General features: G+C 40.6%; 3 protein-coding genes across 6 annotated transcripts in view; all 3 read right to left on the bottom strand.

Moving 5' to 3' along the window:
- The window catches only part of LOC136886476 (retinol-binding protein pinta-like), a 62092-nt gene extending 11794 nt beyond the window's left edge, over positions 1–50298 (bottom strand). Inside the window, exons 1-6 of one of the 2 annotated variants that reach the window (XM_067159273.2) lie at positions 50253–50298; positions 31822–31963; positions 27040–27199; positions 14416–14674; positions 11627–11737; positions 5278–5383 (exon numbers count right to left, since the gene is read on the bottom strand). In XM_067159273.2, the coding sequence (XP_067015374.2) occupies positions 5278–5383; positions 11627–11737; positions 14416–14674; positions 27040–27199; positions 31822–31963 (778 nt within the window). In that variant the 5' untranslated portion in view covers positions 50253–50298. Of the gene's footprint in view, positions 1–5277; positions 5384–11626; positions 11738–14415; positions 14675–27039; positions 27200–31821; positions 31964–38989; positions 39119–50252 lie in introns of those variants that run through there. The other variant, XM_067159272.2, reaches the window with a different exon arrangement.
- A 7355-nt stretch (positions 50299–57653) lies between these two features.
- Positions 57654–96108, bottom strand: LOC136886723 (retinol-binding protein pinta-like). Of its 2 annotated transcripts, XM_067159527.2 has the most exons (7): positions 96009–96108; positions 88529–88670; positions 84371–84530; positions 77186–77444; positions 74725–74835; positions 68251–68356; positions 57654–57872 (listed from the first exon to the last, which is right to left on the bottom strand). In XM_067159527.2, the coding sequence occupies exons 2-7, from the start codon at positions 88668–88670 to the stop codon at positions 57721–57723; spliced, it is 930 nt and encodes a 309-aa protein (XP_067015628.2). In that variant the 5' UTR covers positions 96009–96108; the 3' UTR covers positions 57654–57720. The 2 variants fall into 2 exon arrangements, with proteins under 2 accessions (XP_067015628.2, XP_068086824.1); XM_068230723.1 differs by lacking the exon at positions 74725–74835.
- A 2772-nt stretch (positions 96109–98880) lies between these two features.
- On the bottom strand, positions 98881–126348 carry LOC136886475 (retinol-binding protein pinta). 2 transcript variants are annotated; one of them, XM_067159270.2, is made up of 7 exons: positions 126293–126343; positions 125042–125183; positions 123306–123465; positions 120178–120436; positions 108989–109099; positions 104214–104319; positions 98881–99183 (listed from the first exon to the last, which is right to left on the bottom strand). In XM_067159270.2, exons 2-7 carry the CDS (start codon positions 125181–125183, stop codon positions 99032–99034), a joined length of 930 nt encoding a protein of 309 aa, XP_067015371.2. In that variant the 5' UTR covers positions 126293–126343; the 3' UTR covers positions 98881–99031. The 2 variants fall into 2 exon arrangements, with proteins under 2 accessions (XP_067015371.2, XP_068086825.1); XM_068230724.1 differs by lacking the exon at positions 108989–109099 and having other exon boundaries at positions 126293–126348.
- Positions 126349–144179: the final 17831 nt, after the last annotated feature.

Genomic DNA, 144179 nt, shown 5'->3' with positions numbered 1-144179 from the left:
TTTCCGGTTGCTTCGGCACGAGATTTAGGTCTTGTAATTTCCTTATTAAATGGTGATTTTCGTCCTCAAAAAAAGCGATAACATCCTTAATGTTGTTCACCTCCATTTTGCTTTTTGAACTGTCCGCGCTAGACAAATGTGCAAAGATAATGAGAATCCACAGACATGGCACTTCCATTCATCGGTGCCAGCCCTGGACCTCAAGAAACAAACAAAACACGGCGCGAGCAGCGATATGCAACATGATGGACTCCTGTTTACAGCTCGTAAGTACGTATTCATATTTCTTGCTAGTAACGACGGTATTTCTTAATCTACCTGGGATTTGAGACTTTATTTGAGTAAATCAATGATAACCTTTCACATTGTGACAAATATTACAGTGATATTTCGTGGATCAGTAGCGTTCACGTCACCGATGAGGATATATATGTCTAAAGGTAACTGTGTATTCCATTTTGGTACAAGATGTAGACTCTTTTAGTATGAAGGCTACACAGCCTAAAGTTTGGTCTGGGAATAAAATTTAGCAAGGTATTTTTTTTCCTGCATGTAGCACGTTTATAGGAGTACATGGCAGTGATGACCAACGTAAAAGTGCACCATCGAACTAATATCTTCTAGATCCGCAGATAGAACTAGCTAATTGGTATTGAGTTATGTTTTTACGAGAAAAAGGCAAGATTAGCCTGATACTGAGATTACAATGTGTGTTATTACAGGACGGTCGTGCCTGGAGATAAATATCGGAAAGATATAATGGTGTCAGCTGCATGAAAAGAGAGAGGTTTGATTTGCCTCAAGTGTTCATTATGATTGTGAGAATCGAACTCACGGACCCCAAAGTGTTAGGCCAGATGTGTTGAGTATCATATCTGCAAGCCGTGTTATATTGGAATATGTAGTTAAGGCCATAGGAATGTGTATGGGTGCTATTGTTTGAGTTCGAGGCCTTGTGTTAATTAAATGAACAGAGAAGTGAATGGCAGCGTAATTTATGTTTTCAAATATATTAGAATTTCTCAGGCAAGATTTACCAAACCAATTAGTTAGAGTCTTTTCTGGCGAAGTAAGATGTTTCATAGCTGGCGCATTAGAAGTGTTCCGTGATTTATATTACAGCGTGCTTAGTGAAAGATCAACAGACGGATAGCTGAGCCTGGAGTTCGGTGTTCTTTTTATATGAAGGAGTCTAATATCTTATTGTTTATATTTCAGATATTGAATACACAGATGATATTATTTTTTTATTGCATGTCATTACAGGTTTCTCCGAGAGTTTTTTTGTATTAATTTGTGTTACTTGGATTGTTGTTGATTATGTCATGGCCAGCGTTGAAAAAGATTTGTTCTTAAATATGAGTCCGAAACTCATTCTATTGGGAGGCAGGCTTCTAAGCCATCCAATTTATAACAGAACGGTCTGTTAAGTAAATTCAGTGTAGATGTAAGCTAAGGTCCCTGAAATATTGATTTGATGATAAGTGATGTACATATAGTTTTATTATGGATCGGATTTAGCATAATTTTATTCTGTCGCGGTATGTCCTGTAATTATAATTTGAATGATATCCGTCAGGATGCGTTAAAATGAATTTAACTGCGTAAGTCGAAGCGAAGTGTGAATTTCTTCCCCAGGTCGTTGCGTTTATTTTGTAAATGTTTTCATTTTGAAACGGGACATTGCCCGTCCTTTGTAAATTGGTGTAATTTATGTTAATTATGTGCCCGGCACATATTAGTTATTTTTGGCATTTATTTCAGCCATATTTTAATTATTTTTCATTTTTTGTTTATCTCGAAGTTCAATAATGTTTATTAGTCAATAAATCCATCTTACCCCTTTATTTTGTATTTTATTTCGGAAATATGATACTGTTTCCCGTTCATATACCCATGGTATTTATTTTATCCTGAGATTTTTAATTTATTTTAGCCCGATCAATTTTTTAAGAACCGAACACGCAGCTCTCCGATTGGCGCCGGTAGACTGTATTTCAAACGGGAACGGTACAGTGTAGTGCCTAGCTTTTATCAGGAGCGACATCGTTCGTTTGTTGTGACGATGTCGAGTCAGATTATAAGTCCGTCTTCTTCAGTCTGTCTTTGCAGGTTGTTGTCGAGTCCACTTCACTGCATCCGTTCTCTCAGATATTCAAATTTATCAACACTTTGAATATGTCCACTTTGTATCGTTAAGTAATTTTCTCCGTTATGTCCATGTTAAGTGTATTTAGTGTATTCATATGAAATTTTAAGACCTGTATCAATGGCTATGTCATGTAAAGTTTCCACCACTATTTGTGCTTGTAGTTTGTTTTCTGAAATTACTGCTTTATCAGCATTTCACCTCAAATCTTCCTTTTCCTTGCCCCAAATGGACCCCATAAAAGTTTTCTTCATGTAATCTAATTCCCTATTCCCTCATGATCTTTTTAACGCCAAACTAAAGGGAAATGGTGGAAGTCCATCACATTTTTAACTCCATTCTGGACGTTGAAAGGGTCTGAAAGTTCATTTAGGTTGTATCTGTGAGTGTTTGATAACCAGTTTTCTTGTAGCTTTTTGTCTATCCCTAATTCTGCTAGAGTTAGGCATACGGACTGCACATCTACTTAATTATTATTGTTACAGAAGACCCTCATTAATCCGGGCCCCATTAGTCCAGACTTCCTTAATCCGGACACCCATTTAATAATAATAATAATAATAATAATAATAATAATAATAATAATAATAATAATAATAATAATAATACCTAAATTCAATTATAGTATAAAGCTAAGTTACGAACAAAATGTTGTTAACTACGTAGAGAAGATCTTTGAAAGTGTGATTGCTGTAGAAAGCTCTGAAACGGATGAAGCAGGTGATATCTTTTTTTTTTTTTTTTTTTTTGCTATTTTGCTTTACGTCGCACCGACACAGAAAGGTCTTATGGCGACGATGGGATAGGAAAGGCCTAGGAAGTGGAGGGAAGCGGCCGTGGCCTTAATTAAGGTACAGCCCCGGCATTTGCCTGGTGTGAAAATGGGAAACCACGGAAAACCATCTTCAGGGCTGCCGACAGTGGGGCTCGAACCCACTATCTCCCGATTACTGGATACTGGCCGCACTTAAGCGACTGCAGCTATCGAGCTCGGTGGTGATATCATTGACCCTAAGCCAATACTTAGTTAAATTAAAGACCAGCTAAACATTGTCATTAAATACGTTTAAGATAACACCGATGGAAACATATCTGCATATTACGAACATTTTAGGTATCTGCGAGAGTTAATTATTAAATAAATTAATGTCAAAGGAAGAAAAAAAGGATCAGCAGTTCCTTCAAACCAGTAAGCGTGTCAAGTCTGGTCAGGGATGGTGTGCCTTGATTTCCATATCCTAATTCTGTACTGCATTAGTTATTCTGTGTTGTGTGGGGCGTAATAATGTATTGCATTATATCTCGTATACTAAATACCTCTGTATTTCTTACATTTAAAATACTATAATCATTCTATTTACTGAAAAGAGTTCTTTAAATATTTACGTCGGCTCATTTCATAAGTTACTTTGTTTAATCCGGACTGTCATTAATTCGGCCAACCTAGAGCCTCAATTTGTCCAGATAAATGATGTTCTACCGTATCATTATTATTATTATTATTATTATTATTATTATTATTATTATTATTATTCTTTCGAATGGGCCACCAGAGGACCATGTGCCCACTTCAATTCCTTCTTCTTTGTTCTTTCCTTTTCTTCCAGTACGCTTTCATCTGTTCACTATGTTTCTTCTTTCTGTATTCAGACCACTTTGAACCAGTCTTTTTTACATTCCTACCTTGGAATCCTTCTATTTTGAATACTTTTTCCCGAAAGCCTTCTCTATTATTTATTTCTTCTGTTGTTACATTGTATTTTTCTAAATCCTTTCTTACTTCATTGACCCAGCTTGTCGTTGATTTCTTACCCCACAAATATTTGAAAATCTTACTGGTTAATCTACTATCTTGCATTCGATATAAATGTCCAAAAAACATAAGTCTCCTTTTCCTCATTACATCTGATATGTTTTCTATTTTTTGATATATTTCAGCATTACTTCGTAATTTCCAACGTTCTGCTGTGCTTTGTGGGCCTAATATTTTCCTCATGATTCGCCTTTCTAGTATTTCTAGTTTATTTAAATTAGTTTAATGCCAGACATTCGCTTGCATATAAGTATTCTGGCTTCACTACTGTGTTGTAATGCCTTATTTTTGCATTTTTGGATAGGCATCTTTTATTGTAGATATTATTATTATTATTATTATTATTATTATTATTATTATTATTATTATTATTATTATTATTATTATTATTATTATCAGAATTAGAATTAGCAGATATGAAAGTAGCGAGAATGATTTCTGCGACAAACAGGTGGAAACAATGGCAGGAGGGTACTCGGAATGAGGAGCTAAAGGCTCGACGGATGAAGCGGTACCCATAAACCGGCTTCGGTGTGGGTTCAAGTGAGGCGAATGGGGGAAGAAATGTTACGTAGGAGAATAATTGACTGTTTTTGGAGGGTAAGAGAAGTAGAGTGAGACCAAGATGACGATTATTAGACTAAGTTTCTAATGATTTAAAGACAAGATGTATGAAACTAAACGAGGCCATACAAATACATTTTAGAAATGTCGAAAAGTGTAACTTATTTTCAACCGACCACTACAACAGGTTTAAGTCGAACTGTAAGAGGTCAGCATCACTACCTGAAAAAGTAGGTAGATGGCACAACTGCTTCAATCATACAAAATCTACCCGATCTCGGACAAGTTTGACAGCTAGTTATAACATAAAACTACTACACTTCTTTCATTTAACGTAGTAAGTATCTATTAAAAACAAATGTAATATTGCGACACAAATTCTACACAGTTGACTGGAACTACTACATAGTGACAGTAGTACACAGGTGTACACTGTGTTGCCTAAATTGTAGGCGCCAAAGAACATTGTTTACTGGAGAACTGTACAAGAGTGTATGCCGCGTTGCCTACACCGTAGGCGCAATTACATGAACTTATTGACTGCGATAATAAAAATCACGGTTATGTACTTGGGAGTAGAAGACGAGAGAGTACGTAGAGATTGTGTGGTAGTTCACCTCTTATGACATAGACGGGGTATAGATAACGTATATTTTGACTCTACCCACAGGGGTACATTCACGTTAAAGAATTGTGGTAGTGTCCCTTACCCGATTGTTTTAAATTTAATCAATTTATATTTAGTACTCACATGCCAATTCATCCAGTGATGGGCCGTCACCTCCGTAGTCTTTGGGAAGAACACTCTTCGGAACATGCTCGTATATTGACTCCATGTTGCCTCCGTGCACATGAATCTGTAACACAGCGTCCATTATACAAAATACGTCAATACATATTGACAGATTGAATGAAGTCTTAAAGGAAGTGGATGAATATTGTTACTTGGACAGTAAAGTAACTAACGATAGCAGAAGTAAGGAGGACATCAAATGCAGAGTAGCATAGGCAAGGAAGACCTTTCTTAAGAGAAGAATTTTTTCTCATTTCGAGAATCTAAAATTCATTGGGATCAGATACCGAGAAAGAAGAATTATATAGAATCTGTACAAAAATCAGTCTGCAGTGATAAGAATCGAGAGTATGAGAAAGAAGTAGCAATCCGGAAAGGAGTGAGCCAAGGATGTAAGTTGTCCCCTCTTCTTTTCAATGTTTACATAGAACAGGTGATAAAGTAAATCGAAGAGGAGTTTGGAAAAGGAATCACAATCCAAGGGGAAGAAATAAAAACCACAAGGTTTTCGGATGATATTGTAATTCTATCTAAGTCTAAAGAGGAGCTGGAGTTGCTAAATGCCTTGGGCACAGTCTTGGAGAAGGAGTAGTGCAGTCAAATGAAGTCAGCTGATGCCGGAAATATTAGCTTAGGAAATGAAGACTTAAAGAAAGTAGCTTAATATTGTTACTTGGCTAGTCAAATAACTAACGATGACAGAAGTAAGGAGGATATAAAATGCAGTTTAACACATGCAAGGAAGACCTTTCTTAAGAAAATAAACTTTGCTCACTTCGAACATTGATATAGGAATTAGAAAGATGTTTTTGAAGACTTCGTCTGGAGCGTGGCATTGTATGGAAGTGAAACATGGAACATTACTGATTAAGTAAGAAAATAGAAACTTTTGAAATGTGGTGTTGAGGAATAATGTAAAGATACTGAATTGAATTGGTGAGAGGAGGTCGATTTTTGGCTAAATTTGACCAGAAGAAGAGACAATGGTAGGACACATCTGAAGACAAACGGGACTTGTTCAGTTGGTTTTTGAAGGAAGTGTAGGCGGTAATAACGGCAGGGATAGACCAAAAGTATGGATATGATAAACAGATTAGAGCAGATGTAGGATATAGTAGTTACATAGAAGTGAAAATATTAGCACAGCATAGGGTGTCATGGAGACCTGCATCAAACCAGTCTGTGGATTGACGACCCTAAAACAACATTATTTTTATTATCCGATTAAGGAGCGTGATTGAACTCATTTAGCTGATGTTTTAACGTGGAAAATATTTCTTAGCAGTCAAAGTATGAGTCCCCATACTATGAAAAACGTAAGATTAAGCAATTTCCTCAATTGTGACGAAATTTCAAGGCCTAAAGGGCCCCAGGAGATTTCAAACTATGAGTTTTGGATAGCTCTATCAAACACAAAATCGAATATCACTTGCGGTCTTAATGCAGCTCCGGAAAACAGCCTAAAATCACTTGTTTCTTTACTTGTTTCCTTTTTTATTCAAATCCTAGCCAAAGTAACTTATTTACAAAATTCTTTCTGTAATATGTTCCTTATTCAATACCCTCAGGTGTTTTCTGACATTTGAAAAATGTCCACATTGAATGTAGTTATAAGGGCGTAAATGAAACTCTGCATTGACTCACATTAGCGCTCGTAGTGGAAGAAGAAGGCAAACTGCTAATCTAATCGACCAGATAACAGTGATTTAAAAATGGATTGTATTTCTTAGGAATAAATAAAGAATATAATCTTATAAATTATATTGTATTTACATAAAATTCGTAGTTCATATGCCTAGGATGTTTTGAACATTGAGTTGTTTGTCTGAAGGGCTAGAAATGTGGATTTTTAAAGAAAGGGCAAGGCTGAACATTCTTTCAGTCACTCTATCCCCGCTTATTCTCAGAATACGCCCATAGAATTTCAATCCCCCTTCTCTGAAGGTGTGTGCGAATTTTTCGACATGACAATAATATCCTGATATCTCTAAAAACTGGCCCGAAGATTTTCCGTTTGAATTTCCTTTTTTTCTCTTTTTGTCTTTGGTTAATGATCTACCACCCACGATTAAGGTTTCCGATGCGTATAAGGCTTCAGTTTGATTACTGTATTATAATGCGTTAGTTTCGCTCTCCTGGATATTTTATTTAGTTATTTGAATTCCAGGTGATTCGGTCAACTTTTTGTGATTTAGAGATTCTCCCTTTATTTTCCTCACGATTTAACACAGATTATTGAGAAATTTTTCGGAATTTAGTTTTCAATGTTTGTCCATCTACTGTAAATATCGTGGAGCTTCTTCCATGTACTGAGGTTTTTCGTGCGAGATTTATAGTCTTGTCATGTTTCATTCCACCAATTATTATTATTATTATTATTATTATTATTATTATTATTATTATTATTATTATTATTATTATTATTATTATTATTATTATTGCCGGCCCCGTGGGGTGGGGGTAGCTTGCGTACTTCGTACCCGGATGCCACTGATTCGATTCCCTGCCAGGTCATTGATTCTTACCTAGATCTGAGGGCTTGTTCGAGGTTCACTCAGCCTACGTTATCACAATCGGGGAGCTATCTGACGGTGAGATGGGGGCCCCGGTCTAGAAAGCCAAGAATAACAGCGGAGGGGATTCGTCGTGCTGACCACACGACACCTCGTAATGTGCACGTCTTCGGGCTGAGCAGCGGTCGCTTTGTAGGCCATGGCCCTTCGGGGCTGTAGTGCCATCGGGTTAATTATTATTATTATTATTATTATTATTATTATTATTATTATTATTATTATTATTATTATTATTATTATTTACAATTGGCTTTATGTCGCACAGACACAGATAGGTCTTATAGCGACGATGGGATAGGAAAGGGTTAGGAGTGGGAAGGAAGCGGTGTGGCCTTAATTGAGGTACAGTCCCAGCATTCGCCTGATGCGAAAATGGAAAACCACGGATAACCATCTTCAAGACTGCTGGCACTGGGGTTCGAACCCATTATCTCCCGAATACTGGACACTGGTCTCGCTTAAGAGAAAACAGCTATCGAGCTCGGTATTATTATTATTATTATTATTATTATTATTATTATTATTATTATTATTATTATTATTATTATTATTATTAATTACGCGCAACTTGAAATGAAAACTGTCGTTAAATGTTCACAAATTGAAATACCCAGTAAAATGTCTTTGTAACGACCGCCAATATAATGAAATGGTCAGAACTGCGAAATTTTTTGTGGGCCTCTCCACTTTTCCGTACTTAATGTGTGTTGAAACATTTCGTTTTAACAAATTTCGAATATTCAGTATAAGTTCTTGAAATGTCTTTGCAAATTTTAATCAATTTTCGGTTTATCGAAAGTTCGCTAGAACGAAAATAATTATGGTGACCTTATAAGTTCATTATACAGGATAATGTTAAAATAAGGTGATGACTGTGTTTGTTGTTTAAGGGGCCCAACATCTAGGTCATCGGCCTCTATTACAGTATGGTATGGCCAAAGTTTCTGGACATATTCCTCGCACGTAGAATGAAGATGGCAACATCTTCGAGCACGTCCTATACACCAATGAGAGAAGATGTGCAGACGTAATAGTATCATCATCACAGCCAGTGGAGCTTTTGGAAGTCCAGTGACACTCTCCTAAAGAGAATGTGTGGATGGGAATAACCACTGAAAAATTTACGGTCTAATCTCTGTGTGTGGGGGTGGTAGAATGACGCCCGCGGTATCCCCTGCCTGTCGTATGAAGCGACTAAAAGTGATAATGGAATTGGAACCATGAGACTGTTTGTGATTAGTAGCATGAGTTTAGAGTACCCGTGATTAGTATCACTATATGCGGAACACCATGGGTTTACGTTGCCCGTTATTAGTACCATTATGTGGGGAACACCATGAGTCTGTGTTACCTGTGCGTAGTACATTACCTGTGATTACTACCACAATTTCAGGAACACCGTGGTTCTATTTTACCAGCGATTAGTACCATTATGAGGAGCCGGTGCCCTTTATACAACTGGTATCATCAATTTAGGTTATTGCTTTGAAAGCAGTCACTTGTTAAGTTCTTTTGAGAGAAAGTGGGGTATTGTGGGTTGGATCCACTGATTGTTTTAACTTCAGAATCAATGTTCAGTTTCATCTTTTTGAATTCTAGTCAGTGAATGGATATTGGAATTATTATAATTTCCAACATTGGAGTTCCGTAGATCCGCTGATTATTTTGAGTTCATATTCATTCCTTCGTGCTTCATCGTCATGTTTCTCAAATTCGGTCAGTGGATGAATTTTGTTATTTTTACTGTCATTACATTTCGTCTCATCTCATACCATTAAGGGGCGATGTCCTAGATAGTAGGCCCCTTTAAACAACAAACCTCACCATCACAAATTACGGTCCGTTCTTTCTCGCCGAAGGCACCATCTCCTCTTCTGTTTAACATAAAAGACTACGAAAAAAGCCATCGGCCGTAGCCGCGTTGACACACCGGATCCTGTGAGAAATCCGAAGTTAAGCAACATTGGGCGTGGTCAAGAAGTGGATGGGTTGCTACGCGTTGTTGGTAGAGGGTAAGGGAATGGAGGAGCGGAAAGGAACTGGCCACCCTACCTTACGTCGGCTCAGGCACACGTCTGGGGAGGTTCGGACCTGCCTTCGGGCAGAATACAACCTTACCCCTTAACTACGACAAAATAGTTACAAGTAGTGTTGCAACGTAGGGTAGTCTAAAATCTAAAAGTACGACGTAATTATTTTAAATGTGCTGTTCTAACTGCCCACAGGATACCAACTGTTTCCAGATTTCAACAGTTATAAGTAGAGCCCGGTTTTTTTTTGCATTAATAGGTTAGAATGCAAATTTCCTGAAGCGAGTAGCAAGTATAGTCTACCTTTACAAAGGTTATGCTATGGGGTTTGCATAAACATGAGGGGTACGGCCCATCAGAACCCCTATAATTTATGTTACTCTTGCTACATTACGGAAGATCGGGTGGCCGACACTTCCTACTAACCAAATTAGTTTGCAATCTAACCTGTTACTGCATAAAAATCCGGGGTTTAGTTATAAGGCATACAATGTTTATACGACCTGGAGTGACGCAAGGGTGAGTGCAGGAGAGATGGAGGCGATTTCATGGTGATAGAGATCGAGAAAAGATGTTGAGCAAATACAAAGGACTGCAATTGAAGTAAATGCTACGTAGTCCAGACACTCGTAGGAGATTCGGCATGCGCAAATAGGATAGGAGAGAGGTGGTCAGATTGCGCTGTTGTCGATGTGTAGTGTGCATTTGACGGACATCCAGTTGGGAGTTTTGTTGCTGTGTGGCGTTGAAGAGAAGAGTGTCTATTTTACAGCTGTGGAGCCTGTTTTAAAAAAAATTATCAGCGTCGGTGAATTAAAATCGAGGTTCCCGCGGCAAAAAAAGCATCAGAATATTATCGAGGATTACGTGAATCCTGTGACGAGAATGCTTTACCGAATGGGATGGTTGCACTATGCGTCAAGGCGTTAAGCGCGGATCGGAATGAGGTTTTGGAACATTCTCCGTACTCACCAGACATGAGCTCCTGTGACTTCGACCTGTTTCCGAAGTTGAGAAAACCTCTCTGAGGGCGTCGACTTCCTGACATGGCATCTGTACGCCGCGAAGTAAGGCTCTCCACCGCTATCATCAACAGAGAACGCCTTGCCAACGGTCCCCAGCGCCTTCCCGATATTTGGTGACTACACTGAATGAATGTTATGCAATTATACTCGTTAGTTCATTAAATATATACTTCTATCAATGTTGCCACTTGTATATTTATAGCCCTCGCATGACGATATGTTGCAAGAGTTTCTGTTACCACAGCTTACCCAGGATAAACACCGTCTACTTCCTGCAGGACCGAGCACCATGCTATTATGCCCTAGGGTTTCGCATATTTTTGAATGGCATGTTTTCTGGAAGATTTATTAAGCGCTCTGGACATATAAGCTGGCCAACAAGTTCTCTTGACCTCACGCCAATGGACTTCCTTGTGTAGGGATTTTAAATGGATGTGTGTTCTACCAATTCATTATCACATCGGTGAAGCTCCGAGACTGAATTCGACAAGCTGTTGCACCACGAATGCTCCAGATCTGTCGTGTCACAATACACAGCTCGGAGGTGTGTGATGTCAAACGTGATGCACCTATATAATGAACATTAACACTTCCATCACTATTTCAACAAAATAGATACTTTTATGGACACCTGTGTATAAGTCTTAAGAATCAAGTACTTCATAATAGTTATACTTACCCTCCGTTTCATCTTCTCCTTCATGAACTGAGAAGCGAACTGGAAAATTTTTTCGAAGACAGAATGCATGTTGAGGTAATGAATGGCCTTGATACGAACTGGATAGGCTTCCTGAAACAAGACAGAGGACACTAAATGACTTGGTTTTGCAAGGCTAATATCATAGGAGATCGCTGCTGAAGGTATGGTGTGTCAGTCACGATAAGGGGTGGGACAAATGGTGACTTTCCAGTATTATGTTTTCGTGTATCCGTTAGTGTAGTATTAGGATATAAACGTAACATAATACAAGCTGCAGGTCAGCTATTCGAAGGAACAGTCACTATATCTGCTGCCTCTTGCAGCCACTTAACTTACTTAATTAATTACTTCTCATTATTCTACCACCAGGTTGTATTAAGGCAAATTGCTCACGCTCAATATGTTAATGAGCTGTTACTTTCCTTTTGCAGTGAATGATCTGATAAAAATATAAATATCTACCTTGTTTAACTGCCTTTCAACTAGTACAAACATAATTACCCAGTAAAATATTTTCTCAATATAAAAAATTAATGACTTTTTTTTACGAAATCTGGTAAAATTACGAGAGTTTTTAAAGAGCGCGAGAGGTCGCGCGGGAGCAAATTGCCTCAACGTTTCCATTTGTACATTTCAATGAATGATTTGGTCACAATTCAAGATAAAACTACAGCACCACACTTCACTGAAAGCCACCATAAACCTCATGAAATTTACTTAAGAAACTGTCTTTGAAATGCCGTCATGTAAGAATGCACTACGCGAGGGGTCGCACAAAGGCTATTTGCCGCGGCAGATGCGAGAGTGAAAGAAAACTTAAGCTACTCCGGAACGCAGCAGGCAATACACTTACGATAATCAACGTCAGGCTGGAGAGAGGGAGGGGAGGGATGAAACGAGCGCCCTAAGCCCTACAGCGGCAGGCAACGAAATTATTACAAAGTGCGGCAAAACTCTCGCGTGTTAGAACCTTCTTTGGGTATATGTCTTCTTCCATCCGCTGTACATACCCTAACCATCTTAATCCTTCCATTTTGGCTGAGGCTACCATGTCAGGTTCTTTATATAAGACTCTTATTTCTTAGACGATTCTAATGCTCCATATCTCTTCATCTTTCAGTGGACCAAATATCTGCTTCAACACTTTCCTTTCCCAGAGATGAAATTTCTCATTCAGTACCCATGCCTCACACATGTAAGGTAGGGGCTGACATTTTGTCCCCTTGACAGATATAGGAATTATAAAATGTTTTTGAAAACTTTCGTTTGGAGCGTGGTATTGAATGGAAGTGAAACGTGGAGGATAACTCACTCAGAAAGAAAGAGAATAGAAGCTTTTAAAATGTGGTGCTACTGAAGAATGCTGACGGTGAGATGGACCAATCGAATCACGAATGAAGACAAAGTGAATCGAATTCGTGAGAGGAGATCGATTTGGCTAAATTTGACGATAATAGAATGATAGGACACATCCTAAGACACCCAGGACTTGTGCTGTTCGTGTATGAGGGAAGTGTAGCTGATAAGAACGATAGTGGTAGACCAAGGTATGAATATGACAAGCAGATTAGAGCACATGTAGGATGCAGCACTAATGTAGAATTGATAGGGTTAGCACAGGATAGGGTGGCATGGACGGCTCCATCAAACCAGTGTATGGACTGATGATTCAAACAACAACAACAGCAGATATGGACTTATAGAAATTCAGGAATATTATGGACAAGACTAGAAATTGGTATATACATTACTGAATATATTCTCCACTTACACTGAAACTGTTATAAGGTAAGGTAGTCAATATTTGAATTAAACATAAACACTGCAAAAAGTAAACTACAAAAATATTTTCATAATTTGGTCCTCCACAAAATTTATGAAAATTACAATTAATTTTCATTTAATTTTCCTTTCTAATCTTACCAAATACTTTGCGTATAATGAATTACTTGAAGGCGATTTATGAAAAATGTTTTCTTGCTATTCTTTTTAACATAGCCTTTTAGCGTTGCTCGTGGGATGTTACATTTTTTCCTTGCACTTTCGTAGCCTATTAGCTCGTCCATCACTGCCTTAATAGCCTTTATCGTAGCCTCCTTATCCCACTTGTTCTTCTTCCTGATATGTTCTGCTTATGCTCATCCCACTGCTTGCGTTTTCCGATCTGGACATAATAATAAACTTCATAAATAATAAATAAAATGAAGGGGGACGAAATTACGAACATTCCCTGATTTATTATAATGGCCGCTATAGTAAGTCACGCCAACTACCTCATTGTAGCGATTACACGCCAAGAACTACAGTATTTCATACACATATCAGTGTTCACTCTAGGAATAACAGGCTCCTAATTTGAGTGCTGCACTAACTCAGCTCAGGATGAGACTACGCGTGTACGCGCGGCTCAACATTACGTGCAAACTGGAAATCCGTAGGGGGACTAAATGAAGTGCGGGGACGGAATTTGCCCCCACCCTAACTTACTTGTGGGCAACCTTAATTTACTTAATTTAACCGCTCTGTTACTTCTTTACAATTCTGTACGAAAAACGGCTACTTCAGCTAGAATTTTATAAAAAAAGCGTAACTCAGAAAATAAAAATTCATATCTCAATTATCTGAGTCATCCACAGATATTCATATTCAGGTTGCCAACAAGAGTGTGAGCCCGGGATATCTTAATTTGATGAAGTACAGTTGCTTATACTTGTGTCGGTGTGTTACTGTGGATGTAATGGTAGTGAATCCACTGTGCATTTACTCACATTGAAACAAATCATTGTTTTCTTCATAATGGATGGCGTCATTTGCATCGCATGTGCGACAGTCGCTCCCTTTACATCAGTGAAGCCCACGTAACCTTTCACCATCCCGGCATCATCTTCCCGCATCATGATGTCCCAGTAGAGGGAGATAGACCGAATTATAGACAGGATGCTGACTTTCGCTGGATCGTACCCTCCCATTCTCTGAAATATCACCCTACGTCCCTGTGCGTCCAAACCAGGAAGTGGCACCAATAGACTGAAACAAGACAAGAATATCATATCAAATACAGTAGAGACAATACGCGACACTTCCGGATTTAGCCTTGTTAAAATGGGAGATAAGTCGCAAGTGGCGCTCCTCGTGGCGTGAACTGAAAATTCGCGCTAAATTCAAATATCAATAGAAATGTATATACGGAAATGGAAAAATAGATTACGTCTAGAAAGAAAGTGTTACTGAGATATTAACTTCAAAGTTGCTAAAGCATTTCTGGATCAATGAATGAAGAATGATTTAACAAGTTATTATTTAAAGACTGAAATTACACATATAATCAAGATGTGAAATGAACTGCTGTGAAAGTGCTCGATCTTTCATTTATGCATTACTTTTTTAGCTTTAGCATTCCTGCCTGAACCTTCACGGCTATAATTGTCTTTTTTCGCATTTAAAAGCATTGTATCATCACATGTCAAGTCACGCCAGGAAGGTAGATGTTGCTCTAAACCAGGGCCTCTCAGGGTGCATGCGCGTGGTGCATGCACTGTGCACGGTGCAAGAGACGACTTGGCTTGGTTGAACAGAGTGCAGATCCCCCACTCCTCGATTTGGAGCAATCGCGCTTACTCTCTCTTTCCTCACGCCTCTCTCGCTCGCTCCGCCTGTCTCCCTCTGCCCCACTTGCGCCGTAGCGCTCCAAATCCGGGCTGACTTGAGCCGAGCATAGGCGAGTTGAGCCGAGCTTAGCCGAGTAGCCCAGAGACGAAGCGTTGATCCGAGCCATGCCGAGCGGCAGCGATGCACAGTGCACGGAGCTCTTGCACCTCTATCTGCACGCGTGAGATTTTGAGCGTTTGAGAGGCCCTGCTCTAAACGATACCTGTCGCATCATTACCGGCTGTCTAAAACCTACTCCGTTGGACAATTGGTATAGTCTTGCTGGTATTGCCCCTCCTGATATCCGTCGAGAGTTTGCAGCAAAAAACGAGAGGAAGGAGCCGGAAACATCTGAAGCTCACCCTCTGTATGGATACAGGCCAGTTACTCCAAGACTCAAATCAAGGAAAAGCTTCCTCAGAACAACAGAGGCTCTTAACGGGACACCTCAGCAATCCCGAATTGATATGTGGCGCGCAAGCTGGACTCGCTCCGAAGAATGGCTGACACCAAGTGAAGAACTACCACCTGGCCACATGGAGAAATGGAGTACTTGGAGATCACTGAACAGATTACGGGCAAGTGTGACAAGATGTAAAAGCAACCTGCAGCAGAAGTGGGGTTTCAACATCGAGTCCTCATTGTGTGAGTGTGGTGCATTTGTTGCAGTGTAGTAGGTGCCCTAAAACATGCACAGTACAAGATCTACTTCAGGCAACAGAAAATGCACTGGATGTTGCCTATTTCTGGGCAAAAGTAGTATAGACCTCTTTTTTGTTTTGATAAGTGTGATTTTGTCTATAATGTATATAATTCAGTAAGAGTATACATGTATATGTATTTATGCTTCTGATACGAATTAATAAATAAATCACATTAAAACACATGTCAACAAAAATATCAGCAACAAAAATATCGGCACATTCCTTACACATATGATTTAATGAATTTACATTTAAGAACTGGACAATTTTCCTTTTAACTTGAAGCCTACTAACAGATACAAAATCTATTAATTTAGCCTCAAAAACATTCAAACTTTCCCTATAAGCAATAATTGCCATAATGCCATTACATTAGGGTAAAGCAAATTTGCATCATCATATTGTTTCAACAAAATATGTACATTTCTTAAATCACCTATATTTTCTTCAGTGCTTGACAACGCATTACGGCATTCCAAATGGGGTAACTTGGAACACAACCAGCCACACTCACATGCATATGTATTTTCCTGAATTAAATCAAACCCACAGATCACACCTACAACAACACATCGGTATTGAAGGTTAACTGCTGCACTAATACAATAAAATAAGCTTATTATATTTTAAGACAGTTAAAATACCGATCGCACAGATCACAGATCATAACAGTATTTACTTACATTTTCTTGTCACGAGGGAAACGGAAGAAAGACCGCGAATCCTTCTGCACTTCATAGTTATTGCAACCAAACACAGCACATATCTTTCCACTCATATTGAGAGGAGATATAAAGGAATGACACACGCTACTACTTACTTAATGCAAACGCATAAATAACGCCAAAAACTTCACAAACAAATACATGTGCTCTTATGACAGAATCAGTAACTCTCAGGTCACTCCGCTAGAGAGAGAGCTCTACTCGCTGTCCCTCGACATCTCGCAGAGTGTCACGTATTGTCTCTACTGTATTTCATCATATGCAGGATCTCTCATATAAATTCACACCGAACGCGCGGTCTTTGTACTCTGCGCTATGACAGCTGTCTCAGCCGGAAAGATGCTGGAAGTGTCGTTCTTATTGGGTTATACAGGTATTGTATTTGGTAACCACATTCTGGCTGATGTGAGCGAGTTCTGCCACTGTAATGTTTCTGATTTCATTCGTAATGTTTTCTTTCATTTCCTCCAATGTGTGAGGATTTGTTCGATAATTTTTTTCTTTCAGTTTAACCTACATGTAAAAATCACACACTGTTAGATCTGGAGAACGAGGGGAAATAGACCAGCATTGATCACTCTTCAAACACTTCCGAGATTGTCAGGAGGGAATCTTATGGTGTATGAGATCTTATTGAAACCACCTACGCAATATTTCTTCTTCCCTTAGCTGGTGGAAGAACGGCATCAAAATGTCATCTTGCTACCTCTCTGCATTTAATATCGTCTCGAAAGAAATAGGCCCAATTATTCATCTTGCACTAACAGCACACCAAACACTAATCTTTCTATCATAATGTGGGACTTTATAAACACCATTAAGATGAAACCAGGCCTCCTCCGAAAAGAACACAAACTGTGGGTTGAATAAACGATCATTCAGTGATGCAAGATAGCACTCACAATATCTCACTCTTGTGGCTGGATGAGCAGGTTTTAAACAATGGATCCGTGTAAACCTGTACGATATGATGTGCAACAGTTTTGTAGCTCTCTGTGCAGAAGAAAACGAAACCCCTACTTCCTGTGCTAATTTTATTGAGTGATTCATTGGTTGACCATTCAACATTCACATCAATCTAGCTTTCCCTCTGTTAAAACTGTTCGTGTGCTCGCATGTTTTTTTTATTTAATTGAGCACTGATTCAGTAGTTTCAAATTTATTTACAATTAGGTAAATCTGTGCTCATGATAGTGGCACTTCACCAGGAAATTGCTGAACAATAATGCATCTCGTATCCGTCGAGCCGAGTCGTACTTAGAATAACTTCTACATACGAAAATACGGTGTTGCTTTGATGAATGTCTCACCATGTGAACAGCTGAGATGCAGGCTGGCGACTGATGCTTACCAGGTCGAACACGTGCAGGCTGCTTGCAAGGTCAAGAACTATGCGCGCTCCTCCCTTATGGCAGCTGTCGTAGGGCAGAGTTTAAACACATTGCGTTCGATATGGCTTTATATGACAGCCACTGTATATCAATTTGAGATGCACAGAAATGCCTCAGTCGCATCTTATACGTTATAGGCTCCAACTCAGTATGGTTAAATATGTATACAATTTCTAATCTATAGATTGTGTGCCAAATGCCTGGATTTAATTCGAAACCTCTCCGCAGTGCTCATATGGAATGAGGGCATATCAGGTGTATGCATAAATCTTTTCCGGTTTCACTAAGAGATGGCGCCAGCGAACAGTGCGCAGCGTATGAATTTTGACACATACGTCAGTTTGTTCGTCTGACATTAACCTACCAACACACACTAGTTGAGTCCGCCAAACGCTAGCGTTTTTGTTGTAAGTTTCAGTGATTATATCGACGTTTGTGGCTGAAAAATAATAGTTGCGGCACGCAATGCTTTTCTTATTTAATCCAAAGAAAAAGCGGTGGAAGTCACCGTTTGCCGGTAGAAACATAAGATGAACCCCCTCCATCGGCTAAAACATGTGAGACATGGTTTCTACTATTTAAACGTGGTGATATCCATGTGGAAACCAGTGCGCGTCTAGTAGACCACAAAAGTATGAAAATTCTTTAAGTCCAGCAAAACCGTCAATGCACAACGCAATCGCCATAAACTGATTAATTTAAATCACACATTGATCGAAAGACGACCGGAACGGGCCAGAACACATAGCAAAGTGATTTTGTTACACGAAAATGCGCCGTCTCACATAGCAAAACCAGTGAAAGACACCTTGAAATCGCTTGGATGGGACATCCTTCCGCACCCGCCGTACTGCCCCGACATGGTTCCATCTGACTATCACCTCTTCTCATGAATGGAACACGCGCTTGCAGAGCAGCACTTTAGTCATTTGGAGGAATTTGGAAAATGGCTCGACGAATGGTTTGCAGTTCCTTCTGCAATGTTTTTCATAACTTACCTGAAAGGGGGGTGAAGTGTGTAGAAGCCGATGGCCACTATTTTGAATAAACAAAAAATCAATTTCTCTTGAAAATTACGTGTTTTGTTTACCACAAAATCCGGCAAAAACTTATGCATACGCCTTGTATGACAGTGTTGATGGCGATTCGTACATCGGATGGGGACGTTAAGCATTCATTAGACCCCTTGGAGTTATTCGGTACCAGCAAGCTATGTGCCAGCACCGGGTTTCACCCTCTGTTACTTCATTATCATCATCATCATCATCATCATCATATCCCACATTCAGAGGCCCAAGTCACTCGAGGACGTGAAATAGAAAGACCTATAACAACTGGCGATCCGACACTGAAAGCCGCAAGCTAAATAAGTATATTAGTGAATGTTTACTTTCAGGATTCCCCACTGTCGGCAGCCCTGAAAATGATTTTCCGTGGTTTCCCATTTTCACGCTAAGCAAATGCTGGAACTGAATTAAGCCCACGGCTGCTACCTTCCCACTCTTAACCCTTTAGCTATCCCATCGTCGCCGTAAGACCTATCCGCGTCGGTGCGAGGTAAGGCAAATTGAAAAGAACAGAATTTGATATCCTGTAAATTAAATGTAAAATAATTTCTTTAGATTTCTTTATTGTGACGTTTATAGCAATTCAGCGAACTACTTTGTAGTTTAATAGTTATTGTTGTGTATTCAAATGATTTTTTTCATGTTAATTCAGCTTTTCGCAGTGTAGTCGTAGCGTGCTTGCCTATAAGTGCTGGTTTCAGAAAACTCCATTGAGGATTTAACGTAACGTTAAACTGTTTTAACGGGATTGTTAACAGAATGATTGTTTATCAACTTTCGGTAATTATTAACATGCCGTTAAACTCTCTGTTAATTTAACGTAACACACTTATCCCGGCCAGATCAGGGAATTTTTTTACCAAGATCTGACAGCTGGTTCGAGGTCCACTAAGCCAGCCTAAATGATTACAATTGAGGAGCTAGCAGCGGTCGCTTGGCAGGCCAAGGCCATTCGGGGCTGTTGCACCATGTTAATGAAACTTTAGCCTTGTGGCAGCCCGGACTGTCTGGGAAGTAGATGATTCTTTCAAATAAATAAATAAATAAATAAATAAATAAATAAATAAATAAATAAATAAATAAATAAATAAATAAAAAGTAATAAGTATGTATTTACTGGTCGCGCCGTATATAAGATGTACACGATTCCTACTGTCGTTGCGACTGTCATCAATCTGCCTTCTTCTTAAGACGTCTCCTCCAAACGGAGGTAGACGATCCACACGGCCAGCTCCGATCTTGACGTTGCAACCATGCCATGTGGATTTATTGGAATATCTCTCAGGATCTTTAATGCAGTAGTTTCCCGTTGCCTTCTGCATCCTAATGCCGTTGAGCAAACTGGTTCCTCCGCCTCTGGGAACATTTTTTTGTCCCCAGAACAATAAAGTCCTCTCAAAGAGACTGTTGGCACTTGGTATAGGGGATCTCCTTATACCGGCAGATAATCGGTCCCTTCATTCGTTAGCCGCCTGAATATAAAATATTATTTTTATATGCACTCGTTACCCCCTCTCTACCGCGGGGAGGTGAATTAAACACTAATCTCGGTCAGTTTGTACATCTTCTTTTTAACTCCTCCCACTCTGATGTCAACGTGGGATATTTACTTCAACGGCATTCAGTGTCCCAGTTCATGTCAGTGACCCCGAAAACAACGATGGGTACGACACTAATATTGGTCGTTCACGTTAATGAGGGCAGTTCTGTGTAGGCAATGCTATTGTTAAATTTTGTTCGCCTATTTGCCTACTTTTTCTGCGTAGTTCAGTAGTCGCCTTCGGTTTAGAGGGTCCTGAATTCATTCTCCAGCCGGTGGGGAATTCAAATTGCTTACGGGTGACTCCTCCCTCTAGCTCGGAATGCTTTTGTTCGTCTATATGCAACGCACTGCCAGCCACCACAGAAACTGGCAATCGAACAGGGCGCCTGGTTGTAAAACTGGGCCATATCAACATATAGTACCGGCTGCAAGAAACTCTAATATAAACGAGGAAGAAGTAGGAGAAGAATATAATTTTTAAACTTTGAGGGCCGGCTTCATCAAACTCCGTTGAGAATGTAACGTCACGTTAAACTACTTTAACAGAGTGACTGCTTCACCAACCTTCGTTAACGATAACGCGCCGTTAAACTCTCCGTTAATTTAACGTAGCACTCTCATCCCATTAAGGTGCTTAACGTCGTATTAAAATAAAAATGGCTGAAAGAGATTTAGTACTCAGGTGCTCTATTTAGATTATCTTCAAATGCTGAGAGACAGGAAGTTTCACAGAGAAGTAATGACATACTTGAGCTAACAGAAATGCAGTTTTTCGAGTGGTATAGGGTATCTAAAACCTGCCGTGAAGAAAGTACCGGAAGAGATAGAATTTAGAATTTAGACTTTATTGCATGTATTGTTACATATACTTTAACGTAATCCTACAATTACAACATCCATTTTAATAACTTGAACGATTGAATGAATTAATTAATTAATTAGATACCTAATGTATTTAATCAATTAATAAAAAAAAAAGAAAAACCCTCTCTCCCAGTCACGCATAACTACCAACTGGGAGAGAGTTTCATTAATGACTTGAATGAATGAATTAATGAATGAATTAGTTATTCAATTCAATTAATCAAATATTCATTGAAATAACTGAGAAAATCCTCTCTCCCAGTCACGGATAACTACCAACTTGGGAGAGAGTTTCATGAATGACTTGAATTAATTAGTTGGTTAATGAGTTACTCAATTCAATTAATCAATTAATCAATAAAATAACTAAGAAAAATCCTCTGTCCCAGTCACGGACAACCACCAACTTGGGAGAGGGTTCCATGAATGACTTGAATGAATGAATTAGTTACCTAATTCAGTTAATCATTTAATCAATAAAATAACTGAGAAAATCCTCTCTCCCAGTCACGGATAACTACCAACTTGGGAGAGAGTTTCATGAATGACTTGAATTAATTAGTTGGTTAATGAGTTACTCAATTCAATTAATCAATTAATCAATAAAATAACTAAGAAAAATCCTCTCTCCCAGTCACGGATAACCACCAACTGGGAGAAAGTTTCATTAATGACGTGAAGGAATTAATTTGTTACTCAATTCAATTAATCAAATAATCATTGAAATAACTGAGAAAAATCCTCTTTCCCAGTCACGGATAACCACCAACTTGGGAGAGTTTTTCATGAATGACTTGAATGAATTAATTAGTTACTCAATTCAGTTAATAATTTAATCAGTAAAATAACTGAGAAAAATCCTCTCTCCCAGTCACAGATAACCACTAACTTGGGAGAGATTTTAATTAATGACTTGAATGACGGAGTGAATTAGTTACTCAATTCAGTTATAATCATTTAATCAATAAAATAACAAAGAAAAATCCTCTCTCCCAGTCACGAATAACCACCAAGTGAGAGAGAGTTTCATTAATGACTTGAATGAATGAATGAATGAATGAAGGAAGGAAGGAAGGAAGGAAGGAAGGAAGGAAGGAATGAAGGAAGGAAGGAAGGAATGAATGAATGAAAGAATTATTCAATTCAATTAATCAAATAATCATTGGAATAACCGAGAAAAATCCTCTCTCCCGTTCACTGATAACCACCAACTTGGGAGAGAGTTTCATGAATGACTTGAATGAATGAATGAATTAATTACTTACTCAATTCAATTAATCAATAAAATAACTAGGAAAAGTCCTCCCTCCCAGTCACGGATAACTGGAGAAATAGAAGAGAGTTTAGAATAACCTGCAGGACGAAATTCACTTCTGCCTGCAATGCAGCGATTGCTGATTGCACTGAGATATTATGAAACGGGGTCATTCAGATCGTTACGAGAGGTACCAATGTTTTAAATTGTACTGTAGAAGAGAGATAGGTACATAAACTATTATTCCATTAACATATTTATATCATCTTTGAAGAAACGAGACCTCGTATCCGACAATGCTCTTCCTATCCATTATTTTCCTTAGGACTAGTCACTCTTTCTAGCCACATAAAGATATGCAGTCCATCAGAATAATATTCGCTGTCTACATTTTCCTATACTCATTTGTAAAGGAAAATGAACCGTACTGTATAAATATATTTGCATGCCTTATTTATCCACTCCTAGAGTATGATGTATATAAGGTTCTTTTTCTTTTACACCTTCACATAGGATTATGAACACAAAGAAAAGTTGTTCTGATGGACTGCATAATATTATCGGGCTGAAAGGCGTGAACAGTCCTAACCAACATAATGGATAGGAAGAGCGTTGTGATATACGAGGTATTGTTTCTTCCCCTACGACATGTAAGAAGCATTTGTGATGAAATATAAATTCAAAAGAAAGCAGATCTTAATCAGATGTAGCCTAATTTCTAATGTGATTGTGCTACTGTAGTTAGTGATGTGCCCAGTTAGTAAAATCCAGCTTGAAAACCTCTGAATGGTAATAACCAAGATATATCTCACAAAATAATAAGAATGCATTAAAACCAAAGCATCATTTCATATGATGACGTTAACCCTAACACCTCATGCTAAAGAAATGAGAGTGGCTTCTTGTGATATTCTGCATCACAGTCGTCATTGCGAAGAGTCAGAATTATTCGCCGATTAATGCTATAATCTCCGAAGTCATCTGGCCTATGCAGGGGCTGGAATAAATTTACCATCTCTGGTCTTGCACTGCTTCAACTTGTCCTTCGAATAATCTTTCTTCCTCTCGCTTCTTTTCGGATTGTCGTACAGGTATTTTATTTGTTTTTCTGACCGCGTAGTCTTATTCAAGTCGCTATTGAATTCATTTGCTAACTCATTCCACGCCTTTTCTTTTCCCTTTATGGATATACCATCTGTTTCCGTACGTTATATAACGCTTTGACATTTAGAAAGTAATTTGATAATCTTTTCCTCTAATGAAGTAAATCTACTGTCCCTAAGATCGTTTCCCCATCACATTCTTTTGTAATTTTCTTCGTGTGCAATGTAATTTACTTATCTCGTCTTAACACCTTCTTCTTCGTCTTCTTCTTCCGCTCAACCCTAAGCATTTCCGTTTTTCGCCAGCAGCTTCAAGTAGTTATAGGTGTGCTTGTCTGTAATGTTGTCTCTAAATTCCACTCTAGGTCTTTATTTTGTCCTTAGATCTCCCATTTTCCCTACACACAGGGTGGTTCACCAGTCAGAATGACGAAAAAAGTGGCAAAGGAAGCTATTTCTTCTCCTGTTTAAGGTATCAACTAAGGTACGTGTCTCATTTACCCTTTTGAGATCGTTCTCGTTTGTGACTCGATCAGAGCAAGGTATTCTTAACAGTCGACGCCAGAACCACATTTCAAAGGCCTTGATTTCATCACTTTCGCTTTTCACGGGGTGCATGTTTCTGAGCCATACCTTAAGAAATTCTCACGAAGTGTTGTTGTACCTCCATGCAGATGGTCTCTGATGTGAGTACAGACTTCTCCATTCACCTGTGCAATCCGGGCGTTAACATCTCTCGTACATTTTCCGACAGATATGATCAGACGTTCTACACCGAGCTAGCTGGCCGTCTGGTTAGGGTCGCGCAGCTGTGAGCTTGCATTCGGGAGATAGTGGGTTCGAACTCCACTGTCGGCGGCCCTGAAGATGTTTTTCCCTGGTTTCCCATTGTCACATCAGGCAAATGCTGGGATGTTCTTAATTAAGGCCACGTTCGCTTCATTCACACTCTTAGCCCTTTCATATCCCATCGTCTCTATAAGACCTATCTGTGTCGGTGCGACGTGAAGACAATTGCAAAATATGATAAATATTTGAATTTCTTTACCTGGTCTATTTTTTTTCATACATCAGCACATTGGCAATTTGGCAGTTGTCCCTTGTACAGGTCATTATCTTAGTCTTCCTTTTTGTTTATTATCAGGCCGCGCCACTCTTTTTGCAATTCGTTCATGTGATTTAGTGCTACAGCTCGCCACCAATATATACGTCATAATTGTTGGTAGCTGAAGTTACTTTAAGGGTTCTTCTACGTAGATTTTAAATAACAATGGTGATAATCCACATCCTTGTCTTACACCCTTTCCAATTTTAGCTTCAACCCATTGTTCTCCTTTGTTCCTGTAATGGTGGTGGAGTAATTTCCTGTCCCTGTAGTCTATTTTCAGCTTTCTTAGGATATCAAACAGCACATTCCAGTTTTCATTATCAAAAGCTTTCTCTATGTCAATGAACGCAATTACCATTGGTCTGGCTATTTCTACAGATTTTTCGAAGGTGACTCTGAGACTAAGAATGGCTTCGCGTGTGCCTCTTCCCTTCCTATATCCAAACTGTTCTTCTGAAATATCATCATCTATCTTTCTCTCTATCCGGTGGTAGATAATTCGAGTTATGATTTTAGAGGCATGGAAGAGGAGGCTCAATGTTCTATGACCTTCACATACCTGTGCTATATGGTTTTTCGTGATAGGAATAAGAATACTTTGCTCAAAATCTCTTGGAATCCCCCCTGTTATGTACATTTTATTTATTAGCTTGTAACTCCCCTTGATGTTCTCTTCAGTAGGTTAGTATGCAAACTAATTTGTTTATTAGGAATTGTCCTGCAATCCGCTCTTCTATAATGTACCAAGGGTAACCTAAATTCTAAGGGTTTTGATAGGCCGCGTCTTCGGCTTTGTCTCCTAGTGCCTGTAGGATCTCTGCAGGTATTTCATCTGGTCTTGAAGCCTTTCTGTGTCTTAATCTCTTGATCAGATTCTTCTCTAAATATTGGTGGTCCTCGCTCAACAACTTCCACTTGGTTCTCACTTTCCAGGACATCTTTGGAGTTCTTCTGCGTACTCCTTCCAAGCGCTACTTGATTTTCTTCAGTTTGGACTTCGTCATTCTTATACCATATAATTTTCAACATTCTCTTTCTTGCTCAAAATTGTTTTCGTATCTCTCATTATTATCTTTCATCAGATTTTCGTCTATGTCTTTGCACTTTATTTTGTATCATTCTTCTCTTATTCTCCTTTTTTCTCTCTTTATATTGTTCCGTAGTCTCTCACATTCTTCTGGTTTCCTTTCGCTTTGCACTTCCCACACTCTTTCATTAACTCCAGAATATCTCCAGTGATCCAAAGTTTTTACACTGCCTTTTCCAGTCTCCCAAAGCATGTATCAGCCATTTGAGTTATTTCCTTTTTAGTATTGTCCCATTTCTCCTGCACATTACTTCCTGAATCTTAACACCAATAAAGTTCAATTTCAAACGGGACCTGTTAATCCAAACAAAAAGCGTTCGGGTGAAAGGTGACAAATGAATAATATTATGCCTGGCACCGTTCAGAAGAGCGAAATAAAATGAATGCTACACACCGCTGACTTAATCGTTAACGTTAACGCTACTTAGTTAACGAACTTGTTACAGTGTTCTGCAAAACACGATTTCCATAGCGCCAAGTTAAAATCTTAACTAGGTGTTAACTAACGTTCCGTTAGCGGATTTTTAACAGTGGTTGATGAAAATGACCCTAAGAATTTATACAGATTTCTGACGTAACTCCCCTTGATGTTCTCTTCAGAACCCGGTTTTTAGGTGTATGCAAACTAATTTGTTTATTAGGAATTGTCCTGCAATCCGCTCTTCTACAATGTATCAAGGGTAACCTAAATTCTAGGGGTTCTGATAGCCGTGCCTATAATGTTTATGCAAATTTCATAGCGGAACTGTTATACAGGTAGTGTATTCTTTTTTAGTAAGTTTGCATTGTAAGCTATTAGCCCCTAAACATCCGGATGCTGATGGATTCTATTAATGACATGCTCAATTTCAATCCTCGTGCAAAAGTTTGTTCTTCATCAATCAGGAAATAACTCACCCTAACTTGAGCACCTCTTGTATTTCTGGGTCCATGGGATCTCTCTTGGAGAAGTATTCTGGAAGAGCTGTTCTCATTGTGTAGAACATGTCCAGCTTCTCTTTGGTTCGCTCGAGGCTGAACTTACAGCCGCGAAGGAAGGCGATGAGGAACTGATCATCTGGAATATATGTATCAATGTTATCAGAGAGCATTTTTAACATTTCATGTAATAAAGAGTTTCATGCGGTATGCTTGTGCGTTCTGTTCGTGTGTGTTAATGTACTGTGTAGAGTTGTATAAAATGAGTTTTAACTTGGAAATAAAGCGTTTTCGGACCCATGTCCATATAACGTACTTTCTTCTCCTAGGTGTGAGGAATATGTTCTCAAAGTTTGGACATGTCTTATAGTTACACCCTATAGCAAACTCCCAATGATCCAACTACGGATTATCCGGCTTTTTGCATACGGTACGTGTGAACGGCATGCTTAAAATTCGAGCGCACTCTCGGCTGAAAGTGTGCTGGCGGCATGCTTTGTTCGGGAACTAAACATTGTTGGTGGTCTGCAATAGCATTCATGGTTACGAAGTGAAAGAAGGTGCTTTTAACTTGTCGTGTATACAGACCTCCCCAAGCGTCTAACTGGTGGACTGTCAGATAAGCGGCAGCCGGAACTCGATCCCACAGTATCGAGAAAGGAACAACCCAGTATAGGAATATTAAGTTGTATTAAGGTTTACCTTGTAATGTCATGCAATTATTTTAATGCTATTATATTTTATGAATTCAGTAATGAAGGAAAATGTTCTAATAAACCAGAGTAGGGAATGTTCTTGGTCAGGTGTTGAGCTTGCTCCACATCTTTCCGAGTACAGATGTTTGTTACTGATAAACCAATGTTTAAGTAGACAGTACAAGAGTACGCGACTTCGGCCGACGAATGGATCAAAGCCAGTGTTCCCAGTACAGGGATTTTCCAGCCAAGACAGAGAAGTAAGAGTACAGAGTAAAAGATGGAGGTATTAGTGTCCTGAAGACGATCAGAAGGCAGCACTTAGCAGGGTAAATGGTTAGGAAGGGACTGACCTTTGCTTTACTGTGGGTGGATAAAACACGAATTCAAGATGGCAGGGGGGATCCTCGACAGTGAATTTGCATACAGATGTAAGAAAGGTGCTGCAAGTCAGGGTTGAATTTTGCGGAGAATTAGAGGTTAGTGGACAGGCTCCTGTCAGGACAATATAATGATAACCTGTATATATTGTATACAGCCTAGTTGTCATCGTTCTTCTATAATAAGGGGCAGCATTTTTGTACTTAATGTTGTTATTTCGGGAGTTTCGAGGCCAAGTATGTACATATCTACCTCCTTAGAGGACCGCTCGGCAGGAAGGACAGTATACCAACTTATAACGGTTGGTGACCAACCACAAGAACGTCTCACAGGACAGGTAGGTCACGATAAACTTGAAAACAAAAGCTTGAAATGAATGAGAAGTTCGAGAAGGGAGAAGCAGTAAAGAATTTAACGAATGACTTCGGTACTGGGGTTCAAACAGGTGCAGACATTATAAATAGCAAACGGAAACTCTCAGAATTCAATAAAAATTAAAACAGTGAAGCAAGATGCTGCTAAATTTGAAAACATTCGTACTTGCATACGAAATAACTTCAATGAATCTCGGAAGCAAAAGAACATTACCGATTATTTTTCGCTGAAGGACAAAATCTGACATTTTGTGTACTTTTTCTACCACAAGTTTTCTACAAATAATAGACGTTGTAAGTCATTTTTATTGGCCTACTTTATTGATAAAAGTAGTTATTGAATCTGTTAATTGTTTGACATTATTTCATTTTCAACGCTATTATATTCTCTGTACTATTAAACATTTCTATGTGCATTAAAATGAACAAAACCGTATTATCCGTGTGAATTTGTCCGTTGAATAACCCGGATAAAAGTACAAGTTTTCTGTACATAATTTATATCTATTCTGCATTGTATTATGAGGCGAGAAATTTGGAAGGTAAACATTTTCTATTTTTCTCTTTTTTTTAAATTGATAACGTAGTTAATTGTAATTTTAAGAGACAAAAAGTGGTATAAATATCAACCTGATTATAAATACGCACAGTGGACTGTTCAATACTCTTCACGCCGTCTACTTTATATTTCTTCTGTGCCTTTCTCAACTCGGGTGGAAACTCACAGTACAAGAGTAATTTCGCGCAAAATTCTGGGTTGTTTCAGAATTCTCTTTGTTTTCAACTTAAGTGTTTATTTATTCAAAACTGTTCTGCGTTTCAGTAGTAGGCCTATATAGTTCTTCATCCTTGGCTTTTATTACTTTTAATTTATATGTAGTTACTGTTACCTGTAGTTCAGTATTTGTACATAGTCTAAGTTTGTGGATAGTTACGCTGTTAAAATTTGTAGTAGTTTATTTATCAATGGAATTCTGTTCCTAGTCAAGTGCAATAGAGGGACAGCTGTTCCTAACCTTGTAGAATAAATAAATTGTCGTTATCTGCCTGACTAATATTTAATCCTTACTCATACTCGATGATTTCCTGAAAGTTTCAGAAGAATATAATGGAAAATGTGCAAGACAAAATACTGAAATATGTAACAGTGTGAAAACATCCAGTGAAGGCATCAACGTTCCCTTTTTAAAAAGTATTGGTTCTTTAGAATGATAGTAGAGTGAAAGAAAATGAATTGTTTGAAGAAGAACTGCAAACAATAATTCTTGAATTGCAAAATCGATATTTTGGGTGGAAATAACAAAAATTTCAGGCATGGCTCTTTTTAACTCTTTACTGCACAGAAAATGTCCTTATCTGGTGTCCCATCATGTACAGAAAAAATCAAATTCTTTTCTTAATTACACATCAAAACTTTGCCATTATAATAGAAAAATATGACACGGAGTTAAAATAGTTTTGAGTTAAAAAACAATAACACTGTTTCAAAAGTGTTGAATTAAGCGAAAATGACATAACGGAAAATTACTTATATAACAGGTAGCCCTTTGATGGTCACTAAGAATCCCTACATAGTTCATATTTTTATTTCAAAATAACGGTCGGCCTCTGAGGTGTAGTGGTTAGTGTGATTAGCTGCCGCCCCCCGAAGGCCAGTGTTCGATTCCCAGCTCTGACACGAAATTTGTAAAGAGTTGGAGGGCTACAACAGGTTCCAATCAGCCCCCGGAGGTCAGGGAGTTCGACTCCTACCTCAGCCATCCTCGAAGCTGTTTTCCGTGTTTTCCCACTTTTCCTCCGGATAAATGCCGGTATGGTACCCAGCTTAAGGCCACAGCCGCTTCCTTCCTTCTTCCTTGTCTATCTTCCCATCCAGCACAAGGCCCGTGATCAGCAAAGCAGGTGAGGCCGCCTGGGCGAGGTACTGGTACCCACTCCAGTTTATCCCCGACCCAAAGTCTCACCCTCCAGGACACTTCACTTGAGGCGGTAGAGATGGGATTTCTCTCTCAGTCCGAGGAAAAACCAACGCTGGAGAGTAAACGGATTAAGAAAGGAAGAAAATTAACAGAAATGGAATCCATCAAAAGAGATCCAACAAGGAAGTCTACAGCAAAATAGAGAAAATTACCGACACAATCAGAAAAAGACGGGCACGATTTTACGGTCATCTGAAAAGAATGGACGGAAGAAAGTTAACTAAAGAAATCTTTCACTGTTTTGATTCAAACCCCAAAACCACAATTCCCTGGTTTAGAAATACCAAAGAAGACCTGCAAATGCTACATATCTCAGCTGAAGACGCCCTTAACAGAGATCTCATCCGCAAGAAAATATTGACGAACGGGCTAAACCGAGACGAGCAACCGAAGAGAAGACACGGTGCCCCTTGGACAGAGGAGCGTAAGCAGGCCCACTCACAAAGAATGAGGGAAATTTGGGCTCTAAAGAAGGCCAAGTTCAGTGTCAAATGCAACAAGACTTAACGTGGTCCTTGATGGCCCCAGCGAATTATATAATAATAATAATAATAGCAAAAACTATAATCATTAAGTGATCACTAAAAATAAAACTCCTAGAAGTAAAATACAGCGTGTCATTGACCTAGCCAGGGCAGCGAGAGTGGCGTTGTGCAAGGTCAACGGGCTGGGTATCCAGTTGGACTCGCGCCAATGACAGAGGAACAGTTTTCAAACACATCACATTCCATGCTTGGCTGGAGACAGAAGAGGACTTAATCAAGATAAGTTCCAGATTTCAAGTTCATAAGTATTTAAACAGAAATCTTTGTACCGTATGTTTTCTTTTTCAGGTACTTTATAAATTAATTACTCAAAATTAGTTTCGAAAGACTGAAAACCTAAAATTTATCAATGACCTGAGTCGAAACTAAAACTAGATGGGTTCAAATATTACATATTTACATATTAGTTCAAATGACCGAAACTGGGTGGTTAGAACGGTAACCACCATGCATGAACAGGTTGTTATTATTGCTAACCACCGTACTGCGAAACGTTAAGGCATTTGGGAGATTTTCTTTCGTTACGCCACGCCCCCTGACCTTGCTAGGTTAATAACACGCTGTATTATACTTTTATGAGTTTTGTTTTTAGTGCTCCCTTTATTATTATACTTGCCTCTATTGCTATTATTATTATTATCGTATTATAGTTATTTTCTAAATAAGTAGGACGACTCCACTAGTTTTTCTGTGTCCTCTAACCATAATCCTCGTCTGATAAGCTAAATAGAACTTGTATCTTAATACAACACATATATACACAGGAAACCTGATAATACAAATATACCTGTTCTTGTTTTGAGATGAGGTTGTTTTTTGAGCCATTCCTTTATGTGCTCCAAGTCCTTCTCCACTCGGTTCGGATCTTCACCAAGCTCTTTCTTTGCTATTTCCTGCAACTCGGGAGAAAGAGGTCTGATATCCGCCATCTGAAAATATTAGAATATATCTTCATTTTAGAGAAGAGAGAAGATTACTATCAGATTGCACAACACAGTATCAATTACCCGGAGCCGGCGTGAACACTTCCGTAGCAACCAGCGAAATGAATGTTTTATCTTCCACTTTAGCCCCAGTGCCAGCGCCATCGCCCAGTATCGGTTATACCCAACGAGCTAGAATAACACAAAGGGGCTGTATGCCTGAGGTCAGCGCTCCCTGCGGAAGCAATTTGATAAGGGGCAGCCATGTTAACGGTTGTCAAAACAAAGCGAATTATTGCGAGAACATATGTTGAGGTGACAGGGAGATAGTGCATGTCGATTTAATTTCCAAAGTTTTCCTAAGTTTTAAGAAGTAAAAAGATAGATTATCGCTTTCAAGAATGCCACCCGTATACTCAGCGCACGGTTGTACTAATCGGAGTAATAAAACAAAAGATATACGGTATTTTAAGCAAGTATCACTGAATGATAGCCGGCCCCGTGGTGTAGGGGTAGCGTGCTTGCCTCTTACCCGGAGGTCCCGGGTTCGATTTCTGGCCAGGTCAGGGATTTTTACCTGGACCTGAGGGCTGGTTCGAGGTCCACTCAGCCTACGTGATTAGAATTGAGGAGCTATCTGACGGTGAGATAGCAGCCCCGGGCTAGAAAGCCAAGAATAACGGCCGAGAGGATTCGTCGTGCTGACCACACGAGAAATCGTAATCTGCAGGCCTTCGGGCTGAGCAGCGGTCGCTTGGTTGGCGAAGGCCCTTCAAGGGCTGTAGTGCCATGGGGTTTGGTTTGGTTTTTGTTACTGAATGATAGACGAGATTCCTTTTTGCAATTTCTGTTTGTAATTAAACCCATTTTATTGTTTACACAGTGAAAGTACGGATAGCCACGGTAATTGTTCGTCGGATTATGTTTCAGATTTCCTTTAAAGAACAAAGAATTAACGTAACAATACGTTGTGAGGACGAAAACAGGTAAACAGTAATCCAGTCAATACAGTCGCTTATGCTCTGTACATTTCGAAGATAAGTACATGTATGAAACAAATGACTAACGGTGATTACTGGCAAATGCCGTTCCAACCCTATTTAATTTTCATTCACATTTACAAAGACAAGGGAGCGCTCACCACCAAGGAAACGTAACCACGAAAAGTCACCTATGGTAAATACAGTATTTTACTGCTATTTGTGAAATGTATGCGGCTTTGTTGTAGATGTCAGTTGCAATGGTATTCAAAACTAGGCTACACTTCAAAATGGAAAATTTTCAAGGTTACCTTTCAGCTAGTAAACTCAGTATGATATGGTAATGGGAAAAACATGATATGCCCGCTACATTATAATAAATACTTATATTAAACAATTATAGTGGTACAATACTCATGGGCCGCCTTTATGGTAGAGTGGTTAGCGTGAGTAGCTGCCACTCCCGAAAGCCCGGATTCTATTCCCGGTTATGCCACGAAACTTGAAAAGGGGTACGAGGGCAGGGACGGGGTCTACTCAGCCTCGGGAGGTCAACTGAGTAGAAGTAGGTTCGACTCCCACCTCAGCCATCCTCGAAGTGGTTTTCCGTGGTTCCCCACTTCTCCTCCAGGCAAACGCCAGGATGGTACCTAACTTAAGGCCACGGCCGCGTCCTTCTCACTTCCTTGTCTATCCCTTCTAATCTTATCATCCTCCCACAAGCCCCTGTTCAGAATAGCACGTGAGGCCGCCTGGGCGAGGTACTGGCCCTTCTTCCCAGTTGTATCCCCCGACCCAAAACCTCATGCTCCAGAACCCTGTCCTTGAGGTATTATTATTATTATTATTATTATTATTATTATTATTATTATTATTATTATTATTATTATTATTATTATTATTATTATTATTATTATTATTATTATTATTATTATTATTATTATTATTATTATTATTCCCACAAGAACAATGTATAGCGGCCATCTTGCCCATTAGCCCCTGCACCAGCTCCCTTGACCAGTACCGGTTATTCCCATGAGACCAATGTATAGCGGCCATCTTGCGCATTAGCCCCTGCATCAGTTCCCTCGCCCTGTATCGGGTATTCCCTTGAGGTAGTATAGGTAGGATTTCTCTCTGAGTCCGTGGGAAAAACCGCCCTGGATGTTAAATAGATTAAGAAAGAAAGACAGTACTCATGTGGATGCAATACTTTTAAAAATATGATCAGAATGAGGGCGTAACCTATTGTAGGTCCCTATAATTTTAAGGATTTTGTCATAAATATTTATGTCCACGGATTTTGTTGTAATTTACGTTTAAACACAAGAGCCAAGCAGGGTAACGCTCTTGTTCCGATTTCGAGGCCTATTCGTACGTCACTGTGCGATGATTTCGAACTACCCTAATATTATGAAGTGGCGGTATTCGCCTTCGGCAACGGTCTTTAATTCTGCCCCAGTGATTATAAAAAGCGTATTTTCTACACTTTTCGTAATTCAAAGGCCTATGCCCCCTTGCTTGTGTGACCACAGGAAACAAGGCGGACGTCCGTTCTATTAGCTTCACCCAGGCAGCGCTTCCGCCTCCCTATATTATTCTAGCTCGTTGGTTATTCTCCTAAGACCAATGTATAGCGGTCATCTTGTACATTAGCCCCTGCATCCAGCTCCCTCGCCCAGTATCGGTTATTCCCATAACAGAAATGTATAGCAGCCATCTTGCACATTAGCTACTGTGCCAGCTCCCTCGCCCAGTATCGGTTATTCCCATAATGCCAATGTATAGCGGCCATCTTGCACATTAGCAACCTCTGCCAGTTCCCTCCTCAAGTATCAAGTATTCCCACAAGAGCAATGTATAGCGGCCATCTTGCACATTAGCCCTTGTGCCAGCTCCCTCTCCCAGTATCAGTTATTCCAACAACACCAAAGTAAAGCGCCCAAACTGGGCATTATCCCCTCTTGCCAGTTCCCTCCTCAAGTCTCAATTATTTCCACGAGAACAAAGTATAGCGGCCATCTTGCCCATTAGCCCCTGCACCAGCTTCCTTTACCAGTATCGGTTATTCCCATGAGACCAATGTATAGCGGCCATCTTGCGCATTAGCCCCTGCACCAGTTCCCTCGCCCTTTATCGGTTATTCCCATGAGACCAATGTATAGCGGCCATCTTGCCCATTAGAACCTGCACCAGCTCCCTCGCCCAGTATCGATTATTCTCGTGAGACCAATGCATAGCGGCCATCTTGCGCATTAGCCCCTGAACCAGCTCCCTCGCCCAGTATCGGTTATTCCCATGATACCAATGTATGGCGGCCATATTTTGCATTAGCTCCTGCACCAGCTCCCTCCCCAAGTATCAGTTATTCCGGTAAGACCAATGTATAGCGGCAATCTTGCACATTGCCTTCTGTGCAAGCTCCCTCCTCTAGTATCCGTTATTTCCATAAGACAAATGTATAGCTGCCATCTTGCACATTGCCTCCTGTGCAAGCTCCCTCGTCCAGTATCGGTTATTCCCACAATACCAATATATATAGCGGTCATCTTGCACGTTAGTCCCTGCGAGCTCACTCGCCCAGTATCAGTTATTCCCAAAAGACCAATGTGTAGCGGCCATCTTTCACATTAGTCCCTGTGTGAGCTCCCGCGCCCAGTATAGGTTATTCCCATAAAACGGATGTATAGCGGCCATCTTGAATATTAGCCCCTATACCGTCTCCCTTGCCCCGTATCGGTTAGTCTCAAAGGACCAAACTATAGCGTCTATCTTGCACATTAGCCCCTGTACCAGCTCCCTCACAAAATATCGGTTGTTCCCATGACACCAATGTATAGCGTCCATCTTGCACTTTAGCCCCTGTACCAGTCCCCTTACCCTTTATTAATTATTCCCAAAAGAGCAATGTATAACGGCCATCTTGCACATTACCCTCTGTACCAGATCCCTCGCCCAATATCGGTTGTTCCCATGACACCAATGTATAGCTTGCATCTTGAAATTTAGCCCCTGTACCAGTTCTCTTACCCATTATCGGTTATTCTCATTAGACCAATGAATAGCGGTCATCTTGCACATTAGCCACTGTGCCAGCTCCCTCACCCAGTATCGGTTATTCCCATAAGATCAATGTATAGCGGCCATCTTTCACATTAGACCCTGTGCCAGTTCCTTCGCCCAGTATCAGTTATTAACATAACACCAATGTATAGCGGCCATCTTGCACATGGACTCACGCGCATACGAAACTCACTTAATGAGCAGTGAGTAGTTCATATGGTAAAGCACTGGCCTTCTGACGCGAACTTGGCCGGTTATACGATCTTGGCTCAGTACCATGGTATTTGAAGGTACTCAAATATGTCAGCCTCGTGTAGATTTACTGGCACGTAAAATAACTTCTGTGAGACAAAATTCCGGCACATTGGCGTCTCCGAAAACTGTCAAACGTAGTTAGTGGGAAACCGTCAAAGCGTGTGCTGGATGTGACTGCTGTGTTCTTGTCGTGATTTGCTTGGCATGTATTCTCTAAATCACCCAATAGTCTGCCACTCCCCAGACAAAGGTCTCGCGACTTTCAGTTATTCTTTTAAAATGTAGCAGGGGCAAAAAAATATGTGATTCAGTATTTATTAACTCAAATGTTGTCCAAAGATCGTGCAAAAATGTTTGTGGACGTGAAAGATCAAGTTGTAATTCGGCTGCATTTCTAGATACAGAGCGACTTACATAATCCCCTACCCTATTTCGTCTGATAGCTGATGGGAAGGTGCCACAACACTTTAAATGTGAAGGCACTCTGCGAGATTCACTTACCAAAATTTACCAACAAATAGCAAGTTACTCTTTGTTAGGCTCCACTTTTGCTTGTTTTTTTTTTATCATGCATTCGTTCAAGGGTCAGTACACAGTGCCTCAGGGAGTGGTGGTGTAAGTGTAATTTCTCTAATAATCCTTCTGCCTACAAAATCTTCGATTTTCATGTACAGGGCTTCTCAAACCTTTCGGGTCAAATTGAAACAGGTGATAGTGGGTCCAAAACCGATGATACTAAGATAGGGAACCTGTGGTCGGAAATTGCATATTTATTGTGTTATGGACATACACAACAATGTAGTTCATAGTAATGGTTCATAGCGAGGACCACCAGTCTCAATACGTGCATGACTACAAAGACAGGCAGCTTGGACCTTAGCAAGCAGGTCTTCATCCGTTTCTACAGGGAGTTTCATACACCAACGACTTGACGTAATCCCAGACGAAAAAGTTCAGAGGTTTGAGATCCGGCGATCGCGCTGGCCATGGGACAGGACCTCCCCTTCCCGCTAAGGCGTGTAGAGTACGTTTGTTTGGTGAACAGGGGTGTAAGATGTCTATCAGCCGCTGCCTGTTCCAGTGTACAACTGACACCCAGGATTTTTGCGAGAGTGCAGGAGAACTGCGTGCGTCGTTGCAATACGTGCATTGAGACGGGCGGTCATCACTTTGAACAATTACTTGAGCTACGTTGTTGTTATGTAGTGTACTCTGTGTACTTCCATAACACAATAAATATACATTTCCGACCACTGGTTCCCTATCTCAATATAATCTGTTGTGGACCCACTATCATCTGTTTCAATTTGACCCAAATGTTTGAGACACCCTGTAGATGTGATATGCATTTGGGAACTAACAATTAATTCAAGTATTACACGCACATTGCGAACAATACCGTGCGCAAAATATTACTGACTAGAATATCAGACGATCTAATGCACGGGTATCGAAGCTTGCCCGCCGTACGCGTAGTGCTCGTGCTAGGAATACCTGTGCACGAGGGCGCAAGTCGCTTTCCCTCACTCGGCTTGTACTTCGCCACGTTGCTGACTCAGAGCTGAGCACGTCTAGCGGTGAGAGGCTCCTGTTACAAGTTCAGATCTACAATGGTTAAAACATTCAGCTGCACAGGCCGCTATACATTGATCTTATGGTAATTACCGATACTGGACGAGGGAACTGAAATAAAACACAAAGCACATCACAACAAATAATCAAATTGATCAAAGTAATTTGCTAATATGTGTTTTGTGTTCTTTTGTATCAATACCGTTACTTGGGAAGATATCCGCTTCATGGCTAAATGGTAAGCGTACTGATCTTTGGTCACTAGGGTCCCGGGTTCGATTCCCGGGAATTTTAACCACCATTGGTTAATTTATCTGGCACGGGTCTGGATGTATGTGTCGTCTTCATTATCATTTCATCCTCATCATGACGCGCAGGTCACCATCGGGCGTAAAATCTAAAGTCCTGCACCTAGCGAGCCGAACATCTCCTCGGACACTCCCGGTTCTACAAGCCATACGCCATTTCATTTTTTCACTTGGGGAGATTGCACCTTTATGCAAGCCTATTTTCCTTTGTTTAATTTTATGAAAACATAACGATTTGCCACAGAAGCGATATAGTAGGGGCATTATTCTGTTTATTAATTGTTCATAGGACAGTTGAGCATGTTGAGTCCCTAAAATATAAAAGTCGTTTATTTTGCATACCATGCATTATGACTATATTTAAAGTCATTAATTATTTTCCTGGTGCACGGTGATTACAAAGGACGGTGTTTGCCAATTTTATGCAAACGCTGTGTTGAACACATTTAAATTTTTAAAAGGTATTTAAAAATGGATCTCCTTATATGAAAGAAAAAGCTGACGTATCCGTGCTTCGCTACGGAATTCTCAGAAAGGCTGTCTTTGTGGGTTTCCTAACTGAAGTCAACATAGGATATTACAATGACGACAGTAGGAATGTAGCGATTGAAAGAAATGTTATCATATAAAATACGCGATCAAATGAAAACGCACATTTTCTCACTCTTAACAAGAAGTACTACGCTGCCGATTTAACAGTCCAAAGTTCCAGAGCTGAATTGACCTCGCCGCAGACAGCCGCGAACAATCCTCTGCCATTATTCCTTTAAATGTGCACTCTGCTTATTCTAATTAGTGCTTCAGAGTAGGTATTGAATAGCTGGAATGCTATGATGATCCAGTGTGTTACGTACCAGTAGTATCCGAAAATTTATGAACCAGAGGAATGGCATGCTAACTTCCCGGCTACTTCCCACCAATATTCAGGCAGGCTGTTATACTCGGTACGCAGCAGAAATCCCATCTATCGCAGGTGACGGGCATCTTGAAACACAAAGCACATCACAACAAATAAGGGTCAATGCAATGTTTCTCTTGATCAATTTTATGAGCTTTCTATATTGTACGAATTCGCATTCAGTTTCCTTCCGAATCTGTGATATTAGGGCATCTTATTAAATTATTTTATATCGTAGACTGTAGTTCCTTATTGCCCGACTTTACGAACCGATGTTCATCAAAATCTGTTTACAAATTTTCTCGTGACTCGGCGCTGATACGGACTTGGCAACAAAAATCCAAATTCATGCATATGTCTGTTATAATAGCCGATGAGGTTAAAATGATTAAGACAGAAATAATCGGAAATTAAATACTATATAAATTTAGTTGTGTAGTACTTATCGACAGGACTTCTAATAACATAAATATTTGAGAATTCAATTTGGTGCCTTCCCTTAAACTACCATTTCACTCAGCATGACTAAAATAATTTATGGTCTAGATTCTCCAATTCTCTTCAGCCGTTTTCTCGTGATGCGCGTACACACTGTAACCGTTCAGTACATGCTAAAAGACATGTCATATTGCCCAACGAGATATATAAGCCGTTTTTCGCGTCATTCTACGACATTTTTGGTTGTAATAAGCATTTTAAGCCCGGTCCGGGATACAAGAGGTGCTGCGCTAGCTCGGAGGTTGAAGCTCTAATAGTACGTACCGAGAGAGAGAGAAAGAGCTCTCAGTACAGCGAGACCTTGAAATTACGCTCTCTATCGTGCAAGAGAGAAGGAAACAGGACGCCGCGCTCAAATTCTGCCTATGTTAGGAGGCGGAGTTAACTTTACAAGGTTCTAACTTGAGAACTGGTTATTCTCACCGAATTCCCTGCATATTCGTGGATACCAAGCCACAAATTCCACGTGTCAGGTGATAATAATAATAATAATAAAATGTCGATACAAGCTTTAGAAATTTACAAGTAAGGACTCATTGAAATCAGCATCATTTACAATAGTCGATAATGTAAGAAATGGTATTACTTAACGAGCGCAGTACTAATGACGCACATAGGCAGATGTATGTGGGAACGCCTATCTTGACAGAAATATGGGAGTCCCCGACCTCAACCACTTCGCGCGCTGAGATCCAAGAGAAAGCTTGTAACATTACCAAAGAAATTGCGATGCGATTTCCACGAAAGTAGATCAGTGAAAATAAGAAGTCATGTTCTAAAAAATGAATATTTATACCACCCTAAGAGGCCATTATTAGCGGAGCGAATTGTCCCCTGTGGGCGGAGTTTACCCTCTCACTAGTTGACGACCCGTATCTTCTATATAAGGATACCACGACAGCCTTTAGTTACTCATTCGTCATTCATTAATTCATTGTGATTCAGTGTTCTCAGTATTGTGTCAGACAAAGGTCTACTTCACGTCAGACCGATACGTGATCATAATACAATCATATTTTTCTTGTGTGAAGTCATAACTGTGGTGTGTGGATATAAGAAGTACTAATCCCAGGATATGTCTCAAGGGAATGCAGACGGTAAAAGTTATTGGAGGCTAAAAATGAATGTGTTTCAAACAACAGGTTAAATTCCAAAAATCGTCACGACGTAGTGAGTTATTGACTACTGAGTACCAATAATTACTGTACCGTGATTTGAGGTATGTGCAGTGCAGGAGAAGATCATCCTAAGCAGTAAATATTGTTAGATTAGCCGGGAAGTGCTCGATTAATGAACGGTGACGCTCGCAACAAATATTACCATTAGGTATTTCGCTCTATAACGAAGGGGAATCGAGTAGCGATCTTCAGCTCAATAACCGCTACTTGGGTAGTGCATTCGAGTCCATGAGTGGGTCTATCAATATCATGTCATTCGAAGATATATAAACAGTACTTCAACTAACCAATTCCTCATTTGTTCACATGTATGTGAGAGCTCGTCGAACCAAGGATTCCGGTCTGCCAGACGCCCCTGTGGGCCTGCGTTATTCCTGTCGAAGACCACGCAGAACTTTCAACAGTAGGAGATTGCAGATCATGACAAAATGGATTCAACCCCGAAGAAGATGAATCTAGGACTCCCTGCTAACGAGGCGCTGGTGATGGAGATCTAAATACATATGGGTAGGCCTATCCTCAGATGACAACAGGTTGCACACAGCAATGATAAGTACATTTCATGATATTCCTAAGTATGAAAATCTGAAGTGTCGCATTAATATTTAAAACTTAACTTTGTAAAATAGAAATTTTCAGCTTGCATTTTGATATCTATGATAACGTGTAAGTGACGCGATAATGGGGTAAAGTTTGTTTTTTACAAGCGAATGGACCGCTAAGGATCACGATACAACATTTCTTTCTCTTCGTGCGGAGTTTTCTCTGTGTCCAATACTCCTTCATGAGTTCGCTGGCCTGCTTCCGTTGTTCATCTGGCCAGGCTCTTCCGGTCTTCTTAATTATTCCTGCGGCTAGAACACCTTCCAAATACTTCAGCGTGTTCCTAAACGTATTCCTTTTTAACAGATGATCTTCCAAGATGCTTAGCCTTTCCATATCCTTCTTCGTTTCCTTAATCCATGCTGTAGTGCTCTTTTTTCTCCAGAAGTAATCGAATATCTGTTTGCGTTCATTCTTTATTAGTTTATTTCTTTGTCTTCTGTGATTATTGGTTAAACACAAAGTTATTACGTGGATTATTGCATAAATTAGTACATAAAGCCCTATAGTGTATTATGTTGAGTGAAGCATTCGTAAGGGTGGATGTAGATAATTCAGCGGACCTCATAGGCCATTCCAATTTCAATCATATCGGCAATGGCTAGTGTGATCAGCAGCGGTGAATGCACAGACATTATTTTAAGCTGGACAACCTGGTCGGAGTGCAACAGAAGCTCCAAACAGACGTACGCCTTCTACACACACATATTTCGCCGAACAGTATTAGTTTTGTTCCATACAATCAACTCTTTTATCGAGTCGAATGTCTACATGTGTATAAGTTAATAAGTTATTAGATTTCATTTACTGCATCCTTAGCGTGTCTACAAGCAGTAGCGGCGGTAGGGGGTGGGGTGAGGGGGGACAGTCGCTCCCACCCCCACTTTGTAGAGTAAATATACCATTTTATTCCACTTTAGCCAGCTAAAACTACGAATTATTAAAAAAAGTTACTTGTACAAGCCTTGTTGTCTTATATGCTAAATCTTTCCTTTAGTGTACAGCGCTACGGCAAGTAGTGGAGACTTTGCATGTGCCGTGAGGAAGAGTAGTAGGAGTATATATTTTTTGCCGAGGTCGTGGCCACTGAGTTATAATTCACCCGCTTGCCGCGCGCATTCGTCAGTCTGGCAGTCTCTTTATTGTATGTTAGTTTCTTAGTGTGTATTCAAATACTAAATGATTTTAATTGCATAATCATGCCGTACATTTATGCAATTGTACCGGGCGAGCTGGCCGTGGGGTTACTGGCCCGCAGCTGTGGGCATGCACTCGGGAGATAATGGTTTCGAATCCCACTGTCGACAGCCCTGAAGATGGTTATCCGTGGTTTCCCATTTTCATACCAGGCAAATGCTGCATATCACACTAGCCATTTCTGATATGCAGACAGCAAGTATAGTGCAGCTGTACCATACACCAGCCTAGAACTATGCGGTCGAAAACGATGTTTACTAATGCAAGGGGTGCATTACACCGGTAGCGCTGAGTAACATGCTGCGAGTGACACTCCGTTTCTTATCTGTTCATATTCTGACGTAACCTGCCCGCTGGCAATAGTTCCTCTGCGAAAATCACTTGGTAGACATCCCATTCATCATTTATGCATGAGGGGCATTTATAAGTAGAAAGTACGGCGTTCGAGAGCCACCTGGTATATATATATATTGCATTGAATGCTATAGTTATAAATGTGTAATATACACCCCTCCAGGCTTGCGCTGTATGATGACGTCCTGGACTGGCGCTCGTAACAGCTGTTTCTCATGCAGGCAGTACTGTCAGTCATCCTGGGACCTTGACATGCCTGATCTAAAGAGTCGAGCTCATTTCTCAAATGATCATTCTATGCTTGCTATGAAATAAGGCGCAGTCAGCGGACCTCGTCATCAGTTTTATGAATGGTAGTGGCCTGTTTTATCGTGCTTAAAAGTGAATTTTCTATTTGTTGTTATTTTTCATTTTATTGTTAACATTGTCACTCTACTCACTCTGTTTTAGTCTGTTCTTGTGTATTTTGATATGCTTTTTCAACTTGTAATTTGCATGAAATGTATTATTTCACTTAAGAGACAATGCCGTATTCCATTTTGTTACATTCCAGTCTATTTTAATATAAAATTGCGAATGAGATCCACTGATTATTCTAAATTCATAATCATTTTTTTAAATTCTAGTCAGTGTATACATTTTAAAATATTATCACTACATTTCGTTCCATCTCCTGCCATTAGGGGCCGATGACCTAGAAATTACGCTCCGTTAAACAACAAGCATCATCAGCATCATCGTCGTCTATCCTTACCGACTGAGAAAGCTGAATACGCTTTGTGGGTCACGTAGCTGTTATCTTGCATTCGGGAGATAGTTGGTTCGAACCCCACCGCTGTCAGATCAAAATGTGGTTTTCCGTGTATTCCCATTTTTACGCCAGGTTGTACTTCCATTAAGGTTATAGTCGGTTCTTTCATGCTTCTGGCCCTATCCTATCTCATCGTCTGTCTGTGTTGCCGGGCTGAGTGGCTCAGATGGTTGAAGCGCTTGCCTCTTGACTAGAGATGGCTGGAAAATAACGTAGCAGTTACGTTGTCACAGTTACATGCCTGTCACTGCTACAAATGTAACGAGGACAGAAAATAACAGGTTGCCGAGTAACTACAATAGAATAACGTACTAGTGAAAACAGTAAATGGGAACTGAGAGCTGTCACTAGTAGCAGCTTACAGGCACAGAATGTGACCTTCAGAGTTCAAATAGTACGCCTGTCTTCCAAGTGACAGCGCTTTCGTAGCTGATTGCTTTAAGTCAAATACACTATAGTATATAATATACTCTATAGTGTATTTGTTTAAGTTGCTGCTGTCATTTGGTAACTAAAGTGTAAACTGTTATGGCATATTCAACTGCTCAGGGGTAATCGTTGACTCAGACATCGCGCAAGGCTGCCTACATTATAATATTATTATATAATTTTTCTTGTTCCATGAATAAATTAGGATACTAACTTTCCATATTGATATTATAGATAACATTACTTCATTTTAGTTAGTCGAGCCTCTTGCACCGGTTTGTGTCGAGCTTTGGCAGACAAATCATCATGTTTTCTTGTCTTCTATCTTTGACCGGAGCATTATCAAACTCACTCCTCTAGGTTTCAGAAAAGAAGCTATGCTGCCTTCTCTTTTCATCCGTTGTCTGCCTCTCGTTAACTTTATAGCAAATAGGAATATGTGTTTTGCTGCACTGACTTTCAACAGTGGAGTGATGCGTGCGCGAATGTACGAGTGTATGAATGGCACTAAACAAGCTTGAAGTCGTGATCAGGCAGTGACCAATAAAAGGCGAATAAGGTTGGACGTTATTTTTAACAGTTACTTTTCACAGTTAGTTTATTGTAGCAGTTACAGTTGTAACAGTTACATAAAAGTAACCGTTTATCACACCTCTACTCTTGACCCCAACTTTGCACTTGCAGCTTCGATCCTGGCCCAGTTCAGTGGTACTTGAAGGTGCTCAAATACCTCAGCCTCATGTCGGTAGATTTACTGGCACATAAAATAACTCCTGCGGGACAAAATTCCGACAACCCGGCATATCTAAAAACCGCCAAATGTAGTCAGTGAGACGTAAAAGCAATAACATTATTAACACACACTGTTAATTCCCAGAATAGGTAAACGAATGGTCTTCTGTAATAATTCGTTGTTGTGAAACGTTTGACGGTATATTTCTCAATCTCCTCTTGATTATGATATAAAATCCACAGCCTGTTTCCAGTTATTCGACCGGGTCAGGAATGGAATGAATGAAGCCTCCATCTAGCGGCGAGGATAGGAACTGTGCCGGCTGCCGAAGCCTGCCGCACTCCTCTGGAGCAATGATTAATTACTGACAGGTGAAATAAAATGATATTGGAGAGTGTTACTGGAATGAAAGATGACAGAAAAAACTGGAGTACCCGGAAAAAACCTGATCCGCCCCTGCTTTGTCCAACACAAATCTCACAAGGAGTGGCCGGGATTTGAACCATGTAACCGAGTGGTAAGAGGCTGGCGCACTGCCGCCTGAGCCTCGAAGGTTCAAATGATTATGATATAGGAATATTTAATTGTTTATTTTACATTTTCCTTTACATCGCACCGAAACAGATAGGGAGTTCTGGTAGCGATGTGATAGGTAAGGGCTATAAAACACTCACTAATATCCTGATATATGCCTGTCAACAGTTCCTTTGATAACGGAAGGATACTATTCCCTGCTAGATACTAGTTGATTCTCTAACTTTTCACAGATTCTAAATATGTTCAACAGATTACAGAACGTTCGTAATAACTTACTCTACCTGCTGCTGAGAGAAAAAAAAGTCTACGTACAAACAGACCCTCTCATGACATACGCCTTAGACATTATTTGAGAATACCGATCGAAGGATAACCAAGCTAGAAACTAGAAAGAGTGAAGTCCATGTACTTTAAAAATGTTCTCTGCCTGACAAAACAAAAAAACAAAAAATGCTCCTTCGAGGCTAACCTATGAGCTCACAAGATAACCGTTCTATAACTTATAGAAGAACTGATATTAAATATAACATCGCCTTCTACGACGCAACATCAAGCCTTACATCAAGAAATTTAGGATAAAAAAGCGAATATATGGATAGATTTTTACCGAACAGACCATGGGCGCCCATAGGATAGTTTGAAGTGGGGGGGGGGGGGGGCTAGACCTGAGGTATGTAGTATTTTTAATATTTAGGAAGATGAATATCGACTTGTATTCCACGGTAGAATACCAGACACGGTATCCCCTACCACTTCTACGTAATACCGATTTTTAAACCATTTTCTTGAAAGAAAAGCAGTTGACTATATTAGAATTCTTCCTTTCTCTGAGAGCTAGGTGCGGGCGCGTCCCCACCTTGCCCCCGGGTATGGGCGCCCGTGGAACAGACGGCATGATGACGTCAGAACGGATAAATTCTGCCTACAAACACCGGCTTATCATAATGCACTTATGAAATGTTCATAAAAGAATTGAAAAGAGCAGGATAAACAATATGACTACGAGATGAATATCAGGACGAGTTATCTGACCTATTTACAAGGAAGGTTAAGGAGTAGCATGGGTCCTCTAATAATTCAGGTAACTCAATCGTAAGAGCGCGGTATCCAATTGATGAGCCTATGCCGCACTGGGGAGAAAGGGTGGTAATCATACGAGAATTGTATATACAGTAGTTATCTCTATATGAGGCCATACTAGCCCGAAAGGGAAAATAGAGCAAGTTGAGATGTAGAGATGTAACTCTACACTAGTACGTTGGCACTGCATTGAGCTTACCATAGGATAGCTTGCGATGGCGTAGGATTATTATTATTATTATTATTATTATTATTATTATTATTATTATTATTATTCGTATACTTCTCCACAGGAAATATGGGTAGTAACGGGGCACGGGATGCACCAAGTGCCTTACATAATTAAAGTACACTGACTGACAGAGCAAATGCAACACCAAGGAGGAGTGGTTCGAAAGGGATGAAAGTTGGGGAAAAAACAGAGACGGCACGGACGAATAATTGATGTTTATTTCAAACCGATATGCAGGTTACACAATGCGCACGGCATCGACTCAGTAGGATGTAGGACCACCGCGAGCGGCGATGCACGCAGAAACACGTCGAGGTACAGAGTCAATAAGAGTGCGGATGGTGTCCTGAGGGATGGTTCTCCATTCTCTGTCAACCATTTGCCACAGTTGGTCGTCCGTACGAGGCTGGGGCAGAGTTTGCAAACGGCGTCCAATGAGATCCCACACGTGTTCGATTGGTGAGAGATCCGGAGAGTACGCTGGCCACAGAAGCATCTGTACACCTCGTAGAGCCTGTTGGGAGATGCGAGCAGTGTGTGGGCGGGCATTATCCTGCTGAAACAGAGCATTGGGCAGCCCCTGAAGGTACGGGAGTGCCACCGGCCGCAGCACATGCTGCACGTAGCGGTGGGCATTTAACGTGCCTTGAATACGCACTAGAGGTGACGTGGAATCATACGCAATAGCGCCCCAAACCATGATGCCGCGTTGTCTAGCGGTAGGGCGCTCCACAGTTACTGCCGGATTTGACCTTTCTCCACGCCGACGCCACACTCGTCTGCGGTGACTATCACTGACAGAACAGAAGCGTGACTCATCGGAGAACACGACGTTCCGCCATTCCCTCATCCAAGTCGCTCTAGCCCGGCACCATGCCAGGCGTGGACGTCTATGCTGTGGAGTCAATGGTAGTCTTCTGAGCGGACGCCGGCCCGGGAGTGCAGGCCTCCTTCAACCAATCGACGGGAAATTGTTCTGGTCGATATTGGAACAGCCAGGGTGTCTTGCACATGCTGAAGAATGGCGGTTGACGTGGCGTGCGGGGCTGCCACCGCTTGGCGGCGGATGCGCCGATCCTCGCGTGCTGACGTCACTCGGGCTGCGCCTGGACCCCTCGCACGTGCCACATGTCCCTGCGCCAACCATCTTCGCCACAGGCGCTGCACCGTGGACACATCCCTATTGGTATCGGCTGCGATTTGACGAAGCGACCAACCTGCCCTTCTCAGCCCGATCACCATACCCCTCGTAAAGTCGTCTGTCTGCTGGAAATGCCTCCGTTGACGGCGGCCTGGCATTCTTAGCTATACACGTGTCCTGTGGCACACGACAACACGTTCTACAATGACTGTCGGCTGAGAAATCACGGTACGAAGTGGGCCATTCGCCAACGCTGTGTCCCATTTATCGTTCGCTACGTGCGCAGCACAGCAGCGCATTTCACATCATGAGCATACCTCAGTGACGTCAGTCTACCCTGCAATTGGCGTAAAGTTCTGACCACTCCTTCTTGGTGTTGCATTTGCTCTGTCTGTCTGTACGTTGATGTACAGGTATATACAAAACTGTAGATCATGGGATCTTCATTCTTGCGAGAGGAACGATCGCACAATGTTGCATGTTGACAGGAGGACAGAATGTTGCATAATTTTGTAGATGTTCGGTGGAAGACCCAGTTCTCGCAGACTCTTGTGAAGTGTGTGTGGAATGAGGCCGTTGACTGACAGAATGACAGGAGCTATTCGTACCAGTTTCATCTTCCAGATCCTCTTTATCTCGTCTGCAAGTTCTTTGTACTTGGACATTTTTTCACTGTACTTCCTGTCATTCGGGATAGCGACGTCAATAATGAAAGTCGTCCCAGTTTTCTTGTTTATTATTATTATTATTATTATTATTAGTAGTAGTAGTAGTAGTAGTAGTAGTATTTTCCCCTCTTTCTTCTTATTTGTAATCACTCTTTTTCCTTATTAATTTGTAAACTTACCTTAGCATATCTGTCTCTAGTACACTGACTGAGCAAATGTCATGGGATAGCGGAGCACTGATGCACAGGTGTGTTGTCTGCGCACCACACGCCCCCCTGTGCCAGCGGCAGTTGTATAGGAGACCTTGTGAGCAGTGGCTGTGCATGTGACAGGTGTAACATGGAACGTCGTCGTGAGCGACACCGTTCGAACGGGGTATGGTGATCGGTGCCCGACGGATGGGAAGTGCGATTTCGGAAGTGGTGCGGGAATTTGGCTTCACATGATCAACCGTGTCCAGGGTGTATCGAGAATGGTTGAATGCGGGTGTCACCGTCCACAACAGATGAACGACCGGCCGTCCCCCCACTCTCGATGACCGTGACCGGCGACATCTGAGACGGATTGTCAGTAGTGACAGACGGGCAACCGTGCAACAAATCACGGCTCAATTCAACACAGGCCGTGCTAGACACGTCTCCCAGTGGACAGTCCGTAGGAACATGGGTTCTATGGGGTATGGGAGCCGGAACGTACACGGGTGCCACTTTTAACCCAACGTCATCGGGCACAACGACGCCCATTTGTCGCCAGTCACCAGGGATGGACACTGGAACAATGGCGTAACGTGATATGGTCGGACGAATCACGATTTCATCTTAACCATGTCGATGGGAGGCATCGTGTGTGGCGCAGACCACATGAAGCGATGGATCCCCCCTGCCTCGAAGGTGTGTTTCAGGGCTCTTATGTCTCTCTTATGGTCTTGGGTGCATTTTGCTGGTATGGAATGGAACCCCTAGTTGTTCTGGAAGACCATCTCCACCCATTTTTGGCTTTCTAGCGCCTAGACGGTTCTGCGGTGTTTCAAGATGATAACACACCATCACATCGCTCCCACGTCGCCCGCGAATGGTTCCAGGAACATGCAGTGGAGGTCCAACGACTGCCATGGACACCCAGGAGCCCCGATATGAACCCTATAGAGCATATCTGGGATGTCCTGGAAAGCAGGCTCCGTGCCATGGATCCTGCACCCACGAACAGACCAGTATTGGCGGCAGCTCTGCAAACGATTTGGTGTCAGCTGCGTCCAGAGGACTACCAGGGACTTGTCGACTCACTTCCACGGCGTCTCACTGCAGTTCGCAGGGCCAGAGGAGGCCCCACACGCCACTAGGTGACTATCCCATGACATTTGCTAAGTCAGTGTATATAGTGTTTGTAGAATTACTATGCCTTAATTTTACTTTCTTCTTTATATTTTTAAATTTTATTACTGAAAGTGGTTCAGTGTAAGAGAGGGCTGTGAGCCCTGACTTAGTCACAAATGTAAGTCAAAAATAAATTAATGAATCAATAAATCAATAAATGTTTTTTCTAGAGGAAATTTAATCACCATACAGAGGACAATGAAATTATCTCTACCCTTACTGAGAGTTGACTCACCGTTCAGACAAATATTGAATTAATTCCATTCCTATTGATAATTGACTCGTCATACAGAACGCTATGGATTAATATCTAATTTAGTGTAAATTAATTGACGATTCAGAGAACTGATGAAGGGTATCTGTTTGTTAGATCTAAATAACTCACCTTTCACAGGCTGTGATGTAAGTACTATCGCCGATGTAATCCCAGGAGTCTTTGAGACAGGTCAATATTGTTATCATTTATCTCGCAAGTGAGGTAAAGCTCGTCATTCTCTTATCTTTTATCGGTTTAAATGGCTGACTGATAACTTTTACGTTCGCTGCAGTAGCCTCATCAAAATGCAGACGATATATCGAGTGGCCCACCAGTTCCTTTCAGTTCTTAAAGATATGCAACCCATCTAACACTGCAGTCCTTGAAGTCTATATTGCTCTGTTTGCTACCAATATGTTAGTATTGCAAGCCGAGGCAGCGTTGCACAGAAAAGAAAGGACAGTATACTACGTTAGTGCCAAGATACAAGGATCATTCCACAAGCATGCTGTTTATTTACCGCAAATATGAATTATTTAACATCTGATAGGGAAAAAAGGCCATTAGTAACACGTTCACTACCGGCTCCTCAGCTTTAAACCTCCAGCCCAGCCTTTTTAAATCCCCTCAGCTCCATAGCGCACTATGTTATGTTATTGTAAGAAAACTATCGTAAGTACAGTATTAAAATTTTCAACATACCTTTAGGATGATAACTAGTAGTACTTGAAGCTGTGGTACCGGGTTTGACAATTCCCTGGATGGAGAGGCACACCACACTTTCCACAAAACCACCTGGTTTCGCGCCGGATGTTGGTTTTCGCGCACACTCTGCACCGTCTAGTTGGGAAAGTGTCTGATTTCATGCCTGGGAATTTATGAAGTACATGCTTCTTTATTTTCCCATCAAGTCGAAATGGTGGATCATTAGCCGGAGTTCGCTTAGGAGGCTGCACCATTGGGCTACACATAGATTCTGACGAGCCTACTGAAGACTGAGGTGGGACCGGTGACACAGAAATATTCGCGACTTCTGATAATTCTTCATGTTCACTGTCTTGTAAGAAGTTTCTACATATAGTCTGCACGAATGTCAAAAAAGGTATTTTTGAGTTCGGATTCGATTTTTGGAAAAGCCGGAATGCATTAAAAATGTACACTGCAAAATGTAGAAAAACACTTTTTCGGTCACTTCACTCTTTTTCGCATGAACGAATACATTGCCAAATACTGGTCGGCTGTATCCACTCCGTGCATTATAATCAATTATGCTTACAGGTTTCATTTTTATTTTCCCAAACCTGTTCGGAACTTCGGCCATTTCTGCAGAATGTACTGTTGAAACCATGGTAATTAATTTTTATCGTCCTTCCATGAACATAGCAATACTTGATTGTTCCCATCGAAAGTCATTTCCCCTGTTTTCCACTTCTTCTGCCTTTCACTGAATTCCTTAGAAAGTCCTCTATTCTGCCTTATTGTTCCACATACAGCCGTTTCTCGTTCACGCAGTTCCTTGGCTAAGCCTACACTATTGTAAAAAGTGTCCATGTACACTGTATACCCCTGGCCAAGGTAGGGATCTAACAAGTCAAATATAGTGTCTCCGATGTTCATGCCACTTGCATCATATATCTTCAACTTGCATATGTACCCTGCAGGGGATTCACACACCATTCTTACTAAAATCCCATACTTGGTTATTTATCCTAGATTATAAACTCGGAAACGCAAACGGCCCCTCCAAGCTAACATTCCTTCATCAAGGGCGATTTTCCAACCCGGAGTGTACACAACTGAAAACTGGTCGCTGAGCTTTTCGAAAATCGGCCTAATTTTGTATAGCCTATCAGTATTCCCCTCGTAAGTGCAAGAATGAGAAAATGTTTTCGAACCGGGTTCGTGCCATTGTTTTCGAAAAAAAATTTCAAATCTGGTTTTTGAATCATTCCCGTTCCCGTTCCAAACATTAGTCCTAAAAACTTTTTCATCTCATTTACGTCGACCGGTTTCCACGTCTGAAATATAGAATGTTTAGTGAAAGGACGCGGCGCTGCACAAATCACTTGTTCCGCGTAAAACTTTGTCTGATCGCATATATATTCGAGGAAATCGTCATTTACAAATAAATTGACGAAAGACATAATTTCATTGCTATCTTCGTTCTCAACATTTAATCCTACCCGGCCAGTGAACTTGATTGGAGGCGTGCGAAAAGACGGATGCGTATCGGTTATTTGAATGTGCTGAATTTCACTTTGCCCATAGTCTCGTATGTCATCATCGGATTTGCTATCGCTATCACAGAAATCAGGGATGAGTTCATCACTGGAATCATCGTGCAATAGTATGTCTTCAATGTCCTCACTTCGAACACTGTCTTTGTAACTCGTCATCTTGTCGCGACACAAAAACTCACTTCACTACAAACCCTCACAAGAATATCACGACTGGCTTGGGTCGGTGTTCACTCAAAGAAAAAAAAAGAAAGAAAGCATTTGTCAAGTAGTCAGGGCGAGGGACTGGTCTTTTATATGCCATCTATGGTTTTCACCACGAACTACGACTTTGTGCTCGAATTTTGCGCTAAATTCAAAATTCAAAATACTCTGATTCGTGACCGCAGTTGGAAAGCTGGCCGATGACCTTCGATCTTAGGCCTCTTTAAACAACAAGCATCATCATCATCATGACAGTTGGAAACGTAAACGTCATATATATATAGGTTGGTCGGAAGGAAAGCGAACCGAGTATATAAGTGTTAGAGTGTTGGTAATACTGATAACAATTTGAAAAAAATTACGTCGATATCTCAAATCATTTTGTCAGCTGTTGAAGTTAGCCAGGCTTTTTTTATGCCATCAAGGGCAGGAGTGGTGATGAAAGTGTCAGGGCGTAGGCGACTGTTCAAACACTACACAAATACATTACATTTTGAATGCACCGTCGAGACCGCTTATTGCGACAAATTCGATACAAGGGCAAAATATGATGGCCCCATCTAAATCCTATTTAAACAAAAAAATCGCTTATTGCGACACATCGTATAAAACGAAAAGGACGTATTTTTATAACATTTTCAGAGAAATTTATCGGCTATAACGTCCAATGTGGGTTTTTGTATGTTGCATGCTACTTGCTTTACGTCGCACCGACACAGATAGCTCTTATGGCGACGATGGGAGAGGAAAGGGCTAGGAGTGGGAAGGAAGCGGCCGTGGCCTTAATTAAGGTAAGCCCCAGCATTTGCCTGGGGTGAAAATGGGAAACCACGGAAAACCATTTTCAGGGCTGCCGACAGTGGGGTTCGAACCTACTATCTCCCGAATACTGGACACTGGCCGCACTTAAGCGACTGCAGCTATCGAGCTCGGCGTATATTGCATGTTTGGGAATTGCTGACAAGAATGAAAATCTTATTTCCAAACTATTATTTTCAGTGGATTATAGAATTCAAATCAGTCTGTCTGTTAAATTGTCAATCATCGCTGAGAAAGCTGCTTCTGTGGATCAGTGGTAGTGTGTCGGCCTTCGGATCCCAAGATAGCGGATTGAAATCCAGCAGAGGTAGTCGGATTTTTGAAGGGAAAAAAAAGTCCATTCGACACTCCATGTCGTGCGATGACGGCATATCAGAGATCTCTGGTGACACATTTGCTGTTTACCCGGCAAAATTAATTAAAACTCAGCCATAGACGCCGAAAAGAGTTTCGGTTTACCCTGTCTGCCATCTAGTGGGCTTAGAGTGAAACGAGACGTCGAAATTGACGAGCAGACAGCCAGATGGCGTCAAATTGAAATGTCTGCACACGGTAGCTGAGGCCATACGATTATTATTATTATTATTGTTATTATTATTATTATCGGTGAGAAGATGTGGCAAAAGAAAGGGGAAGTTTTTAATATTGAAGAAAGGTTACAAATAATATGGCGATTACAAAATGGGGAAGCAAAAGTCAGCGGCACGAAGGAATTGGGTATATCACACTGAACGATTTCTACACTGTGGACGGACAGAGAGAACATCTCATTTACTACCAAGACCATGTTCGACATTATTGATCAGTTTACATTTTTCCTACTCCTTTCCTAACTTATTTTTTATTTTGCTGACATGCTACACCTACTGTGTAAACTTCTTCATCTTCTGCTTTATCTGTTTACCATCCAGGGTCAGTTTTCCCCTCGGACTCAGTGAGGGATCCCACCTCTACAGCCTGAAGGACAGTGCCCTGGAACTTCAGACTCTGGGTCGGAGGATACAACGGGGGAGGATGACCAGTACCTCGCCCAGGTGGCCTCACCTGCTATGTTGAACAGGGCCCTTGCAAGGGGATGGAAAGATTGGAAGGGATAGACAAGGAAGAGGGAAGGAAGCTGCCGTGGCCTTAAGTTAGGTACCATCCCGCCATTTGCCTGGAGGAGAAATGGGAAACCACTTCCAGGATGGCTGACCTCACAGGTGCGGGAAGAGCGGTAGCAAAAGAAGAAGAATATTAGAGAATGAATTAGTTCTGATTCGGATCTACAAGGGCTAAAAAATGAACACATTTTTGAACGAGTTATGACATAGTTCTTGTATATTTTCATCACATTATTCCTGAAAATGCTTTCGCAGACCACATGTTGCTACAATGTGGAAACACCTGGCCTAGAACGATCGTTAAATGCTGGTCCCTTCATAACCGTTACGAACGGTTTCGATTGTACTCCCAAAATTATATTTTCTCTTCTATTTTCTTTAGTTTAAATTTTCTTTCCAAGGCAACAACAATAATTAACAAGAGATAACATTAAGAATAACTATTTCTATGGGTAAATTACAAAATTAAACTCTAGAACTTAACCATTAACACCGGAGAAGGAACTCCCATTTCACGAGATTTCTTAGTCTTCATACACATCTTTCGTACAATAAAGAAGCTTGAAGTTCCATTAATAAGCTTCCTCTCGGAGGGATATCGAAACTTTAACTCGGAGGTAAAATAGAAAATGCCGAAAACAAAACAGGGTGGGATGTTGAACGCACGCAAGCAATCCCGTGGCATAACTTTCCATAAAACCTAATGGGGCAGAAGGCCCGATGACACAGAAATGGTGACTAAAGTTAATAAAATATGTTAACAAAACGATGTTAATGAAAACATTTCTGAACATGGTTAATATTAATAAACATTTGTTAACAAATTTCTTCAACATTATGTCCACGCCAGAAAAGCTCTTTGTGAGGTTACGATGAATAGGCCCAGGAAAAAGGAAACAGACGGAACGTGTGGCCAAGTAAAATATTATAAAGGGGATTAAAATTAAGTTTGGAGAGAACACTTATGCCAGAACTTCTAATTCATGATGCAGCAGGCTTTCGATTTTTTTTTTTTTTTTTTTTGAGAATGCCCCCACATGACTGTCAGTTCTTGTTGACAGTGTTTGGGCCTGAAATTGCAAAACATTATACAGATTATCGGAAAGGAGGCTCCAGTAGTGACAAGTTAATTTTTATAGGTATCACTTTAAGATTCCTAGTGACTAGTGACTCGGACATTCCACTTAACTTATGTGTTTGTCTAGAGCAGGGCCTCTCAGGGTGCATGCGCGTGGTGTATGCACTGTGCACGGTGCAAAAGACGACTTGGCTTGGTTGACCAGAGTGCAGACCCCCCACTCCACGATTTGGAGCAATAGCGCTAACTCTCTCTTTCCTTACGCCTCTCTCGCTCGCTCCGCCTGACTCCCTCTCCCCCACTTGCGCCGTAGCGCTCCAAATCCGGGCTGAGTTGAGCCGAGTATAGCCGAGTAGAGCCGAATAGCCCAGAGACGAAGCGTTGATCCGAGCCATACCGAGCGGCACCGAGCGGCACCGATCCACAGTGCACGGAGCCCTTGCGCCTCGCTCTGCACGCGTGAGATTTTGGGCGTTTGAGAGGCCCTGGTCTAGAGTATCAAAACAAGCAATTTTACCTGAGGTGTTTGAAAATGTATACAATAATCTCAAGAAATTGGTAAAGGTACGAAATAAAGAAAAATCTTCGTTTAACCTAGTTAGGATAACATTATTTTGATGATATACAAGTGACTATGGAAGGTTAGGTTATTCCGTGAGGAGCGAAGCTGGAAATTAAACTACATTAGAACAGATAAAAGAATGTCATACAGAATTTAAAATACTGTATATTAGAACTTTCAAGTGCTATTTCATACGGTAGTCAATTGTTAGAAGATATAAGAAAGCATCGTATTAAGCACTACGAATTTGCGTGCTCTAATTGCGTCCTTGTGCATGTGGGATCCGAAATGTTAACGAAAACTCGAAAAGTGAATGGAAAGTTTCATTCACAAAATTTAAAGTACTCTGTTTATCAAAAGGCTTGACAAATTAACAAACACGCTCTATTGTTTATTAAGAGTCAAGAATGTTCATGAACATTTTTGGTTAACAGTTTTTATTAACAAAGTTGACGAAAACATATTGGTGTGGACGCACCTTAAGACAGGAAGGAAAGTTTACAAACCGAAAAGGAGATAGAAAATTTAGAAATTTAGAAAAGCTCAGCCACGAGAGAGCAAATTGAACTAGGGAAACGAGGGTCAACACTCGTACATCTTTAAGAAATGAAACATGAAACCCACAGACAGCGTAGAAACCTACATATTACGAAACTAACTTAATTTAAGAAAGCTTACGTGTAAAATCAAAGTAAACGTGGCTCACCCTAACAGTCACATATTAGAGGGGAATGCTGGTACCTTCGCGTCGCTAAACGCAAATAAGTTCACATGTTAGGGAAAAATTCTTGCCGTCTTCCTCACATGCTGTCCCAATGCTTTCATAGCCTTATGTGAGGACAACTTCACTTGTCGCTGCAGTCAACAAGATCCATATAGTTTCAAATGGTCCAAGATTACCAGTATTTATAGGGGCGCGTTGGGTGATGATTGGTTGGTTTAATTTGAACTAGTGATAACATAGAAACCGGCGAAAGATTTTGTCTAGTGCCAACTCTCTGACAGGTACAGTTCTCAACTAACAAAGAAACCCTTTCATATATGCCTCCGATCTGATTGAAATTTGGTACAACGAAGCTGGGGCTAGGGAAGTAATGCTGTGTGAAATAGAAGGAGTGAGATCGTGGCAGCCCATATGGCCAGCTCGCCTCTACCTGCTTTCCGCCACTGACTCCGGTCTCTACGGTGCTTATTGAGCAAACTTTTGACACCTCTAAACAGGTACTAAATATGCAATTTGATACGGCTGAATAAAACATTCCTACCGAAGTCGTTGTACCGAATCTCAGTCAGATCGGAGAATTACAGATTGAGGGGTTTGTTTGTAAGCAGAGCACAATCCAAGCCCCTAGCTGACACTCCAAAATCAAACGTAGTAACATCTGTTAAAAATCAAGAAAAAGTATAGTTCAGAGAGTCGATGTTTCACTGCCTTCAGGCGTTTAAAGTATTGCCTATCACTAGGGAGAAGCCTTGCGGATGGTACACTTTTTATCTGATGGTCCATGGAAATAATGAACAACTAGGAACATATAAGCTGAGAGTTTATTTTGATAGCTACCTTTATGTACAAAATCTTGATAGTCATTGTCAGTTAATCGAAGGTCAACTGTCTGAAGGAACCTTCCAACCCGAAAAGATCTTCGCTGCTCTTGGGTTTACCAGGCCTCTTCTTCTCGTTTGAGCAGTACTTGGAGTCCTCCAGGAAATAGTCCCTGTAGCTCTCCACCTTCTTCTTCCAGTCAGCTGGTGAACGAGAAAAATTAAACAAAACAAATTAAAATTCATTGAGGAGGACTGAAAATTAAATAATAAACATTCAGACTCTTACATTTTCTCCTTTGCACGCAAGATCATACGTAGTAGTAGCATTAAGTTCGTGGACTGGTCGTCTAGTGTCACTGTGGTGCACTATAGCAGAGAGTTTGAACCACAACATGTTGTTGTGACAGATCTTTGCTAGTCTCAGCAAGAGGCAGTTGCGTGCATGGAGTATAAACAGAACTACGGCTAGTTGAATTTCAGCGGGGAACATGAGAATGTCGCAGTTTGAACAACGGGAAAACTTCAAGTTCTGCAAAAAAAATGGGAAATCCGCTAGTGAAACGTTTGAGATGATCAAGTCGAAAATCACTAGGATCACCTTGACGGGAAAAAGTCGCGAAAAGGCACGTCAAAGGACTATGTGATCCTTCAACTATTAGCTCCATTCCAGGAACATACTGACAGTAGTACACAAGTGTACGCTGTGTTACCTATACTCTAGGCCCCAAAGGACTTATTGAGTGTGGTACAAGAGTGTATGCTGTGTTGCCTACACTGTAGGCGCCATTGCACGCACGTATTGACGGCGATAGTAGAATCACGGATATGTTTTAGGGCTTAAAAGACGAGAGAGTGAGTATAGATTGCGTGGTTGTTCACCTCTTATGACATAGACGGGGTACAGATAACTTATATTTTGACTCATCCCACAGGAGAGAAAAAGTGTTCTAATAAATCGAAGCGAAAATGAGCGTATCAATAAAAGAATGGCATCATGGCTTTCGTATAATGTTACCTTCGGGCAATAATTACAATATCATGTTTGTAGTTACGAAACTTTTTGAACGTTTTAAATTAAAGTAAGAGAAGTCAAAAGAAACCTCCGTACAGGCCACAAGGCCCTTGGAGGAGTGGAAGGTAAAGGCTTCCACCATTGTTAACCGCGGCACGTGATGGAATAGAGTGGTTAGCTCTACACCCGGCCGCCTTTGCCCCCAGGAATTAACCTGGTACTCATTTTTGATGTAGGCTGAGTGAACCTCAGGGCCATATGCACCTCCGGAAGTGGAAATCTCGTTTCTTAAATTTTACGACTTCCTTGCGGTGATTCGAAACCACGTCCTTCCGGGCGAACCGAGCACGCCTTTACCGCCTCGGCCAGGCAGACCCTAACAGAAGACAACACATACACAATACTAACGAAGCATTTTAATAAACCCAATCTACTGTACATGTTTAGAACAAACCATGCTCCATAGTGCATATACTTATACTGTACATATTGCACTATTTTTTTAAAAAATCTTCTACTTTCTTTTCACATCGTTTTCTAGCCGCAGTATCACCCCACCGTTCCAATGGCAGAACGTCAGAAGGCTTCGATTCGTCACATCACAAACTGAGTTGGCAATAGAGAAGGGAAGGAGGCAGTGAAGGTTGGAATCCAGGCATTCCGCTGCTCGTTCCATTTGTCGAAACATAACAAAACATGTAACTTCTATTGGTTCTTTTACCGAAAATATTTGTTTTCGGTCGTTTTGGTTAATCGGCATTTCGGTTAAAAGTGTTCCGGATAAAAGAGGTTCTACTGAGTCATTCTAGATCTCGTGAATATAATAGTAATATTATTATTATTTATTAACGAATTTGGCCAATTATAGACCACTTAGGACCTAAGACTATAGTACAGTATTTTTCTTTTGCTTTTCTTCCCAGAACTTCTTCATACGTCGGCTGATCGCCTGCCTCTATTCCTCCGATAACACTCTCCGAGGTTGATGTTGAATATCTAAATGCGAAAAATCTACATAAGTGGTCTGCCGCCGGAAGGTTACCCTGTTATTTATGATGTCATCTGTGATATTCAGTCTTTGTAGGTCCCATCGTATCTCCTCCAGCCAACCGGTGGTGTGTTTTGATTTGCAGCTATAAAAAAGTCTTCTCAGCTTGTCTGTCGTTGTTCATTCTGTGAAGGTGACCATAAAATGGTAGTCGTCGTTTCTTAACTGTATCTGTAATTTTCTCTGTATTGCAGTAGAGGTCTTCATTTTTATTCCTAATCTGAATATAGTTATTCTTTTGGGGTACTAACATTTTCCTAAGTATTTTCCTTTATTTCTTTTCCAGTTCCTCTTGTTCGCCTCTTTTGTTCAACATTAAACATTCTGATCCATATAATACCTCTGGTTTAATCACAGTTGCGTAGTGCCTGACTTTTATCAGGAACGAAATCTATTGTTTGTTATAATGATGTCGAGTGAGATTATGCCCGTCTTCTTCAATCTCTCTTTGCAGGTAGTTGTCTAGTCCAGTTACTGCATCTATTAGCCCATATATTTAAATTTATCAACTCCTTGGATATGTCCACTTTGTGTTGTTAAGTACTTTTCTCCGTTATGTCTATATTAAATATATTTAGTGTATTCATATGAAATTTTAAGACCTGTTTCACTGGCTATGTCATGTGAAGTTTCCACCATTATTTTTGCTTGTAGTTTATTTCTTTAAATTACTGCTTTATCGCCATTTCACCGAAAATCTTCCTTTTCCTTGCGCCAATGGACCCATTAAAAGTTTTCTTCATGTAATCTAATTTCCCATTTTCTCGCGATATTTTAAAAATGCCAAATTAAAGAGAAATCCTGGAAGTCCATCACCTTGTTGAAATAAATTCTAGATGTTAAAAGGGTCTGAAAGTTCATTTAGAAACTTAACTCTTGAGGTTGTATCTGTGAGTGTATGATAACTCGTTTTTTGTATCTCTTTTCCTATCCCTAATTCTGCTAGAGTTAGGCATACGCATTGCCCATCTAGTGATTTATTATTGTTAGAGGAGAACCTCATTAATCCGGGCCCCATTAGTCCAAACTTTCCGTAATCCGGACAGCCATTTAATAATAATACTACGTAAATTCAATTAGATTATAAAGATCAGTTACGAACGAAATGTTGTTAACTACGCAGAGGAGATATTTGTAAGTGTGATTGCTGCAGACAGCTCTGAAACGGTTGAATATGACCAGGATAAGGCAGGTGATATTATTGACCTTAAGCCAAAACTTAGTGAAATTAAAGACCATCCAAACATTGTCATTAAATAAGTTGAGGATAACACCGATGAAAACATGTCTACATATGACGAACATTTGAGGCATCTGCGTGAGTTAAGTATAAAATAAATTAATATCACAGGAAGACAACAAAATATCAGCAGTTCCTTCAAACCAGTAAGTGGGTCAAGTCTGGTCAGTGAAGGTGTGCCTTGATTGCCATATTTTAATTCTCTACTGCACTAGTTACTCTGCATTGCATTATATCTTGTATACTAAATAAACTTTGTATTTCTTAAATTTAAAATACTGTACTCATTCTATTTAGTGAACAGTTACGAGCGAGACATCGGGAAGTTCGGACGTGTGAGATAGCTGTGGAGTGCAAGAAGGGAGTAACGCTACAGCAATACAGGCTACGAATTGGAAGATGGCATGGTGCAAGGTGGTGTCGGAAGAGAAGTGGAGCTGAGAGAAGGAGATAAATGAGTGGTTATAAAGGACTGTTGGATATTATGCTGTGTTCGACGGTTATTGTGACGTTGCTGGTGGTAGGAGGTATAGAAAAGAACCCGGGTCCAAACTAGTGACTGTTCGGTTGGGAGGAGCTGGAAGAGATCAAGAGGGTGATGAAGGAAGCGAACAAAGGAGAATAAATAAAGGAAATGGGGTGGGAACACCGAGCAAACCAAATGAAGGAGATGAAGGACTTAAACATTTTTATAAAAGAAGAAATTGGAGGGGTAAATGACAAGTTAGCGGAGATAGAAGATGAGGTAGGGAGCTTGAATAGGAAGGTGTTGGTACTGGAAGAGGAATTGACAGCAATGAAGAGAGAAGTCAGGTTACCGAGGAACGAATCAACAAGATAACATGTGTTTGTGTATGGTGTACCAGAGGAAGGAACAGAATCAAGAGTGGAGAGTGGTGGGCATACTTTCGAATAAAATGAAGGTAAACTTATCTGAAGTGGATATAGATGATATATAGAGAGTACGAAGGAACAAGGGACATAGACCGGTGAAGTTATGATTAATTTAAACCCTGGTGGCCGATATAATTCTGAGGAATGCTGGAAATTTGAGAGGATCGAACATTTATTTGAAGGCTGAGACAGAGAAAGGAGACAGGATGCGGTTGGATATCTATAGGCGGCATATGTGGCAGGAGAGAGTGCAGAGGTTGCAAGCTAAGATGGTGAGGAGGTGTCTGGTGACTTCAGGCAGAAATTGGTCGCGATCGTGAGCACACGAGGAACTGCTGAGGATGGAAAAATGTGAGGAGGAAATTAGTTGCAGAAATCGAGAGCAGGATGTCATCAGTGGGGAGAAGGAAGAGAGAAGACGGGACTGCGGTGTCAGCGGTCAGGTGGCGGGGATAGCAGAGACCTTGGTGAGTCAGAACAACCCAGGAATGAGTGAATCAACAAATATGACAGTAGACCGAAATAAAGTGAGTGTAGGTAGTGAAGAGGTGATAGGAGGGGAAAGGAGTCACGGTAGTGACTCAATCTCCCCGAATAGGAGAAATGCAGAAAGAAACCTGGAGAGAAACCAGGCGTTGAATAAGGGGAGATCGTTAAGTTTAAAAGATCTATGGGGTGGAAAAAGGCTCTGGTACGGAAAAGGGGAAGGATGGGGGAGAAGAAAGGAAGAGAAGGGGAGAGGGATGGGGAGGAGCCAAAAGGGCAGAATTACTAGAAGTAAGGGGGGAAGTGGTGAAACGCAGAAGTATAGAGAGGGTGGGGGAGGAAATAAATAACTAGAGATGGTGATTGGTGTGCTGAATATTGAGCGGTTGATGGGGAAGTTAGAAAATAGGGAAATTGTGGATTTAGTGAAAGATTTTGAGATAATTGCTCTAGTGGAGACGTGGTTAGGGAAAGTGATTGAAATTACATGGGACTGTTATAGAGCAGTTAACGTGTTAAGGAAAAAAATAGGGAAGAGGGGCCGAAACCCAGGGGGAATACTAGTTTTAATAAATGAGGTAGCTGAATGGGTGGAGACGTTACAGACCAGGGTACAAGGGGTAGTGTGGTTGAGAGTAAAAATGGGGAAGGGAGCAGCGGAAGCAATTTGCCTGGCCCTGCTTTATAACCATCCAAGCGATTCAGTTTATGCAAATAAACATTTTTTGACGAAACGATTGAAGAAATAAACACAATTAAAGGGATGCATTTAGAAGATGGGTTGATTTTATTGGTGTATTGGAATGCGAGAGTGAGCAATAGGGTACCGGTGTACGAGAAAGAAGTAAAAGTAGACAGGGAACTGGAAAGAGTAGGGATAATGGTTTAAATAGTTATGGAGAAAGGTTATTAGAGTTATGTGCCATAGAACATTTATTTATTTCAAATGGATGGATGAAGGGGGATAGTGTGGAAGATTTGGCGTATATTACAACAAATGGAGGGAGTGTAGTGGATATAGGAATAAGCTCAGAGATAGCGTTAAGGAGAATAATAAGTTTCGAGGTGTTAGAATGTGGGTTAACGGAACATATGCCTATCAAAATGAAATTGAGAACTTTGATTTCTGATGAGAAGGGAAAGATGGAGGAAAGGAGGGAGAGATGTAGGAATGGAAGATGGAAGTATGTATGGGATGAAAAATACTAAAGAGAAATTGAGACGGCATTTGAAAGGGGAGGGAGATATATTAAGGGTAGGAACTGAGAGTGCGGAAGAAGGGAATGATATGGATTGCGTGATAGAACTCCCTGTATGGAGGGTGGGGAAGAAAGTGAGGAGAAGGGTAGAGGGAAAAAAGAACAAAATTAATGGATGGTTTGATGAAGACTGCAGGAGAAAACATGAGGTTGTAATGAGAGCCCTAGTGGAGTTGAGGAAGGAGGGGGAGCAATAAAAAAGGAAGGAATATTGTAAATTGAGAAGGGAATATAAGGAGGTATTGAATGAGAAGAAAAGGGGATGGAAGGAGATGGAAGCTGAAAAAATAAACAGATATTGTAAAGAGAAGAAATTTGAGAGGATATGGGAATCTATAAACAAGATTAGAAGAACGAAACCGGTGGGGGAGGGGGATAAAATAGGAGAAAACGAGTGGGTTAGGCATTTTAAAAGGCTTTTAGAAGGGGAGGGGAAATTGGGTAGAGAGACAGACAAGACACATATAGGAAGGGAATTGGAAGTAGTAATTTCAATATTGGATGGGGAGATAACAAGGCAGGAGGTAATTAGGGTATTAAAAAATGCTAAACCCAAGGCTGCAGGAGGTATGAACGGCATTTCCAATAGTGTATGGAAGGAGGTTGGGGCAAATGAACCGATGTTGAGGGGGATTGTGAAATTCTTTAATAGGTTACTGGAAACGGGGAAATTTCCGAGGGAATGGAGGAAGGGCGTATTATGCCCTATTTCTAAAAAATAAAGGAGCCAGTACCGATCCTAACAACTATAGGGGAATTACACCCCTAGACGCGTTGTCGAAGGTGTACACAGGGGTTTTGGCTAATAGGATAACAAATTGGGTGGAACAGTACGGTAGGATATCTGAGTTCCAAAAAGGATTTAGGAAAGGAAGGAACACAGTCGATAATATTTGGATTTTGGACACTTTGATTACAAAGTATGTGAGGATAGCAGGGCGTAAATTATATATAGCAGCGATTGACTTAGAAAAAGCCTTCCATACGGTCAGTAGAGATGCGCTATTTTTGAGATTAAGGGAGGTTGGAATGTCGAAGAATATGAGAGTGTCAATAGAAACAATTTCTGAGGAAGTGTTTGTAATGATTAAATTGTAGGATGGAAGGGTGAATAAGTGTTTTGAATCGAAGAGCGGGGTGAGACAGGGGTGTAAGCTATCCCCAATATTATTTACAAATAATATTTTAGAGGGTCATGGAGGAGAGGCATGGCAATGTCCTTGGATAGGGAAAATGGAGGTTCCGGGGCTGCTATTCGCGGATGACCTATTGATTTTGGCTTTGACGGCAACTGGGTTGCAAAAAGGGTTGGACAAGGTAGTTGAGTATACTAGGAAGTGGTCTCTCAGAGTAAATGTAAGAAAGACCTAGAAAATGGTGTGTAGGAAAAGGGGTAGGAGAATGAATAAGGAAGTCTGGAGGCTAGATCAGGAAGAAATTAGACCAGGGGGAAAGTTGAGTATCTAGGTCTAATAACTAGTAAGAATGGTTCTTGGAAAAATCAGTGTATGAGGGCAAAATTTAAAGGAAGAGAAGCGCTTGCGGCAGTGGGGGTATTAGAAAAGAAATTTCCAGATGTTAAATACAAAATTCAGAAAACGGTGTTTAAATCACTGGTAATGGGCAAAATGTTATTTGGGGTGGAAGTATGGGGAATGGAGGAGGTCAGGTGTGAAGTAAACCAGGTGGTGGCGAAATTTAGTAAGACCATGATGGACCTCCCGAACTGTACAGCCCATGTCGGTGCCAAATTAGTCTGTAAAGAATCGATGGAGGTTGAAATAGCTAAAAGGGTGTTCAAGTATTCGATTAGATTGGAGGAAGGGAAGGGTGGGGCGTTAGTAAAGGAAACGTTTAGTTTTCAGAAAGGTATGACGAATGAAGGTTACTGGGTGAATAAGTGCAAAAAATGGTTACAACAGATTTGATTGGGGGTATATGGAGAGGTCTGGGGGGAGGTAGGAATAAATGGGTATGGGAAAGAATTAAGGGAAGACAACTAGATATTGGAAGACGGAGTTTAACAGGGGAATGTAGAGAGAGAGTCTCTTTATCAGTATTAAATAAATTAGTGGAAGCAATAAACTCGAAAATGGAGTTTGAGTGTAGAAGGGATAAGAGAGGTTGTGTTGGTGGATATTGGGAGTTCCGAGGAACAGGGGATGGGTAGGTAGTGAGAATATGGATAGATGTGTGTTATGTGGAGAGAGCTGGGCGGACCTGGATCTTTTCAATCAATGCCGAGCTGCGGAGGAGATAAAGATTAAACTAATAAGTAAGAAGGAGCTGGATATTGTAGGGGAAAGCTATAAGACGACTCTTGGTTATGTAGAGAGTGGGAGAAAAGAATGAATGTAGCGAAATTCTTAAATGTGGCCAGGGCTAGATTTATAAAGAAACTGAGGTAATAACTGGGCTTGTGCAGATAATGTGGTTCATGCCGAGGGAGGAAGAGGGAAGGTATTCTGCTCAGAGGAATGGATATCTGCCCTGAGCAGATGCGGGTAGAGTATCATGGTGACCATAATATCAGAAGAGGGGGCTATAGTGTTAGGGGAAAGGAGGAGAGCACCTTGCCCTGTGGAAAGGTGATCCGCCCGGGGCAAGTTGTTGGGAAGTAGATCGAGGAGTAGTAGGATGGGAGGGTGTGGTAGATTCTTGACTTGAGGAATACGAGAGTAGATGTGTTGATGAGAAGAGTTGGTAACAAGGTAAAGCATGAGAAAATTAGGTAGGAGTTGAGAAATGTGGAGGTTGAGTAGGCTCTGAGGGTAGTGTAAATTTAAGAAGCTGGTATACAGTTTAAGTTTATCGTAGATGGTTGAAATGACGCTTAGGTGGAAGCTAGAAAGAAAAGAAAAAAGTAGTGAGAAGACGGAGTGAACTAATGGACTTGGAATGGAAACAGTTCGTCTGTGTGTAAGTGAGGTGTGGAAAAAAATATTAAATTATTTTAGGTGCGTTGATGAGGGATGTAAAATGGTTGTTAGTTGTTTAAGTCTTAATATGGTGAGGTGTAGTGAGCGGGAGTAGTGCGAGAAAGGTGAGGGTGACGTATCAAGGGAAGAGGGAGGGGTGGGGACTTGACCCACCCCAAAGAAGTTAGGCTTGAGCATGTCTGCACGGGAAGAAAAAGGAGAGGGAAGGCAGTGCGCTGACAACGGAACAGAGTAGGTGTGACGTACCCCAAAGGAGTTAGGCTTGAGCATGTCTGTACGGGAAGAAAAAGGAGAGGGAAGGCAGTGCGCTGACAATGGAACAGAGTAGGTGTGACGTACCCCAAAGGAGTTAGGCTTGAGCATGTCTGTACGGGAAGAAAAAGGAGAGGGAAGGTAGTGCGCTGACAATGGAACAGAGTAGGTGTGCCGTACATAGCGGAAGTGTGTGGCAGGCCACGTGTTGGGTCTGGTTTCCGCCAAGGTGGCTTGTCACACATGGTAGGGAAGGAACACATTGTCAGCAAGTGTCGGTGAGATATGAGATTAATTCTCACGTGGCGAGGCTGGTGGCTGTTGTCGACGGGTTGGTGGGCATGTATTCCACACCAGGGCTGACGCAGCGACCAGTCTACTAAATTTTTAGGTGGTAGGTAGGAGTAGGTGATTAGAGTAGTTTGTGGTGCGGTGGCATCCTGCACGTGTGCTGGCTATCCTCGTACGTGTAGGATGATACTGAGTAGATGTAGAGGTAGTTAATTTAGTTAAGTAGTTTTAAGAGAGATGTAGTGCCTATTGTTTGTTTTTTGTTTCGCTCTGTCTTTATTACCTGTAAGGCGATGGTGTACACTAGGGTGGGTAATAAAGATATGTATGTATGTATGTATGTATGTTTTTACTGAACAGAGTGTTTAAATATCTACCGTGGCTCATTTCATAAGTTACTTTGTTTAATCCGGACTGTCATTAATTCGGACAACCTAGAGACTCACTTAGTCCGTATTATTATTATTAAGTTAGAACTAGCAGATATGAAAGCAGAGGGAATGATTTCTGCGACAAACAGGTGGCAACAATGGCAGGAGGGTACTCGGAATGAGGAGTTAAAGGCTAATTTAAAAAATAACTCGATGGATGAAGCGGTACCCATAAACGGGCTTTCGTGGTAGGTTCATGTGAGGCGAATGGAGGAGGATATGTTACGTAGGAGAAAAATTGACTGTTTTATGGAGGGTAAGAGAAGAAGAGTGAGACCAAGATGACGAGTATTAGAATCAGTTTATAACGATTTAAAAACAAGATGTATGAAACTAAACGAGGCAATAGAACTACTTACAAATACATTTTAGAAATGTCGAAAAGTGTAACTTATTTTCAACCGACCACTACAACAGGTTTAAGTCGAGCTGTAAGACACTACTTGGAAAAGTAGGTAGATGGCATCATACAAAATCTACCCAATCACGGACGAGTTTGACAGCTAGTTATAACATAAAACTATTACACTTCGTTCATTTAACGCAGTAAGTATGTATTAAACTGGAAGAAAGGTAATACTCTGATATTGAAATTCTACACAGTAGACTGGAACTATTAACATTAGTTGCACTCTCTCCCTTCACATGATAAATTCACGTTAAAAAATTGCGGTTGTGTCCCTTACACGATTGTTTTAAATGTAATCAATTTGTGTTGAGTACTCACATGCCAGTTCATCTAGTGATGGACCGTCACCTCCATAGTCTTTGGGAAGAACACTTTTTGGGATGTGCTCGTATATTGACTCCAAGTTGCCTCCGTGCATATGAATCTGTAACACAGCGTCGATTATAAAAAAATACGTAAATAAAATATATAGACGTATTGAATGAAATCTTAAAGGAATTAAATGAATATTGTTACTTTGGTAGCAGACTAACGATGGTTTAAGTATCATCATCTAGGTATTCTGCCTTATTGGGAGGTCTTGTCATGGCATGAACCTCTTCCACTGTTGCCTGTCCTGTGCCAAGTTTTTCATGTCCGATTATTTATTTCCTTGGATATTGTCCAACATTTGATATTTTTCCTTCCTCTTCCTCGTTTGCCTTTCACCATTCCTTCTATTCGTTCTTTCAGTAAACAGTCCCTCCTCAAACAATGTCCGATCCAGTTCATTTTTATCCTTCTAATGATTTGTAACATACTTCGTTCTTCCCCAACTCTTCATAATACCTCCTCATTCCTTACCCGGTCTTCCCATTTCACTCGTTCTATTCTCCTCCATAGCCACATCTCTAGTGCCTCCAATCCTCTCTCATCTTTCTTTCTCAATGTCCAAGTCTCTGCGCCATACAGCGCTATGCTCCAAATGTAACACTTAGCAAGTCTTTTCCTCAAATCTTTGTTTAGTGGTCCTCAAAGTAATTTTGATTTTTTCTTAAAGCCTTTGTTATGGCAATTCTTTTCTTAATTTCTGTCATGCAATACATATAATCTCTGATCATACTTCCCAAATACTTGAAGTTACTGACTTGCTCTATTTCTTCTCCCCCTATACTAATGTGACAATGTCTACCTTTTCCTCCAATTATCATACTTTTGGTCTTCTTCTTATTAATTCTCATTCCATATTCTTCTAGTTTCATATTGAGTTTATCTAACATTTTTATCATTTCACGTTCGCTTTCTCCCATCACAACCATATCATCCGCAAATCTTATACATTCTACTCTCCTACCTCCAACACAAACTCCACTTTTCCCATTAAAACTTTCATTGAATATTTCTTCAAGATAGTATGCAGGACATCAAATACGGACTTGCACAAGCAAGGAAGGCCTTTCTTAAGAGAAGAAATGTTTCCTCACCTCGATATTCTGAAGTTCATTGGAATTAGATACAGAGAAAGAAGAATTACCTACAATCTGTACAAAAATCAGTCTGCAGTGGTAAGAATCGAGACTATGCGAAAGAAGCAGCAATCCAAAATGGAGTGAGCTAAAGATGCAAGTTGTTCCCTCTTATTTTCAATTTTCACATAGAAGAGGCGATAAAGTAAAACAAAGAGGAATTTGGAAAAGGAATCTCAGTCCAAGGGAAAAAATAAAAATCCTGAGATTTGCGGATGATATTGTAATCTATCTGAGTCTAAGGATCTGGAGTAGCTAAATGTTATGGGCACAGTCTTGGGGAAGGAGTACAAGATGTAAATAAATAAATCCAAAATAAAGGTTATGGAGTGCGCTCGAACGAAGGCAGGTGATGCGTGAAATATTAAATTAGGAAATGAAGTCTTAAAGAAAGTAGGTGAATATTGTTACTTGGATAGTAAAATAAGTAACGATGACAGAAGTAAGGGGGACATAAAATACAGTCTAACACAAGCAGGAAAATCTTTGCTCACTTAGAACATTGACATAGGAATTTGAAAAATGTTTTTGAAGACTTCATCTGGACGTGGCATTGTATGGAAGTGAAACATGGACGATAACTGCTTAAGAAAAAAGAGAATAGAAGCTTTTGAAATGTGGTGTTACGAAACAATGATGCGATATTGAATTGAATTGATAGGAGGAGGTCGATTTGGCTAAGCTTGACGAGAAAAAGAGATAGAATTATAGGTCACATCTTAAGACACCCAGTACTTGCACAGTTGGTTTTAGAGGGCAGTGTAGATGATAAGAACGGTAGGGGTAGACCAAGATACGAATATGACAAAGAGATTAGAGCTGATGCAGGATGTAGTAATTGTGTAGAAATGAAAAGGTTAGCATAGAATAGAGTGGCATGGAGAGCTGCATCAAACCAGTCTATGGATTGAGGACTCAAACAACAACATATGTGCGATACCGTGGATCTGCGTTTCCTATGAATGGTCTGCGTTACCTGTGCGTAATACATTACCTGTGATTAGTACCACAATTTGAGGAACACCGTGGTTCTACTTTATCAGCGAGTAGTATCATGAGGGACCGGTGACCTGGATTTTGGACCCCTTTAGACAACAGGGATCGTCGATTTTGAATTTTGGTTTAGAAGAAGTCCTTTTAAATTTGTTTTATGGGAAGGTGTTTTAAGTTCATAGTTATTGTTCATTTTCGTCTTTTTGAATTCTAGTCAGTGAATGGATTTTAGAATTATTCTAACTTTTAATATTGAATCAGATCCACTGGATGTTTTAAGTTCTTATTCATTCTTGCATGCCTCGTCATCATGTTTTTCAAAATTCTACTAATCATTCCATGCCTGCACATTGAAAATATTAATAACATGCTCAGTAACAGAAACTTCATGGTTCAAATTGGTAACAGTATGAGCTCACTGAGGAATCTTAACAATGGTCTCCCACAAGGTTCTGTGCTGGCCCTACTTTTGTTCTGTTTATATATAGCAGATATGCCTGAGACTACATCTAGGAAGTTTGGGTACGCAGATGATGGGCCATTGCTGTTAGCCACATAGGCTTCGAAGTTACCGAGGATATTCTAAGCAAAGACCTATCTACTATGGGGCGATGCTTTCGTGACTGAAGGTTACAGCCAAGCGCAGCAAAGACAGTAGTTGCGAATAGAGAACTGAAAGGTCACTTTGATGGCAGATTACTCTCACAAACCAAGTATCCAAAATTTCTAGGAGTCATTCTAGATAGGACTCTAAGGTTCAAAGAACATCTATAAGAACTGCCGCCAAAGTCAGAACCAGAAATAATATCCTGCAGAAACTGTGCGGCACTACGTGGGGGTCAACAGATTCTACACTTCGTACTTCTGCCCTTGGACTAGTTTATCCCGTGGCTGAATATTGTGCAACAATCTGGATAAACTGCGCTCATGTTAAGCTTGTTGATACTCAGCTCAACCAAACCATGCGTTTAATATCAGGGACAATCAGATGTACTCCAACACATTGGCTGCCATCATTAAGTCACAATCCACCTCCATCCGTGAGAAGAGAACAAGGACTTATCAAGGTGCACAATAATATATGAAACAATTCTTCTCTTCCTGTACATCTTGACCTCTCTGTTATTAACAGGAAGATACTTCACCCTCACCACCCTCCATTGAATACTGCAAGGAAAATTGCTGAAAGTAATTTCAATATGAATGACAGTTGGAAGCAATTATGAAAGACCTCTGCAACACCAGAATAGCAAGCTGTGCCATGCATCACATCTAAGCAACCAGGTTTTGAGCTCGCCAGAAAAATCTGGTGTACTCTAAACCGAATCAGAACTAATTGTGGCAGATGTGCAGACTCCCTTTATAAATAGAAGAAAATTCCATCTCCCATGAGTAGATGTGGTGCTGAAAGACAAATTGTTCAGCATATTATCCAAGAATGTTCTCTAACAGCCTTCTCAGGAGATCCAGCCGAGTTCCTGATGGCTACTCAAAACGATGTTAATTTTATTAGAGATACCAATCTGCAATTCTGACTTAATGTGTTCAGACGTGTAAATAGTTTTAAAATATTTTTATTGTGATGTGATTGTAAACCATACGATAAATAAATAATAATAATGTTTTTCAAGTTTGGTCAGTGGATGAAATTTGGAATATTAACTGTCATTTCATTACGTCCCATCTGCTACCATTACGGGGCGATGTCCTAGTTATTAGGCACCTTCAAACAACAAGCATCATCATCATCATCATCATCATCATCATCACACACATTGCGGTCCGTTCTTTCTCGTCAAGAGCACCATCTTCTATTCTCTTTAACATTCAAGGCTACGACAAAATAGATACAACTCGTGTTGAAATTTAGGGTAGTCTAAAATCCGAAAGTGCGACGTAATTATTTTAAATGTTGAGTTCTAACTGCCCACATGTTACCAACTGTTTCCAGACTCCAATAGTTATAAGTTATAAGGCATACAATGTTTATAAGCACTGCAATGATGCCAGGTATAAGTACGGGAGGGATGGATGCGATCTCATGGTAATACAGACCGAGAAAAGGTGTTGAGCAAATATACGAGGGCTGTAAATAAAGTAGTGGTAGTGATGGGATTATCGAATGAAAACTACCGAATTATCCGATAGTCGTCAACTACCGTGACAACATATTGTTTCCGTTTGCATTCGGCTTTTCATTCGGATCGCTAATTCCAATTGTTTCCAATAGTCAGCGCTGAAATAAGCCTCATTACTGATTATAAATGAATAGATATCTGACTCAAAGTTGTATCATGATAATTGCAATTTTATTATTAGAGCCCGAATTTTTATGTATTTATAGGTTAGAATGCAAACTTACTGAAGCCAGTAGCAAATATAGTCTACCTTCACAACGATTATGTTACGGTGTTTGCATATACGTTAGGGGTACGGTCGATTAGAACCCCTATAACTTATGTTACTCTTGCTACATTATTGAAGAGCGGGTGGCGGGTAGTTTGTAATGTAACCTGTTATTGCATAAAAATCATGGCTTTATTTATTATTGTGCACTTTATCAATATAAAAATCTGCTGTAGTTTTTATAAATACTTTATAAATACTTGGTCCTAGGAAAATATGTTGTCGTATCATTTAGTTTAGTTTGCTGTCTTCACATTACTTTAATATGTGGTGTCATTACAATAAGGTGTAAACCTAACCTTCACTTGAAATAACCTAACATTTGTTATTTTATGTAATCAAAATGCATTTTATTTAAAATCAAACGTAATGACCACAATTACTTTAATCGGAAAATTTTAACTTATTTTATAGACCGACGCACTTCAGTTTCCAATCACTTCACTTGTGTAACATTTGTTACTAGTCTCAGTATTTCCGCTTATATCACTACCAACACAAGAAACACGCTATAAAAGTCGGTAGTATAATACAACAATCCACATTTCGGTAATTACTAGCAAATGACTTTTACTAGTTACTAATACTACCGCAGTACAAAACGTATATTACCACTTTAAAACCGATTTCAAACTGAATGAAAACTATCGATAGTCACGCTTCACAATCAGTAGTCTATCGATAGTTTAAAACATTCTATATTCCCATCACTAAGCAGTGGCAACATAGTCCGGACACTCGCACAAGGTCGGGCATACGCAACTAGGATATGGGAGAGGTCAGATTGCGCTGTTGTCGACGTGTATTGTGCATTTGCGGGCCTCTAATAATTTTGAGTGATGTTGCTGTGTGGCATTGAAGAGAAGAGTGCCGATTTCACCGCTCTAAAGCATGTTTTCAAAATTTGATCAGCGTTCGTGGATTAAAATCGAGGTTGCCGTGGTAAAAGTGCATCAGAATGTTATCGAGGATTACTTGAAGCTTGTTGTGAGAATGCATTACAGTACAGGACGGTTGCACCATGGGTCAAGGCATTACGCGCGGGTGGGGGTCCTCCGTACTCACCCGACATGAGTCCTTGTGACTTCAACCTGTTTCCGAAGTTTTAAAAAACACTCCGAGGGCGCCGATTTCCTGACGTGGCATCTGTACTCCGCGCAGTGGGGCGCTTCGTTGCTGTCATCAACAGAGAACGCTTTGCTAATGGTCCCCAACGGCTTCCCAACATTTGGTAGTTGTCTACATTCAAGTAATGTGATACAATTTTACTTCTTAATTGATTGAATATTGACTTCCGTCAATGTTGCCCCTAGTATATTTACAGCCCTCGTATGGCAGTCAATAAAACTGTGAACGATATGTTGCAAGAGTTTCTGTCCCACGGCTTGCCCAGGATGAATACCGCATACTTCCAGCAGGATCGGGCACCACGCCATTATGCCGTAGGAGTTCGCACATTTTGAATGGCATGTTTTCTGGAAGACAGATTAGGCGCTCCGGACATAAGAGCTGACCAACACGTTCTCCTCAAACCACGCCAATGGACTTCCTTATGTGGAGATTTATGAATGGAGGTGTGTTCCGCCAATGATTATCAAATTGGCGGAGCTCCGAGATTGAATTCGATAAGCTGCTGCACCATGATTGTTCAAGGCCTATGGTGCCACAGTCTGCAATGGGAGGTGTGTGATATTAAATGTGATAAATCTGTACTGATGATGATGATGCTTGTTGTTTAAAGGGCCTAACATCTAAGGACATCGACCCCTAAAACCTATATTACGAACGTTAACAATTATATCACTATTTCAACAAATTCGATACTCAATTTCTGGACATCCTGTATATACGATTTAAGACTCATGCATTTAATAAGAGTTATACGTACCCTCCGTTTCATCTTCTCCTTCATGAACTGAGAGGCGAACTGGAAAAGTTTGTCGAAAATAGGATGCACGTTGAGGTAATGCATGGCTTTGATACGAATTGGGTACGCTTCCTGAAACGAGAGAGAGAGAGAACACTAGATGTCCTGGTTCTTCAAGGCTACTATTAGAAGATATCAGTTGCTGTAGGTCACAAATAGGGATGCGACAAAGGGTTACTTTCCAGTATAATGGTCCAGAGGATCCTTAGTGCAGTGTGTCCCATTCCCAACGGGGCCTAGAGATGTATATTCATAACGTCCCGCGTATTATATTACCGATATTATTACATTTATATCTTATTTATGCAGCTAGTAGCCTTTATCATACACCCAATAGCCTAGCCTATAACATGAGTACTAACATTTTTTTGCATGCAGTGTTCAAGGTTTTAATAATATCATTTTAGTAACCCTGTGTATGAGGATTTTGAGATACCGGCTTGTTGTGCAACACATCCTATACATTTATTGGGACATCATACGAATGATTTGTATGTGTATGTTATACAAAATTAAAAAGTAAAAAACTAAATGAACATAAATGGAAAATGAAATAATAATGAAGAAAGGGAAAGAACAAGAAAATAAAAGTCAGAATTTAAAAAAAAGAATAATAAACAAGAATAAAAAGTAAAACAGAAGACAACAAACAAAAATACAAACTAATGAAAAAAAGATAAAAATGAACAAAAAAATAACGAAATAAATAATGAAAAGACGAAATAAAAATGAAAAGAAAAACTATAAGAAAAACAAAACGAACAATAATATAAAAATATAAATAAAAATAAAATACCAAAAAATATGAAAAATAAACAAGAACAAAAAGAAAGAATAAATATCAAAACAAAAGAAAAAAGAAAGAAAAATCTCAAAAAGAAATAAAAAACCACAGTAAAATAAAAATAAACAGGAGAAAAGAAGTAAATAACATAAAAAGATAAGAAAAAATGAAAAGAACAATAAAAGCAAAAACGAAACAAAATATAATGAAAAAAGAAAAAGGCCAAAATAATAAAAACCAAAAAATAAAGAAGAACAAAAACGAAAAATACAAAAACAATAAGAAAAACAGTGAAATGGAATAAAAGATAAAATAACAAAAAAAACAAAAATGACTTAAAAGTAAAATAAAAAAGAATGAAAAGGAAAGCAAAAATTAAAAGTAAAAAACAACGAAAAACAACGGGAAAATATGTGTTAATGTCGTCGATTTGAATATGCTGTTATTGAAGCCATAAATCAGTTTATCAAGACCTTAGCGACCTTAGTGACAAAAGCCTCTTGGGAAAATGCTTACATGGAGAAACACGAAACACTAATGAGAGTTTCCACCACTGTGTTTGCGGACGTGTGCCAAAAGTGGTATTTGTAGTTCTTACCACACTAAAATTGGGCATTTTTGATGCAGTTGTCTGCTTCAATGAAGGTGCTGTATCCAGGTATGAAGTTCTTAGGAATGCCTTCAGGGCAAAATATGGCCTCAGCACTAAGTGAAACTGATCGTCGTACGATAATTAAGGATGATAGAGCCATGTTTGAAAACTCTGAGGAAGCCAGAACAAAGAGTAGGAATAGAAAAAGGCAGCAGGAAGATGAGTCTGTCCTGAGTCATGAGGATTATGGTGCTGGAGTGTATTGAGACTGATAGGTCGGTCATAAACTTATATTTTTACTTTGAACTTATCTTTTTACTTTGAAGTGCTCTCCTGTAAAATTTTATCTTTTAGAATATGTATTTTACAATCTCTGTAGCCTTAATGGTAGGCCAATGAAATTGGCACACAACGTTACTGTGCAATTGTCTTAAGGTAGACTACAATCAGGAGTGAAGCTCTTTTATTTATAAAAACGTAGGCCATTAAACATGCAACAAAACTTATTAAAATTCGAATAATAATTTTTGAACTTTCCGCACAAAAAGTACTAAATTTTCTGATTGTATAGATACGTGCTGTGAGTACAAGGTGGAAACCTATCATTCATATCATACGAGTAGTTTCCGAATTTGCCCTTCGGACAGCTTGAAGTGAATTTTCAGTCTTAAATTTAATCGTAAGAATTAAACTTTAATAAAAAATTAACCATGAAGTATAACCGGTAATTAAATAACCAACAACAATCTACAATGTTCATTCATTGCACGTGATAAATTTTTTCCACCTAGAAGAAGTTTATCTGTCGAAATTATGATGGCAAAGATAGTGTTTTTTCACTTACTTTACTATGGTCTTCACAGATTTGTGCCCTTAAATAGTGATACTAGCCATTAACCGAGTCAATCACAAAAAACTCATCCTCATAGTACCAATAAGAATGTGAGCCTGCAATATCTTAATTTGCTATAGTACAGTGGCCTTAAACTCGTGTCAACGTGTTACCGTGGATATAAGAGTAGTGACTACACTGCGAATTTACTCACGTTGAAGCAAGTCATTGTTTTCCTCATCATGGACGGTGTGAACTGCATCGCATGAGCAACAGTCGCTCCCTTCATGTCAGAGAAGCCCACGTAACCTTTCACCATCCCGGCATCGTCTTCCTGCATCATGATGTCCCAGAAGAGGAAGTTAGACTGAACTATAGCCTGGACACTGATCTTGGCTGGATCGTATCCTCCCATTCGCTGAAGTAACACCCTGCGTCCCTGACCGTCCAACACGGGGAGTGGCACTAACAGACTGAAAAAGAAACAAAACAAGAATCTCATATGGAGGTTAACTCCGTAATTATAATAGAGATTTGCAAGGATATAGGAAATGTTTCAGTGATATTTTAGTCGCCAAGGCCGTTTTCCGTAGGATGCAAATTTGTCAACGTATGTGAGTTCAATATGATGCGGCACCCCAGCTTCTCACGGGCTACTCGAGAACATTTTAATCAAGCGTTAGATTAGACCATGTTACGTGGCCACCTCGTTCGCCTGATCTGATCACACTTCTTGTTGTGGAGCTATGGACAGAGCCTTTTCTACGATACACTTGGAGGAACTGAAAATGAGCTCTTAGGAATAATCGTCACTGCTAGTGTGACTGCTAGATCGACGCCAGAAATGTCCAACCGGACACGTTAGAACTTACTGCGACGTTGTTGATGCTAGTGGACGCTGTTTTCAACAGCTGTTGTACATTTACTAGTAAAAGGAACCTGGCCACAGACCATGGTGCAGCAGCCCCAAAGGGCCAAGGTCTACCAAGCGACCGCTGCTCACCCCAAAGGCCTACGGATTACGAGGTGTCATGTGGTCACCACTACGAATCCTCTCGTCCATTATTCTTGGTTTTCTAGACCGGGTCCGCCATCTCACCGTCAGATGGCTGCTCAATTGTAGTAACGTAGGCTGAGTGTACCTCGAGCCAGACCTCAGATCCAGGTAAAAAATTCTTGACCTTGCCGGGAATCGAACCCGGAGCCTCCGGGTATGAGGCAGGCACGCTACACCTACGCCGCAGGACCGACCCTGGCCTTAGAACTGGGCTAAATCAACACGCACTGCCGACTTAAATAAACTCTTATACACACGACGAAGAAGTATAATAATAATATTTTTAAACTTTAAGTGCCAGTTTCGTCAAACGGCTTCCACGAGATTGTTAACAGAATTGTTGCTTCATCAATCGTTAACGCTAACGCGCCATTAAATACTCCGTTAATTTAACGTAGCACTCTTATCCCGTTACCCCGCTTAACATCATGTTAAAATAAAAATGGCTGGGAGAGATTTTGTGTTTGGTGCTTAGGTGCTCTGTTTACATTACCTTCAACATGCTGAGAGACAGGAAGTTTCACGGAGAAGTAATCATGATACTCGAACTCACAGAAATACAGTTTTTGGAGTGGTAAAGGTTGTCTGAACCTGTCGTGAGGAAAGTACTCGAAGAGTTAGAAGAGAGTTTAGAATACCCTACAGGACGGAATTCAGCTCTCTCTCCAAGGATCCATTGGGTCATTCAGATCGTTACGGGAAATACCAATGTTGTAATCTGTAGAACAGAGATAGTTACAACCTGTGACAATAAATTTCGGTGAATGAAGTCAGAATGGTCGATCCGGCAACACTGGCGACATGCAACGCTGCACCTGCGTAGCAGCAGGTTTTGACCACTTGCTCCCAACATTGTTCAGTTGAGCATCGTGTGTGTGCCGTATAAGACCTGTTTGACACAGTGTGTGTTTAGTTCTGAACTGCGAACTGGAACGTGAGAGACCAAAAGATCAATGTACAGTTTTGTTTTAAGCTTAGCAAGACACCGAAAGAAACCCATGCGATGCTTGTACGTGTTTATGAAGATCAATCACTGTAGTTGAAGTGTTTGTACGAGTCGTTCGCCCATTTTCGAGGAGGCCGGGAAAGTATTTCTGACAACCCCCGTAGCGGAAGACCGGCGACCGCCGTCAGTGACGAAAACATTGAGGTGAGGACATTAATCACGAACGATCGGCGATTAACTGTGCGCATGATAGCGGATGAACGGCAGATTAACCGTGAATCCGTGCAACAAATCGTTACCCAGAAGTTAGGGTAGAAGAAAACGTGTTCTCGTCTTGTGCCACATCACTTGACGGACGATCAGAAGCAGACACATTTAGAGGCTTCACTGCATACGACACCAAATTTCTTGAACTGTATTGTCACTGAGTATGATATCGTCAAATAGTTCATGACAAAAAAGGGGGTGGTACAACTTTAACATCCCCCACACTCGCCAGATCTCAATCCTCCAGACTTCTTCCTATTCCCACGACTAAAACTCGCTTTGAAACGAAAGATATTTGACGATATTCCTGACATCCAAGAAACGTGACGACCCTTTTGAACACCATCCCAAAGGAGCCTTCTTGCAAAGTTTCCAGGACATGTATCGCCGATCTCAGCAGTGCATAGTTATGGGAGAGGACAGTTAGGTCACTGTCGTGCGTTGTTCATCTATGTTGATAGTACAGGACTATTCACCGAACTTTATTATCACAGGTTGTAAATAAACTAATAATCCATTAAGTTATTCATATGCAAGGAACATTTGTGCTGAAATATAAAATCAAGGGAAGCGAGATCGTAATCACATGTAGCCTACATCATATAGGCTTAATTTTAATAAGATTGTGCTACCGTAGTTATTAATCGAGAGACAGTACAGCAAGTAACAAAATACAAGAAATTTATTCAATAAAGTGAGGAGAGTGTTCTGTAGCAGAGACCTTAGTTTATATCTAAGCATTAGACTTCTGAGATGTTAAATCTCACCTTGTTCTATGGAATTGAGATCTGGACCATAAAGAAAAGAGAAGTGGACAGATTAGAGGCATTTGAGCCATGGACGTACAGAAGGATACTGTGGTTGAGTTGGACTCAAAAGTTCACAAATGATGAGGTAATGTGAGCAATGGGAAAGAGAAAGGAAATATGAAATACTGTCAAAATCAGAAAGCTCCAGTATCTCGGTCATGTTATGCGAGGAGAGAAATATCATCTACTGCAGCTGGTCATTCAAGGGAAGATACAAGGCAAAAGAAGACCAAGAAGACACATTTCTTGGGTTGATAATATGGAAACTTGGTTCAACTGCTCCACTACTGAGCTGTTTCACGCTGCTCGATCTATAGCAAGAATTTCTGTGATGGTAGCCGACATTCTGAGAGCAGATGACACTTCAAGAACAAGTTATTAATGGTGTGTCAAGTTAATAAAATTCAGCTTAAACACCTCTGGATGGTAATAAGAAAGACATATCTCACACAATAACAAGAATATTTTAAAACCAAAGCGTCTTTTCATATACACAAGAACTCCGTTTATCCGGATTAAGTGGGACCGGAACTGATCCGGATGATCGAAAATCCGGATAAGCCGGAAAAATAAAAAACAGATACAGTACATATTATATACTAACATAAGTTGTACAGTAATACCTTTTTTCAATTGCACAAAAGAATGTATAAGAACACTTTTCTTACATTCCCGACTCTGTTTTATGCACTAAAATTATGTGTGAGCTTTTTCTGTTTTACATTTGTATAGCGTTTCCGGGCAGCATGGTTTCAGTCTGGAATTCTAACTAGACCATCAGTTTGTCCAGCCGCACTGTTGCATCCCATGAGTCATTGCTTCTTCTGATGGAGCACCAGTTTCATTTTCGAATTCACCATCACTCTCATCATTACCTGCCGGGGAACAAGAGGCAATAATTTATTCATCTGTCATTATGCCGTAGCCTGAATTAATCATTTTTCAACCAGTCATTTGCGTCGTTCACATCTACATCCGAGCATCAGGGAATGCGTGCAAATGTGTCAAGGAACCCAGAAGAGTCCACGGTTTCCCATTCTCAATTCCAGGCGAATGCCGGGACGGTACCATTGATAGACCGCGGCCGATGTGCTTCAAATTCCTGTCCTTAACTCTCCTTGGCGGAAAACACATTCAAGAAGATTCAACCCCGTAAAAGAAATATTTTACAAGTAGAAATACATTTTTATTTTCGAACCGAATAAACCGGAGATCCGGATTAATGAGTACCGGATAAACGAGGTCTTGTGTACTGACATTAACTCTTAACATTTCATGCTAAAGCAACGATTACGGCTTCTTGTGATATTTTGCATCACAGTCGTCATTGCGAAGAGTCTGGTCGCAGATTAATGCTAAAATCTTCGAAGTCATCTGACGTATGCAGATGCTGGAATAAATTTACCATCCCCGATCTTTTACCACTTCAACTTGTCGTTCGAAATTTTTTTCCTTCTCTCGCTCCTTTTCAGGTTGTCGTGCAGGTATTTTATTTCTTTTGCTGACTGCGTGGTCACATTCAAATGGCTGCTGAATTCATTTGCTCATTCCACGCCGTTTCTTTTCCCTTTAGAGATGTACCATCTGTCTTTTTATATTCCATAACGCTTGCACATTTAGAAAGTAAATTGACAACCTTTTTCTCCAGTGAAGTAAACTTACTCCCCCGAAAAATCTTTTCCTATCACCTTCCATTACAATTTTCTTCTGTGCGCTGTCTAATTCACTTATCTCCTCCGAACACAAAATGTAAGTTCAGTTTCAAACGGGACCTCTTTTTCGGCGCGAAAAGCGTTCAGGTGAAAGGTGACAAATGAAAAACATTATGGCCGGTACAGTTCAGAAGAGTGAAATAATGTCAATGCTGCACACTGCTGACTTGATCGTTAACGCCACGCTACAATATTAACAAGGTGTTAACTAACGATCCGTTATCAGATATTGGACAGTGGTTCATGAAACTGCTCTTAAGAATTTTGGCAAGGTTCTGACGTACCTCCCTTTGATATTTTATTCGCAATACGTTTTTAGGCAGTAATAGTTTAGAATGCAAACTAATATGGTTATTAGGGTGTGTCATCCGGTCCGTTCTTTCATAATGTAGCGAGAGTAACATCAGTTCTAGGGGTACTGGTAGGCCGTGCCCCTAAAGTTTATGCAAATCTCATAGTATGACCGTTATGCAGGTAGCATATACTTGTTACTTGCTTTAGTAATCATGTCTATATTTTCCGGGCTTTTAGGCAGTGGTCCAGGATCATATGACGGTCCCGAGGTTTCACTAAAGATTGCGTTCGGCGTTATCAAGGGTTCCGACTAACTTCGATGCTGCGAACCTCACAGTGAAATGGAGGGGTATTACTACTACTAAATGTTTTCATTCTTCCTCAGCCGGGCTGAGTGTCTCAGACGGTTGAGCCGCTGGCCTTCTGACCCTAACATGGCAGGTTCGATCCTGGCTCAGTCCGGTGGTATTTGAAGGTGCTCAATTATGTCAGCCTCGTGTCGGTAGATTTACAGATTCCTAAAAGAACTCCTGCGGGACAAAATTCCGGCACCTCGGCGTCTCCGAAAGCCGAAAAAGTAGTTAGTGGGACGTAAAGCCAATAGCATTATTTATCATTACATTCTTCCTCAGAAGGGGGAGGCGGGCATCCTAGACGCTGACGCCGTCTCTCACGCCAGGAGATTTGTATCGGAGTAGGTGAGAGGGTTGGTCATGGCTTGTACTATTAATATCCCGGCATTCGCCTTTGTAAAAGAGAATGGAAAACCATAGAAAATCATTCTCAGGACAACTGACGGCGGAGACCCGCCCCTCTCTGTCCCCCAAATACAGAGGCGTAGAACTGTGGTAGACCCGAGATCCACTCATCCGCCAATATTTGTCGGGGAGGGGGGCGAAGCTCGCTCCCCCCACGTGGCAATCGTCACTATTCTACATTACCTCCGACTAGTGACGGGACTATCGAATGAAAACTACCGAATTATTCGACAGTCGTCAACTACCGTTACAACCGATTGTTTCCGTTTGCATTCGGTTTTTCATTCCGATCGTAAATTCCAATTGTTTCCACTAGTCAGCGCTGAAATCGGCCTCCATTTTTGTTAAGGAGTGAAGTCAGAGTCAGTGATTATAAATGAATAGATATCTGACTCAAAGTTGTATAATGATAAGTGCAGTTTCATTACTGGGCGCTTTATCAACAGATAACCATGTAATAGTTTTTATAAATACTGTCCATATACTAACCATCAACCTCTAATAATTGAAGATTAACCTTAAATGAATGGAATTCTCGACTGTCCTCGAGAAAGGCTTTCTCGAGGTTTACTTCTGATGACGCAGAGCACAGTTCTCTGTGAAACGTAAAGAATTTCACCTTATTTTCTTTACACGGCATAAACCCAAAAGCCTATACAGTATCACGTATATTACTACTTTATAACCGACATTCCCATCACTACCTCCGACATGCTATTAGTTCTGAGAAAAAAGGGAGGAGTGGGAAATCATATTACAGGAGTATCTCCCTGTTCCCATCTCAGACATGCTACCAAGCAGGTTTGTGTTGATAAGGTAGTATTGAGGCGTGGTATTAAGGGACAGGTAAAACCAAATAGGCGGAGGAGAAAGAACCTACATGTAAAACCTGACTGTCCGCCGACTGAAATTCCATCTCATTATATAGTGCGTGCTACGGTGCGCTGGTCGCTTATTGGTCCACCAAGCTGCGCGGGGCGGTCGCTGCTTGGTTATTCTTCGGCAAATGATTGGAGCTTTATGGATCCCGGCGTAGTTCGACCTGCCTTGGTGGAGACAAGCAACTGACCATCCGTTGCATTTTTGGACTGACGCGGCCATCATGTCTCTCCTGGATTTAAAGCTTTCGGGACCGGAAAATGGACTTTGTTTACCCGTTCATATCCCTCATTACGGTTGAAGCTGTTGGTGTGTTTCAGGATTTCAGTAGCTTTCCTTTGTAGTCAGGCGTGATAAGACGCAGTAGTTGACAGTACCTTGGTGTTCCTGTACCCTATGTCATGGCCTGTTTATCCCAGCCGGCTGTGTCTGTTATGCTCCTTCAGGCGTGCGGCTACGCTGCGCTTTTTTTACTTCCTATGTTCACCTGGACGCAGATGCACGGGATCTTGTAGACACCTGCTTGCCCTGATATATGAAACGCTTCAATGAGTTTGCATTCTAACCTACCACTCTCTAAACATCCGGACTCTACAGCAAAATTCGTCAATCACTTAAATGCTTAGTTTCAATTCTCATGCAACAGTTTATCCTTCGTCAGTCAGGAGTCAACTTACCCTAACTTGAGCACCTCTTGTATTTCTGGGTCCATGGGATCTCTCTTCGAGAAGTACTCTGGTAGAGCCGTTCTCATTGTATAGAACATGTCCAGCTTCTCTTTGGTTCGCTCGAGGCTGAACTTACATCCACGGAGAAAGGCGATGAGGAACTGGTCGTCTGGAACATAGATGTATCAATGTTAACGAACGACACTTTGACCATTTCATGTGTTATGCTGGTACGTTATGTTCCTGTGTGTTTTCTTTGATCAATGTACAGTTGTAGAAAACGAGTTATAACCTGGAAATAAACCATTCCTGGACCCATGTCCATATAACATATTTTACGTCCCTACGTGCGACAGAAGTACGAGGGCGAATAAAAAATTAAGTTACACTATTTCGCCGCGAGAGCACGCTGTGTGCTGTGACCGTGGTCACCGCAGGTAAAGCTACAGTAACTGCTGATAACTCCGATAAGAAGGTTGGTGTTGATATCCCGTCGTGTTGTGTGTGCAGAGCGGGCTAGGTTCAATGGTGCGTCAACTGGATGATCACGCTAAATTGGAGGTGCGTGCAACGATTGAATTTCTACGGGATAAAAGGCTCAATTGCACATACATTCACTATGAAATCACTGCTGTATATGGTGAGCGTATAATTTTTTGCCCAGGTATTGTAAAGTGGTGTAAGCAATTTGACGCCGGACGCACGGATCTCATGGACGAATAACGCGAAGCCAGGCCCGCAACGGCCAGTACCATTGCAAATGTTGACCGCGTTGATGGGATCATTAGAGAGAATCGGTGCATAACACTGCAGGAAATTGCCAACATTTCGTATGGCAGTGTGTTCTCCATTTTTCACCAGCACCTTGGATTTCGTAAACAGTGTCAAAGATGGGTCCCACGTCTCCTCACCGATGTTCATAAGGGACGTTTCCAATAGTCACCTGCATTTTTGCTACGGTGTTCTGTGGAGGGTAACGAGTTTCTGCGGTGAATCATCACAGGAGATGAAACGTTGGTCCACCACGTCACCCCCGAAACGAACAGAACATCGATGGAATGGGTGCACACCACACCACCACGAAAGAAAGCCAAGGTCCAACCTTCAGCAGGAAAGGTAACGGCCAAGTGTTCTTTGACATGGAGGCTGTGGAATTTACGTCGAAAGGCGCGACAATCAACTCAGCGTCGTATTGTCAAACGCTGAACCGGTTGCGTAAGGAAATTAAAGATAAGCGGCGGAAGAATTGAACGCCGGTGTGATTTTGTTGCACGATGACGCAACACCTGCACGGCCCGTCAAACGTAGGAACTGCTGCAGCGATTCAAGTGAGGGGTAAGACAACATCCTCCGTACAGTACAGGCTTAGCACCATGCGATTATCATGTGTTCCGTCCGGCTCCATGGCTAAATGGTTAGTGTGCTGGCCTTTGGTCACAGGAGTCCCGGGTTGGATTCCCGGCAGGGTCAGGAATTTTAATCATAATTGGTTAATTTCACTGGCACTGGGGCTGGGTGTATGTGACGTCTTCATCATCATTTCATCCTCATCATGATGCGCAGGTCGCCTACGGGAGTCATATCAAAAGACCTGTATTTGGCGAGCCGAACTTGTCCTCGGACACTCCCGGCACTAAAAGTCATCCGGCATTCCATTCCATCATGTGTTCCGTAAAGTGAAAAAGGATCTCGGTGGACGATGATTCCAAAAGCGCTGAAGATGTGAAGGCAGCTGTCTCCAGGTGGTTACATAGCTCTGGAAGGTGATTTCTACGAATCTGGAATCGAAAAGTTGCATGATCGTTTCGAGGAACGTTTACGGTCTTGGGGGACTATGTGGCACGTGAACTTACACTGTATGTTTGCATAGCCGTGTTGCCTATGTGTAGGTGCTTTCATAAATGGCCATAACTTGGAAGTGTAACTTACTTTTTGATTCGCCCTCATAGAAGGTAAAAAATTTTAATTCTTTTTTTCCTGAACAGAATTTGATAATGTAATTAATTGTGGTTTTAACACTCAAAATAGTACAAATATTAACCTGATTATCAGTACGCACAGTGGTATGTTGAAATCCTGTACACGCCTTCTGCTTTGGGGTATACTTCCACTGTACCTTTCTCGACTCGCGTGGAAACTCACGGTATAACAGTATACGTACATTCAGTTAACCCACCGAGAGAGGAGAGAGATTAAAACGACGTATTAACATTCGTAATATCCAAGAAAACAAATTCAGTCTTCATCAATATCAATATATACACTGCAACTACTTGGAGAAATACTTGTATTAAGACTCAATGAACATCATCAATATGTATTGTCTGATACAAATTGCATGTTGTTATTTAATGAACGAGTTTGTCGCCATGGAATAATGCTAACAAGATGAGAGAATAAACTGCCCAAGATGACTTGATCCAGTCCGAAATGATCGACCGAGACCAGAGATGATATCCGCAGGATCAGCTGCCAACCGCGAGTAAATTCTGTATTGTTTCATAATTCTCTTTTTTTTTTACAATTTTAGTGTTTATGTATCCCTTTAAAACTGCTCAACGTTTTTGACTTTTAAAGTGCGAATAGTTACTGTTACCTATAGTTCAGTAGTTCTCAATAGTCCAAGTGTATGAATAGTTACATTTTTTAAGATTTTTTATTGTCATCGTAACCCTGTTACTGGTCAACTGCAAGACTGCGGCAGCTATCCCTAACTTTGCCAAGAGAAATAAATCGTCGCCTCTCTATCTGACTAACATTTAATTCTTATATATACTCGAAGGTTTTCTGAAAGTCTCATAGGAATATTATAGAAAATGTGCATGACGAAGTTGGAAACGGCAATTGAAGGCATGAACGTACTCTGTCAACGTATGACCACCTCCTTTTAAAATGGCGCTTGGAGCCTTAAGGTCATGGTAGAGTGAAAAAAATTACATTGCTTAAGGCAAAACTGAAAAAATGAAAGTACTAACTAAGTTGAAAAATCGATATTTTGGGCGGAAATAACCAAAATTCCTGGCTCGATAGCTCATAACTTTTTACCACACTGAAAAAGTCCGTCTCTGGTGTCCCGTCACGCATAGAAAAATTGAAATATTTGTTTCTTAGACATCATAACGTTTCCATTAGTCCACCTCTGTGGTATAGTGGTTAATGTGGTTATTTGCCATGCTTGGAGGTGCGGGTTCAATTCCCGTCTCTGCCACGAAATTTAAGAAGTGGTCTGAGGACTTGAACGGGGTGCACTCAGCCTCGGAAGGTCAACTGAGTAGAGGGGATTCGATTCCCACCTCAGTCATTCTCGAAGTGGTTTTCCGTGCTTTCCCATTTCTCCTCCAGGCAAATGCCGGGATGGTAGCTAACTTAAGGCCACGGCCACTTCCTTCCCTCTTCCTTGTCCATCCCTTCCAATCTTCCCATCCCCCCGCAAGACCCCTGTTCAGCATAGCATTTGAGACCGCCTGCGTGAGGTAATGATATTCCTCCCCAGTTGTATACCTCCGACTAAATGTCTCACCCTGCAGGACACTGCCCTTCAGGTGGTAGAGATGGGAGCTCTCGATGAGTCCGAGGGTAAAGCGAATCCTGGAGGGTAAACGGGATAAATAAATAAATAAATAAATAAATAAATAAATAAATAAATAAATAAATAAATAAATAAATAAATAAATAAATAAATATATAAATAAATAAATAAATAAATAAATAAGTAAATAAATAAATAAATAAAATGACAAGCATTTCTGGCATGACTCCTTTAAAATCTTTACCGCACAGAAAATGTGCGTCTCTGGTGTCCCATCATGCGCAGAAAAAGATTCGAAAGATTCTGAATTACACAGCATAACTTTTCCACTATAATAGAAAAAACTATGGTACAGAGTTTAAATACTGTATTTTGTTTTTAGTTTTCACATTAGTTCAAATGAACAAAAATGTGTGGTTGGAACGGTAACCACAATGTATGAACGGACAGTCTGAGATGGTTATGAGTGCTAACCACTATGCTACGAAGAGTAAGAGTACTTGGGAGATCTTCTGCAAAGAAGTAGGGCGAGTCCAGTACTTTTTCTCTGTCTTCGAACCACAATCCTCGTTTGAAAACCTACAAAGAGCTTGAATATTATTACAACACACACACAAAACTTGAAAATAGAAACATACCTGTTCTTGTTTTGAGATGCGGTTGTTTTTTGAGCCATTCCTTTATGTGCTCCAAGTCCTTCTCCACGCGGTTCGGATCTTCACCAAGCTCCTTCTTTGCTATTTCTTGTAACTCCGAAGAAAGCGGTCTGATATTCGGCATCTGAAAATATGAGGCCATACGCTTCATTTTAGAGAAAAACGAAGTAGAGTTGGCAAATAAACTTATCTGCGAACCAAGTGAGTTTCGAATACGGCCCAGTCCATGTGTTGCAGCAGATCTTCCTCTTCACTGGTTGCTACGGAAGTGTTCACGTCGGCTGCTGGCTGTTCAAAAATGTACTTACACCAGGAATGACGATAAATTCCGCCCTTGTTAATAGTTAATGTTAATACTGAATGGTTAAAATTTAATAGTTTCATTTAAGTTAAATAGTGTTAAGTGCAGGAAATTAAAGTAATCAGGTCCAGGAAAGAAAGAAAACTGCTCTAGTGCCCGTAAGTTTTCAAATGTCGAAACTTATTATACAGCTTGTAATATGGACCAATGAAGTCAATAACGTTACGAACTATGGATTTGGAACTGCAGGACATTGTCTTGCAATTTCCACTTTCAATGCATTGACTGTCGTGGGTTTTGCGCCTTGAACCTCAAATGGTGTTTAACAGTCGCAGTCACATTTGCATTTTCAGCCACCCAGGCAATCTTGAACATTTGTGAAAATGCAAGGGGCTGTAGACTTGGTTTTTACCTTTCCTGGGCTGGTTACTTTAATTTCCTACATTGCACGGTCTTTATTAATTATTAATTAATTTACATTAAATCATTAACTTTGTATCTATATTAATGAGTTCCGTATTTATTGGAACTCCAAGAGTGTGTACATTTCTCGGTACACCCTACAGATATTGACATGTTTTCATTTGCTACCAACGCACATGTAACTCCTTGTAAATAATTTGTTTTAGTGCGCTGCGCTGCTAGAGTCTTCTTTGTCTTTTGAGAGTTGAATATGATAATTTAAATACATTTTTGCTCCAAGAAAATTATCTCTCCGAATTTTCATCCATAAAAGGCTACGTTCCCCCACTACTTCGCACAGTGTACCCACCGGCTTTCCACATCCCTACCTGTAGTTGTCCTATACGCTAACCTTGCTTTAAAATTCGCTGTTACGATGTATCTTAGCGTTTCTAAATTTTATATAATGTTCTAAATTTCGTTCTTCTAATTTCTTATGTGTTAAGCGCTCAAGGGCAGTTATAATAATAATAATAATAATAATAATAATAATAATAATAATAATAATAATAATAATAATAATAATAATAATAATAATAATAATAATAATAATTGTACCCGGAGGTACACCTCTATGCAGCACATTTAAATCTTGCGCCTAAGCGAACCCCTCTACTGAAGTTTTCTGTACTGTGTGAATTTCTACTTGCTTTGTTTGCCCTTCATCAAGAAGTTTGGACTTTTTTCAACAGATGTCACTGCTAATAAACTATGATCATGCAACCCTGGTGCGAAGTGGAAGAAGAACTTTTGATTTGAAGAAGTTTTGTATTCATAAGTTCTTTTACTAATTGATGTTCCTTATTTTTGGGTTGGCAATATTTATCTTTTCTTTCCGCCAGTTTTGAATTTAGCCAATCACGAATTTCTGTAATTAATTTTTCGCCTATCACAGGCTTCTTCCTCGATTTTGAGTGTAACTTTTAAATTCACCAATAAAGTGAGAGGGTGTGGCTGGTTTATTCATGAAAGGTCTCGAACTTTCCCCGAGGGTTTATAAACTGCGGATTTCCTCGTCTCTTGGCCAATTGATCGTCATATGAACTAGTGCGTGTGTCGAGCAGGAGGCGGGAGGCGCCTCTTTCATCAGGCAGTAGTACACCGACAAGGTAATGGCCACTTAACATCTTTATTTCTTGCTAGCTCTGCAGTTTAACCCGAGGGAGAGGTCCGAAACTTTAACTATGTAACCTACTTTTCTGGAAATGTAACTTCTGCCGGCTAATGTAAAAGGCTCATAAAATCTTTTAGTGTAAATCAGGGATAGAGAGTGATGTACCCTCTCGAGCTCCCCTTTATATTAGTTTGAGGTGACTACGTTTTGTAAATGGTTTTCTTCATTTCCGTAAAGTCTTAATTTATTCTTATACGAGTCACCTCCATAGTTTGGAAATAGCCCCTGTTTCATCGGCCTAGTGCCCTTTAGGTTTTAAGAATTCCTATTTAGGAGTGCAAGTACTCGCCTCCATTCAATTTGTGTTTCGGGCCATTTACTTAACCTGTTCTTTTCCGCAACGGTCCGATAGGAGGGATAGTAGATACCTCTGTTTCAAATTTGTAAGTTGTCCCTTGAGGGCGAGTGATGGTAATTTTCTGATATCAACTTGAAAAGGCTTGGAAAACTGAGAGCACGTCAGCTCTTTTCTAGTGTTGTAAAAGTGCCTCTGGGAGGCTTGATATTGTGAGTTGGTAGCAAGCGTTCCATGTATTGAGGGATTTCTGCCTTTGTGTAAATTTGTGCCTTTTGTAAATTTGAGCTAGGTACTCGGGAACTGTAAAGTGAGGGCTTGAAGCCCAAGATCTGTTTATACCACCAATCTTGTCTTTCCTAGACTTTTTTATGAATATCTACTTGTACCTGTTACATCCTTTTTTGTTGATTTTTGAATTCTAAAGAAATATAACCTTTGTTAAAGTTTTAGATCAATTCGTGACATTGTAGTTAGACCCATTCACCCAGGCATCTTCTTTCACCTCTGCGTTCCACGGGTAACCTCGTAACAAGTGGTAGCAGAGCGTGGTTGAATGGGTCTCAATTAAGCCCCCTTTGACGGCTAAACATTGAATCCGTTCCGAACTTTAAGTATTTTCTCAGTCGCTGGAAATTTTCTAAATTTTTAAATTTCTGTCATCATGTCCGGCCCTCGTGAAGTGCTCCATCCCGGCTACTTGCGCAAGGAGGAATTGATTTACGAATTATCTATTAGAAATATTCAATCTGGAGGCACGGTTGCGGCAGATACCACCAAACTTAAGGAATCCCTTAAATTGCCTATTAGTCTCCCAACTTTGGGAGAAAAGGATATCGATGAGGCTCTTTCCATTATCACTGACAACACCACTGAGCTAGCATACGTAGTTCGTTTTTTTGAGTGAGTGATCCTTCTGCTAACCAACTTAAGAAAGTGCAGGCAAGAATGTTCCACTTTTATAACAGGGTGAGCGATATATTGTCTCTAAAATTAAAGGAAAATCATGCTATGGAGGTGAGTAATTTAATTGATCATCTCACAAGAATGTCCAATAAAGTTAGTCAATTGTTAACTGGGGCAGCTACCCCCAAAATCGACCAGGCTACCGTTGTAAACATTGTAGAAGAACATTATAGAAGACTTCCATGCACACCTCCTGGCGAATTTCATTCCGGCTCGAGCTGAGAGCACGTCAACTCTTTTCTAGTGTTGTAAAAGTGCCTCTGGGAGGCTTGATATTATGAGTTGGGAACAAGCGCTCCATGTATTGAGGGATTTCTGCCCTTGTGTAAATTTGTGCCTTTTGTAAATTTGAGCTAGGAGCTCGGGAACTGTAAAGTGAGGGCTTGAAGCCCAAGATCTGTTTATACCACCAATCTTGTCTTTCCTAGACTTGTTTATGAATTGCTACTTGTACCTGTTACATCGTTATTTGTTGATTTTGTAATTCTAAAGAAATATAACCTTTATTAAAGTTTTAAATAAATTCGTGATATTGTAGTTAGACCCATTCACCCAGGCACCTTATTTCAACTCTGCGTTCCACGGGTAACCCCGTAATAATAATAATAATAATAATAATCATAATAATAATAGTAATAATAATAATACCGGGAGAGTTGGGCGTGTGGTTAGGAGCGCGCAGCTGTGAGCTCGCATCCGGAAGATAGTAGGTTCGAACCTCACCGTCGGGAGCCTTGAAGATGCTTTTCCGTGGTTTCCTATTTTTAAACCAGGCAAATGCTGGGGCTGTACCTTAATTAAGGCCACGGCCGCTTCCCTCCCATTCCTAGGCCTTTCCAATCTCACGGTCGCCATAAGACCAATCTGTGTCGATGCGACGTAAAGCAACTAGCAATAATAATAATAATAGTAATAATAATAATAATAATAATAATAACAATAACATTCGTTGAAAAGACGAAAGTAATGTCAAACATTAAAGACAACACGACCCAAGTGAAAACCAAATATGGAACAATAAACCTTGTGCATGAATAATGAATTTAAGTACCTTGGTGAGTGAATCCAATGAAAGGCACTAGATACGGATAGCGACCAGAAAAAAGAAAGTGGAGGTAGCTTTCCAAACCACCCGAAACATATATAACAAAAGGTGCTTTCCTCTAAATACCAAAATCATTATTACAACTTTGTCGTCAAGCCGGTATCTCTCCGAGCGTCAGAATGCCTCATCCTCTCTCAGGAATGAGCTCGCACTAAGTTAGAGCAGAAAGAGAGAAAGATTATTCACAACATTCTTGGTCCAAACCAGAGATACGGCATTTACATAAGAAAATCCAGACGAGAAATCTACTCTAAGACGAGATCACGGACACAATGTACAAACACAGCGCTCGCTTCTGCGGTCACTTGCTACGGATGAACGACTCTCGAAGGACAAAGCGCATTTTTAACTATTTGACTAAAAACAAAAAACAGCAGTTCCCTGGTACGTTAGCGTCAAGAAAGACCTCGTAGTATGGGCCTACGACCAGATGTCGCACACAAACGAGACCTTCTCGGAACAAGCATCGTGACTTTTGGGACTTTCCGGGATGCGAAGTGGACAGCTGGTGCAAAGTGGTCCGATGAACGCTGTGCTCGACACAGCAAGCTAATGAAAACCTACTGGATCAATCGAAAACTGAGTAAACGCCAGAATGTACAATGAAACTCATTGTGGTCCCTAGTTGGCCGATTAGCGAATAAAAAAATAATAGCAATAATAACAATAGTAAAAAGCTTTTACCTTCTTCCTCAGAGGGATGAGGTGGGCCACGTAGAGGGTTACACCCCCTTCATGGCAAGGAGGTGCCATGTGATTGGTGAAGGGAACTTATTAGTTGCAGAATATGTACAGCATTACATTTAATGTTGGGTGTAGAATTATTAAAATACCGGCTCCTCATGTCAAAGAAGTAACTTCCCCAATAATCCTCCTGCTTACAAAACTTCCGATTTTCGTGGAGCTCAATTCAATCACCATTGATCTGCATTTAATAACTAGCAATGAATTCGTCTGTTGCTCGTAGATTACGGAGAGCACCCTATGCATATATATTACTCGGTAGAATGCCAGAGGAGCAAAATACTCGTGTTTAAATCTCAAGTGTTCAGTTTATCTTTATAGAGCGAGCAATTTGGCTACGCATTTTGGCTCATGTGGCTGTTAGCTTCCATATGGGAGATGGTTGGTTCGAATTCCACTGCTGTCAGCCCTGAACATGGGTTTCCACCTTTTCTCATTTTTACACGAGGTTTTACCTTAATTAACGTCATACTTGTACACACAGTCAACCAGAATTATTTTTTATTTACGCTTACGCCACTCTACGATTAATCCCTAATCATTACACTCACTTCCTTTTACTGTATGTCCTATACTACATCTTAAACCGTATTACCTTCTAACTTTGGGATAATCTAGTGAATGAGTTATTAACCTTATGAAACCGTATGTTTGGAAAACATAAGAACCTTCAACCGTGAGGAAAACCGTAGCGATGACAATGGTAAATAAGCCTTCACACCAAATCACTTCCTTCCTAATCCCTCTTCTATCCCATCGTCGTCATTAGACCTGTCCGTGTCGATACAACGTAAATTAGTAGGCATATATTTACCGCGTAACACCACACTGAATAGCGAAACGAATGGTCTTCTGTGACAATTCGTTGTCGCGAAAAGTTTTAAGGTATAATTCTATATCTCCTCACAATTATGATACACGAATATTTAATATAAATGAATCATAAATAGTTTTTATGTCTTCCCATTAGTCTCGCTTCTTTATTCGGCCGGATGCCCTTCCTGACACCAAGCTCAGTAGAAGAGTTAATGAATATGAAATCAATGATGGTTAATTAAATTCCGTAAGGAGGTGGAAGGAATCAGTGCTGTGACCTATGAATACTTTGAATCATCGCTGTCAATCGCACAGTATGCGTTAGTGATGTGCAGCGCAAGTTTGCCTCACAGGTTGTGAACTGGGCAGAAACATTATTGGTCCACTGGACAGTCAATATTTGAACAGCAAGCAAAGGGGGACGTAAGCACCTGAACTAGTGTACAGGCTTCTAATAAACTGGACAAGACATTCTCCCATGACAAAACCATTGGTTTGGACCACATGTCTGTGGTCTGGACAGATCACATTTGCACGGGAAGCAAAGGGAGTTAGGCCGAGGAACAGCTAGTATCTCTGGTTAAGAGCTACTTGCGGTGCAGCACAACAATGATAAAATATACAGAATCGCATTCTATGTTCGACAGTGGTCAAAATGTGAAATAATTAAATAAAAATTTGGTCGTATTTAGCACAATTATACATCTCGGTTTTAATCCTTCTTTCTCGCCGAGCGAGTTGCCCATACGGTTAGGGTTCGAACCCCACTGTCGGCTTTCGGTGGTTTCCCAATTTCACACCAGGCAAATGCTGGGGCTCCAACTTAATCAAGGCAACGGCCGGTTCCTTCCCACTCCTAGACCTTTCCTATACCATCGCCGCCATAAAACCTATCCGTGTCTGTGTCATAAATAAATAAAATTATAAAAGAAAATAAAGTACAATGAATTACTTATATAAAGAAATCCCATGGGTCGTCATGTCTTGAGGGGCTTAAGCTAGTTATTATTATTATTATTATTATTATTATTATTACAGTATTATTATCATTAGTGTTAGTATTAGTATTATAACTCTTATTGCTTTAGTAATTTGCAACCTGATCCTAGCGTATCCGTATCTAGTATTTAGTTTTTGTAGAATTACTTCTTCTTACTTTTGTGTTTATATTTTAAAATTTTATTATTGTAAGTGGTTATATGTAAGAAAGGGCTGTGAGCCTTTTCATCACAACTGCAAGTCAATAAATAAATAAATAAATAAATAAATAAATAAATAAATAAATAAATAAATAAATAAATAAATAAATAAATAAATAAATAAATAAATAAATAAATACATAAATAAATAAATAAATAAATAAATAAATAAATAAATAAATAAATAAATCTATTCCTAGAGGAAATTTACTCACTATACAGAAGACTATGAAGTTGTCTCTACCCTAGCTGAAAATTGACTCACCGTGAAGAAAAGTATAGAATTGACAATTGACTCGCCGTACAGAAGGCAGTGGATTAATATCTGATTTAGTGTAGATTAATTGACTATTCAGAGAATTGTCGAAGGATATCTGTTTGTTAGATCAAAAGAACTCACCTTTCACAGGTTGTGCTGTAGGTACTGTCGCCGATGTAATCCCAGGAGTCTTTGAGACAGGTCAATATTATTATCATTTATCTCGTAAGTGAGGTAAAGCTCGTAATTATCTTATCTACTTATAGCCTTTTTATCGTTTAATGGATGAGTGATAACTTTTACTTTTGATACAGTAGCCTCTTTAAAATATAGACGATACATCGTATAGTCCACCAGCCCCTTTCAGTTCATGATGATTCGAAAACCATCTAACACTGCTAGTCCTGAAGGTCTATATTGCTCTGTTTGCTACCAACATGTTGTAAACCGCGGCAGATTCTGTTTATTTGTCACTAATATGAATTAGTTAATATCTGGTGGGGACAAAAGGCCGTTATTATCGCTATTCAGAACGCCTGGAAGGTATGCATAACCGCTTAGCGGCGTCGACGGACAAGTTGCCGACTTAACTCCTAGCCATTCCAGTGCAACGTTACCTGTGTTACACTGCTCTAGAGAGGGTTGTTGCCTCTCCAGGCTGAATATTCCCGCTGTATGGATTATTATGCGAATGGACGGAAGTCCCTACCAAATACTTTGGATGTGGCAAAGTCTCATACCAACTCATTCTCGAAGAATGATTTGCTTATTTGGCCTTGAAAAGGGCCGTTTGTATCGCATTTTATTTAGCCGGGTTGGACTTGCATGTATGAATAGAAACATGGCCTAATAAAGCAAAAGTCTCTTATTGTTGCGATTCTTTTAACTACGGCCGTCAAAGCCTTAACCTTTCCTTCATATATACAAAAGGAAAACAATGTTCATAGTAAGAAGAATCTCCAAATCATTACACCGGGTATCCACAATTAAACTGACGATATTCAGCGTGGAACAGCACGGGCTGTAGTGGTCGCAGGAGTCTTGAAATTTCGTAGATATGCTAAATGAGCAATGCGCTCACTAATTATGCCACAAAAATTATTAGTTCCAAGTCATACCACCAGGCGCCCCACAATTAAACTGACGATATTCAGCGTGGAACAGCACGGGCTGTAGTGGTCGCAGGAGTCTTGAAATTTCGTAGATATGATAAATAAGCAATGCGCTCACAAATTATGCCACAAAAAATATTAGTTCCAAATCTTACCACCAGGCGAAAATATGGGGGAAGCTGGAAGCAGTCAGAACGTGTAATTTTCCGTAACTCTAACGACAGAATGTTTTTTCGGTGGAATTGCGTTGTGTCAGTTTCTTGATTGTTGCAGGAACAGCCATTGCATTCAGCTTACTCGAGATCCGTTGAGGAGAAGACCCTTCGTGGGTCTGTTAAGTGTGCAGTGACTTCTACACGTTGCTTGTGCAACATGTGATTCCATATTTACAAGAATACATCTGTGAACGCACCGTTATTTTCATGCGAAACGGGGAAACACCACATGTCGGTCGCCAGGTGAAGGATTTGCTCCTTCAGTAACTACCGCATCATCTCTGGGCATTTTCCAGATACGTGACCTAAATCCATATCTTCTGGTTGTGGGGATATTAATGTTAAACATATTCCATTGCAGACAAATTAGGGGTCCCCATACTACGAAAAGAGTAAAATCAACCGGTATCCTCAATTGTGCTGAAAAGTGAAGGTCTAAATGGACCGGAATGGTTTCAAGTTATGAGTAGCTCTATCAAACTAAATAAAAGTAAATTTCGAAAATCACTTCTGCCTAGATGCAGTTCCAGAAAACAGCTTAAATTCGCTCGTTTCTTTACTAGTTTTATTTTCTATTCAAATCTTATCCAAATTAACTTATTTACATAATTATTTCTCTGTGGATCCGTGGTAGATTGTCGGTCTCCGAATCCCAAGATAGCGGGTTCAAACCCGGCATATGTAGTCGGATTTTATAAGGGCGGAAGAAATTCATTCGACACTCCATGTCGTACGATGTCGGCATGTAAAAGATCTCTGGTGATACATTTGGTATTTACCCGACAAAATTCATTAAATCTCAACCATAGACGCCCAAGTGAGATCCGGTTTACTCTGCCTGCCATCTAGCGGACCTAGAGTAAAACGGAACGTCGAAATTGACGAGCAGACAACCATATGGCGTCAAATCGAAATGTCTGCACACGGCAGCTGAAGCCATACGATTATTTTTTTTTCTATAATGTGTTCCTTGGTTCAATACCCTCAGACGTTTTATGATTTTTGGAACATTTCCACATCGACTGTACTTATAAGGGCTTAAATGAAACTTTGCATTGACTCGTAGGAAAACTACCAATCTAATCGGCCGGATAACGATGACTAACGAAAGGATTATAATTTTGAGGAATAAATAATGTTCTCATAAGTTATTATATTTTATTTACGCAAAATTCGTAGCTCATATCCCTAGGATGTGTTCCACATTAAATTGCGTGCCTGAAGGTCTAGAACTGTGGATATTTTGAAGGATCCTGTTTATCTGGAACATATCCGATCTGTGTGTGATATAGAACCTGGCATACAACGACATACGACATGCTGCATGTTGCTGAGTTGGGATGCCATATAGAACAGTGTCTGTAACCATAAATCATAATAAATGTGCCATAACCACCGTTATCGTATCTTTGATCTTTCCTGCCTTTTTCTAAGACCCTACCACAGCGCCATATCTTCGCCTGGTGGCAAGACTTTGAACTAATAATTTTTGTGGCATAATTCGCGAGCGCGTTGATTAGTTAGCATATGTAATAAATTTCAGACTCCTGCGATTATTACAACCCGTGCTGTACACCGTCAGTTTAATTGTGGAAATCCGGTATCACCAAATCTAAGTAATCTCTTGACATTAACGTTAGGTGGATTGACTCACCCTTCAGAAGGGAATGAAATCATGTTAATATATTACTGGAGTCAAACATTTACTTTCTATTCTTGTACGATTGTTACAGAACATAGCTGAAACTCGGAGAAGTGACCAAAGGATCTCATACATCTACAGCTAATTCTATACTCAAATGAGGACATATTTCGTTAATTACATTTATGTACAGAGTTAATCGAAGGTCAACTGTCTGAAGGAACCTTCCAGCCCGAAAAGGTCCTCACTGCTCTTGGGTTTACCAGGCCTCTTCTTCTCGTTTGAACAGTACTTGGAGTCCTCCAAGAAATAGTCACGGTAGCTCTCAATCTTCTTCTTCCATTCAGCTAGTAACCAATAAAAAAGAGAAGGTGAAATTAATCGACTACATCTGAATACACTTACAGGGGGCTAGAACTAAAAAATAAGTAACTTTCCTATTTTTATCTACATTCCTAGGAAATAAATCAGAATTTTCTGACTAAATTGTTGTACTGTATAATTTGATGAACTGTTTTCCGGACTAGAAATTGTGAGAAAACACATTCCAATAACTCCTCATTGCATAGCATGCAATCTGGAGGTCCTCGGAAGAACAGTTGTGTTTATGGCATTGCAAAATATCCTACGTAATTTACCTTAAGGTATGCGCGAAGAGATACCGTCGAACAGCTGATGTAGTTCCAAGGCCCCATCTGCTAGGTACAGTGTAGCAGCTGGTATCATCGTTACTAGCGCTAAAGCGGGAGATTCGCCAGGCTCAAACAGTACCATATTAGCGTACTGTTAAGACGGTGGCATGGAGTAACTACGACAAACATTCTGTAGTTGTTCAGGGATACCTTCTTAGTGTATTGATAAGCCGACCGGACAAAAGACTAGTCACCCTAGTGTGCACACAAACTTGGATGGTTAAGCCTGTACAGCGAACGCAGCCCGCGGAGTCGGTAGATGCAGAGTGGTTTTCGGCCCTTGGGTTTCGTCCCTTAGGAGGCCACGACTTGTCCGTGTCCAACAGCTCTGTACTCCGACCGGCCAACCGAACAGAGGAAAGTTGACCACGGCTCTACCGTGGCTCTACGCCTCTGCATTCGGGAGACGGGACAGGGGCACAGGGCTGGACTTCATGGCTGGCCTCACCCGTCGGCTGCCTGAGAATGGTTCTCCGTAGTTTTCCATTCTCCTGCACTAAGGCGAATGCCGGGACAGTTCGTAGTGTAGGCCACGGCCACCCACCCCATCACCTTCTCCTCACGTCTCCTTCAGTGTAACAAACCTCCTGGCCTGAGGGAGGGCGTAACCGTCTAAGAGGCCGGCTCCCCCTTCAGGGGAGGAATGAAAATGTTTAGTAGTAGAAGTAGTAGCATCCCGCGCCCAACTTTGCGCGCATTGCCTCTACGTGAGCATAAGTCAGTAGCGATCAGTGTGACATTGATGTTTCAAGCGGACAGAGTGCCTCAACATGGATAGATCTAAAGATGCGACAGAGTGGCAAAAATTGGCAATCGTGTTTGGCCATGCCCATGGCCATTCGGTACGTGAAGTTGCCGGATTTGTTGGTATTTCACAGGGGACTGTTCAACGTGTCTACAAAGTGTCTACGAACACGATGTCAGAACTGAGGTCGGAAAAAGATCCTGACTGAGTGGGATCGGAGACGTATTTCACGGCTTTGAATTAAAATCGCTTCCAAACCCGACAGGAATTGCTGCAGTCAGTGAATGAATGTCTGTCCCAACCTGTTAGCGAGAGAACACTGCAACCAGAAGTGCATGTAGTGAATATTTGGAGTCGGTTACCTTGCAAGATGCCGTTGGTCACACAGGCACATAATGTTGCGCTTCTTCAATGAGATAAAAATCATCGAATGTGGGGAGTAGCTGACTGGCGGAACGTAATGTGGTCGGAAGAATCACTATTCCGTCTGTATTCCAATGACGGACGGTGTATTTCGCATCACGCATTGGGACTGCTCAGTGAGGTGACCTCTAACCCGAACCACCATGTTTATTTAAACATTCTGGATGATCAGGTGTTAGGCAACATGTACATGATGAGTATACTATTGATACACCGACCTTTAAAGATGATAACAACAAAATTCGCCGTCTGAACGCATGGGTGACTGGTTTTATGAACACTCCCCCACAATATTACAACTCGATTGGCCTGCAAAATCACCTGACTTGAACCTCATTGAAAATCTGTTGGACATGTTGGAACAGCGGGTAAAAAGCCGACGTCAGCTTCCGCGTAATTTGATGGAATTGCGCGATCAAATCCTGAGCGTGTGGCTTAATCTGGATACGACGTATCTGTACAACCTTGTACACTCAAGTCCGGAGGTGGAGTTACACGGTAATAAGTTGATGCTTGTAATTATTTTTCCAGAGGTGACAATTTTTTTTGTCCCATGAGGTAATAAGGGACAGGCTCCCGGTCCTGAGCAACATCATGCCTCCTGCCCTACGCGGCAAAGTTTCCCTGATTCGAGACTATTACAAAGATCCTTAGTAACTCGGTGTCTCTTCCTATTCATTGTGATTAGGAACTTTTTAACATCTAGACATCCACCTATCAAATATGCTAGGACTCTCACAGGTGTTTCGAGACGAATGTTCAATGGCCAACTACTTGGAGCACCAACAACACCCTTGAAGTCTGGAGTGATTTAATTGAAAACAGTCCTGCCTCTGGGTTTAACCTGCTACGTCGATTACCCTCAGCAGGATTCGGACTAAACAAGGAATCTGTGGAGAATCACTCTTTAAACGTGGTAAAATGATTTCTCCCACATGCAACTGCGGTACTCCCTCACAGTCAGTTCACCACATTGTGACAGAAGAGGACATAAGGAAAATCGATCCTATTTCCTGATGACGATACCGCAGTCATGGAATGCATAGGAAATTTAGATTTCAAATTATAAGCATGCCTTGTCCTGTGCCTCTGTAACTTTGTGCATAATAATGTATATGCATGTATTAATGTTGCATGCTTTTGCTTAAGTATCACGATAAATAAATACATAAGTAAATACATTGCTGTCATGCAAGTGTTGTTCAATCCTAACGGGGACGAGTTCTTTTATAAATCTGAGTTTGTTTTCGTAAGTTTTAATCTCGAAAACATTTCTTAGCGGACAAGGGGCCCTCAAGCTATGGAAAACGGAAAATTTAGCAATTTCTTCAATTGTGCCGAAAGTTGAAAGGATAAAGGGTCCGGTAAGGTTTTAAATTGTGAGTCCTGGATAGCTGTATCATACTAAAAAAATCTTGAAAAATAGTCTAAAATCGATTGTCTCCCTACTCGTTTTCTTCTTCTTCTTTTCCTACTTTGTGTTTCTTGGTTTATTACCCTCAGGCGTTGTTTGATTTCTTGAAAAATGTTAACACCGATTGTAGTAATAAGGGCATAAGTGAAATTCTGCATTGACTTATATCAGCGCTTGTAGGTGGTAGAAGAAAACAAACCGCTAATCTAATCAACCGGATAACGATGAGAAAAAAGGTTTGAAATTTTTAGGAATAAATAAAGAATATATTCTTATACTTTATTGTATTTATTCGTAGCTCATATTTCTAGGATGTTTTCAATATTGTGTTGCTTGCCTGAAAGGATTGAACTGTGGATTTTATTACAGTTAGCTTCAAGTTCCACTGACACACACAGGTTTTATGGCGACGATAGGATAGGAAATGGCTATGAGTGGGAAGAAAGCGGCCGTGGTCTTCTTAATTAAGGTACAGCTCCAGCATTTGACTGGTGTGAAAATGGGAAACCACGGAAAACCATCTTTAGAGCTGCCGACGGTGAGGTTGCAACCTCCTATCTCCCGAATGCATTCTCACAGCTGGACGATCTAACCGCTCTGCCAACACGCTCGTTATAAGACTCAGAACCTCGTGTTTATCAGCCCGTACTGCTCAGCAATGTAATGAAGATGGCCATTTAAATGAGAAAGGAAACCTGAAGTTCAAGGAGAGAAAAGGGTGTCGTGTCATGAAAGAAGTGAAGTCAAAGACCATCTTGACCTCGGCTACTCTATAACTCCGCGCCAGAAGGAAACGAAATATATTGGCCTACGAAAAAAATATCGCAGATAGCAGGAACATAAACTGGGTAGTGCACTCAGCAACATTGTTTACCTGACATCAGAGCATTGGAAGCGCACTACGAGGCTAAGAAATGTAAACAGTGAAGCGCACTACTAATAGTTGAGTACCTTCAATCAATACAAGTCACAATTGATCTTAAATTATTACAAAGGACTTGGAAAATTATCCAACATTTCTCTCGGTTAGCCAACGGCCGTAGCCGTGTTGAAACACCGGATCCCGTGAGATCTCCGAAGTTAAGCAACATTGGGCGTGGTCAGGAGTTGGATGGGTTGCCACGCTCTGTTAGTGGAGGTAAGGGAATGGAGGAACGGAAAGGAACTGGCCACCCTACCGTACATACACTCCGGCTCAGGAACACCTCTGCGGAGGTTCGGACTTGCCTTCGGGAAGAATACACCCTTACCTTACCTCTCTCGCTTAATTATTCCAATCCCTTACTCCTTCTTCGTATAAATGAATATTTGCCCCAATATGGCCTCTTGAATTCCAACCTTATCTTCATATTATAATATGTTTTTTTACTTTTAAAAGAAGCTTTCCTTCTAGAATAGTCGTCATGTAATATCATTCCGCAACATCTCTCCACTGATAGCTCGGAACATACCCCTTAGTCGAGCAGCTCGTATCCTTACTCTCAAGCCCAAAGTGTGCAACATCTTCAAAATACTACTATTTTCTCGTAAATCACCCAGAATACACTTTGACGCTCTTATTTGGATCTGTTTTAATTCTCCTATCACGTCATCCAGGTGTGCGGCTGAAGAACTTGGGAGAAATATATTTTTTAGTTAGAAAAGAACCCTAATCCTGAAGTCAATTGCTCGGTTCACAGAAAATTTAGATTTTTCCTTAACTTCGACTATATCTCATCGTGGGTACTAAAGAAAAACACACTAAGTCAAAAATCTAACAAATTAGCAAAAGGAGATGGGAAAGTTTACAGTCTCCTCCCCCCCAACATCTGTCCTTAGAATATATATTTTTGATTATGCAAGGACATTGCTACAGTATCTAGAATTGCGCTGTGTAGCTGAATGAAAATATCAAAAATTCACTTAATGATTTTTGCTTTTAAGCCCACCATATGTCTCACCAAATTTGAGATAAATCAGACGACAATTAATTAACAACGATACAAAATTCTATTTAAATTTCAATGCTGGAGAGGAAAAATATAAAGAGACAGATCAAGGAACAACATTTGCTCACTAGACAAAACCTTTCTATATCCTTCTTTATACAATATACTAACCCACCTGTCAGTTCTTCTACTGAAGGACCATCACCTCCGTAGTCTTTGGGAAGAACGCTCTTTGGAATGTGTTGGTATACGGACTCCATATTGTCCCCGTGAAAGTGGACCTGAAATAGAGGATTATTATTATTATTACTTTCGTTCAGTGAGAATTCAGTGTGTTTCAGGTACATACTGTACAGCTCAGTAAGTTTGGTGGCCTAAATAAGAACATTCCAGGAGCTGAGATCCAGAGTGAGTAAAAACCAGACGGAGGGGAGTGAGGTCTATGGACACCACATATTGTAAAACATATAAAGAATTCAAAAATTACAAAAATCAGCCAAAATATAATAAAACAAATAAAACTGGCATTTTCGACATAAATATGTCTTATCGCTTGGCATCATCTGAAATGAGCAGTGGAAAATACCTGACGCGATATCATCTATCAACCATGCAGGTTGTGATGTGAAGTATTGAAGGATGGCCATGACTGACAGACATATTATCCAAGAGGGGCGTTAGAGTTTAGAGGATCAATATGATCTTGCAGGCTGTGATGTGAAGTATTGATGGATGACAATGACTGAGAGACATATTATCGAAGAATAGCGTTAGAGTACAGGTGGTTGGCGTGAACTTGCAGGCTGTGATGTGAAGTATGGATCTATGATTGAGGGGAATATGAAATGCGCTTATATCAAAGAGCTCTCATCCCATCACACTCCAGAGTACTGATTATTTCATTCGTGGTAGTTTCACAGGCTCTGAGTCAGTTTGCCATTTTCGATGCACTGAATTCTCCACTTGTCCACTCCCAATTCCATATAGATGACTCTGAAAAACTATTCGTTAGATGCAAATAAATCAATCGTTATCAATTTGAGTTCCATTTTTGTAAAACGTATTTACGATTTGATGTTTCCAAAGAGAAATTTGCAATTGCTGTCTTCAGTTCACACCATGCATGTTTTCAATAAAGTTCATATCCGGATAATGTGTCGGCCATAACTTTTGCTGTATGCCATGTGTCTTAAGGAATTGACTGACCTGGCTGGCTTGATAGATGCGAGTCATCCACTAGTATTAAGCCCTCTCTCATAATGGTAGAAAATCGTGTAACATCTGGCTGGAGAATGCTTTCTATGTATATCCTGATATTTCTATAATTTCATCAACTTGGTGATGTCAGGGAGAAATTGTTTGTGCAGAATTTATAAGTAACCCTGTTTCTAAAGCATGATATAGTTTTCATGAGGTACATTTTTGGGCTTATGCCGTGTAATAAATTATAAAACACACTCAACGCGTTTCGAAAGGAACCTTGCCTCTCTTCGTCAGGAGACAAGAGAGAAATGAAACGACGCATAACAGGTTGCTAGGAAAAAGATGTAAAAGGAACTACTTACCTACCTTACATACATAACACGACGGATGGTATTGATAAAATCTTACGTAGGTACCATGTACGAACTGTTTCTGGAACATCAATTAAGATTAGACAACTCCTGCGATCAACTAAGGATAGTTTGCCTAAATTGCAACAACCTGGTATCTACTTGTGGCAAGGTTTATATTGGGCAGACTTCAAGAACGGTATGTACTCGCGACAAAGAACATACCAGATGTATCAGACTCAACAACCTGATAAATCAGCTGTTGTTGATCATGCCTTCACCTGGTCATGATGTCTTGTTCCAAGAAGTGGATATTCTTGCCCGTATAAAACAATATCGCCCAAGAATTACCAGGGAGGCGGTTAAAATACGTAAACACCCAGATAATTTCAACCGTGATACAGGCTACAACCTCAGTGAATCATGGCTACCTATTATCAGAACCATTAGAGAGTAATGCTTTACTGTTGCCATTCATTATCTCTGTCAACGCGTTTCGAAAGAAACCTTGCGTACCCTCTACATCTAAGGGCACCATTTTAAGTTCCTTGTTGCTTTCTCCTAACAACCTGTCATACGTCGTTTCATTTCTCTCTTGTGTCCTGACGAAGAAAGGCAAGGTTCCTTTCGAAACGCGTTGAGTGTGTTTTATCATTAATTACACGGCATAAGCCCAAAAATACACCTCATGAATAGTTACACGGGCCGTGAAAGTCTAAATGATAATATTATGATATAGTTTTATTCACATTTACGTCCATGACTGAGATTATGTGTCCACCAAGGTAAGTGAACCCGACATCATGAACATGTTTAATTTAGGCGACGTTTCTTCGATATTAACTTAATTACCTGCTTTACTGTAACTATGATTGTTACAATCGGACATATCACACGGTTTTTAAGATGGGAATTATTCGGAACCTTTCTCCTGTAATTGATTTTCAAACAGTCAATGTTCCATATTACAAACATGAATTCTGTCCCACGTATTAGTTATACCAATCAATACATCTTTACCTTGCAAAGAAAGGTTTAAGTCGGCTATAAATGTATGGTCAGCAACCGACGAATGCGTTCTTACATCGTCACAGCGACAGTGACAGAGAGTAGTGCGGGTCAGCCCTGGGCACATACAGGGCCTTAAGGGCTTCCTAGCACTCAAACGTTGAGTTGAAATGGCCTGGTCCAAGGTAACAGGTGATTCGGAGAAGTATATTTTTAGTCGAAACTCCCGATGTATCGGCAACCCTTCGGCTTTACATGTAGAGCGAGACGGCGGGGATAGGGATGGCTATTCGTTAAAGTTATGACCACTCCCGGTAGAGGATTAGTAAACGTTCCCGCTGCATATTGCTTGTTACTGAATCGAACAGTGGGGTTTAAAATACTCAGTTTTTATGCTTCAACACAACAAGGCATGTCGTAGGCATACTCAGCACCAAGAAATCCAACTTCCTGTGGGGCAAATTATCCCACTTTTGGAGAGCAGATTCGCTCAGTTGCTGAATGCTAGCAGGAAACTGGAATGTTCGGCAATTGTTCTCTTCAGTTCACAGCATGCATTTTTCAATAAAGTTCATATCCAGAGAATGTACCGGCCATGCCACTCGCTGTATGCCATGCGTCTCAAGTAAGTGACTCACCACTCTGTCTCAGTAGAAGCGAATGCAGAAAATCGTGTAACAACAGGTTCTAGAACGTTGTCTCTGTATACCAGACCAGTCATGTTACACCGGATAGGAATTAGAGGCTTACATCGACCCAGCATTATCCCACCCCAATAGAAGAAACCGCAGCACATACTTCGCAACTTTGGCCTGTCTGGAAGACCCTGAATAGAATAAGAACTGGAATGCCTAGAAAGAATGGACTTATACACAGAATTCCGACTGGGATGTAATTCAAGATCTTGAGCACCTATTTCACTGTCCAGAATGCCCTGTGGAAACCCAGCTTGAAGACTTCATTACAGTCAGTGATAAAGCTATAGTGGCTGACCTCTACTGGAGCGCCTTCAACATTTGAGGATACTTGGATACGATCATCTTCCTCTCCTTCTTCAAGTGCCGTCTCCTCTCAGAAGGTCGCCTACCATCACAGAGATTCTTGTTTTAGATGATGCAGCGCGAAACAATTCAATGGGGGAACAGTTAAACCAAGTTTCGAGATTATCGATCCAAGAGAGAGAAAAGAGAGGAAAAAGTACTTTAGATTAGTGATGGGATAATCGAATACAAAGTAATCGCTTACTTCCCGTTCGATTACTTTTCGATTATTCTTTCGAATGAATGAGACAATCGAATAGTGAATATTTTTCCATTCGATTATTTTTCGATTAATTTCTTATTATCCTTCCGAAACTGCATTAGAATCAATGGGGCAACCGAATAGTGAAATTTTCCATCCGATTATTTTTTTATGATTCATTCGGAACTGAATTCGAATGAATGAACCAATTGGATAGTGAATGCTTTCGAAATAATCGAATGAGAAGTGATGTCTTTACGACAGTCAATTTCCTCAATTATTTTTAACATTTGGAGAAGCGTTTGGAAAAAGGCGTATTTCTATTTATCATAAGAGTTAATATATTCGATTATTTCAATCGATTATCCATTCGAAATACTTAAACCGAAAAATTGATTCGTGACGCATCCGAATATTGTGTGCGATACAACTGAATGGTATTTGAAACTCATTCGATTATTTTATTCGATTAATCGGATAGAGATTATTCGAACATTGAAAGTATTCGATTATACCATCACCACAACTGAATGACATTTGAAACTCATTCGATTATTTTATTCGATTAATCGGATAGAGTTTATTTGAATATTGAAAGTGTTCGATTATGCCACCACTACAACTGAATGATATTTGAAACTCATTCGATTATTTTATTCGATTAATCGGATAGAGATTATTCATATATTGAAAGTATTCGATTATGTCATCACTACAAGTGAATGATACTTGAAACTCATTCGATTATTTTATTCGATTAATCGGATAGAGATTACTTAAATATTGAAAGCATTCGATTATGTCATCACTACAATTGAATGATATTTGAGACTCGTTCGAATATTTTGTTCGATTAATCGGATAGAGATTATTTGAATATTAAAAGTATTCGATTATCCCATCACTACCTTGGATGGATCACACACTACGAAGAAATTGTCTACTATAGAGGGTCATGGAGGAGAAAATATAGGAAGAGGAATAAAAAGGTTTGGAATGCTAAAGGATGTGAAGAAAAGAGGAAATCACCAACGAGTGAACAAGTATGCTCTGGACCAAGATAAATGGGGTTGATATAGTTATGTAAACAGATTTACAGAAGAAGTTAAGATTACAGACTGCGCTATTTGTTTAGAATTATACTTACCCTCCGTATGATCTTCTCCTTCACGAACTGAGAGGCGAAGAGAAAGAGTTTATCGAAGATAGGATGAACGTGGATATAATGCCAGCCCTTCACGCGAATAGGGTAGGCTTCCTGAAACAACAAAGAGCTGTAATATTCTTCTCTCCCAGTCACGAATGACCACCACCTTTATTCTAATCAAAACAATTATATGCAGTTAGTTCTGTTAGTAAAAAATACTGAGTTCTGAATCTCTGTAGCTTTGAGTGTACGTAAAGGATTAATTAGGGAGCACTAAATTAAGCTATGGCCGATTAATTTCACATTTCACTCATTTCATGTCACGGATTTATGCTAATAAGGGAACCGTTTGCGTGGGAGCAGATCAGTGGCCTATTTCCCAAACATGCGATTGATGTGCTACATTCCTTGTATATTCAACAAAAAATAAATATTCATTGCTCATATTTTCATAGAAGTTATTTATATAAAATACAAACGCACAGTTTTTGATACTCAGAGACGGAAGTAACAAGCGTGGATGGTTGCCAAACTACTCCAGAGATGGCAGCACGAGAATTGAACCCTTGTGTGTTGTTGATCTCTTCCCTGGGGTTGGAATGCGGAACGAACAGCCACATCCGTCAAGAGGGCGGTGCAAGCTGGAATCCTATAAGTTACCGCGGGTGGTCGGGATTTATTAGTTGTTTCGTAAAATACTGGAGTCCTTGCTTGTGCTATAAATGATGATATATGACAAATGTGTGTTGTAGTATTAACTTAGTTTCGTGTGCAAACAAGGAAAATGCGGGAATGATGCGATTTTGAAATGAGATCAGTAGGCATGGATGTAGGAGGCCAGGGTCACACGTTTCAACCGCGCAATCCGAATTGAATTATTCTAACCATTGTGTAATCGAACGATTATTAAGAGAAACATTTAGTATGCTTTCTCTTTTAAGGACAAAAGCAGAATTATAAATGAAGGACAACCGCGTCCAATTCTGAATGTAACTACACACCTTAAGTCGTGTGTTCGCCATTTCAACAGAAATATTTATGAAACGATCATTGAATTGGTGGATGTGAAATTTTAAATAAACTTTTCTCTTGGCCCTGCTTGTTGTTTTCTCTTGAAAAATGTGTTTGGAATGACGGTGTGTTTGCGTCATCCCCTAAACCAGAAGTCAGGAGTCGCCACTGGAGCAGATACATTTCAACGAAACTCGAATGAATAAAAAAATTAACGTATCCTAAAATTAGTGCTACTAAATTTTTGTCTGTCCGACTCGTTGTCTCAGAGAGACCCGGGTTCGATTGCCGGCCGGGTCGGGGACTTTAACCTTCATTGTTTCATTCCAATGGCTCGGGGGCTGGGTGTTTGTGCTGTCCTCAATATCCCTGCAACTCGTACACCACACATAACACTATCCTCCACCACAATAACACGCAGTTACCTACACATGGCAGATGCCGCCCACCCTTATCTGAGGGTCTGCCTTACAAGGGCTGCACCCGGCTAGAAACAGCCACACCAAATTTATTATTATTATTTATTATTGTTTTGTCCCAACACTTTCACTACCAGCTGCCCGAGCAGATTGGCGCTGGTGGACACCAGCCATTTTTAAAAAGCCACCTACATACTATGATCGCCTGACGAGATGTCGCGTGAATGCGCGGTAAGAGGTGCGAGGCAGACGCACAGCTCCCGCGCATGCTCCCTTCTCAAGTCTCACGACCTAACAAAAAAATATATAAACGGTATTGATAAGAAAGTTGAAACTTTAAGTTCACTTATACTTGGTCTCCTTGTTAAACATGCACCTAAACCTACGGCCAAAGTCTCCCGACCTCCTTCTCCATGGCTGACCGATGACACTAAACAAATGATGTCTCACCGTGTCGCGTTACACCGGCTCTACAGACGTACACACTCTTCCAGTGCGCTTGAACAGTATCGGACACTTCGGAATAGAATTAAATAATTCGAAATTAGAAATTTTCTTTTTACAATCACCTGGCTGGAAATTTAAATATGTCAAACACTTGGAAACAACTTCGTTCCATTGCAATTGGGAAAGCTTTGCCCCAGCCATGTAATTCAGACATCTCTCTGGAGAGATTGAATGCTCATTATTCTGAAATAAAAATTAAACCGGAAATACACACAGTATGACAGGCTATAAAATCTCTTCTGGACCAGCCACCACCAAATAGGCCATTCTTTGAATTTCGCGAAGTCACAAAGATTGACGTGAAACGCGAGCTATTATCAATCACATCATCTGCTGTAGGACCTGATGAAATACCCATACTCATAATACAACACATCTTTGACATTATTCTTCCCGCCATTATTCAAATATACAACACATGCCTCACAAGTGGCCTTTGTCCAAAAATGTGGAAAAATGCCATTATAAATCCTGTTCCCAGAACTTCCTCACCTGTACTTATAACAGATTATTGACCTGTTTGCATACTTTCATCTCTCTCCAAGCCTCTTGAACGCATAGTACACGCGCAATTAACCGACTATTTAAATAAATACAAACTACTTGACCCTTTAAAATCGGGTTTCAAAAAGGGACACAGTACGGCCACTGCCCTGCTGAAAGTTACAGACGACATGAGACGTGCTATGGACGAAAGGCAGGTGACGTTACTTACACTTCTTGATTTTAGCAGCGGTTTTGACACAGTAAATATAGACGTACTGGTTGCTAAGTTGAAATCGCTTCACCTTGGACAGACAGCTCTAGAATTATTTCTCTCATAACTCACGGAACTAAAACAACGCGTCATTCTTCAGAATAGGTCATCCGAATGGGTAATGAAATATTCAGGAGTACCACAAGGATCTGCACTTGGACCACTTCTCTTTGTTATCTATATTAACGGTATATTGACACGGCTAAGACACTGTAAATACCACTTGTATGCTGACAATCTACAGATCTATTATCATTCCAAAATTTCAGGCATCAATCAAGCAATAGGTTTATGAACTCTAACTTAAATAATATCTGTACATACGCTCATGAAAACTGTATTTTAATTAGTCAATCAAAATCTAAAGCTATTATTGTTGGGTAGACGAAACAAATCAGTGCATCAAAAAACAAAAACATTCCTCCACTAACTTTATCTGGTAAAATTATTCCGTACGAAAACTCGGTAAGAAATCTTGGTGTAATTACAAACGAGAATCTTAACTGGGGAGAGCACATTACAAATATCGTAGAAAAGTGTATGCGTCCCTCCACCCACTAAAATATCATCAAAATATTCTGCCACTAAACATGAGAATTAGGCTTATAAATACTCTTATCCTCCCTATATTTTCCTACTGTGACATAGTACTAATTGATGCCACGAGAGAACAACTAAACCGATTACAACGTGCTATGAACTCATGTATTAGATTTATCTTTTCCTTACGCTATTATGTTCATGTTACCCCTTATTATCGACAACTTTCCCTTCTAAAATTTGAACAATATAGAAACCTTCACGTGGCAGTATTAATCTTTCGAGTAATAAAAGAGAATATCCCATACTACTTATCTTCACAACTCAATTTCCTATCCTCTTTCCACCAGCATAACACACGCTCCGGCAGTACACTTGCTATCCCTCTCAGCAGGTCAGTAGCATTTAGCCGTTCCTTTGTTGCAAATGGAGCTAGAATATGGAATTCTCTCCCCCACAACATCAGAGCCATAAAATCCTTAAATTCCTTCAAGTTGTCTTGCCGTGAGCATCTCCTCGATGTGTGCCGCCAGATGGAATGAATCTGGTAGAGTGAATGTGTTAATGAAGTGTGGTTAAGTGTAAGAGAGGACCATGAGTCCTAAATTCGCCACTACAAATAAATGCAAATATAATAATAATAATAATAATAATAATAATAATAATAATAATAATAATAATAATAATAATAATAATAATAACAATAATAATAATAATAATAATAATAATAATAATAATAATATAAACATTCGTTCCTTCCCCGGTGACTCTTATGAACTGAGGTGCTGTCGTGAATTTGCAAAGTGGTAGAGCAAGTATGCCTTAGTTACACATACACTGTATAATGAACGTTTTGATAAGGAATTTTCATTGCTTCAGAGAGCTCGCATTGCCTGGCACGACTGATGTTTTTAGCTAAGAGTGTAGTATCTGTTACTCCTGCCGTACCTGCCAGCTACGTCTCGTCAAACGCAGATAGTAACAGCTGAGTTCTATATAAGAGCATATCAAAGACATCGTTATTGAGAGAAATATTTACAAAAGACATCATTTTCCTCACTGCTTTCATTTACACCCATACAAACGTCAAATATTGCAAAGGAGACTCAGGGTCATTGTTCCCTTCCACTTTTTCTGCGTTCATAATCACACTCACTTTCATTATCTGAAGCTATCATATCATCACCTGAATCGTTATTGTGCAAAATAGCACCCATTTCTTCACCAGAATCACTCTATTACTAAAAAATATACTCATGTTTGAAGGTTTATTTACCACACACCCACCGTCACTTTCTATATCACTCAGTTTGAGAAGCGCCTAAATTGGATCGAAAATCACGAGTAAAAGAGCACAAAGGGAGAGTCGTACAGTGTCAAGAAGACAGCACACTCCAATCATCTACCAGAAGAAAAGGAAACTTCTAGGTAGAACTTTTCTGGTCTCCAAAAACACAAGCATATCAGTGCGCAACACACTCAACGAACGCTAAATGATTTTATTCCCGTACGGGCCACAGAAGACAACGTGGTTAAACCTTCTGCTTCTTCTTGGCCGCAGGTCTGGTGGTCCCTGTACTCTTTTTGCTTGTGAGCAACAGTGGGAAGACTCCCTCTAGGATGGCCCGTCGGTACTGAGACCGGTTCTAATGGGATCTGCAGTTCATCGAGGTCTGATTTTATTGAGGTGATCCACTTGGTCCTGGAAGCCTTTTCCCTACTTTTCACTGTGAGGACTTTGCTGGTGAGCCCGCAGGGTTCCAGGCGGCTCCTATGCCCGTATAAATGTCAGTCGCCTTTTCCTCATACATGTGGCTATGTCCTCCTGATTTTCCTGATCCTGTAGATGCCATCCTCTTCTCTTATGGATCCTAGTATCCTCCTCAAGATCTTCCTCTCTTTAAGTTCTAGTTTCCTGAGTGGGCCCTTTCAATTCATCAAGAGGCACTCAGAAGCGTAGAGTACAGAGTGTCTTACTACTGAGTTGTAGTGTTTCTCTAGATTCTTTCACAAGAATTTTAGGCCCTCTCTATCTTTATGCATTTGGTGTCTATGACCAAAGTTTCGCTTTCGCTTGCTAAGATCCATTCTCCTAAGTACCTTCCTGCAGGTTATGGTGTTGTTTCCTTGTGGGATTGTAGAAGGAGCTTACTTTATATTAGTGATAGACTCCGTCTTTTATAGGTTAACCCTCAAGCCTGTTTTTGATGCAATATTGTAGAGGCTCTGTAGTTGGTGAGCAGCTTCCTCCATACTGTTGGCCAGTAGGGTGAGATCATCAGCAAAGGCTAGACAGGATATACTAATGGTATCTTTCTTGCATCCAAGCTTCAGTCCTGCTTCTAATAACAATGCGGCAGTCCATTCCCTGATCATCTTCTCTAGTACTAGTTGAAGAGGATGCAAGAGAGACCATCTCCCTGTCTGACTCCTATCCGGATGGGAAAGCTCTCCGAAAGCTCACCCTTGAACTTGACTTTGGATGTGGTATTCTTCAAGGAAGCTTGGAGCAGTCTGGTGGTCTTCTCATCTAGGCCTAGTTCCCGTAGGGTAGAGAAGAGGCTATGTCCGCCTATTGCGTCGAATGCCTTTTGGAATTCCATCAGACTGGCTACCCAGCGTCGTCGCCCTCGGCTCCTATATGTGAGGATGGTCTTGAGGTTCATAAATTATTATTATTATGATTATTATTATTATTATTATTCTCATTATTATTACTTTTTCCTTCTCCGTCAGGGTCTTCTAGGAACCACGTGACAATTTCAATGCTTTATCCTTTGTTGCTCCTTACTCTTCCTCCAATACTCTTCATCTGTTCACTGTGTCCCCTTTTCCTTTCCTAGGATCATTTTCAGTCTGTTTTCTTTCCCTCCCGACCTTGGAATCCTTCCATTTTTAATACTTTCTTTCTACAAATCTCTCTCTCTCTCTCTCTCTCTCTCTCTCTCTCTCTGTTGTTTCTTTCCAAATCTTTCTTGACTTCATGAATCCAGGTTGATGTTGACTTCTTTTTCCAACGATCTGTTTGGTTAACCTGTTGTAATCCATTCTATACGAAATATCCAAAAAATATCAATCGCATCTTCCGCATTTTGTCTGTTACGTTTTCTCTATTCCGGCATATATTTCTTCATTACTTCTTGATTTCCAGAGTTCTGTAGTTCTTAGTGATCAAATGTTTTCCGTATACATTTTTGTTTCCAGTACTTCTAATTTATTCAGATTGTAATTCATTACTAGACATTCAATCACGTATAGTCATTCCGGTTTGACTACTGTGTTGTAGTATTGTTATTTGAGGTTTTTAGATAAACACTTATGGTTGTAAATATTCCTAGTTACAGTATACCGTATACTCTTTCCATCTTGTGTATCCTTTCTTCTTTAGCGGATTTTTCCAAACCAATTTCTTGAGTTATTTCTCCTAAATATTTAATTACCTCACCTTCTTATTCATCCAATTTCTGTTATTAGAAATACTCTTTTTTTATTTGTCATGAATTTAGTTTTTCTTTCTTTCTTTCTTTATTTCTTTCTTTCTTTCTTTCTTTCTTTCTTTCTTTCTTTCTTTCTTAATCGGTTTACCCTCCAAGGTTTTTTTCCCTCGGACTCAGCGAGCGATCCCACCTCTACCGCCTCAAGGGCAGTGTCCTGGAGCGTGAGACATTGGGTAGGGGTATACAACTGGGGAGGAAGATCAGTACCTCGTCCAGGCAGCCGCACCCGCTATGTTGAACCGAGGCCTAATGGGGGGATGGGAAGATTGGAAGGGATAGACAAGGAAGATGGAAGGAAGCGACCGTGGCCTCAAGTTAGGTACTATCCCGGCATTTGCCTGGAGGAGAAGTGGGGAAACCACGGAAACCCACTCCCAGAATGGCTGAGGTGGGAATCGAACCCACCTCTACTCATTTGACCTCCCGAGGCTGAGTGGACCACTGATCTAGCCTTCGTACCACTTTTCAAATTTCGTGGCAGAGCCGGGAATCGAACACGGACCTCCGACGGTGGCAACTAAACACACTAACCACTACACCACAGAGGCAACAATTTGGTTTCTTTCTACAGAAATTCTTAAAACTGTTCTGTAGGCTATTTCTTCCAAGAGATTGACTTGTATTGCTGCATTTTACAGGTTTTGTGAAAGTATGCAAAAGTCATATGCAAATGCCAGACAGTTTATTTCAACATGTCTGTTCTTTCTTCCTACTGGTATTAGTGTTGAATTATTATTATTATTATTATTATTATTATTATTATTATTATTATTATTATTATTATTATTATTATTATTATTATTATTATTATTATTATTATTATTATTATTATCATTATAGACTGTTATGCCTTTCAGCGTTCAGTCTGCAAGCCTCTGAGAATTTACTAAACGTCGCCAAAATCCTCGATTTGCATTTAGTGTTGTGGCCACATTTAGTTCTGTACCTCTTATCTTTAAATCGATAGAAACCGGGTCAAAAACATCGTCGTCTTGGTCTACCTCTACTTCTCTTACACTCCATAACAGAGTCCATTATTCTCCTAGGTAACCTATCCTCCTCCATTCACCTCACATGACCCCACCACCGAAGCCGGTTTATGCGTACAGCTTCATCCATCGAGTTCATTCCTAAATTATCCTTTATCTCCTCATTCCGAGTACCCACCTGCCATTGTTCCCATCTGTTTGTACCAGCAATCATTCTTGCTACTTTCATGTCTGTTACTTCTAACTTATGAATAAGATATCCTGAGTCCACCCAGCTTTCGCTCCCGTAAAGCAAAGTTGGTCTGAAAACAGACCGATATAAAGATAGTTTCGTCTGGGAGCTGACTTCCTTCTTACATAATACTTTTGACCGCAACTGCGAGCTCACTGCATTAGCTTTTCTACACCTTGATTCAATCTCACTTACTATATTACCATCCTGGGAGAACACACACCCTAAATACTTGAAATTATCGACCTGTTCTAGCTTTGTATCACCAATCTGACATTCAATTCTGTTGAATTTCTTACCTACTGACATCAATTTAGTCTTCCAGAGGCTAATTTTCATACCATACTCATTGCACCTATTTTCAAGTTCCAAGATGTTAGACTGTAGGCTTTCGGTACAGTCTGCCATTAAGACGAAGTCGTTAGCATAGGCCAAACTGCATACTACATTTCCACCTAACTGAATCCCTCCCTGCCATTTTATACCTTTCAGCAGATGATCCATGTAAACTACGAACAGCAAAGGTGAAAGATTACAGCCTTGTCTAACCCCTGTAAGTACCCTGAACGAAGAACTCATTCTACCATCAATTCTCACTGAAGCCCAATTGTCAACATAAATGCCTTTGTTTGATTTTCATAATATACCTTTAATTCCATAGTCCCCAAGTATAGTGAACATCTTTTCCCTCGGCCCCCTGTCATACGCTTTCTCTAGATCTACGAAACATAAACACAACTGCCTATTCCTCTCGTAGCATTTTTCAATTACCTGGCGCATACTGAAAATCTGATCCTGACAGCCTCTCTGTGGTCTGAAACCACACTGGTTTTCATGCAACTTCCTCTCAACGACTGATCGCACCCTTCCTTCCAAGATGCCAGTGAATACTTTGCCTGGTATATTAATCAATGAGATACCTCGATAGTTGTTGCAATCCTTCCTGTTCCCTTGCTTATAGATAGGTGCAATTACTGCTTTTGTCCAATCTGAAGGTACCTTACCAACACTCCACGCTAATTTGACTACTCTATGAAGCCATTTCATCCCTGCCTTCCCACTATACTTCACCATTTCAGATCTAATTTCATCTATTCCTGCTGCTTTATGACAATGGAGTTTATTTACAATCCTTTCCACTTCCTCAAGCATAATTTCACCAACATCATTTTCCTCCTCCCCATGAGCTTGGTTGTTTGCAACACCACCAGTATGATTTCCTTTTACATTGAGAAGATGTTCAAAATATTCCCTCCATCTCTCCAGTGATTCCCTGGGATCTATTATGAGTTCACCTGAAGTGCTCAAAACACTGTTCATTTCCTTTTTCCCTCCCTTCCTAAGATTCTTTATTACTGTCCAGAAAGGTTTCCCTGCTGCTTGACCTAGCCTTTCCAGGTTATTACCAAAATCTTCCCATGACTTCTTTTTGGATTCAACAACTATTTGTTTCGCTCTGTTTCTTTCATCTACGTACAAATCCCTGTCTGCCTCAGCCCTTGTTTGGAGCAATTTCTGATAAGCCTTCTTTTTACGCTTACAGGCTGCTCTCACTTCATCATTCCACCAAGATGTTCGCTATTTCCCATCTTTACACACAGTTGTTCCTAGGCATGGCCTTGCTGTTTCTACTACAGCATCCCTGTATGCCACCCATTCACCTCCTATATCTTGAAACTGCTTACTGTCTACTGTTCGAAACTTCTCACTAATCATAACCATGTACTTCTGCCTAATTTCCTCGTCCTGGAGATTTTCTACCCTTATTCGTTTGCAGACAGGTTTCACTTTCTCTACCCTAGGCCTAGAGATACTTAGTTCACTACAGATCAGATAGTGGTCTGTATCATCGAACAATCCGCGAAAAACTCGTACATTCCTAACAGATTTCCTGAATTCAAAGTCTGTTAAGATATAGTCTGTTATGGATCTGGTACCCCTAGTCTCCTATGTGTAGCGGTGAATAGCCTTATGCTTGAATCGTAACAGATAAACCCAAACTAGCACAGAAGTCCAGCAAACGCTTCCCATTCCCATTAGCTTCCATATCTTCCCCACATTTACCAATCACCCTTTCGTATCCTTCAGTTCTATTTCCAGCTCTCGCATTGAAATCGCCCATTAGCACTATTCTCTCCTTGCTGTTGACCCTTACCACGATGCCACTCAATGCTTCATAAAACTTGTCAACTTCATCCTCATCTGTACCCTCACATAGCGAATACACTGAGAAAATTATCGACCTAATTCCTCCAACTGACAAATCTACCCACATCATTCGCTCATTTACGTGCCTAACAGAAACTATGTTGCGTGCAATGGTATTCCTGATAAAGAGCCCTACCCCAGACTCTGCCCTTCCCTTTCTAACACCCGTCAAGTACACTTTATAACCTCCTATCTCTTCCTCGTTATCTCCCCTTACCCGAATATCACTTACTCCTAGCACATCGAGATGCATCCTCTTTGCTGACTCAGCCAGGTCTACTTTCTTTCTTCCATAAGCCCCATTAATATTGATAGCTCCCCACCGAATTCCATTTCGTTCGCCAAGTTGTTTCCAAGGAGTCCCTCGCCTGTCAAATGGGAGTGGGACTCCATTACTCCCATAGGTCCGAGGCTTGCTTAAAGTGTTTTGAGCTCGGTAAATTCATGAAGCAGGATGCTACCCTACTTGCACATAGTCCAAGTGAGGATCTCTCCTCTAACGGGTTATGGACCACCGGTGAATTGTATAGTCCTAACCGCCTGAGCACAAGGAGGGCCACGACTCAGAATATGTCCGAGATGCCCACTCCCATTCCATAGCAACTGGTATCCCGACTCTCAGGACCACTTACTAGGCCACTCAGCCGTTGCCCATGGTTCACGAACTAGGACGTGACTACAGTAACCCACAAACATGAACCATTTATTATTATTATTATTATTATTATTATTATTATTATTATCATTATTATTATTATTATTATTTAGGAATGGTAAGTACAACCTACTGAAGTTGATCATGCACCGTGAAATTGATGGTGGTAGAGTTTGTGGTCGAATTAAACCCTTTTGTCTGAGGACTGAAATTGTTTTCGATCCACGCGACTCGAACCACAGTGTCAGACCATATAGACTAAACGCCTTCACGATAATGATCACCAGGCGGGCTTCCATTCAACTAACACCCTCCCTATGAAAGATTACAACCTTGTCTACAAGTTTCTGCAAATCACTTCTGCATTTACTCACGTAGAAGCAAGTCATGGTTTTCTTCATGATGGACGGAGTCATCTGCATCGCATGAGCGACAGTCGCTCCCTTCAAATCAGCGAGACCCACGTAGCCTTTCACCATTCCGACGTCGTCTTCAAGCATCATGATGTCCCACAAAAGGTAGTTTGCCTTCATCACCGTTTGGATGCTTATTTTATCAGGATCGGCGCCTCCTACTCGGTTAACTAGGACCCTGCGTCCCTGGTCGTCCAATCCAGGAAGTGGCACAATCAGACTGAAAACAAAAATGTTTAATTTTAAATTCCCAGAAGTGGAATTGTGGAATTACAAGCGTTTCTCCCCACTGTGACCTTGGCCTCATCACTTGAATAGACACACACCTCTGCGAGCTTCCTTTGAAACAGACCAAGAGAAAATGAAATGTCTCTGCATCAGAATAATCACCACGTAGTGGAGAAAAACGACTGAAACAAATCACTATGTTACTGTCCTAGCTTACTGTATAAATCTAACACATATATTATACCAAGCAAAGCAAAGTCATCTCCGTACAGGTCATGAAGGCCCTTGGAGGGGTGGAAGGTAAAGTCTTCCACTATTCGTAACCTCAACACTCGATGGGGTAGAGTCGTTAGTGCGGAGATTAAGGAGAGATCCTACTGAGTCTGGTCCAATCGAAATTGAGAGTTTTGACCTAAAAGTTCTCTGGGGCTCATGCCCATATAATTTCTTCTATCCCCACCTATTTTTAAATGTGCTGGTGAGATATTTAAAAGTCTCTTCGGAAAGCCACGGCCTATTCAGTAGTATGAGCAAGGGAGATTCTAAATCACTGGCGTCATCATTTTTGTACTGAGTCAGCACCCGAAGTCATTGACCCCGACCACGTGACCGTCATCTTGACACATGCGTAAATTCCAGCCCCACGTGGTTAAGATGGCAGCAGTGAGGTTAGGCACATTTATTTGTTTAAAATCCGCGCCAAACAACTGCACGTGGTTAGGACCTGTCAAGATGGCAGCTGGCATCTCGACAGTTGTTTAAATTCCGCACCCACGTGGTTAAGATGGCAGCAGTGAGGTTAGCCACGTTCACTTGTTTAAGGTTAGGACCTGTCAAGATGGCAGCAGTGAAGTTAGCGACGTTCTCTTCTCCAAAAAGTGACTTTAGGGTCCGTCAAGATGATGACAGCTGTCAAAAAACACGTGGCTTTGTTTACAAACAGTAGCACGTCGCCGTGACGTCACGGTCACGTGGACGAGGTCAATGATCTTGGGTGCTGTCTCAGCACAAAAAATGCTGATGCGAGTTATTTAGAATCCCCATTGCTCATACTAATCTCTTCTTCGAATAATACGTTCGGAATTTCACTATATCTCATATTTTCGCGTTTGAATTTCCGGAGATTTCTAATGTACTGGTATGTGTGGTCATCAGTGGACCGTTTTCGTAGTTATTTACAGAGACGAACATTGAAATAGTAAAATTAAACCGTTCCCCGTTATAGAAGACAAATCATTTCGAGCAGAAAATGCCCACCATACATGCCGTGTTTATCCGTTTGCGTTCGCTGATGAATATTTCAATGTTCAAAGTTCAGCTTGTGTTCAGCGTGTTCCTTTTACCAATAATTTTCAACTGGAACTAATTATTGAGGGGGTAATCGAACACAAAATAATCGCTTATTCGATTATTTCATTTTATTCGATTATTCATTCGAGTGGGTGAGGCAAACGAATAGTGGATATATTTTGTTCCATTCGATTATTTTTTCGATTATTCATTCGAAACTCCATTCGAATCAATGAGGCAATCGAATGGTGAATTTTTCCGTTCGATTATTCATTCGATTATCTCAATATTCGGATGGAGGTTAATCGATTATAAAAGTATTCGATTATTCCATCAGTAGAGCTAATACCTTAACAATCGTATGCGATGTGGCTTACCACAATGTTTAGTCCGAACTACTCTAAACATTCAAAAATCGATCATTACTGCTAGGGGTTAGTATTTTTATCTATAAGGGCTTCATAAGTGTAGAAGAATATTAAAAATGTTGTTGAGCAGAAGAAAAAGCAATAGGGAAAAAATATATGTTGCTCGGAATTTCTGATGCAGTACTATAATTTTGTACAAAATTAGGTTTTTCTCGAAACTTTATTTTTCAGTATTCAGTATGTTGTAAGTGAAAGGGTTTTTGCCTGATTGTCTTCAAATTTGCCATCGCTATACTATTATGTTGGTGTCCATTTTGAAAAATAATAACATCTGACCAATATATCTTGAGTCAAATATGAACGCTTGGGAATTTCTATAAAGAATGCAGAAGTGTGAAAGAAAAATTACTCTATTAGCATCATTAAGATGATTTTTTTCAAATAATAATACCCCTAGAATCACAAAAATGTTTCAAGTTAAAAACTCAAAAAATAGTGTGCAGGGGAATTTTCGGAATTATTCAATTATTTTAATGATGATGATGCTTGTTGTTTAAAGGAGCCTAACGGCTAGGTCGTCGGCCCCAAATTATTTTAATAAAATTTGTTATAAATCTGAAACTATGTTAACAACTGCTCCAAATTTTAGAATAATCTAATCTTTGGCAACATAAATGAACTTGCAAGACTTACAAAATTCAGCAGGGTCCCCACTTAATTTGGATTAAAGATGTACCGGTGAGGTGTAAAGAAGTACTTTACGAGGGATATTACTTTCCTATAAAGACGTATGCAGCAGAAACCTGGACAATGGCTCAGAGAGATGAGAATAGAGTGTAGGCAGCTGAAGTGAAAATCCTGAGGAGTGTGGTACAGAAGATAAGGGGGATGGATTGAGAAATCAAGACATAGGAAAAGATGTAAATGAGCAAAAATGAAATGAAAAACTGGAACAGAACAGATTGAAGAAAGACGACCAATACAAGCACTGGCAAGACAGATGACAGAGAAGAGAGGACGTGGACGACCAAGATCACGACGGATGGACTCTGTGAAGAACAGCATAGGACAACAGAACCTGGACTAGAACACAATGTTGGATGAGGAATTGTGGAGACACAGGACAACGTGGAGAGGAACCATACTTGCTCCCACACGGTGTCAACAAGAAAAGCGGAATTGATGATGAAGGAGATAACTTACCCTAACTTGAGCACCTCTTGCATTTCGGGATCCATAGGATCCCTCTTGGAGAAATACTCTGGAAGAGCCGTTCTCATCGTGTAGAACATGTCCAGCTTCTCTTTGGTTCGCTCGAGGCTGAACTTACAGCCGCGAAGGAAGGCGATGAGGAACTGATCATCTAGAACGTAGATACCATATCTCATAAGAAAAAAGAAGTTCAAAAATAGAAACAAAATGTTATGTGAAATATACCTTTCAGAGATCCAAATTATAAATATGTCTTTCAGTAAAATCTGTAGCGCAATGTTTCCCAGCAACCGTGAAGATTGTGATCTGAAGTATTGAATGGTGGCCATGACGTACAGGTCCATGACATGTGCAGCTTTCAAGGTACTGTTGCTAGGTAACATTGCGTCATACATTTTAAAAATTACGCAATGTCGTTACATAAATGTTCGGATAATCCCCAGCTCTATGACATGTTTATGTCAAAATATTCCGAATCGAAACTGATGAAGTCTGTTGCAGCTGGTGAAGCGTCTAGAAGTAGAAGTTCTATTGAAATTTGGCTCTACCATGTGGAAGATTTTATTTCCATTATAAGAGGGGGTCAAATCAGGTGTAATAGCAACAACAATTATAAAATGATAGGAAGGAGAAAGAAAGAACAAGAAAAATGAGGAAACTTCCTACCTGTGGAGTGAGTGTCATGATAATATTACGATGGGCGTTTCCTTGAAACTGAAAATGTCAGCTGTAGCTGACGTTTCGTCTGAAATTCCAACAAGTTGCAGTATATCACTGCTCTTCCGATGAAAAGCGTTTACTTCTATAGAGTGATACGTATAAAATGGGTTGCTTAAAAAATGGCATATAATTATTCATATTGCAAGGATTCTGGCGGTTTCCTGTTTCAAACGACATTGGAATTATGGGAGTTAAATTCTGTCAAGTTGTTGCTGTAGTCGGTACTTTAATTTTACAGACATTTTGGCCTACTAAGTCACCTAACCTCACGCCAAAAGGTTTTTTTCTTGTTTGGTTAAAGATTGAGTTTATCCTAATCGGCCAAGAACAATAGACTATTTGAAGAAGAATGTCACCGATATCTACAATATTGACCAAGAAGTATCGCAGCGAACTGCCAAAAACGTGAAACGGCGTGTACGAATGAGTGTACAGGGAGAAGGAGGTCACTTTTAGCATCCAAATTGACAGTAAAAATTGAAAATACAACTTTTCGCTGTATAAGCCAGTGACGTCACATTAATCGTTACCGTAGGCCTTGGTTGCCAAATGTGCTGGCTGTGGATTTGTACAAATAGAGTGTCTTGAAATAGAAAGTGTACCGTCTGTGATGTCACATTGGTCGTTACCGTAGGCCTTGGTCGCCTGTGGATTTGTATAAATAGAGTGTCTTGAAATAGAAAGTTACCCTCACTGATGTCATATTAGTAGTTACTGTAGGACTTCGTTTTATTTATTTATTTATTTATTTATTTATTTATTTATTTATTTATTTATTTATTTATTTATTTATTTATTTATTTATTTATTTACTTATTTATTTATTTATTTATTTATTTATTTATTTATTTATTTATTTATTTATTTATTTATTTATTTATTTATTTATTTATTTATTTATTTATTTATTTATTGAAAGGCATATTTATGATCAAAAGCTTTTAACAAAGGTAAAAGGTTATTTCTTTTAACTTTGTATATTCAAGGAAACAAATAATCCTTCAAACCTGTTCTTGTTTTGAGATGTGGTTGTTTCTTCAGCCATTCTTTGATGCTCTCTAAATCCCTTTCAACGCGGTTCGGGTCCTCACCAAGTTCTTTCTTGGCAATTTCCTGCAGCTCAGGAGAAAGTGGTCTGAGGTTCGGCATCTGAGAAGGCGAGACAATGAGTTTCAAATTATGGTATTATAGAGAAGAGTAAGATACCAGGAAATCTGATATTTTTCTCACTTTACCTCGAAATAATATCCAATTACAAAAATATTATTAATAGAGGTAGTGGGTTGGAATACAAACTCACTTACCTTGTGTCATCTAGCCAACGTTTCCGTAATGTAGCGAGAGTGATATCATTTCTAGGGGTTCTATAGTGCTATTTAACAACGTGCGTGTTCTGACAGTTCCCAGCATGGTAGTAAGGGATGGGAGTTGCTATGGCAACCAATACACGCCTCCCGTTTAAGCCAATCCCAGCGAGATAAGCTCTCTCCCTTTTCCTACCCTCTCTGTCTTAAAATTCCGTGAGAAGGCCGGTCCAAGTTCCATGTTGCCAATTGGTATACCGTAGCCAATGTGGCCGGGCTATATAACAGTGTCTACTTTAAATGATATCTGTATAGTGTGTTTTTGAAATCAGCTAAATATTTGTGGTGCTATTGGTTTTGTGTTAATAAGTGCTAATAATAACTGTATAATAATAACTGTATTTTAGTGCAGAGTAAATTTTGCGTAGGCCTGATATAATATTCATAAACTGTAATTTCAGATTTTTCTCGAAAATTGGTAATACAATTTTTCCAGGTCTAGTATTAAGTCAGCAAAATTGGAAAATGTTTTGAACAGTTAGTATTTGAATTGAAGTATAACAGGTGTTACCAGCACCCTTCGAAATTATGATAATGTTATTAGTTTTGATTCCTTGAAGTAATGATTGTACATTATTCTTATTCTTATTCTTCTACTTCTACTTCTGGGAATCGATTTTTGGAATTTTGGATAAAGCATGTGAAATTTTAGAAATTAAGAATCACGACCTGTGGTTAGAATATCTAGGGTTTTATTTTTGCTTCGGATTTCAGTAAAAAGATGTCCTATTACTAATGACTTGCAAGTTTAAAGACACTCTAAACGACAAGGTGAAAGATGAACTTTTACCTGTCACAACTCATGTTTCAATTATAGCTTACATCTTAAATTGTGCCGACGGTTATGGCAGGGTCCGAACGATTTCACTTCTTTATGTAATCTCCCATCCTTACCCGTATTTGAACCCAGAATGTTGAGCATGCCAGTCAAAGTGCCATTCTGCTGCTGAAATATACCTAAAAAAAAGAAAACAATGTTCCAGAGATAGACTGATATATACCTGTGAGGGAGGGGAATGAGGAGTATGTCTTACGATATTTGAGCTGATAAAACTATTGCTGAGCCACCTTGGAATAATAGCAACAATATTTAATACTATTCTAGCGCTCTCATGTTCCCCACATATGCATATTATTTTCCGCAGTGCCTAGCACAGAGCAAGAGGCTTTGATTGAAGTTGTAGTCACTCTAGCCGGATCATGTGGCAACACAGCTCTCCCACTCCTTTGCTCGGTGCCATGTGCTGCGAGCTGTCAAAATAAGCACGTTGTTTTAATAGGACTTAACAACCTTTACCCCTCATGTTTATACAAATCTCATAGCAGAACCTTCTGTGGGCTAGAGTATACTTGTTACTCACTTCGCTAACTTTGGATCCTAATCTATTACTGCATAGACATCCGCGCTCTAATTATGAATGTAATAAAAGAAAACTTAACGTACAGAATATTTATACCATTTAAAAATGATGCTGACAATAATCTATATAATTGCAATTAAAATTCATCCTTACATTTGAAATTTTGGTCTTGTATTCGAAATTTCAATTTTGTCTGTCTGCCTGCCTGTCTGTCCGTCACAACTTCACTGCAAGACTGTTTAACAGAATTCTACGAATCTTGGAGGTGAAAGTGTATAAGAAAACAATTTCATAATTTTTCTAGTAACTGAAAAAGTAGATGGTGGTGGTGATTGTTGTTTTAAGAGGAAGTACAGCTAGAAACCATCCTCTATTAACATTAATCATAGCGAAGAAATGGAAGGGACCGGGCATATGAAAAAATGAAGGTATCGGCCAAAGAAAGACAAGGGCCACAAAGGGGGTGAAAATTAAAGGATCCATTAGGCTTCAATATCTAATATTGTTGGGGTCGGAAAAGAAGAAGAGTTGACGAAGGGAGGTCGGATAGGATAGATAAAAGTGAGAAGCCTGGCGCAAGTAAGTGGAGGCACTGTTAGGACTCAGCTAAGGGCCCCCTTGGCTGCCACCCACGCTCCCAAGTTAAGAGCACCTGGGACCCCTTTTAGTCACCTCATAAGACAGACAGGAGATATCGTGGGTGTTATTCTACTGGCCCCACCTACAGGGGTTGAAAAAATGATGCCTTCCTGAATCAAAATACGAGGGCTTATCAACAAAGAATGAGAGACTGATCTTTTCACAGATGTTTATTACTCCATTTCAATGTTTAAGTGATTTTTTTCAAAGTAGTCCCCTCTTACTTCAATGCACTTTTTATAGCGTCTCTGCCAGTCCTTCAACACATGCTGCAGCCCATTCTTTTTCAAGTCCTTGAGAATCGCCTCACTTTTCTTGAGCACTGTTTCAGAGTTCTCAAATCGAATGCCCCTAAGCTTTGACTTTAGTTATGGGAATAAAAATAAATCACAGGGTGCAAGACCAGGGCTATAAGGTGGATGCGGTACACAGGTAATGTTGTATCGAGCCAGAAACTGCATGACTTGATTTGCGACGTGAGGCCGTGCATTGTCGTGATGAAGTCGCCACCCAGTCCGACAAAGCCCTGGTCATTTCTTTGCAATGGGCTTCCTCAGTGTAGCCAATACTGACATGTAGTAACAGTAGTGTGACGGGGAACTGCATGCTGGTAAATCTTTCCATTGGTATGCGAAATGCACGTAGCGTCTACACAATAGAGCATTACTAGCAATCTACCGATACGAGAGTGCTGCCGCCTACGGACATTATACATAAAAATCCGCTCGTTTCAAATATTTATCTTATAGATAGGAAACTATTACGGAAGCTATAGGAAAAAGTCAGTCTCAGTATTTGTTGATCAGCCCTCGTATATATGGTTTGTAGGATATTTGACTGATTAAAGCTCCATAAATTACTTTGAAGTCGTTTTCATATCTAAGTAATTATTACATCTTATATCTACTGTAATCTGCTTGTCATATTCATACCTTGGTATAACCCTAACATCCATACCGCCTACACTTTCCTCAAAAACTAACTGAACAAGTCCTAGGTGTCTTAAAATGTGTCCTATATCTCTTCTTCTGATCAAATATACCAAATAATTCTCCTCTCTCTAATTCGATTCAGTATCTCTTCATTCATGATTCGATCTATCCATCACACCTTCAGCAATCTGTCGTAACACCACATTTCAAAACCTTCCATTCTCTTTCTTTCCCGGCTAGTTATCCTCCATGTTTCACTTCCATACAATGTCACGCTCCAGACGTAAGCCTTCAAAAATATCTCTCCTATTCCTGTGTTAATGTTTGAAGTGAGCAAATTCATTTTCTTAAGGAAGCTCTTCCTTGCTTGTGCTAGTCTGCATTTTACGTCCTCCTTACTTCTGCCATCGTTAGTTATTTTGCTACCCTAGTAACAATATCCATCAATTTCCTTTAAGACTTGATTTCCTAATCTAATATTTCCTGCATCACCCGACTTCGTTCAGCTGCACTCCATTATTTTTGTTTTGGATTTAATTATTTTCATCTTGTGCTCCTTCGCGAAGACTGTATCCAGACCACTCAGCTATTTCTTCAGATCTTCTGTACACTCAGATAAAATAAAAAATATCATCGGCAAATCTCAGATTTTTTTATTTCCTCTTCCTGGATTGTGATTCCCTTTCCAATTTCCACATTGATTTCCTTTTGGACATTATGCAGCCTTGCCTAACTCCTGTATGGATTTCTCCTGCTCTTTCAATGCACTGCACACTGATTTTTGTGCAGATTATAGATCATTCTTCTTTCTCGGTATCTGATCCCCATCGCCTTCAGAATCTCAAATTTAAATATGATTCGAATATTTATATGAATTACGACTTTCAGCTACTCTTAGACACTCAGAGAAAAAAAATCAGTAAATGAACGCCGAGTAAGAATCAGTAAACAGGACATAAAGAAGAATAAAACTGATGAAGGAAAACATCAACGGAACAACGTTGTACTGAACATTATGTATATGAGTGCACACCACTGCCGTCTCAGTCCTATAATGCCTGCTCTGTGCTATGCGGGTAACATGCTGCTCAGTGGGTTATTAGTGTCACAAACCTCCGCTAGGAGCGCCAACTAATGCAACCAATTTATCTCCGTACCCACGTTGTTGTGCTCCCGTGCGTTTGCATCAAGTATTTGTGTGCGTGTCTCTGGTTGTAAAGTGATTAATTGTTGTGTTTCTTTCTGTATATCACACCAAAGAATCCAAATTATTCAGATCTAAGGTTTCATGAACTCCCGCAAGTAAAAAAAGAATGGGGAAATTGGCTTAACGCTATATCAAGGCAGGGATCAACCAAGGATCGTCAATGGATTCCATCCGATTATTCTCGTGTGTGTAGGCTAAATTTTAGAGATGGAGATAAAAGATAAAACTAAAAGAAAAATATTGAAGCCAGAGGTTGTGCCTAGTCGGTTTTTCGACGTACCCATTACCTTCAAACCAGTAAAACCGCTCCACGAAAGACCAGACTGCGACAAGGTGTTTCTTCGGAACAAATCTATGATGAAACAAGCTCTTCAACCGCAGGAAATACATTGGGTAACGAGTTCGAAATTCATGTGAACAATGATGTCTCAATCCAAGTCAATATTCCAACGAGTAAGAATCACAGCAGTGATCATAAAATCATACGTCAGAGCTCCGATCGAGGATTCTGAGACTACAATAAAAGCTGATGACTAACCATAATGAACTTAAAAAACTATGGAGGAAATTCGAAGACAAACCAGAAATTGATCGTTTGAATAAAGCAAAGGAAGCAGCTAAATATAATTAACAAAAGACCCTTTATCTTTGAGATCAAATCCATAATTTTCGCAGGACAATATCACACGAGTAGTATAATTGGACAGTTCTGGCGCCACCGCCACCTCCGGCTCCCAGTGGCCGCCTCCTCCTCAGCCAGTGGCCTCTCACCTCCTCCTCAGCCAGTGGCCTCCCAGTGGCCACCTCCTCCTCCTCCTCAGCCAGTGGCCTCCCAGTGGCCTCCTCCACCTCAGCCAGAGGCCTCTTCCAGTGCTGCCAACTTAACCTAACTAGCGCAAGATAAACAAAGCCACGTGCTTTTTGACAGACAACAACGCACCGCTAACCTCAGTACTGCCATCTTGACGGGTCTAAACCTCAGTAGTGCCAACTTAACCTCACAAGCGCGAGGTAAACAAAGCCACGTGCTTTTTGACAGCCACGTGCTTTTTGACAGATTTGTAAACAAAGCCACGTGCTTTTTGACAGCTGTCATCGACAACAACGCATCGCAAACCTCAGTACTACCATCCTGACGGGCCTAAACCCCAGTAGTGCCAACTTAACCTAACTAGCATGAGGTAAACAAAGCCACGTGTTTTTTGACAGCCACGTGCTTTTTGACCGATTTGTAAACAAAGCCACGTGCTTTTTGACAGACAACAACGCATCGCTAACCTCAGTACTGCCATCTTGACGGGAATAAACCTCGGTGGTACCAACTTAACCTAACTAGCTCGAGATAAACAAAGCCACGTGCTTTTTGACAGCCACGTGCTTTTTGACAGCTGTCATCCGCCATCTTTAAACTACAGAGCGCTGTGCTGCCCTCTTTCGTCACCTGTCATCGGCAGTGCTGCCATCTTGGCGGGCCTAAACCTTAGTGCTACCAACTTAACCTCACTAGCTCGAGATAAACAAATCCACGTGCTTTTTGACAGCCACGTGCTTTTTTGACAGCTGTCATCCGCCATCTTTAATCCATAGAGCACAGTGCTGCCCTCTTTAGCTACTTACCTTTGAAATGTGGTGGCGGATAATTTGAAAAATGCTTTTTGACAGCAGCCATCTTGCATCGCAAACCTCAGTGCTGCCCTCTTTAGCTAGATACCTGTGGTAGCAGACAATTCCACGTGACAGCAGCCATCTTTAATCAAGATAGCACCGTGCTGCCCTCTATGTGGTGGCGGCAAATTGAAAAATTCCACGTGCTCTTGTTTGGAAACAAACTCACGTGCTTTTTTGACAGCTACCATCCACCATCTTTAATCAACAGAGCACAGTGCTGTACTCTTTAGCTAGATACCTTTGAAATGTGGTGGCGGCAATTTGAAAAATTCTATGTGCTCTTGTTGGGAAACAAAGCCACGTGCTTTTTTGACAGCTGTCATCCACCATCTTTAATCAATAGAGCACCGTGCTGCTATCATGCGGGCAATTTCGTCACCTATCACCCGCCATCTTTAATGTACAGAACACCGTGCTGCCCTCTTTATGGCTACTACCTTAAGCATGTAGTAGCGGGCAATTTGAAAAGTTCTGTTAGCTATCATCCGCCATCTTTAATCAAGAGAGCACCGTGCTGCCATCTTTAGCTAGATACCTTTGAAATGTGGTGGCGGCAAATTGGAAAATTCCACATGCTCTTGTTTGGAAACAAACTCACGTGCTTTTTGACAGCTACCATCCGCCATCTTTAATCAACAGAGCATAGTGCTGCCCTCTTTAGTTTGAAATGTGGTGGCGGCAAATTCCACATGGTCTTGTTTAGTAAACATAGCCACGTGCGGCTATCATCCGCCATCTTTAATCCAGAGACCACCGTGCTGCCCTCTTTATCGCAGTAGATGTAAATTCGTCACCTGTCATACGCAGTGCTGCTATCTTTAGCTAGATACCTTTGAAATGTGGTGGTGGATAATTTAAAAAGAAAAATTCTACAGCAGTCCTCTCTCGACGCTAATTGCATAAGATGGCGGCTATACATGACTCCTTAAGGGTGCTTACGCAAGACGGCTGCTATACAAAGGTTCTTATGAGACGCCCTTGGGATGCTTGCGCAAGATGGTGGTTATACAAGGCTCCTTATGAGACACCCTAGTGATGCTTGCGCAAGATGGCGGTTGCTCTTATGAGGCGGCTTAAGGGTCCTCGCACAAGATGGCTAGAGACGCCCTAAGGATGCTTGCGCAAGATGGCGGACACAAGATGGCGGCTATACACGTCTCCTTATGAGACGCCTTAAGGGCGTGGCGGTTGCTCTTATGAGGCGGCTTAAGGGTCCTTGCACAAGATGGCTAGAGACGCCCTAAGGATGCTTGCGCAAGATGGCGGACACAAGATGGCGGCTATACACATCTCCTTATGAGACGCCTTAAGGGTGCTTGCGCAAGATGGCTGCTGCTCTTAGCTTAGAGGCTAACGTGTCGTGCTAGTTCGATTCATTAAATTTAGGGCTTAAATGCAAAATGTTAAATATCTCGAAAGCAGTGCACCGTAGAGCAAAACGGACAAAATTTTTCTGCCTAATACCTAGGTTCGTAGTATGAGGAACAAGAAAATCATAGTCTAATGATGGGATCAACGGTTCGGTTCCTACTTAGGCCCTTTGGCATTTGCTCTGTTTTAGCTTGTATTGAAGCGAGTCTTCGTAACATGATCAGGTTTAGCTATGGTAGAGAGTATAACGTGCCGTGCAGGTTCGATTCATTAAATTTGGAGGCTTAAATGCAAAATGTTAAATATCTCGAAAACGGACAAAATTTTTCCGCCTAATACGTAGGTTCGTAGTATCAGGAACAATAAAAAACATAGTCTAATGATGAGATCAACGGTTCGATTCCTACTTAAGCCCTTTGCCATTCGCAGCTATCTATTTCTACAAGATGGTGGCTGCTCTTATGAGAAACAAGATGCCTTGAGACGTCCTAGGGATGCTTACGCAAGATGGCAGACACAAAATGGTGACTATACATAGCTCCTTATGAGACGGCCTAGGGGTGCTCGCACAAGATGGCGGCTACTCTTATGAAGAAAGCTAGCTTAGAGGCTACTGCGCAAGATAACAGCTGCTGTTATGCATGTGGTGGAGGGCAATTTGAAATTCTATGTGCTTAAACAACAGAGCACCCTGCTGCCCTCTTTAGCTGAAATGTGGTGGTGGATAATTTGAAAAATTCTTTTGACAGCTATCATCTTTAAACAATGGCGACTATACATAGGCTGTTAAGGCCTTATCATTCTCCTCCTCCTCCTCCTCCTCCTTCTCTACCTCCTCCTCCGCCTCTTATGTCAAGGCATAGCTTTATATCGAACAAGTTTAAACCTGCATCGCGAAGGCAAGCGTGTGCAGCGATAACATTATTGTGCATGTTTAGAATTTCGAAACATAAGAAGAGTAGAATCAAACGCTGTACTCGATACGACATGTGATCAGAACATTGATTGATGCGTTCAGAAAACAAAATAAGTGATCAAGACTAGAATCGAACGATGTACTCAATACATCATGTGTTTAGAATATGTCAGGGGATACGCTTGTTCTAAGAAGATCAGATTGAAACATAACAAGACTAGAATAGAATACTGTAATCGATGTTGTTAACTTCAACATGTGATCAGAACATTGATTGATGTGTTCAGAACACAAAATAAGTGATCATGACTAGAATCGAACACTGTACTCGGTACAACATGTGATCAGAACATTGATCGATGTGTTCAGAACACGAAATAAGTGATCAAGACTAAGAAGATCAGAATGAAACATAACAAGACTAGAATCGAACACTGTAATCGATGTTGTTAACCTCAACATATGATCAGAACATTTGTTTGATGTGTTCAGAGCAAAAGTACAATTTTGATGATTTGCGCAGCTAACTCGCTCGGTAAACGATGTGGCCAAAGTATAACTTCAAATTATTTACCTTCCATCATTCGTCTTGTGTGTAAAAATCAGTCGAACAAGCTATCGCATAAACATAGCTGAAAAAAAATCGTGAATGGGTATGGAACTCAGGGGTTACATCTTGTCAGAAGAGCAAAAAGGATGAAAGGACTCTTCCTCCTCCTTACCGCACATTCCTTGGCTAAAGGGCTAATGGGCTAAAGGGCTAATGGGCTAAAGGGCTAATGGGCTAAAGGGCTAAAGGGCTAAAGGTGCAACAACCTCGTCGATCGCTATCAGCAAGAACGCTTGTACTTTGTAGAAAATTAATCTTTATTTGTAAATGGTTTCATGTTCAGAACAAGGAATGGAACCTAGGGGTTACGTCTTAACGTAATAAAATCCCCGAGGTGCGATGAGTTACGTTTTTCGAACTAGTGTTTGGAACACTGAACTTTTCAAGATGGCAAGAGTGAGGTTAGCAATGTTCTGTTGTTGGATTTTAAATTCCGCGCTACAACATGCATAAGGTGGCAGCCCTTGAGGTTTACTCCCGTAAAGATGGCAAGAGTGAGGTTAGCAATGTTCCGTTGTTGGATTTTTAAAATTCCCCGCTATAACATGCAAAAGGTGGCAGCCTTGAGGTTTACCGCCGTAAAGATGGCAGCAGTGAGGTTAGCGACGCTCTATTGTCCTTCAAAGTGAGGTTAGGGTTCGTCAAGAAGACAGCTGTCAAAAAAGCACGTGGCTATGTTTACCAAACAAGAGCACGTGGTCGTGACGTCACGGTCACGTAGTATGTTGCCTCAGCATGTAAAGTTCAATGTCCACACCTACGTAGTTAACACTCTGCTATGTTCACAAGATTTTTTACACATAACTATTCTTTATGCTTTAAGTTCATGCACATAGGCTATGCTAAGATAGCAGTACAAACACATGCGAACTTTGTACATTCTAATGGAATAAGTTTAGTACTGTGTGCGTCATGGATACATGATGTGTGCACGCATTTAATCTTGACTATACGTAATGCTGCTGCTTTGTTTACAAGATTTTTATACATTGCTATTCTTTATGCTTTATGTTCATGCACGCACAAGCGATACTCGTACGCTCTAGCAGGAGAAGTTTAGTATGATATTCGATACATTATCGATAGGTGATGTGTACACGCTTTAGAACATAGCTCATCTTTATGCTTTAAGTTCGTGCACATGGGTTAGGGATACACAAAAGCGATTGCTACATGCTCTAGCGGAAGAAGTCTAGTACGATAGTCGATGCATGTAAAAATCGATAGGTTATGCTAAGATAGCAGCACACTTACATGATTTTAGCACAATCTAGTGGAAAAAGTTTAGCATGATAGTCGTTTCGTGCAAAATCATTAGGTAATGTGTAAACGCTTTGAAACAAGGCTATTCTTTGTACTTTAAGTTCATGCGTACAGGTTATGCTAAGATAGCAGCACAATCTAGCGGAAGAAGTTTAGTACGAGACATGCAAAATCGATAGGTGACGTGTACACGCTTTGAAGCATGGCTATTCTTTGTACTTTAAGTTCATGGGTATAAGTTATGCTAAGATACCAGCACAATCTAGCGGAAGAAGTTTAGTACGAGATTCGATGCTTGCAAAATCGATAGGTGTTGTGTACACACTTTGAAACATAGCTATTCTTTGTACTTTAAGTTCATGTGTATGAGTTATGCTAAGATAGCAGCACAACCTAGCGGAAGAAGTTTTGTACGAGAGTCGATACATGCAAAGTCGATAGGTAATGTGTACGCTTTGAAACATAGCTATTCTTTGTACCTTAAAGTCATGCGTATAGGTTATGCTAAGATAGCAGCACAATCTAGCGGAAGAAGTTCAGGGTGATCTGTACACGCATTGAAACAAGGCTATTCTTTGTACTTTAAGTTCATGCGTCTTAGTTATGCTTGCGATAGTCGATGCATGTAAAATCGATAGGTTATGCTAAGATAGCAGCACGCTTACACGATTTTAGCACAATCTAGCGGAAGAAGTTTAGTACGAGAGTCGATGCTTGTAAAATCGATAGGTAATGTGTACATGCTTTGAGACATAGCTATTCTTTGTACTTTAAGTTCATGCGTCTTAGTTATGCTAAGATAACAGCACAATCTACCTGCAGAAGTTTAGTACGAGAGTCGATACATGCAAATTCGATAGTTGATGTGTACACGCTTTGAAACATGACTAATCATTGTACTTTAAGTTCATGGGTATAGGTTATGCTAAGATAGCAGCACAATCTAGCGGAATAAATTTAGTACGAGATTTGATGCATGCAAAATCAATAAGTAATGTGTACACGCTTTGAAACATGGCTATTCTTTGTACTTTAAGTACATGCGTGCAGGTTATGCTAAGATAGCAGCACAACCTAGCGGAAGAAGTTTAGTACAATATTTGTTGCATGCAAAGTCGATAGGTAATGTGTACACACTTTGAAACATGGCTATTCTTTTTTACTTTAAGGTCATGCGTATTGGTTATGCTAAGATAGCAGCACGATCTAGCGGAAGGAGTTTAGTACGAGAGTCAATACATGCAAATTCGATAGTTGATGTGTACACGCTTTGAAACATGGCTATTCTTTGTACTTTTAAGTTCACGCTTTGAAACATGGCTATTCTTTGTACTTTAAGTACATGCGTGCAGGTTATGCTAAGATAGCAGCACAACCTAGCGGAAGAAGTTTAGTAAAATATTTGTTGCATGCAAAGTCGATAGGTAATGTGTACACACTTTGAAACATGGCTATTCTTTTTTACTTTAAGGTCATGCGTATTGGTTATGCTAAGATAGCAGCACGATCTAGCGGAAGGAGTTTAGTACGAGAGTCAATACATGCAAATTCGATAGTTGATGTGTACACGCTTTGAAACATGGCTATTCTTTGTACTTTTAAGTTCATGTGTATAAGTTATGCTAAGATACCAGCATAATCTAGCGGACGAAGTTCAGTACGAGATTCGATGCATGCAAAATCGATAGGTGATGTGTACACACCTTTTTACTTTAAGGTCATGCGTATAGGTTGTGTTAAGATAGCAGCACAATCTAGCGGAAGGAGTTTAGTACGATATTTGATGCATGCAAAATCAATAAGTAATGTGTACACGCTTTGAAACATGGCTATTCTTTCTACTTTTAAGTTCATGTGTATAAGTTATGCTCAGATAGCAGTACAATCTAGAGGAAGAAGTTTAGTACGATATTTGTTGCATGCAAAATCAATAAGTAATGTGTACACGCTTTGAGACATAGCTATTCTCTGTACTTTAAGTTCATGCGTATAAGTTATGCTAAGATAGCAGCACAATCTACCTGTAGAAGTTTAGTACGAGAGTCGATACATGCAAAGTCGATAGGTAATGTGTACACGCTTTAAAACATGGTTATTCTTCGTACTTTCAGTTCATGCATCTTAGTCATGCTAAGATAGCAGCACAATCTAGCGGGAGAAGTTTAGTACGAGAGTCGATGCGTGCAAAATCGATAGGTAATGTGTACACGCTTTGAAACATGGCTATTCATTGTACTTTAAAGTCATGCTAAGATAGCAGCACGATCTAGCGGATGAAGTTTAGTTCGATGGTCGATGTATGTAAAATCGATAGGTGATGTGTACACGCTTTGAAACATAGCAATTCATACTGCTGCTCTGTTCCCAAGACTTTTAAGCATAGCTAATCCTAATGCTGCTCTTAGCGACGTCGAGCTAAGGATTGATTACGTGACCGTGACGTCACGACCACGTGCTCTTGTTTGGTAAACATAGCCACGTGCTTTTTTGACAGCTGTCTTCTTGACGAACCCTAACCTCACTTTGAAGGACAATAGAGCGTCGCTAACCTCACTGCTGCCATCTTTACGGCGGTAAACCTCAAGGCTGCCACCTTTTGCATGTTATAGCGGGGAATTTTAAAAATCCAACAACGGAACATTGCTAACCTCACTCTTGCCATCTTTACGGGAGTAAACCTCAAGGGCTGCCACCTTATGCATGTTGTAGCGCGGAATTTAAAATCCAACAACAGAACATTGCTAACCTCACTCTTGCCATCTTGAAAAGTTCAGTGTTCCAAACACTAGTTCGAAAAACGTAACTCATCGCACCTCGGGGATTTTATTACGTTAAGACGTAACCCCTAGGTTCCATTCCTTGTTCTGAACATGAAACCATTTACAAATAAAGATTAATTTTCTACAAAGTACAAGCGTTCTTGCTGATAGCGATCGACGAGGTTGTTGCACCTTTAGCCCTTTAGCCCTTTAGCCCATTAGCCCTTTAGCCCATTAGCCCTTTAGCCCATTAGCCCTTTAGCCAAGGAATGTGCGGTAAGGAGGAGGAAGAGTCCTTTCATCCTTTTTGCTCTTCTGACAAGATGTAACCCCTGAGTTCCATACCCTATCACGATTTTTTTTCAGCTATGTTTATGCGATAGCTTGTTCGACTGATTTTTACACACAAGACGAATGATGGAAGGTAAATAATTTGAAGTTATACTTTGGCCACATCGTTTACCGAGCGAGTTAGCTGCGCAAATCATCAAAATTGTACTTTTGCTCTGAACACATCAAACAAATGTTCTGATCATATGTTGAGGTTAACAACATCGATTACAGTGTTCGATTCTAGTCTTGTTATGTTTCATTCTGATCTTCTTAGTCTTGGTCACTTATTTCGTGTTCTGAACACATCGATCAATGTTCTGATCACATGTTGTACCGAGTACAGTGTTCGATTCTAGTCATGATCACTTATTTTGTGTTCTGAACACATCAATCAATGTTCTGATCACATGTTGAAGTTAACAACATCGATTACAGTATTCTATTCTAGTCTTGTTATGTTTCAATCTGATCTTCTTAGAACAAGCGTATCCCCTGACATATTCTAAACACATGATGTATTGAGTACATCGTTCGATTCTAGTCTTGATCACTTATTTTGTTTTCTGAACGCATCAATCAATGTTCTGATCACATGTCGTATCGAGTACAGCGTTTGATTCTACTCTTCTTATGTTTCGAAATTCTAAACATGCACAATAATGTTATCGCTGCACACGCTTGCCTTCGCGATGCAGGTTTAAACTTGTTCGATATAAAGCTATGCCTTGACATAAGAGGCGGAGGAGGAGGTAGAGAAGGAGGAGGAGGAGGGGAGGAGGAGGAGGAGGAGGAGGAGGAGGAGAATGATAAGGCCTTAACAGCCTATGTATAGTCGCCATTGTTTAAAGATGATAGCTGTCAAAAGAATTTTTCAAATTATCCACCACCACATTTCAGCTAAAGAGGGCAGCAGGGTGCTCTGTTGTTTAAGCACATAGAATTTCAAATTGCCCTCCACCACATGCATAACAGCAGCTGTTATCTTGCGCAGTAGCCTCTAAGCTAGCTTTCTTCATAAGAGTAGCCGCCATCTTGTGCGAGCACCCCTAGGCCGTCTCATAAGGAGCTATGTATAGTCACCATTTTGTGTCTGCCATCTTGCGTAAGCATCCCTAGGACGTCTCAAGGCATCTTGTTTCTCATAAGAGCAGCCACCATCTTGTAGAAATAGATAGCTGCGAATGGCAAAGGGCTTAAGTAGGAATCGAACCGTTGATCTCATCATTAGACTATGTTTTTTATTGTTCCTGATACTACGAACCTACGTATTAGGCGGAAAAATTTTGTCCGTTTTCGAGATATTTAACATTTTGCATTTAAGCCTCCAAATTTAATGAATCGAACCTGCACGGCACGTTATACTCTCTACCATAGCTAAAACTGATCATGTTACGAAGACTCGCTTCAATACAAGCTAAAACAGAGCAAATGCCAAAGGGCCTAAGTAGGAACCGAACCGTTGATCCCATCATTAGACTATGATTTTCTTGTTCCTCATACTACGAACCTAGGTATTAGGCAGAAAAATTTTGTCCGTTTTGCTCTACGGTGCACTGCTTTCGAGATATTTAACATTTTGCATTTAAGCCCTAAATTTAATGAATCGAACTAGCACGACACGTTAGCCTCTAAGCTAAGAGCAGCAGCCATCTTGCGCAAGCACCCTTAAGGCGTCTCATAAGGAGATGTGTATAGCCGCCATCTTGTGTCCGCCATCTTGCGCAAGCATCCTTAGGGCGTCTCTAGCCATCTTGTGCAAGGACCCTTAAGCCGCCTCATAAGAGCAACCGCCACGCCCTTAAGGCGTCTCATAAGGAGACGTGTATAGCCGCCATCTTGTGTCCGCCATCTTGCGCAAGCATCCTTAGGGCGTCTCTAGCCATCTTGTGCAAGGACCCTTAAGCCGCCTCATAAGAGCAACCGCCATCTTGCGCAAGCATCACTAGGGTGTCTCATAAGGAGCCTTGTATAACCACCATCTTGCGCAAGCATCCCAAGGGCGTCTCATAAGAACCTTTGTATAGCAGCCGTCTTGCGTAAGCACCCTTAAGGAGTCATGTATAGCCGCCATCTTATGCAATTAGCGTCGAGAGAGGACTGCTGTAGAATTTTTCTTTTTAAATTATCCACCACCACATTTCAAAGGTATCTAGCTAAAGATAGCAGCACTGCGTATGACAGGTGACGAATTTACATCTACTGCGATAAAGAGGGCAGCACGGTGGTCTCTGGATTAAAGATGGCGGATGATAGCCGCACGTGGCTATGTTTACTAAACAAGACCATGTGGAATTTGTCGCCACCACATTTCAAACTAAAGAGGGCAGCACTATGCTCTGTTGATTAAAGATGGCGGATGGTAGCTGTCAAAAAGCACGTGAGTTTGTTTCCAAACAAGAGCATGTGGAATTTTCCAATTTGCCGCCACCACATTTCAAAGGTATCTAGCTAAAGATGGCAGCACGGTGCTCTCTTGATTAAAGATGGCGGATGATAGCTAACAGAACTTTTCAAATTGCCCGCTACTACATGCTTAAGGTAGTAGCCATAAAGAGGGCAGCACGGTGTTCTGTACATTAAAGATGGCGGGTGATAGGTGACGAAATTGCCCGCATGATAGCAGCACGGTGCTCTATTGATTAAAGATGGTGGATGACAGCTGTCAAAAAAGCACGTGGCTTTGTTTCCCAACAAGAGCACATAGAATTTTTCAAATTGCCGCCACCACATTTCAAAGGTATCTAGCTAAAGAGTACAGCACTGTGCTCTGTTGATTAAAGATGGTGGATGGTAGCTGTCAAAAAAGCACGTGAGTTTGTTTCCAAACAAGAGCACGTGGAATTTTTCAATTTGCCGCCACCACATAGAGGGCAGCACGGTGCTCTCTTGATTAAAGATGGCTGCTGTCACGTGGAATTGTCTGCTACCACAGGTATCTAGCTAAAGAGGGCAGCACTGAGGTTTGCGATGCAAGATGGCTGCTGTCAAAAAGCATTTTTCAAATTATCCGCCACCACATTTCAAAGGTAAGTAGCTAAAGAGGGCAGCACTGTGCTCTATGGATTAAAGATGGCGGATGACAGCTGTCAAAAAAGCACGTGGCTGTCAAAAAGCACGTGGATTTGTTTATCTCGAGCTAGTGAGGTTAAGTTGGTAGCACTAAGGTTTAGGCCCGCCAAGATGGCAGCACTGCCGATGACAGGTGACGAAAGAGGGCAGCACAGCGCTCTGTAGTTTAAAGATGGCGGATGACAGCTGTCAAAAAGCACGTGGCTGTCAAAAAGCACGTGGCTTTGTTTATCTCGAGCTAGTTAGGTTAAGTTGGTACCACCGAGGTTTATTCCCGTCAAGATGGCAGTACTGAGGTTAGCGATGCGTTGTTGTCTGTCAAAAAGCACGTGGCTTTGTTTACAAATCGGTCAAAAAGCACGTGGCTGTCAAAAAACACGTGGCTTTGTTTACCTCATGCTAGTTAGGTTAAGTTGGCACTACTGGGGTTTAGGCCCGTCAAGATGGTAGTACTGAGGTTTGCGATGCGTTGTTGTCGATGACAGCTGTCAAAAAGCACGTGGCTTTGTTTACAAATCTGTCAAAAAGCACGTGGCTGTCAAAAAGCACGTGGCTTTGTTTACCTCGCGCTTGTGAGGTTAAGTTGGCACTACTGAGGTTTAGGCCCGTCAAGATGGCAGTACTGAGGTTAGCGGTGCGTTGTTGTCTGTCAAAAAGCACGTGGCTTTGTTTATCTTGCGCTAGTTAGGTTAAGTTGGCAGCACTGGAAGAGGCCTCTGGCTGAGGTGGAGGAGGCCACTGGGAGGCCACTGGCTGAGGAGGAGGAGGAGGTGGCCACTGGGAGGCCACTGGCTGAGGAGGAGGTGAGAGGCCACTGGCTGAGGAGGAGGCGGCCACTGGGAGCCGGAGGTGGCGGTGGCGCCAGAACTGTCCAATTATACTACTCACACGATACTGTGTGGCGTTGAGAATAGTATCCCAAACGCTGAATATGGGAGGACTCTTGGTCTATCGTCAGCTCCATCACAAAGTACTCTGGATAAGTAGCCTAAGTGGGAAATGTTGAGTGTGGTGTCGGGAATTTCCCAATTATTGAAGGAAACACTGAGAGCTGAATGTAAAACTCTCAGATCGACAGAGAGGAGCGTAACAGTGATTGCCGATTAAACGGTTAATTAGGTACTGCTCCTCTGTGGCCGAACCAGTGACAAGTACGTTTGTGTTGTCAATATTGAGGGTGTATGCGTCACAGATGTTGTAAAATGTCCTGCTTTCTCGAATGAACGGTTGTGTTTTGCTGTAAACAGGCTTTCAAAATAGTTCCCTATTTCTGCTGCCTACTTCCTCGTTAAAGGCTTAGAAGAACCCGATCTATTCCTTTTTAGTTCAGGAATGATTAATTCCGCTGACTGACGATCATAGAAGCAATGTTTCTATGTTTAAGCATTTTGGAGAGCGGAAAAATGAGAACCTGTGTGACTCATCCATGTGATCCCAGTCGTAAACTTCTTTTCTATTTTGACAATTACCATTCGATCAAAATTATGATATCTCAGTTCCTAGACTGAGAAATGATAGCAACGGTGGCACCACCTCCAAATATGTGAAAAGTTATCGCCTCCAGAGAGACACATCAAACAGAGGAGTATGGAAAAGGTGAATATTCTGCTGTGCAAATATTTCCCCAGCTGTTACTGCTGCTATACTCTTCATGAAAGAGAACCATGCCCGTTTATAAACACAAGTTCAGACTTTTCAGACGGGGAATCGACAGCGCGTTTCATGGAGTCAATTTACAAATTGCTCACATTCCACGACGTTATTGACAGAACTCAACACATTCGGCAAAAGGATCCAGGTTGTGTGCATTTCTATTCACCAGCAGATAAAATATTACAATGGTTGAATAATGATTTTTATCGAGTATGTTAAAATAATTCAGTTGGAATCAAAACGTGAAAAACTGAAGTGTCTGAATAATGAAACGGCAGATGCTGTCTCGCTAACTGCGAAATCTATAGTGGAATGTGTGTGTTGTGTGTTACAAAATGGGTTCTTTTATGTTCTTATTAGATTATTTTCTGGAGACGCAATAGAAGCTCTGTTTAGTGCAGTGGGATTGGATGGTGGATATAATGACATGTCGGGCGCAAGCACTGCAGTATGTGCTATAAAACGTATCCTGAAATCTGATCATGAACAAAGGGTCAGCGAAATAGTGATAGAAAAATGTGTGCGTGCACTGCTGGTAAATGAATAATCGTATCGAGAAAACAAATTCTGAAATTTGTATGTACCATCCAGCAGCGGGATGATCCTTGTTGTGTGAGTCCTCCGCGCCTACAATCTCCGCAGCCCGCCCGACACATGGATGTTTCCAGATACCACGAGGTAGACTGCAGTGCGCTGACGTGATCGTCTGTGACGTCAGCCAGCGCTATAAAAGGAGCAACGTTTCTCGCCCCTCCAGGACTCCTACAGTGTCCAACGACCAGACTACACCGCAAGTCAGACACGGAGGTACCCTCTTAAAAATGTGTTCTGAATAGGTGGACTGATTCCTGGCCGTGAGGTTTCACCTCTGGACATTGCCTCATTCATCCTGCATCCCGTAGCCACGTCGAGCACCCATCCAAGCATTCTGCTACTCACTCAAGTCCCTTACAGTGCTCCAACTCCAATCATAGCATTCCGCTATATATGAACATTAAAC

Source organism: Anabrus simplex, chromosome X (assembly GCF_040414725.1).
Source record: "Anabrus simplex isolate iqAnaSimp1 chromosome X, ASM4041472v1, whole genome shotgun sequence".
Classification (NCBI taxonomy): Eukaryota; Metazoa; Arthropoda; class Insecta; order Orthoptera; family Tettigoniidae; genus Anabrus; species Anabrus simplex.
This window is presented reverse-complemented; position numbering and strand designations above follow the sequence as displayed.

Coding starts and splice junctions, on each gene's coding strand:
- LOC136886723 (XM_067159527.2), bottom strand. CDS start 88,670: ATGCCGAATATCAGACCGCTTTCTTCGGAGTTACAAGAAATAGCAAAG. Junction 84,531..88,528: donor GCATCTCAAAACAAGAACAG/GTATGTTTCTAT, acceptor TCTATGTTCCAG/ACGACCAGTTCCTCATCGCC. Junction 74,836..77,185: donor AAACAATGACTTGCTTCAAC/GTGAGTAAATTC, acceptor CTCTCGTTTCAG/GAAGCGTACCCAATTCGTAT.
- LOC136886475 (XM_067159270.2), bottom strand. CDS start 125,183: ATGCCGAACCTCAGACCACTTTCTCCTGAGCTGCAGGAAATTGCCAAG. Junction 109,100..120,177: donor AAACCATGACTTGCTTCTAC/GTGAGTAAATGC, acceptor TTGTTGTTTCAG/GAAGCCTACCCTATTCGCGT. Junction 99,184..104,213: donor TTCAGTAGAAGAACTGACAG/GTGGGTTAGTAT, acceptor ATTGGTTACTAG/CTGAATGGAAGAAGAAGATT.